This window comes from Scomber japonicus, chromosome 15 (assembly GCF_027409825.1).
Source record: "Scomber japonicus isolate fScoJap1 chromosome 15, fScoJap1.pri, whole genome shotgun sequence".
Taxonomy (NCBI): Eukaryota; Metazoa; Chordata; class Actinopteri; order Scombriformes; family Scombridae; genus Scomber; species Scomber japonicus.
The window spans coordinates 1268088-1411384 of record NC_070592.1 but is presented as its reverse complement, the minus strand read 5'-3'; the positions used below and the strand labels follow the sequence as shown (position 1 = coordinate 1411384).

General features: G+C 42.4%; 9 protein-coding genes across 9 annotated transcripts; 2 read left to right on the top strand and 7 right to left on the bottom strand.

Annotated features, from left to right (window-relative positions):
* Positions 1 to 48407: 48407 nt before the first annotated feature.
* Positions 48408 to 50594, bottom strand: LOC128374537 (uncharacterized). Its single transcript, XM_053334808.1, has 3 exons — positions 50254 to 50594; positions 49147 to 49338; positions 48408 to 48679 (listed from the first exon to the last, which is right to left on the bottom strand). Exons 1-3 carry the CDS (start codon positions 50456 to 50458, stop codon positions 48408 to 48410), a joined length of 669 nt encoding a protein of 222 aa, XP_053190783.1. The 5' UTR covers positions 50459 to 50594.
* Positions 50418 to 76477, top strand: LOC128374535 (RNA/RNP complex-1-interacting phosphatase-like). The gene is made up of 2 exons (XM_053334805.1): positions 50418 to 50499; positions 75287 to 76477. Exon 2 carries the CDS (start codon positions 75302 to 75304, stop codon positions 76475 to 76477), a length of 1176 nt encoding a protein of 391 aa, XP_053190780.1. The 5' UTR covers positions 50418 to 50499; positions 75287 to 75301.
* LOC128374453 (zinc finger protein 624-like) lies at positions 51102 to 54791 on the bottom strand. The gene is made up of 2 exons (XM_053334726.1): positions 54490 to 54791; positions 51102 to 53449 (listed from the first exon to the last, which is right to left on the bottom strand). Exons 1-2 carry the CDS (start codon positions 54785 to 54787, stop codon positions 51294 to 51296), a joined length of 2454 nt encoding a protein of 817 aa, XP_053190701.1. The 5' UTR covers positions 54788 to 54791; the 3' UTR covers positions 51102 to 51293.
* LOC128374536 (zinc finger protein 665-like) lies at positions 59624 to 65520 on the bottom strand. Its single transcript, XM_053334806.1, has 3 exons — positions 65216 to 65520; positions 63113 to 64021; positions 59624 to 61158 (listed from the first exon to the last, which is right to left on the bottom strand). The coding sequence occupies exons 1-3, from the start codon at positions 65496 to 65498 to the stop codon at positions 59660 to 59662; spliced, it is 2691 nt and encodes an 896-aa protein (XP_053190781.1). The 5' UTR covers positions 65499 to 65520; the 3' UTR covers positions 59624 to 59659.
* LOC128374455 (zinc finger protein 260-like) lies at positions 70812 to 74195 on the bottom strand. The gene is made up of 2 exons (XM_053334727.1): positions 73730 to 74195; positions 70812 to 72527 (listed from the first exon to the last, which is right to left on the bottom strand). The coding sequence occupies exons 1-2, from the start codon at positions 74172 to 74174 to the stop codon at positions 70879 to 70881; spliced, it is 2094 nt and encodes a 697-aa protein (XP_053190702.1). The 5' UTR covers positions 74175 to 74195; the 3' UTR covers positions 70812 to 70878.
* A 5228-nt stretch (positions 76478 to 81705) lies between the features above and the next one.
* Positions 81706 to 97402, bottom strand: dnai2b (dynein, axonemal, intermediate chain 2b). The gene is made up of 12 exons (XM_053334804.1): positions 97220 to 97402; positions 93947 to 94108; positions 92212 to 92333; positions 91891 to 92033; positions 91466 to 91579; positions 90701 to 90840; positions 89965 to 90087; positions 89494 to 89717; positions 89269 to 89404; positions 89032 to 89178; positions 88007 to 88234; positions 81706 to 81768 (listed from the first exon to the last, which is right to left on the bottom strand). The coding sequence occupies exons 1-12, from the start codon at positions 97400 to 97402 to the stop codon at positions 81706 to 81708; spliced, it is 1785 nt and encodes a 594-aa protein (XP_053190779.1).
* Positions 97403 to 101814: 4412 nt separating this feature from the next.
* Positions 101815 to 106091, bottom strand: LOC128374532 (zinc finger protein 2-like). The gene is made up of 2 exons (XM_053334803.1): positions 105809 to 106091; positions 101815 to 103302 (listed from the first exon to the last, which is right to left on the bottom strand). Exons 1-2 carry the CDS (start codon positions 106089 to 106091, stop codon positions 102047 to 102049), a joined length of 1539 nt encoding a protein of 512 aa, XP_053190778.1. The 3' UTR covers positions 101815 to 102046.
* On the top strand, positions 106090 to 112285 carry LOC128374531 (gastrula zinc finger protein XlCGF57.1-like). Its single transcript, XM_053334802.1, has 6 exons — positions 106090 to 106137; positions 106926 to 107193; positions 108406 to 108913; positions 109349 to 109551; positions 109669 to 110277; positions 112209 to 112285. The coding sequence occupies exons 1-6, from the start codon at positions 106090 to 106092 to the stop codon at positions 112283 to 112285; spliced, it is 1713 nt and encodes a 570-aa protein (XP_053190777.1).
* Positions 112286 to 130975: 18690 nt separating this feature from the next.
* On the bottom strand, positions 130976 to 137946 carry LOC128374530 (zinc finger protein 84-like). The gene is made up of 3 exons (XM_053334801.1): positions 137734 to 137946; positions 132574 to 133656; positions 130976 to 131769 (listed from the first exon to the last, which is right to left on the bottom strand). The coding sequence occupies exons 1-3, from the start codon at positions 137906 to 137908 to the stop codon at positions 130976 to 130978; spliced, it is 2052 nt and encodes a 683-aa protein (XP_053190776.1). The 5' UTR covers positions 137909 to 137946.
* Between the last annotated feature and the right edge of the window lie 5351 nt (positions 137947 to 143297).

The window sequence follows — 143297 nt, the reverse complement described above, 5'->3', positions numbered from 1 at the left end:
CTGCAACAAGCAAGTCAAGAAAGATGAAGATATGTTTTCAGAGTTTGAGGAAAAGACCAAGAAATTAAAAAGAGAAACTGATTCTGAATGTTTCTTGTCTTCCAGCCTCGGCTCACTTGTGGCAAATTCCTGTTCGTGTGGTGATCGTAACGCTTTATTTAATCATCATGATCAGCATCACCGTGACTACCTGGACAAGAGGTGAATGACCTGAAAGATCTTAATCTGAAAAAACTAGTTGGATGATATTTTAAACTCAGGAAATCTGAGGTCAAATGAACCAGGAAGGTTTAAAGTTTATGTGAACAAGTCGTCTAAATGTGGATTTAGGATTAATAGCAGCACTTATTCAAATTATAGAAAATCATAACTTTTTTTAATACTCATCCAAACAAAATTTGTATCAACGTTGATCAAAGTTGATCAAAGTGATCAGTGAATGTCTGTCTGGGTGTAAATGTGCCTGCTCTATTAATAAATCAGTTTTAACCATGAAAAGTGTCTCCACTGTTCAAGAATCATGACCTAAAATATAAAGTGTCTCAGAAAGGCCACTAGATGGCGACATTGGTCCTTGTCCCAAAGCCCAACTTTCTACCGGACATCTTTAAAATCAAAGTAGCCTTTGAGATATTATAACAGACACAAAGCTGGAAGACATGAACCACCATGTCATGTTCCTCATCACTGTAACATTAACATTAACATAATGCTCTTTTAAATGTGAGACGCTGACTGATGAAGATGCAACACGAGTGAACTGAAAATATGTTTAATGATCTTTATGTTGATCTTCTCTCTGTTGCAGCTCGACAGATACAGAAACGACACACAGCAGAAACAGAAACTCATCTCTGATCCTCCATCACACAGAAACAAGAGCAGTAAAACCGACCGGTCAACAGTTTATCCACATCCGGTCTGACAGGAAACAGTCACCCACCTCTAACCTCCACTGCTACGACTATTAAAACTTCATTTACAGATTTATTACAAATATTAATACTATTACTACCAATTTAAGCTTCGTGTGGCAGAAATGGAGGGCGGGGGGAATCAACTAATTGGAAGAATGAAATTTGACTACTGTACAAATACCCCACCTGGGGGAATTTCACCCCCGGGAAAATAGTCTAAGGACGCAGGTCGGAATGTACCCAAACACAGATAGTGATTATAGTATAAAAATAGATATTTATACAAAAAAACAACAAACCATTAAAACAAACCGGTACCAGTCACCAGACCTGAGTCTCCCAAACAGTCCAGACACGAGACCTGAAGACAGCAGCAGGAGTCCCGGTGCACCGCACAGCCAGGCTCACAGTGTGCCTGTAAAGCACACAGACAATAGAAATTAAACATGTTTATGAATCCATGAATGAAAAGGTGTAACCTGAACAGGCCACCTACCGCAGACCATCAGCACAGCCTCCCCGACAGAGAGGAGGGAGAGCAGCAGCCACAGTTTAACACTGCTGAGACCAAGAAAAGTGAATATTAGCGTCCAGCCAGCGAGCAGAGTTACAGCTGCCGATGAGTTGATTGAACAGACCTGAGGAGAGAGGACCAACACAGCCAGCAGCCAGCAGAGCGACACCGACTCCAGAGAGAGTGAGGGGATCCGGCACACATCGACCACACGGTTCAGACTGGACGCCAGCCCCGAGGGAGACTAAGGAGCCCAACGGAGCACAGATCACCTGTGCAGGTAAAGTACCGGCGGCTCCGCCTCTCAATCAGCGCAGCGGAGCCGCACCTGATGTGGATCAGACCGGAAAGGAAAGGGGGAGGGGTGGGAAGCGAGCCATCCTGCCACCATCTACAGATTTATTACAGATATTATTGATGATAAACTGATCAACCAGGAAACAATGTAAAGAATAATATAAATCCTTAAGGTTGCATCAAAGTTGAGAAACTTGTTTGAACCATGAGAGTTTTTAGATTTGCTGTTGTGAACAGTTTGAGACGCTCCTGCTGTTTCTTCTTGTTTCCTCACAGATGTCTGGTGGTCGACCTGCTCAGCTAAACACTTTCTCTCTTTTTCATGTTGACTAAACTTATCTGAGTTTAGAGCTAAATTTATATTGATAACGGGGGGGGGCAGTGAGTGGGGTTATCTGGTACAACAGTAGATTAGATTTACAGAGGTTCTCTGTTCCTTCAGTTTCATCTATAAAGTATGGTGTGTCTCAGAGGTCTTATTTTTCTTACATGCTTCCCATCGGACATATTATTCAGATACAAGGTGTTTCTTTCCATTTCCTGCTGGTGATACACAGATGTTCCTTCCTTTAGACTCTGGTATGCTGAGTGCACTAAATGAATGTCTTTATGATGTCAAAGACTGGATGTCAAACAGATTCTTCAGTTAAATTCTGCCATCTGCTGGTTTCCTAGTGGAACACATCAAACCTGTTCTCGTCTCATTTAATAGTCATTTAAGTTTTGAGCAGCACTCCACAAAACATTTCCAATCTTGTCTTTATCATCTTAGAAATGTTTCAAAAAATTCAGTCGAATTAAAGACACACAGATGATTTTACATGCTTTTATCTCCTCACGTCTAGATCACTGCATCAGCCTTTTTATTTGTCTAAATGACTCCAGATTGTACAGAAACACATCGCTCCTGTTTCAGCCTCTTTCCACCGACTCCCAGTGTGTTTTAGAGCTGATTTTAAGATCCTACTGATTTCATTAAAGACTCTTCATGGCCTCTCCCAGCTATATCTCAGACCTTCTAGTGCCATATATGCCAGTACGTACTTTGAGATCCTCGTTCTTTTGTCTGTTCCTCTTTTAAGTCCCTTCATAAAACATACTTTTATCAGAGAGCCTTTAATTTGCCTTGAATTGCTTTTATCTCCTTTAAATTTAGTTTTTTTTTCTTACATTTAAATGCTTTTTACTCAAATTGTTTTTATTTGTTCTAATGTTTTTATTTGTTTGCTTTTTTTGCTGCCTTTTAAACCACTTTGTAACTTGGATTGTGAAAATATCTCTATAAACAAAATCGTGATCATTGAAACATAAGTGTGTTTTCATGTGTTTTTAAAATCATAGCCATATTATGCACAATATGAAAATGTAAATTACTTAAATAATTACCAAAGGTAGGCTTAACTTTGATTTAATGCAGTAATATTAGTCTTAATGGATACATTAAACAGAAGTATTTCTCTGTGAACATAATTTTTGATCAACGAAATATTCACACATTCAACCACCAGAGTGCTCCCAAGTTTAAGGTTCAAGTTTAAATTAAGTAAAAGTAGAAAGGGATTATGTTTTTATTGTATCTAAAACTAAACACTTTATTTAAGGAGCACAATCAAAACCTTTCTGTAATGCACTTTATTTTAAAATGCCATCTTTAGTTGATATGAGAAAAGAAAGTGTGTGTGTGTGTGTGTGTGTGTGTGTATGAGAGAATAGCAGTAAGGCCGATAAAGGAGGTTACACAGAAAAAAGGCCAGACCGTGTGATGTCTTAAAACCACATGTGCTGCTAGAAGCAAGGTGTGTGGTTCTGTGTTTAAGGCCAGTGTGTGTGGTGTAAAGGTGAAGATGCCAGTTGCATGCAAGGTCTGGTTACAGGATGTAATGTCGGTGATACTAACATCAATTTAACAGTGTGGTTATACAATAGCCAACTATGAACAGACATAACAATAGCACTCAACAATCTCTAAGGCTGAGCCCTGACACTCTCTGGAGGAAACTCATTCAGCCGCTTGTATCTGTGCTGTTATTTTTTTCGGTCACTACCAAAAGCTCGTGACCATAGGTGAGGATTGGAGCGCAGACCACCTTCAGGCTCAGCTCTTTCTTCACCAGGACAGTCCGGTGCAACACCCAATGCTGCACCCATCCACCTGTCGATCTCATGCTCCATCTTACCTTCACTTGTGAACAAGATCCCAAGATACTTAAACTCCTCTGCTTGGGGCAGTGACTCCCTCCCAACACCGAGGGGCAGTCCACCTTTTTCCAGCAGAGCACCATGGCCTCAGATTTGGAGGTGCTGACTCTCATCCAGATCGCTTCACATTCAGCTGCAAACCGTCCCAGAGCCTGTTAGAGGTCTTCACCTGTAGAGTCCAACAGAACAACATCAACCACAAAAAGCAGAGAAGCAATCCTGAGGTCCCCAAACTGGACTCCCTCCTCCCCCCGGCTGCACCTTGAGACTCTGTCCATGAAGATCACTAACAGGATCAGAGACCAGGGACAGCCCTGATGGAGCCCAACACCCACTGAGACCAGGTCTGACTCACTGCAGAGAATGTGAACACAGCTCTCACAGCGGTTCTATAGGGAGCCAATGGCTCGCAGCAGAGACCCTGGTACCCCAAACTCCCACAACACCTCCCACAGGGTCCCCCGAGGGACACGGTCCTAAGCCTTCTCCAAGTCCACAAAGCACATGTAGACTGGATGTGTGAACTCCCATGACCCCTCCAGTATCCCTGCAGGATGACGAGATGGTCCACTGTCCAATCAGAGGGTCGACAATCAGCCGGAGCCTTTCCAGCAGCCAGGCATCAGTTTTTACCTGGGAGGCTGAGTAGTGTGATCCCTGATAGCACACCCTCCGGTCCTCCTTTTTAAAAATGGGGATCATCCCGGTCTACCAGTCCATGGCTGACTGGCAGACTCAACAATCTGAACAATATTAAATCAAATCAATATTTGTACATTGATTAAATTAAGCAGTCCTGTGTTTTAACCATGTGATGTTCGATGCTACGCCCAGTATGATACCAAGTCTGAACAGCTGAGTTTTTAAGGTCTCTTTGTGAGAGTCTTGAAACATGTGGTCATCCAGTGAGTCTCAACATATTCATGTGAGGAGCAGCAGCTAGCAAATATAAAGTCATTACTGTTTAATTATTTCAAAATATAAAATGCTTAATTTTACTTATTGTTATAAAGTCCATCTGGTCTGCACTAAACTGAGGTTCCTCATGTTCTGGACTAGAAGGTTGGGTCAGTAAAGCTTATTTATCTACTAACAGAGTGAAACTGTCTGTATTCATGTATGTATGTCCTTTGTGTATTTCTTGCTCTGTTCATCAAATCTACTCTAGACTTGGAGAGGGTGTTGCTGGACAGGAAATGGAGTGCAGTGTTGAATTTGGTGCAATTTGCAGACATGACACATATAATATTAATGAACTTTGAATACAGCAGTGAACAGTGAGCTGCTCTATGTGTAGGGGGAGTGTGGAGCTTCAGGGCTCTGATGACTCCTGCATGAGAGAGAACAGAGACGAGGTGTAAAAGTGCTCTAAAGAGAGAAAAGTAGACAGTGAAAATAGATCCTTTAATCAAGACCGGACACTACGACCTCGTGTCTAGAAAGAAAGAATCTAGACTCAAGGTCTGCAAGCGCTCAGAGCTCAATACACAATTACTGTAATTAATATTATATAAACAACAGAAAAGAAAAAGTATAATATATCCCCATTAAAACGTCACTTTTAAACTAGACAATGTAAAACAAATAAAGCTATGAAGCTTCAGCTCTGTTTTTGTGGCCTTCTTGCGTTTATTGTATTCATGGTGACCTTACCTTCAAGGGAAATGAAAGAAAGTGTGAACATGATGTCTTACTGCTTTGGTCTGACAGTTATTGTGTCTTGGTGCCATTTATAGCAAAGACTACAGAGTTTTTCTCACAGTTCATCATCATGATAACGTGACTTCGGTATCAGTGTGGTCAGATATAGATGGCTGTGATGTTCTGCTGAAGACCACAAACGTCTAAATATGTCTCCGACTGTGTTCACCGTGGTTTGGGTTTTTTTTTAGCAGCTCTCACTGTTCAGTTTTTGTTTCCTTTCAGTGGTTAAATTTCTTTTTGTTTCTTTGCTAAACATCAGTCACTGTTTCTAACTGCATTTACCACAGATCAGCTTTCTATCACTGAGTTGATTCAGTTTGAGTTTATTTTTAATCTTTCAATGGCAATGAGATAAAGAGAGGGTTCGACCCGAAGCTAAAGGAGAGTGAATACTGGACTCAGATCAGATGAATTTGATGTAGTTTTTGTTAGTCGCCACTGTCCTGCATCAGTCTCATCAGTCCTGCTCTGTCTCCAGTGTCCTCCCAGCCAATCAGCTCACAGTCTGCACTTATGTCTGGTCACATGTTCTCCATTCCTTCGTTAGTTCTGTTAGTATTTAAGTCTTATTTTTCTCTTCAGTCTTTGTTGGATCCATCCATCCATCCATCCATCTTCTTGCCGCTTATCCGGGGTCGGGTCGCGGGGGCAGCAGCCTAAGCAGGGAAGCCCAGACTTCCCTCTCCCCAGCCACTTCGTCCAGCTCTTCCAGGGGAACCCTTGTTGGATCCTAGTTTGTTTGTTCAGCTCTTTTAGATTTTGTTACACATCCCAAAAATAAAGACTGTTTCCTTCAGCTCTGTTGAGTCCACCTCTTTTCAATGACAATCACCAACATGTTATAAGGCTCGCTGCGGTACTTTCTAACACTGGAGGTGTACGTGTTTAACATGATCACACTTTATTCTGACACAGGAAACAGCGTCCATTAACCACAAACAGAAAAAGACTTTTCAGAAGTGACAGCACTGTCTGAAGTTGAGTTCCTGTTCCTCTCTCAGATAGAAACTGACTGTCTCTTCAGTCTGGTTCAGTGTGTTGGAGGATGAACATCTACAGCTGCCTGTTGGCCTTACTGCTGGCCTGTAATGTGACAGCAGGTGAGAATTTAACTCTCATCATAATAATGTTTAATATTAATGTTTTTTAGTGATGAATGTGTTACAGCTCTTCATTTTCACTGCTGTTTTCAGGCTGTAAGAAAGCAGCAGACACACATATACAAGTATTAAGTCTGTAGTTTCTGGTGTTTTACGTATCGTTCATATCATAGTCTGAAGGTAAAACTCAGTTTCTTCAAACAGAGTTTAACTGATGTTCTGTGTGATTAAAAAAAAGTATTTCATAGTTTTTAAGGATTTATTTATTGTCATATATGAATGAAACAAGTTGAAAGTTGATTATTGGTCACGTACACAAAGCTCAACACGATGTGCAGTGAAATGATGGGATTAAAAACTAGTTTAGTTTTTAGCTGGTACGATCTGGCCGGTCTGATTCATGGTCTGTTTGCCCTTTTCCTTGTAAACCTGTGGCTCTGCATCGCTTCCTAATTATATAAAGTTATATCTAACAATCTAGTTACTTTATAACTTGTGCAACTGGCTTGATTAAGGGACATTTTTAGTCTTTTTTTCAAATCTCTATGAAAATTAAATCTCCAACCAATTGATAAATGGATCAAATCCAGATGAGATCCTTATGATACCATCCATCAGGTTAAACTGGATTTCATGACTAACTTTGACTCTAAAGTTGACCTGATTTTTGGCGCTTTGAGCAGCGTTGAGATCTTTATCCATGTTGGGGAATCATGCGTCACGACTGGAACAACAGGTCAGATTAAATCTGAGTGATTTCTCTACCGGGTCAAACAACTTGAAAAGGATAATAAATCCCTGGTTGATAAGATTTTCATCTTATTTAAGGGTGAAGATAATAATCATCATGATAATCATGTAGCCTATTGCATTTACTATATATAACGCCTTTCATAACACAAATCCACATTTCAGATCACTCTTAACTATGTTAAAGGAGAAGACGTTTCCCCTTTCCTCGCTGAAGTTACAGGAGATACAGATTATTTTCCTCCTGCCAAAAATTGTACCCCCCTCCAGGAAACTGCTGAATGCGTGCACGCTCCCGCTGAAAATCTTAAATAAAAAAATGTAAATTATGAAATGGTAGACGCTTTTCTCTCGTCACTCTATATAAATCATCATATCTCACAACCCTAGTTTGTTACCAAGACAATTCTTAACACAACAGTTAACCCTCAACAGCTAAATGTGATTCTGATGAAAAACTATTTTTGAGTTCATTACAAAACTAGAAATGCTGACAGTCTGAAAATGTTTAGTTATTATAAACTGTGTTTCTTTTTCAGAAATAATCCAGCAAACAGTCAAGGAGAAGCAACATGTCTATCTGCCTTGTCCTCACTCTGTGGAGGATGAAGTGACGTGGAGCAGAGAGATTAATGGAAGCAAAGTTGATATATATGTAATTGATGGAGACAAAGAGATAAGATTCAATGATCCCCAGAAACGATACAGTTCAACACCAGAAAAGTCGCTGTTCATCTTCAGAGCTGCTGTCTCAGACTCTGGAACATATTACTGTAATAATGAACCAGCTGCTCAACTGACGGTGATCCCATCAGGTAACATCAGACACTGTTAAAGTTGTTCTGCTTTCTCTTCCTGTTTCAGAGTCTCTGAGCTCAACTTTTCTTTCTCTAAACTTTGATTAAATACAAACATTAACTTATTAATGAAATGTTGCGTTTCAGAGGTAAATGTGGTTTTAACTTCAATAATAAATATACTGTCAGACTTAATATCATGATTATTTATTACTATGATTACATTATTCCATCACTGGCTGGAATAATTAATTTCTTGTTACGCTTATTTGTGTATTTTTCTATCTTCGTCATTTTATTTTATGTGATGTGCTTTACTTTGTAGTGAATTAGTAAAGTTTTTTTTAATCAGTGAAGAAAAATGTATTTAAATTATTCTAAAATGCTTTTTAAAGTAGCAGCTCATCTTGTTCATGTAGAATCACACAGGAAATATAAAACCTCAATTAAATCATTGAATCTAAAACTTTTAGGAACTAAACGTTTATGTAGAATGAGCTGCTTCATAGTTAAAGGTTTTTAATTCTGCCTCAAACCAACAGTTTATACATCTGTGACATCTCTGCTCTGAAGTTTCTGTTTTTTTACTGGCTGACAGTCTGATAAGATCTTCTGAAAACTGATGAATTCCTGATTGTGTTACTGATAAAAGTAATTAGATTAATTATTACTCAGCAGCAAAGCGATGTTTCACTTCTTACTTTTGTTATTCAGCCGTCAGCTCAACGTTTCCTTTAAACAGCTCAAATCCTCCACAGTCACATCTGCATCTTATATATTTAACACATGTAGGAAGTCAACTGTGACCACACTGATATCACTCCTCCATTAATCCCAGTAAGGCAGCGAGCAGCCGACCCAACAAGTGTACAAGTAACAGATTACTGTGATTAGTAACTGTAATATAATTACTGAATATCAGATAGTAATCCATCACACTACACATTACTGTAAATGTAATATTACTGTAGTGTTACTGCTCAACACTGTTGGCCAATATATTAGTGCAGCTGTAAGTCAGACATCAATACAGTCAGAGCACTTTTAGTGACCTCACCACTTCTTCACTTTACTGTAGAAACAGAAGTTAGTTTCTTAAAGAAAATCTTGTTTTGGAACAAAACTCATTCATGTGTCTGCTGACTTTATCCTGAATACATTTATGATGACATCATGTTATAAAACATGTCTTACTTTTTACTTTCTGTTTGTTTGTTGTTCACAGGAACAGAAATAGTCGGAGCTACACAGAGGTCCAGCATCACTCTGACATGTCCTCATGATGATGGAGGGTCACATGTTCCAACATGGAGCAGAGAGATTGGTGGAAAACAAAAACCGATCAGGCTTCATGTTTCAACTGGAACCAAGACGTTGATGTTACCCAACCTGCAGCCTGCTGACTCTGGACTGTACCTCTGTGATGGAAAACCAGCTGTGTATCTAGAAGTGATCAAAGGTGAGTCGTCTAAGAGAGGTGAGAGACCAGAACTCAAAGATATGAAGGCTGGTAAAACACAGTTAAAGTTATTTAAAAGGAATAATCTGACCTTCTTGGCAACAAGATGTTTTACTTTCTTACTGAGAGAAGAGAAGATCAGTCAGTGGTGGATTGTAACTAAGTACATTTATTTAAATACAGTTTTACAAATAAAACATATTTTATATTAATAATGACTTTTGATCACTTTGTATTGATGTTGTTACTTTGACACATCAGAGTATTTTCTGTTGATCAGTGTCAAAAAACTTCTAAGAGTGAAAACTTTTTACAGTCTCTATATTCTGTAAAACATTTACAGAAACATCTTGTTTATGTAACATAACAATAACACTGAATGGTGTTTTTCTCCATAATAATTTTTACTTGTGATTCTTTATGAGAACATGTTGTACGGTGGTATTACTACTGTTACTGAAGTTAAAGATGTCTTTACTCCTTCGTCCTTACATGGATACCACATTCATATCTGTCCATTAAACATGAAGCTGCAGCCAGCAGTCCGTTAGCTTAGCTTAGCTTAGCTTAGCATAGCTTAGCTTAGCATAAAGACTGAAACAGAAGGAAACCGTGAGTCTGGTGTCAGAGAGTTATATGCAGAAATATAACGACACACAAGGCTGAACAAGAGCAAATATAACCAGTTCAAATCAGAAGGAAAGTTTAATGCTGCTTCAAATGAAACAAACAGTTTCTTCTACATTCAACTTCTTTAAGTCCTGAGTTTATAACTCACCACAAAACTGGTCTTCACCTTTTTCCCTGTTTCACAATTCATGATTTCAGGACTTCATGATAAACTGTAATCTGCTGTTCAGCAGTTTATATTTATATCTGTACTTTATATATCACACAGAAGACAGGATGCCGCCACCACCAACCACAACCTTACCGTCAACACTTACAAGACGACAAACAGCAGCAGCAACTTTGACAACAACAAAGAAACTTCGTCACACTAAGAAACCTGGAAAAGGTAATGACTAGAATGGGAGTAAGATGAAACCGATGTGAATGTTCAGTGAAGGCCAGTCAACAAGTGAGTTTATAACTCACCACAAAACTGGTCTTCACCCTTTTCCCTGTTTCACAATTCATGATTTCATGACTTCCTGTGGTAAAATGTATTTTGCTGTTCTGTTTATATTTCCTCCATCTCACACAGAAGAAAACAGGACGTCATCACCACCAACAACCACCTTAACTACAACAACGATAAAAACAGTGCGTAAAGCTACAAGAAGACAAACAGCAGCAGCAGCAACTTCGACTACAACAAAGAAACATCACACCAAGAAACCTGGAAAAAGTAAGGACATGAAACAACATAAGATGAAACAGATGTCAATTAATCCATCAATCTTTATTTGTATAGCACCAAATCACAACAGTCATCTCAAGGTACTTTACACACAGCAGGCCTAGACTGTACTCTTTATTCTGAACATTTTAACTGCAGTTATTAAACAGAATTAAACAGATGCAGAGAGACTGTTCAAGTGAAACTGAAGTTTCTATGTGAGAAACTGTTGCTGATGACTCACCACAAATATTTAAGTAGAATCGTCCTTTTTTAAATATTGTGAATCATTTTGTGACATTCAGTGAACAGTTAGCTTTGGTTAATAGATTTTCTGCGCTGTAATATGAATTTTCTCTTTTCTGCACAGAAGGTAAAACAACAATGAGCTCTACAACATCAGCACCACCTGCAAACACAGATATGACTCCAACAAGTAAGTCAAGAAAGCCAAAAAGAAAGTGGATGAGTAAATGAGTCAAATGAAAAAGACCTAAATGTTAAATTCTCATCAGAGTTTACAACAAAGATGAAGATATGTTTTCAGAGTTTGTGGGAAAAAAACAAGAAATTAAAAAGAAAAACTGATTCTGAATGTTTCTTGTCTTCCAGCCTCGGCTCACTTGTGGCAAATTCCTGTTCGTGTGTTGATCGTAACGCTTTATTTAATCATCATGATCAGCATCACCGTGACTACCTGGACAAGAGGTAAATGACCTGAAAGATGTTCAGCTGAAAATGTTTTTGTATATTTTAAACTCAGGAAATAATCTAATAATGTTTTCAGATTTTCGAAAAACTTCACTCATAACAGAAATAACTGGATATCAACCAACAAGCACTCAGACATTATAGCAACACAGGAATTTGTACAAAGATGAATGGAGAGAATAAATATTGATTGATGTCATTTTAATTCATTATGTTGCTTTAGCGCCACTTATTGGTGAAATGTGGTCAAATGAACCAGGAAGGTTTAAAGGGTTTATGTGAACATGTCGTCTAAATGTGGATTTAGGACTCATAGCAGCACTTATTCAAATTATAACTTTTTTTAAGACTCATCCAAATAAAAATTCAATGTTCTTTAAAGTTGATCAAAGTGAGCAGTGAATGTCTGTCTGGGTGTAAATGTGCCTGCTCTATTAATAAATCAGTTTTAACCATGAAAAGTGTCTCCACTGTTCAAGAATCATGACCTAAAATATAAAGTGTCTCAGAAAGGCCACTAGATGGCGACATCGCTCCTTGTCCCAAAGCCCAACTTTCTATCGGACATCTTTAACATCAAAGTGGCCTTTGAGATATTATAACAGACACAAAGCTGGAAGACATGAACCACCATGTCATGTTCCTCATCACTGTAACATTAACATTAACATAATGCTCTTTTAAATGTGAGACGCTGACTGATGAAGATGCAACACGAGTGAACTGAAAATATGTTTAATCATCTTTATGTTGATCTTCTCTCTGTTGCAGCTCGACAGATACAGAAACGACACACAGCAGAAACAGAAACTCATCTCTGATCCTCCATCACACAGAAACAAGAGCAGTAAAACCGACCGGTCAACAGTTTATCCACATCCGGTCTGACAGGAAACAGTCATTCTGCTTCCACCTCTAACCTCCACTGCTACGACTATTAAAACTTCATTTACAGATTTATTACAAATATTAATACTATTACTACCAATTTAAGCTTCATGTGGCAGAAATGGAGGGCGGGGGGAATCAACTAATTGGAAGAATGAAATTTGAGTGCTGTACAACTACCCCACCTGGGGGAGTTTCGCCCGCGGGAAATAGTCTAAGGACTCCGGTCCGAATACACCCAAACACCGATAATGATTTGAGTATAAAAATAGATATTTAGCCTATACAAAAAAAACTAAACTATTAAAACAAACCGGCACCAGTCACCAGACCTGAGTCTCCCAAACAGTCCAGACACGAGACCTGAAGACAGCAGCAGGAGTCCCGGTGCACCGCACAGCCAGGCTCACAATGTGCCTGTAAAGCACACAGACAATAGATATTAAACATGTTTATCAATCCATGAATGAAAAGGTGTAACCTGAACAGGCCACCTACCGCAGACCATCAGCACAGCCTCCCCGACAGAGAGGAGGGAGAGCAGCAGCCACAGTTTAACACTGCTGAGACCAAGAAAAGTGAATATTAGCGTCCAGCCAGCGAGCAGAGTTACAGCTGCCGATAAGTTGATTGAACAGACCTGAGGAGAGAGGACCAACACAGCCAGCAGCCAGCAGAGCGACACCGACTCCAGAGAGAGTGAGGGGATCCGGCAAACATCGACCACACGGTTCAGACTGGACGCCAGCCCCGAGGGAGACTAAGGAGCCAAACGGAGCACAGATCACCTGTGCAGGTAAAGTACCGGCGGCTCCGCCCCTCAATCAGCGCAGCGGAGCCGCACCTGATGTGGATCAGACCGGAAAGGAAAGGGGGAGGGGTGGGAAGCGAGCCATCCTGCCACCATCTACAGATTTATTACAGATATTATTGATGATAAACTGATCAACCAGGAAACAATGTAAAGAATAATATAAATCCTTAAGGTTGCATCAAAGTTGAGAAACTTGTTTGAACCATGAGAGTTTTTAGATTTGCTGTTGTGAACAGTTTGAGACGCTCGTGCTGTTTCTTCTTGTTTCCTCACAGATGTCTGGTGGTCGACCTGCTCAGCTAAACACTTTCTCTCTTTTTCATGTTGACTAAACTTATCTGAGTTTAGAGCTAAATTTATATTGATAACGTCTCTTCATTTAGCCAACAACTCATTTAATGTTCCTGCTTTTGCTTTTATTTCTACAAAACAATTGAGTGAGTTGTTACACTGGAACCACTTAAATCAGCTGATGATGTAACTGTAAATATCATTCATATTAATAGTGTGTGGGGGGGGGGGGGGGGGGGCAGTGGGTGGGGTTATCTGGTACAACAGTAGATTAGATTGACAGAGGTTCTCTGTTCCTTCAGTTTCATCTATAAAGTATGGTGTGTCTCAGAGGTCTTATTTTTCTTACATGCTTCCCATCGGACATATTATTCAGATACAAGGTGTTTCTTTCCATTTCCTGCTGGTGATACACAGATGTACCTTCCTTTAGACTCTGGTATGCTGAGTGCACTAAATGAATGTCTTTATGATGTCAAAGACTGGATGTCAAACAGATTCTTCAGTTAAATTCTGCCATCTGCTGGTTTCCTAGTGGAACACATCAAACCTGTTCTCGTCTCATTTAATAGTCATTTAAGTTTTGAGCAGCACTCCACAAAACATTTCCAATCTTGTCTTTATCATCTTAGAAATGTTTCAAAAAATTAAATCGAATTAAACACGCACAGATAATTTTACATGCTTTTATCTCCTCACGTCTAGATCACTGCATCAGCCTTTTTATTTGTCTAAATGACTCCAGATTGTACAGAAACACATCGCTCCTGTTTCAGCCTCTTTCCACCGGCTCCCAGTGTGTTTTAGAGCTGATTTTAAGATCCTAATGATTACATTAAAGGCTCTTCATGGCCTCTCCCAGCTATATCTCAGACCTTCTAGTGCCATATGTGCCAGTACGTACTTTGAGATCCTCGTTCTTTTGTCTGTTCCTCTTTTAAGTCCCTTCATAAAACATACTTTTATCAGAGAGCCTTTAATTTGCCTTGAATTGCTTTTATCTCCTTTAAATTTAGTTGTTTTTTTTCTTACATTGAAATGCTTTTTACTCAAATTGTTTTTATTTGTTCTAATGTTTTTATTTGTTCTCTTTTATAATGCAGTTTTTTTTATAATGTGTGTATTTTGCTGCCTTTTAAACCACTTTGTAACTTGGATTGTGAAAATATCTCTATAAATATAATAGTGATCATTGAAACAGAAGTGTGTTTTCATGCTTTCACATTTTTAATAGATGTAACTATTTAAAATATATATATTTTATCCTGTGTTTTTAAAATCATAGCCATATTATGCACAATATGAAAATGTAAATTACTTAAATAATTACCAAAGGTAGGCTTAACTTTGATTTAATGCAGTAATATTAGTCTTAATGGATACATTAAACAGAAGTATTTCGCTATTAACGTAATTTTTGATCAACGAAATATTCACACATTCAACCACCAGAGTGCTCCCAAGTTTAAGGTTTAAGTTTAAATTAAGTAAAAGTAGAAAGGGATTATGTTTTTATTGTATCTAAAACTAAACACTTTATTTAAGAAGCACAATCAAAACCTTTCTGCAATGCACTTTATTTTAAAATGCCACATGAGAGAGAGAGAATAGCAATGAGGCCGATAAAGGAGGTTACACAGAAAAAAGGCTGGACCGTGTGATGTCTTAAAACCACATGTGCTGCTAGAAGCAAGGTGTGTGGTTCTGTGTTTAAGGCCAGTGTGTGTGGTGTAAAGGTGTTGCATTAAGAGGATGTCAGTTGCATGCAAGGTCTGGTTACAGGATGTAACGTCGCCAACTATGAACAGACATAACAATAGCACTCAACAATCTCTAAGGCTGAGCCCTGACACTCTGTGGAGGAAACTCGCTTGTATCCACACTGTTATTTTTTCAGTCACTACCAAAAGCTCGTGACCATAGGTGAGGATTGGAGCGTAAACCGCCTTCAGGCTCAGCTCTTTCTTCACCAGGACAGTCCGGTGCAACACCCGATGCTGCACCCATCCACCTGTCGATCTCATGCTCCATCTTACCCTCACTTGTGAACAAGACCCCAAGATACTTAAACTCCCCTGCTTGGGGCAGTGACTCCCTCCCAACACCGAGGGGCAGTTCACCTGTTTCCAGCAGAGCACCATGGCCTCAGATTTGGAGGGCTGACTCTCATCCCGACCGCTTCACATTCAGCTGCAAACCGTCCCAGAGCCTGTTGGAGGACTTCACCTGTAGAGTCCAACAGATCAACATCAACCACAAAAAGCAGAGAAGCAATCCTGAAGTCCCCAAACTGGACTCTCTCCTCCCCCCAGCTGCACCTTGAGACTCTGTCCATGAAGATCACAAACAGGATCAGAGACCAGGGACAGCCCTGATGGAGCCCAACACCCACTGAGACCAGGTCTGACTTACTGCAGAGGATGTGAACACAGCTCTCACAGCGGTTGTATAGGGACCCAATGGCTCGCAGCAGAGACCCTGGTACCCCAAACTCCCACAACATCTCCCACATAGTCCCCCGAGAGAGACACAGTCCTAAGCCTTCTCCATGTCCACAAAGCACATGTAGACTGGATGTGTGAACTCCCATGACCCCTCCAGTATCCCTGCGGGATGACGAGCTGGTCCACTGTCCAATCAGAGGGTCGACAATCAGCCGGAGCCTTTCCAGCAGCCTGGCATCAGCTTTTACCTGGGAGGCTGAGTAGTGTGATCCCTGATAGCACACCCTCTGGTCCTCCTTTTTAAAAATGGGGACCACCATCCCGGTCTGCTAGTCCATGGCTGAGTGGCAGACTCAACAATCTGAACAATATTAAATCAAATCAATATTTGTACATTTATTAAATTAAGCAGTCCTGTGTTTTAACCATGTGATGTTCTAAGCTATGCCCAGTATGATACCAAGTCTGAACAGCTGAGTTTTTAAGGTCTCTTTGTGAGAGTCTTGAAACATGTGGTCATCCAGTGAGTCTCAACATATTCATGTGAGAAGCAGCAGCTAGCAAATATAAAGTTGTTACTGTTTAATTATTTCAAAATATAAAATGCTTAATTTTACTTATTGTTATAAAGTCCATCTGGTCTGCACTAAACTGAGGTTCCTCATGTTCTGGACTAGAAGGTTGGGTCAGTAAATCTTATTTATCTACTAACAGAGTGAATCTGTCTGTATTCATGTATGTATGTCCTTTGTGTATTTCTTGCTCTGTTCATCAAATCTACTCTAGACTTGGAGAGGGTGTTGCTGGACAAGAAATGGAGTGCAGAGTTGAATTTGGTGCAATTTGCAAACATGATACATATAATATTAATGAACTTTGAATACAGCAGCGAACAGTGAGCTGCTCCACTATGTGTAGGGGCAGTGTGGAGCTTCAGGGCTCTGATGACTCCTGCATGAGAGAGAACAGAGACAAGGTGTAAAAGAGAGAAAAGTAGACAGTGAAAATAAATCCTTTAATCAAGACCGGACACTACGACCTCGTGTCTAGAAAGAAAGAATCTAGACTCAAGGTCTGTAAGCGCTCAGAGCTCAATACACAATTACTGTAATTATTATAATAAGCAACAGAAAACCAAAACTATAATGTGTCCCCTTTTATTTAAAAATTCACTTTTAAAGACAATTAATGTAAAACAAATAAAGCCATGAAGCTTCAACCCAGCTGTTTTTGTGGCCTTCTTGCATTCATTGTATTCAAGTGGTAGTTCACCATCATGACAACGTGACTTCGGTATCAGTGTGGTCAGATATAGGATTAGGATACTTTTTTACTTTTTTTTTTGGTCTCCCTAGGGAGAAATTTATCTTGGAGACAGGGACAAGTGTTGCATAAATAACATACAATAAAAAACAACATGCAATACAAACGTACGGTAAAAAGACAGTGATGGAACAAACGCAAAGTGACATTGGAAGATCCTACTCATGTACCGCCATACACCCCCCCCCCCATCAAAGCATTCACACAGGCATTCATCACCCTCTCCACATCACCATGGCAACCTACCAAAACATTCATTCCGTCATGAATATAGGTTCAGTCACACATCCCACCACTCCATCACAGACACTCATACATCCACACACTATCTGGAGTCATAATACACAATTTCATTTCCATACGCAAAACCATCACATACATTCGTTTCTGGTTAAGAAGTTTGATATATATAGAGATATATTTAGACGGCTGTAATGTTCTGCTGAAGACCACAAACGTCTAAATATGTCTCTGACTGCGTTCCCCCAGAAGGTGGTGGTTTGGTTTTGTTGGGCAGCTCTCACTGTTCAGTTTTTTTTCTTTCAGTGGTTAAATTTCTTTTTGTTTCTTTGCTAAACATCAGTCACTGTTTCTAACTGCATTTACCACAGATCAGCTTTCTATCACTGAGTTGATTCAGTTTGAGTTTATTTGAACTGCTTGTTAATCTTTCAATGGCAATGAGATAAAGAGTGGGTTCGAACTGAAGCTAAAGGAGAGTGAATACTGGACTCAGATCAGATTAATTTGATGTAGTTTTTGTTAGTCGCCACTGTCCTGCATCAGTCTCATCAGTCCTGCTCTGTCTCCAGTGTCCTCCCAGCCAATCAGCTCACAGTCTGCACTTATGTCTGGTCACATGTTCTCCATTCCTTCGTTAGTTCTGTTAGTATTTAAGTCCTATTTTTCTCTTCAGTCTTTGTTGGATCCTAGTTAGTTTGTTCAGCGCTGTTCTTTTGGATTTTGTTACACATCCCAGAAATAAAGACCGTTTCCTGCAGCTCTGTTGAGTCCACCTCTTTTCAATGAAAATCACCAACATGTTATAAGGCTCGCTGAGGTACTTTCTAACACTGGAGGTGCACATGTTTAACATGATCACACTTTATTCTGACACAGGAAACAGCGTTCATTAACCACAAACAGAAAAAGACTTCGGAAATGACAGCAGTGTCTGAAGTTGAGTTCCTGTTGCTCTCACAGATAGAAACTGGTCACTAACTATCTCTTCAGTCTGGTTCAGTGTGTTGGAGGATGAACATCTACAGCTGCCTGTTGGCCTTACTGCTGGCCTGTAATGTGACAGCAGGTAAGAATTTATCTCTCATAATAATGTTTAATAATAATGTTTTTCAGTGATGAATGTGGTGCATCTACGAATCTAGTTACTTTATAACTGGCGCGACTGGCTTGATTAAGGGACATCTTTATTATTGCTTTTCAAAGAAGTTTACAAGAATTGATAAAAGGATAAAATCCAGATGAAATCCTTATGATACCATCCATCAGGTTAAACTGGATTTCATGACTAACTTTGACACTTTGAGCAGCATTGAGATCTTTATCCATGTTGGGGAATCATGTGTCACGACTGGAACAACGGGTCAGATTAAATCTGAGTGATTTCTCTACCGGGTCAAACAACTTGAAAAGGATAATAAATCCCTGGTTGATAAGATTTACACCTCACTTAAGGGTGAAGATAATAATCATCATGATATCATGTAGCCTATTGCATTTACTATATATATATATACATACATATACATATACACACATACACACACACTTTTCATAACACAAATAACTTTCCTAGCTGAAGTTACGGGGGGATACAGATTATTTCAGACTATATATCTCCCGCTGCCAGGGGATACAAACTCTGGCAGGGCTAACTACCTTGCTATGACACCGGTCTGATCCCTCAGCTTCTGGGAAAAGACAACTCTGCCACACCAGCAGCTATCTAGAGGGAACATCGCAATCCTGTCCACCCAAACGACAGATCCAGTCCCTTCCTGATAAATCTGCTCCAGTTTCAGGATAAATTAAAGATCCTCCATGAACTCTCCTGTAAAGCTCCAGTTCAGAGCTGATTTGCTTTAGTACCTTGGTCATGGGGTCAATAGACTGGTCTCTGTGTTTCTGTTATGAACTTTGTTGGTTTCTGTGTGTTTAATCATATTAATAATCTATTTGGTATTTTTGTGCCCTACAAATTATTTCCTCTGATCTCAGATTACGTCTACGTCTGGTCAGTGATGATTTATTCTTAAACCTTATCAAAGTGGATGGTGTTAAAGGACTGAAAAGAATTAATATGAATATTAGAAGTCTTCTAGCTAAAATGTATTTCCTTCAATGAGAGTTGAACAGTATAAACTTGTCATTACATTATCAGAAACTTGGTTTACTAACAAAATATCTAACAATGAAATTAAACGTACCGACTATGTCTCACATCCAGTTGACAGAGGTGCAAGAGGAAGTGGTGTAGCCACATATGTGTCTTCTAATCTGGTCTCACAGTTAATCATCCAGATACTGAAGAGCTACTGTTTGAATTAATTCCTTGACACATTTACTGATGGTGTGAATCTGTGTGAAGTCAGACGGTTAAAGTGAAGTGATGCTTTAAGGTCTTCATGTTTCATGATTAGCAGTTAGCACTCGACAGCTAAATGTGATTCTGACTCTGATGAAGAACTTTTGTGATTTGATGATACAATCCAGAGAGTAGAATATGAAGCGGTGGCGAGCAGGTGGTCGAGTGGTTAAGAGCACATGTCACGTACACAGCGGACCACGGCTCGAGTCCCGGTCGCCAGACCTTTCTGCATGTCACACCCCCTCTCCTGTTATTTCCTGTCTCTCTACTGTCAAATAAAGGTCAGAAAAAATATTTAAAAATGAAACTGACGCTTTTCTCTCGTCACACTATCTATCTATCTATCTATCTATCTATCTATATCTATATCTATATCTCGTCATATCTCAAAGCCCTAGTTTGTTACCAAGACAATTCTCTAAAAAGAAAAGTGCACACAGTTAACACTTTACAGCTAAATGTGATTCTGATGAAAAACTAATTTTGAGTTCATTATGAAACTAGAAATGCTGACAGTCTGAAAATGTTTAGTTATTATAAACTGTGTTTCTTTTTCAGAAATAAACTATCAACCAGTCATGGAGGGAGACTGGACCTTTCTATTTTGTCCTCACCCTGTGGAGGGTAAAGTGACGTGGAGCAGAGAGATTAATGGAAGGAAAGTAGATATATTAGCAACTGATGGTTACAGAGTGGAAAGATTATATGATCCTCAGAGACGATACAGTTCATTATCAGATAAGTCACTGATCATCTCCAGTCTGTCTGTCTCAGACTCTGGAACATATTACTGTAATAATGAACCAGCTGCTCAACTGACGGTGATCCCATCAGGTAACATCAGACTCTGTTAAAGTTGTTCTGCTTTCTCTTCCTGTTTCAGAGTCTGAGCTCAACTTTTCTTTCTCTAAACTTTGATTAAATACAAACATTAACTTATTAATGAAATGCTGCGTTTCAAAGCTAAATGTGGTTTTAACTTCAATAATAAATATACTGCAGACTTAATATCATGATTATTTATTACTATAATTACATTATTCCATCACTGGCTGGAATAATTAATTTCTTGTTACTTAAATATTTGTGTATTTTTCTGTTAGTCATTTTATTGAAGGCAGGTAAAACACAGAGAAGTTATTTAAAGGAATAATCTGACCTTCTTGGCAACAAGATGTTTTACTTTCTTACTGAGAGAAGAGAAGATCAGTCAGTGGTGGATTGTAACTAAGTACATTTATTTAAATACAGTTTTACAAATAAAACATATTTTATATTAATAATGACTTTAGATCACTTTGTATTGATGTTGTTACTTTGACACATCAGAGTATTTTCTGTTGATCAGAGTCAAAAAACTTCTAAGAGTGAAAACTTTTTACAGTCTCTATATTCTGTAAAATATTTACATAAACATCTTCTTTATGTAAAATAACAATAATAACATTGAATGGTGTTTTTCTCCATAATAATTTTTCCTTCTGATCCTTTATGAGAACATGTTGTACGGTGGTATTACTACTGTTACTGAAGTTAAAGATGTCAGTACTCCTTCATCCTTACATGGATACCACATTCATATCTGTCCATTAAACATGAAGCTGCAGCCAGCAGTCACTTAGCTTAGCTTAGCTTAGCTTAGCATAAAGGCTGAAACAGAAGGAAACAGTGAGTCTGGTGTTACAGAGAGTTATATGCAGAAATATAACGACACACAAGTCTGAACAAGAGCAAATATAACCAGTTCAAATAAGAAGGAAAGTTTAATGCTGCTTCAAATGAAACAAACAGTTTCTTCTACATTCAATTGCTTTAAGTCCTGAGTTTATAACTCACCACAAAACTGGTCTTCACCTTTAACCCAGTTTCACAATTCATGATTTCATGACTTCCTGTGGTAAAATGTATTTTGCTGTTCTGTTTATATTTCCTCCATCTCACACAGAAGAAAAGAGGAAGCCACCAACCACAAGACAAATGCCAACAACACCAACAACTACGCCTGCAACAAAGAATCAAAGTAAGATGAAACAGAAATAAATATTAAATAATAAAACTGATTAAAAGTTGATCGATCTAAAACAAAAAGCAGAAAACATTTTAACTGCAGATGTTAAAACAGATGCAGAGATCAGATCAGAGCTCATGTTCAGCATTCAAGTGGTTTTATTTATAGAGTTTGAACTGATGACAAATATTAAAGTAGAATCGTCCATTTTTAAATACTGTGAATCATTTTGTGACATTCAGTAAACAGTGAGCTGTAGTTAATAGATTTTCTGTCCTGTAATATATATTCTCTCTATTCTGCACTGAAGGTAAAACATCAGCTCCTATAACAGCTTCTACATCAGCAGACTCAGATATGACTCCAACAAGTAAGTCACAAAGAAACCTGAAAGTAGTAGTTCTGTTATATTTACTGTCAATTTAAAATATTAATTTTGGTCTCAGAGTTATGAAGACCAGTCCAGTTTCAGGCAGCTCAGCAAATACATGTTGAGAACAGTGAACAGACTCTTTATGTGCATGTGAGCAGGAAGAGAAGTGATGAGCTCATACACAACTGTGTTGGCTGTCAGATAGAAAATGTCCCCAAACCTAAACCCTTAATATGAACCATCACACACAGAAACCTTCAACTACAACACAACAGGAACTAGTTTTCACTGCATTTATTTAATGTGCTTTTAACTGTTTTATTGTCTTAAAGTTAATCTTCATTAAACTACTGAGGTTTTGTTACATTCTGGGTTTGAAGCTTGAAGGTTTTTATTCATTATGAAATCTTTACATTTGACTCTTAAATGTGAACTCTTATTTAAAAATTCTCTTTTTGCAGAAATAATAGTGGAGGAGGGGAAGTTGGTCTCTCTGTCTTGTCCTTTCTCTGTGGAGGGTAAAGTGACGTGGAGCAGAGAGATTAATGGAAGCAAAGTTGATGTATTTGCAGTTGATGGAAACACAGACAGAAGATTCAATGATCCTCAGAGACGATATTCTGCATCAGCAGATAAGTCGCTGCACATTAAACACGTGTCTGTCTCAGACTCTGGAACATATTACTGTAATAATGAACCAGCTGCTGAACTGACGGTGATCCCATCAGGTAACATCAGACTCTGATTATAAAGATCAAATCTCTTCATTTATTTATAGCTTCATATTTATTCTCATCCAAATTCTCAGAAAGAAAAATTAAATACATGCATGTAAGGAAATATATTACTATTGTTTCAGCCTTTAAAACAACATCACTGTCTGCAACAAGCAAGTCAAGAAAGATGAAGATATGTTTTCAGAGTTTGAAGAAAGTGTTTCTTGTCTTCCAGCCTCGACTCACTTGTGGCAAATTCCTGTTCGTGTGGTGATCGTAACGCTTTATTTAATCATCATGATCAGCATCACCGTGACTACCTGGACAAGAGGTGAATGACCTGAAAGATCTTAATCTGAAAAACTAGTCAGATGATATTTTAAACTCAGGAAATCTATTCATATTTTATGTAAAATAAAAAAAGAAAATTGAGACAAAATAATTGATGTCATTTTAATTCATTATGTTGCTTTAGCGCCACTTATTGGTGAGATGTGGTCAAATGAATCAGGAAGGTTTAAAGTTTATGTGAACATGTCGTCTAAATGTGGATTTAGGACTCATAGCAGCACTTAACTCAAATTATAGAAAATCATAACTTTTTTTAAGACTCATCCAAATAAAAATTCAACGTTGTTTAAAGTTGATCAAAGTGAGCAGTGAATGTCTGTCTAGGTGTAAATGTGCCTGCTCTATTAATAAATCAGTTTTAACCATGAAAAGTGTCTCCACTGTTCAAGAATCATGACCTAAAAAATAAAGTGTCGCAGAAAGGCCACTAGATGGCGACATCGCTCCTTGTCCCAAAGCACAACTTTCTATCGGACATCTTTAAAATCAAAGTGGCCTTTGAGATATTATAACAGACACAAAGCTGGAAGACATGAACCACCATGTCATGTTCCTCATCACTGTAACATTAACATTAACATAATGCTCTTTTAAATGTGAGACGCTGACTGATGAAGATGCAACACGAGTGAACTGAAAATATGTTTAATCATCTTTATGTTGATCTTCTCTCTGTTGCAGCTCGACAGATACAGAAACGACACACAGCAGAAACAGAAACTCATCTCTGATCCTCCATCACACAGAAACAAGAGCAGTAAAACCGACCGGTCAACAGTTTATCCACATCCGGTCTGACAGGAAACCGTCATTCTGCTTCCACCTCTAACCTCCACTGCTTCGACTATTAAAACTTAATTTACAGATTTATTACAAATATTACTACTATTACTACCAATTTAAGCTTCATGTGGCAGAAATGGAGGGCGGGGGGAATAATCTAGGCCTAATTGGAAGAATGAAATTTGACTACTGTACAACTACCCCACCTGGGGGAGTTTCGCCCGCGGGAAAATAGTCTAAGGACGCAGGTCTGAATGTACCCAGACACAGATAGTGATTTGAGTATAAAAATAGATATTTATACAAAAAAACAAACCATTAAAACAAACCGGCACCAGTCACCAGACCTGAGTCTCCCAAACAGTCCAGACACGAGACCTGAAGACACAGCAGCAGGAGTCCCGGTGCACCGCACAGCCAGGCTCACAATGTGCCTGTAAAGCACACAGACAATAGAAATTAAACATGTTTATCAATCCATGAATGAAAAGGTGTAACCTGAACAGACCACATACCGCAGACCATCAGCACAGCCTCCCCGACAGAGAGGAGGGAGAGCAGCAGCCACAGTTTAACACTGCTGAGACCAAGAAAAGTGAATATTAGCGTCCAGCCAGCGAGCAGAGTTACAGCTGCCGATAAGTTGATTGAACAGACCTGAGGAGAGAGGACCAACACAGCCAGCAGCCAGCAGAGCGACACCGACTCCAGAGAGAGTGAGGGGATCCGGCAAACATCGACCACACGGTTCAGACTGGACGCCAGCCCCGAGGGAGACTAAGGAGCCAAACGGAGCACAGATCACCTGTGCAGGTAAAGTACCGGCGGCTCCGCCCCTCAATCAGCGCCGCGGAGCCGCACCTGATGTGGATCAGACCGGAAAGGAAAGGGGGAGGGGTGGGAAGCGAGCCATCCTGCCACCATCTACAGATTTATTACAGATATTATTGATGATAAACTGATCAACCAGGAAACAATGTAAAGAATAATATAAATCCTTAAGGTTTCATCAAAGTTGAGAAACTTGTTTGAACCATGAGAGTTTTTAGATTTGCTGTTGTGAACAGTTTGAGACGCTCCTGCTGTTTCTTCTTGTTTCCTCACAGATGTCTGGTGGTCGACCTGCTCAGCTAAACACTTTCTCTCTTTTTCATGTTGACTAAACTTATCTGAGTTTAGAGCTAAATTTATATTGATGACGTCTCTTCATTTAGCCAACAACTCATTTAATGTTCCTGCTTTTGGTTTTATTTCTACAAAACTATTGAGTGAGTTGTTACACTGGAACCACTTAAATCAGCTGATGATGTAACTGTAAATATCATTCATATTAATTGTGTGTTGGGGGGGGGGTGTGTGGGGGGGTTATCTGGTACAACAGTAGATTAGATTTACAGAGGGTCTCTGTTCCTTCAGTTTCATCTATAAAGTATGGTGTGTCTCAGAGGTCTTATTTTTCTTACATGCTTCCCATCGGACATATTATTCAGATACAAGGTGTTTCTTTCCATTTTCTGCTGGTGATACACAGATGTACCTTCCTTTAGACTCTGGTATGCTGAGTGCACTAAATGAATGTCTTTATGATGTCGAAGATTGGATGTCAAACAGATTCTTCAGTTCAATTCTGCCATCTGCTGGTTTCCTAGTGGAACACATCAAACCTGTTCTCGTCTCATTTAATAGTCATTTAAGTTTTGAGCAGCACTCCACAAAACATTTCCAATCTTGTCTTTATCATCTTAGAAATGTTTCAAAAAAAATAATTAAATTGAATTAAAGACACACAGATAATTTTACATGCTTTTATCTCCTCACGTCTAGATCACTGCATCAGCCTTTTTATTTATCTGAATGACTCCAGATTGTACAGAAACACATCGCTCCTGTTTCAGCCTCTTTCCACCGGCTCCCAGTGTGTTTTAGAGCTGATTTTAAGATCCCACTGATTACATTAAAGACTCTTCATGGCCTCTCTCAGCTATATCTCAGACCTTCTAGTGCCATATGTGCCAGTACGTACTTTGAGATCCTCGTTCTTTTGTCTGTTCCTCTTTTATGTCCCTTCATAAAACATACTTTTATCAGAGAGCCTTTAATTTGCCTTGAATTGCTTTTATCTCCTTTAAATTTAGTTGTTTTTTCTCTTACATTGAAATGCTTTTTACTCAAATTGTTTTTATTTGTTTGCTTTTATAATGCAGTTATTTTATAATGTGTGTATTTTGCTGCCTCTTAAACCACTTTGTAACTTGGATTGTGAAAATATCTCTATAAATAAAATAGTGATCATTGAAACAGAAGTGTGTTTTCATGCTTTCACATTTTTAATAGATGTAACTATTTAAAATATATAGTTTTTATCCTGTGTTTTTAAAATCATAGCCATATTATGCACAATATGAAAATGTAAATTACTTAAATAATTACCAAAGGTAGGCTTAACTTTGATTTAATGCAGTAATATTAGTCTTAATGGATACTTTGTATTAAACAGAAGTATTTAGGTATGAACGTAATTTTTGATCAACAAAATATTCACACATTCAACCACCAGAGTGCTCCCAAGTTTAAGGTCTAAGTTTAAGTTAAGTAAAAGTAGAAAAGGATAATATTTTTATTGTATCTAAAACTAAACACTTTATTTAAGAAGCACAATCAAAACCTTTCTGTAATGCACTTTATTTTAAAATGCCATCTTTAGTTGATATGAGAAAAGAAAGTGTGTGTGTGTGTGTGTGTGAGAATAGCAATAAGGCCGATAAAGGAGGTTACACAGAAAAAAGACCAGACCGTGTGATGTCTTAAAACCGCATGTGCTGCTAGAAGCAAGGTGTGTGGTTCTGTGTGTAAGGCCAGTGTGTGTGGTGTAAAGGTGTTGCATTAAGAAGATGTCAGTTGCATGCAAGGTCTGGTTACAGGATGTAACGTCGGTGATACTAACATCAATTTAACAGTGTGGTTATACAATAGCCAACTATGAACAGACATAACAATAGCACTCAACAATCTCTAAGGCTGAGCCCAGACACTCTCTGGAGGAAACTCATTTCAGACGCTTGTATCCGTGCTGTTATTTTTTCGGTCACTACCAAAAGCTCGTGACCATAGGTGAGGATTGGAGCGTAGACCGCCTTCAGGCTCAGCTCTTTCTTCACCAGGACAGTCTGGTGCAACACCCGATGCTGCACCCATCCACCTGTCGATCTCATGCTCCATCTTACCCTCACTTGTGAACAAGACCCCGAGATATTTAAACTTTTGGAGGTCTTCACCTGTAGAGTCCAACAGAACGACATCAACCACAAAAAGCAGAGAAGCAATCCTGAGGTCCCCAAACTGGACTCTCTCCTCCCACCAGCTGGATGTGTGAACTCCCATGACCCCTCCAGTATCCCTGCAGGATGACGAGCTGGTCCACTGTCCAATCAGAGGGTCGACAATCAGCCGGAGCCTTTCCAGCAGCCTGGCATCAGCTTTTACCTGGGAGGCTGAGTAGTGTGATCCCTGATAGCACACCCTCCGGTCCTCCTTTTTTAAAATGGGGATCACCATCCCGGTCTGCCAGTCCATGGCTGACTGGCAGACTCAACAATCTGAACAATATTAAATCAAATCAATATTTGTACATTGATTAAATTAAGCAGTCCTGTGTTTTAACCATGTGATGTTCGATGCTATGCCCAGTATGATACCAAGTCTGAACAGCTGAGTTTTTAAGGTCTCTTTGTGAGAGTCTTGAAACATGTGGTCACCCAGTGAGTCTCAACATATTCATGTGAAGCAGCAGCTAGCAAATATAAAGTTGTTACTGTTTAATTATTTCAAAAAATAAATGCTGAATTTTACTTATTGTTATAAAGTCCATCTGGTCTGCACTAAACTGAGGTTCCTCATGTTCTGGACTAGAAGGTTGGGTCAGTAAAGCTTATTTATCTACTAACAGAGTGAATCTGTCTGTATTCATGTATGTATGTCCTTTGTGTATTTCTTGCTCTGTTCATCAAATCTACTCTAGACTTGGAGAGGGTGTTGCTGGACAAGAAATGGAGTGCAGTGTTGAATTAGGTGCAATTTGCAAACATGATAAATATAATATTAATGAACTTTGAATACAGCAGTGAACAGTAAGCTGCTCCATTATGTGAAGGGGCAGTGTGGAGCTTCAGGGCTCTGATGACTCCTGCATGAGAGAGAACAGAGACGAGGTGTAAAAGTGCTCTAAAGAGAGAAAAGTAGACAGTGAAAATAGATCCTTTAATCAAGACCGGACACTAAGACCTCGTGTCTAGAAAGAAAGAATCTAGACTCAAGATCTGCAAGTGCTCAGAGTCAGAAACACATCATTCCGGTTTCAGCTTCTTTCCACCGGCTCCCAGTATGTTTTAGAGCTGATTTTAAGATCCTACTGATTACATTAAAGGCTTTTCATGCTACTGCCATATGTGCCAGTACGTACTCTCTGATGACACCACATCATACTGCAGATGCATTCATGACAATCTACAGCATCAATAATGTACCCCCCCCCACCCAAAACCACCAGCTGCACCACCCAGAGGTTTGTCATGCAGGAAACAGTTTTAACTTCCTCTAAATCATGATTCATGGTTGCTGTTGAACTTGATCTCATGTAACTTAAAGATGAGTGTATTCTTGTTTTTTGTGTTTTTAATGTATGTTGTGACACCTGGACTCTGGTACTAGAAGTCTCTACACTTGTGTCTAATATCCAACAGGGTTGAATTCTTGTTCCACTTTCTTTAACTGATGACAAATGTCCACCTGTCCTTAGTTGATTATATACAGTCAACCCAGTCTCACAACCTGTGTGCCGATAGCATAACTTTCCTCTTTCAAATTTTGCATGTGGGTGATATAACTATTTAATTCTGTATTTTAACCTTTTCACGTCTCATTTAACACCATTGGTCTGGGTTAGGCACAAAAACCACTTTGGTTAAAACTGTGAAAAGGACCTAAAATGTCATTTAGTTTTTTCATGTTTCTAGGTTTTTATTTTCAGTTTATTTCTGTGTTCCTCCTCAGTCCATTTTTCTCTCCACTGTCCTGCATCAGTCTCATCAGTCCTGCTCTGTCTCCAGTGTCCTCCCAGCCAATCAGCTCACAGTCTGCACTTATGTCTGGTCACATGTTCTCCATTCCTTCGTTAGTTCTGTTAGTATTTAAGTCTTATTTTTCTCTTCAGTCTTTGTTGGATCCTAGTTAGTTTGTTCAGCACTGCTCTTTTGGATTTTGTTACACATCCCAGAAATAAAGACTGTTTCCTTCAGCTCTGTTGAGTCCACCTCTTTTCAATGACAATCACTAACATGTAATAAGGTCATTTGAGGAACGTGGTGAACATGATCACACTTTATTCTGACACAGGAAACAGCGTTCATTAACCACAAACAGAAAAAGACTTTTCAGAAGTGACAGACCAGTGTCTGAAGTTGAGTTTCTCTTCCTCTCTCAGATAGAAATAGAAACTGTGGTCACTGACTATCTCTTCAATCTGGTTCAGTGTGTTGGAGGATGAACATCTACAGCTGCCTGTTGGCCTTACTGCTGGCCTGTAATGTGACAGCAGGTAAGAATGTATCTCTCATCATAATAATGTTTAATAATAATGTTTAATCTTTATTTTCACTGCTGTTTTCAGGCTGTAAGAAAGCAGCAGACACAAAGTATGAAGTCTGTAGTTTCTAGTGTTTTAAGTATCGTTCATATCATAGTCTGAAGGTAAAACTCAGTTTCTTCATACAGAGTTTAACTGATGTTTTGTGTCATAGTTTAGAAATGAAACTTTGATATAAGTTAAAGCAGTGAGTGTACAGCTTGTATAGCAGTATAGATTTACTGTCCTCTGAAAATAACTCAACACCGCCATTATCAGATCCTCAGAGTTCTTTGCCATGAGGCGCCATGTTGAATATCCAGAGTATTTAACAGCCCTGCTCCCCATTCACACCTGAAACCTTGTAACACTAACGAGTCACATGACACCAGGGAGGGACGACGACACAAGTGGGCACAATTTGGACATGTTCACTGTGAGCTGTACTCACTTGTGTTGCCAGCTGTTAGACATTAATGACTGTGTTGAATTATTTTCAGAGGACAGTAAATCTATAAGCTATAGAAGCTGTACACTCACTACTTTAACTTATATCAAAGGTTCATTTCTATAATGTTGACCCATGAAAAGATAGAATAAAATATTTGAAGGGGTGTGAGGGGTGTAGTCACTTTTGTGAGATACTGTATCTTCAACAGACTCACTGGTAATATTTGCTGTGAACTATGTGACAGCTGTAGCAGCAGCCTTAATTATATAAATAATGTACTTCACCTGACATAATGTATGAATGCAGTTTTTGTTTTTGAGCCACATTAATGTCTTCTCAATGAAGCAGACCAAACTCAGAGCTGATTTACTTTAATCTATTCACCAAACCTTGGTCATGGGCTCAATAGGCTGGTCTTGTGTGTTTCTGTTATGAACTTTGTTGGTTTCTGTGTGTTTAATCGTGTTGATTATCTATTTGGTATTTTTTATGCCCTCTAAATGGTTTTCCTGGTCAGTGATGATTTATTCTTAAACCCTAAATATCAAACTGGATGGTGTTAAAAACTGTGTTTTTCAACCTTTTTTGAGCAACTGCACATTTTTTACATTTAAATCAAATCCTGTGGCACCATAAACCAAAAGTGTTACAATGACATTGTAACCTCATACAGATATAATACACATTTAGTCTCTCAATTTATTTCTACTCACTCAGTGTGAAACCTGGTCCTGTTCAGATGAACACAAAGCTGAGATCCTCAGAGTCTCACATCCAGTTGACAGAGGTGCAAGAGGAAGAGGTGTAGCCACATATGTGTCTTCTAATCTGGTCTCACAGTTAATCATCCAGATACTGAAGAGCAGGGACGTGCACATGATTATAGACAGAGGCTCAAAGTCAGAAAAGGGCAGCATGTGCGTGCCGAAATTTTTTTTTCCGGTCCTTTACACAATATGGAAATTAATGTAAAATTAAAAAATAAAGTGCTAATAGAAAGCTAACTACTTATCTGTGTGTCCTGTAGGTGAAAGTGATATGAAATTACCATTTATTTTGTCAACAAATTATTGTCAACATGAGTAATAATACAGCTTATATCCCCAGAATGCTGATATTACTATATTATTATTATTATTATTATTATTATTATTATTATTATTATTATTATTATTTTGTTAGCCCCAGCAGTAGCAAAGTCACAATAAACTTTATATCTAAACCTCGGACCTGTAGTGAGGGAAATATGATCCGCCGTAAACATGCTGCATTTTATTTTGAAAATTAACCCAGTGTTTTATTTTGTACACGATTTCCTGTCCCGCACGATCTGCTCCGTGTGATTGATGCACCGTGCTCCCATGTCCAGCAAAAATAGAAGCTGACACATTGACTAAAATAGAGCGTTTTTCTGAAATATTAAACATATTTAAGCACATTGAATAAGTGGACGGAGACTAGTTAGACCATAACTCACAAGTTCAAGTTGCTCCACTCTGACATCTCAGTTTCTTTTCTCTCTCGGAGCCGCAACGGAGAAGCAGCAGGCTCAACACACACAACCACCCCGGGTTCGGTAGAAGACCGTGGAGTTTTTTTTTTTTTTTTTTTTTTTTTTACATCCCAACAGGAATTTATGAATGTTATTTAAAACAAACGGTCGTCGTTTCTGCATGTCACACCCCCCTCTCCTGTTATTTCCTGTCTCTCTACTGTCAAATAAAGGGTCAGAAAATATATATGTATCGTCATATCTCACAACCCTAGTTTGTAGAAATACATAAATAAATAAATAAATAAAATAACAAAGGTAACACTCAACAGCTAAATGTGATTCTGATGAGAAACTATCTTTGAGTTCATTATAAAACTAGAAATGCTGACAGTCTGAAAATATTTATTTATTATAAACTGTGTTTCTTTTTCAGAAATAAACTATCAACCAGACATGGAGGGAGACTGGACCATTCTGCGTTGTCCTCACCCTGTGGAGGGTAAAGTGACGTGGAGCAGAGAGATTAAAGGAAGCAAAGTTGATATATTAGAAACTGATGGAGACAAAGACCAAAGATTCAACGATCCCCAGAAACGATACAGTTCATTACTAGATAAGTCACTGATCATCTCCAGTCTGTCTGTCTCAGACTCTGGAACATATTACTGTAATAATGAACCAGCTGCTGAACTGACGGTGATCCCATCAGGTAACATCAGACTCTGTTAAAGTTGTTCTGCTTTCTCTTCCTGTTTCAGAGTCTCTGAGCTCAACTTTTCTTTCTCTAAACTTTGATTGAATACAAACATTAACTTATTAATGAAATGCTGCATTTCAGAGGTAAATGTGGTTTTAACTTCAATAATAAATATACTGTCAGACTTAATATCATGATTATTTATTACTATGATTACATTATTCCATCACTGGCTGGAATAATTAATTTCTTGTTACGATTATTTGTGTATTTTTCTGTTTGTCATTTTATTTTTATTTTATGTGATGTGCTTTACTTTGTGGTGAATTAGTAAAAACATTTTAATCAATGAAGAAAAATGTATTTATAGTATATTTAGTAGTATTTATATAGTTACTCTAAAATGTTTTTTTAATTTTCCTTTAAAGTAGCAGCTCATCTTGTTCATGTAGAGTCACAGGAAATATAACACCTCAATTAAATCATTTGATCTAAAACTTTTAGGAACTAATAACGTTTATGTAGAATGAGCTGCTTCATAGTTAAAGGTTTTTAATTCTGCCTCAAACCAACAGTTTATATATCTGTGACATCTCTGCTCTGAAGTTTCTGGTTTTTCTGATAAGATCATATCAGCGCTCAACTTTTTGAAAACTGATGAATTCCTGATTATGTTAATGATAAAAGTAATTAGATTAATTATTACTCAGCAGCAAAGCGATGTTTCACTTCTTACTTTTGTTATTCAGCCGTCAGCTCAACGTTTCCTTTGAACAGCTCAAATCCTCCACAGTCACATCTGCATCTTTTTTATTTAACACATGTAGGAAGTCAACTGTGACCAAACTGATATCACTCCTCCATTAATCCCAGTAAGGCAGCGAGCAGCCGACCCAACAAGTGTACAAGTAACAGATTACTGTGATTAGTAACTGTAATATAATTACTGAATATCAGATAGTAATCCATCACACTACACATTACTGTAAATGTAATATTACTGTAGTGTTACTGCTCAACACTGTTGGCCGATATATTAGTGCAGCTGTAAGTCAGACATCAATACAGTCAGAGCACTTTTAGTGACCTCACCACTTCTTCACTTTACTGTAGAAACAGAAGTTAGTTTCTTAAAGAAAATCTTGTTTTGGACCAAAACTCATTCATGTGTCTGCTGACTTTATCCTGAATACATTTATGATGACATGTTATAAAACATGTCTTACTTTTTACTTTGTTTGTTTGTTGTTCACAGGAACAGAAAGACTCCAAACTACAGAGAGGTCCAACATCAGTCTGACATGTCCTCATGATGATGGAGGGTCACATGTTCCAACATGGAGCAGAGAGATTGGTGGAAAACAAAAACCAATCAGGCTTCATGTTTCAACTGGAACCAGAATGTTGATGTTTCCCAACCTGCAGCCTGCTGACTCTGGACTGTACCTCTGTGATGGAAAACCAGCTGTGTATCTAAAAGTGACCAAAGGTGAGTCGTCTAAGAGAGGTGAGAGACCAGAACTCAAAGATATGAAGGCAGGTAAAACACAGAGAAGTTATTTAAAAGGAATAATCTGACCTTCTTGGCAACAAGATGTTTTACTTTCTTACTGAGAGAAGAGAAGATCAGTCAGTGTTGGATTGTAACTAAGTACATTTATTTAAATACAGTTTTACAAATAAAACATATTTTATATTATTAATGACTTTAGATCACTTTGTATTGATGTTGTTACTTTGACACATCAGTATTTTCTGTTGATCAGAGTCAAAAAACTTCTAAGAGTGAAAACTTTTTACAGTCTCTATATTCTGTAAAATATTTACATAAACATCTTGTTCATGTAAAATAACAATAATAACATTGAATGGTGTTTTTCTCCATAATAATTTTTACTTGTGATTCTTTATGAGAACATGTTGTACGGTGGTATTACTACTGTTACTGAAGTTAAAGATGTCAGTACTCCTTCATCCTTACATGGATACCACATTCATATCTGTCCATTAAACATGAAGCTGCAGCCAGCAGTCAGTTAGCTTAGCTTAGCTTAGCTTAGCATAAAGGCTGAAACAGAAGGAAACAGTGAGTCTGGTGTTAGAGAGTTATATGCAGAAATATAACGACACACAAGGCTGAACAAGAGCAAATATAACCAGTTCAAATAAGAAGGAAAGTTTAATTCTGCTTCAAATGAAACAAACAGTTTCTTCTACATTCAACTGCTTTAAGTCCTGAGTTTATAACTCACCACAAAACTGTTTCCCTGTTTCACAATTCATGATTTCATGACTTCCTGTGGTAAAATGTAATCTGCTGCCCTGTTTATATTTCCTCCATCTCACACAGAAGAAAATAGGACGCCAACAACAACAACACCAACATCAACTATGATTACAGCAACTGTGCGTACACCTACAAGAAGACAAACAGCAGCAGTAACAACTTCGACTACAACAAAGAAACAAAGTAAGATGAAACAGATGTAAAAGTTAAATAATCAAACAGATTAAAAGTTGATCGATCTAAAACAAACTAAACAGCAGAAAACATTTTAACTGCAGTTATTAATCAAACAGATGCAGAGATATCAGAGCCTGGGAAACTTTTAACACTGTGTTCAAGTGAAACTGAAGTTTCTATGTGAGAAGTCGAGTTCACAACATGTTCAACATTCAGATGGTTTTTATTTATAGAGCTTGAACTGTTGATGATGACTCAGCACTAATATTAAAGTAGCATCCTTCTATTTTAAATACTGTGAATCATTTTGTGACATTCAGTGAACAACTGTAGTGAAATAGATTTTCTGTCTTGTAATACACATTTTCTCTATCCTGCACAAAATGTAAAAAAACAACATCACTTACAACAACTTCTACAACATCAGCACCATCTGCAGGTGTGACTGTGACAAGTAAGTGAAGAAACTCAAAAAGGAAACAAGTCGGCCTAAAATGAAAAACATGACGCACAATCAAGTAATCAACACTTTAAATTCAGTTATTAAACAAACAGATCCACAGGTATAAGAGTCTTACAGAGGTTTAATGTTGTGTAGTAAAATAAATCTTCTGCCCTGTGATATATATTATTTCTATTCTACACAGATGGAAAAACATCATTGTCTACAACAACTTCTACAGCATCAGCACCATCTGCTGGCAAAGGTATGACTGTAACACATGAGTCACATCAAGAAACCCAAAAAGAAAATGGATGAGATGAAAAATGAGTGAAAGATCTGAAATAACTAAAGGACTAAACAATAAAGTAATTAACTCTTCAAATTAAGTAATTAAACAAACTGATTAACTGACTGATGTAGAGATATAAGAGTGTTATATAGGTTTAATGTATTTCGTCTATTCTGCACCAAGTCAAGAAACCCAAAAAGAAAAAAAAAGTTAAATATTTATTTTCTCTAACCAATAGGATGCAACCATCAATTTCATGTAGATACACATCCACTGTATGTCATTATACAAATTATATATGTACTATATATCAGTGGAGCATATTTAATGTGTTTAACATGTTTTTTCCTTTAAGGTGATTTTCCTGAAAACTCAACTCTGCTGTGTTTAAAATCGTTCCTTACATTATTCAGGCGAGTCTTGAGTCGTAACATTGAGGAGATCGTTTGAAATGTGAAGAACACTTCCTAAACCAACAACTCTGTTAGATGGCACTACAGATGTTAGTCACTGAGAGTTTAGGAAGAACTTTACAAATAAACTTAGTGATGGATTTATGATTAGCTGGTGCAGCCGGCTCCTGTACTGAATATGAATGTTGGGATGCACTATGTTTGTTTTACATTTTTACTTTGTCTTCCATTTGCTCTTAAAGACAATACTCTTCATTTGGTGGTGAGGATAGCTTTTACCTCTGTCTTCATCATCACCATCAGCATCATCGCCTACTGTACCTGGAGAAGATTTAAAAGACGAGGTAAATAAAGTCTGACCTGGAAATTTACAATCACACTCAATTTTGATGAATATAAGAAAGATGCCCGTAAATTTAATGTCTATGGTATTTAATAAAAAGTAAAAACACATTAACCTTACATTTACTGGCACTTCACTCAGAGTATGGTTTATTTGCTTTTTTAAACTTTAAATATATTTCTTACTTGATGTCTCTTTTAGGAAAGTTTTTTTTAGAATTTTATAAATAAAGATTATGAAATTAAACCATCAACTTTCATGTTAACATTTTGACTTTAGATAATAATCTCAGAACCTTTTTTTTCCTGTCATCTTACACTTCCATACACAGACAAAATTATCTCATTACACTTTAAAGATGAAAACTGAAACTATTTTAAATCAGAGAAGCTGTTTGTTTTTCTGTGTGACCAACGATGATGTCATGCTACACCTCTGTGCAACGTGACATCATTTTATGAGACATTTCTTTTTATAGCTAGATGGCATCAAAGTCAGTCTCAGAGTTTAAAACAGGCTATTAATACACCTGCTATACTTTGGCATTTTCCTTCCTGTTCCTTCCACAGCCTCTGAGAAACTTCTAAAAGTCTCTTCTCATCATCTGAATAAAAAAAATAATGAATACAATGCACAACAAACAATTTCTTGCCTGGTTCCTCAGGTGTAATTTAATTTCTTACTTTAATCAAATAAAGATGGGAGCCATAACAAACAGTCACATCCCAAAGGCTGTTTTATATCATTTACACCAACAGGATGATGTTTTATCCACTACATGAACATTATTTTCCTTTTTTTAAATCATCAAATCATCTTGATGCTTCATTTTGGCAGGTGTGGAAAGTTCTGGCGGACCTTCCACTACATACTGCATGGTGGATTCCCCAGGTAAATAATCAGATATTTTCCCACCTTTGACACCAAACTTAAGTATTTTTTATGCGTTTCTTGGGATAGAGCGCACACTGTACAGAATTTTAAAAATGGACTTTAGTATCTTGTAACTCACTATCTTGTAATTGTGAAATACTGCTGTCATCACTGAGAGGTGTGGCTTATTTACTGTGATGGCTGAGTCAGTTAAGATGCAGCATACAAAGTTTTAGCTGGTGGTTCTGGTCTCGGTCCAAGGCGGGGAGTGATTGGTCTACTGAGCAACACAGAGCAATCAGGGCGCTTTCTCTTTCTACTTGGACAGTCACACACACGCAGTCACTCACTCCAGATTCTGGGTTATTGTATCCAACTTTTGGGCCTCAGGGAGCCGCTATAAATATGCGGGGAACTTCCGGGAGAGTTGGGATGTCTGATGTTAGCTCACAGCCTCACAGAGCTGCTAACTGTCTTTTCATTGTGTCATTAACTCTTCGCCAGGCTTCAAGAAACAAACCATCCAAACAGCATCACACCTGTTATTAAAACCTGTTTCACCTTCACAGTAGATCAACCAATCAGTCACTGATGTTGACAGTCAGCTCAAAAGTTAGAATAGTGTATGAATACCTGTAGTGTGAAAGGTCAGGTAGTTGTGTATAATAAATGTTTGTGTGTAAATGTTTTAAAAGGTGAATCAAACCAAAATGATGCCACATGTTACACCTTCCCTGATCTTCCAACAATGGGCAACAGAACTGGTAAAGTCTGAGCTGTCATCTACATTTACAGTTTTACAGTTTAACCAAATGTTATAGAGATATATCTCTGGTTAAACACATAATATATGAATTATATTTTGCTTCTTCTTACAGATGCATCTCTAACTAATGAGGATCCACATTCCACAAGCTGAATGATCAGAAGTGTTTCTTACTGCAACTCATAGCGTCCGAGAACAACTAATGTAACAACTGCATTTTGTTACGTCAACATTTTGCTTCTGTCGGGTTTAAAGTTTTGTAAAAATGTCTGAAAGTTGGTTTGTTGAAAAAAGAGAAAGAAAAAGAAATGCTTTTGGAAATCAAAACTGTTTCAGTGGGACTTTAGTATATTATATTATTTTTTATGATAGTCTTTATTATTCTTAATTCTAAAATATTATAGTTTTTTAACTGAACTGTTTCTCCTGTTGATGTATTTGTTTATAACTTAGCAATACACATCTGTACAATACAATGTTCATTCTGCATATTCACAGCATTTATTTCCCTTTTAATTTTTTTTGTTTTCTATAATGTGAGCAGTGAAAGTCTGTCTGGGTGTAAATGAGCCTGTTCTATATTAATAAATCATTTTTTACCACGAAAAATGTGTTTCCATTTTTCAGCAAACATAACCCAAAATATGAAGAACCTCAGAAAGGCCACTAGAGGGCGACATTGCTCCTTGCTCTAAGGCCCAACTTTCCACCAGATATCTTTAAAATAAAAGAAGTGGCCTTTTAGATATTATCATAAGTAACAGACAAACAAAGCTGGAAGACATGAACCACCATGTCATGTTCCTCATCACTGTAACATTAACATAAACATAATGCTCTTTTAAATGTGAGACGCTGACTGATGAAGATGCAACACGAGTGAACTGAAAATATGTTTAATCATCTTTATGTTGATCTTCTCTCTGTTGCAGCTCGACAGATACAGAAACGACACACAGCAGAAACAGAAACTCATCTCTGATCCTCCATCACACAGAAACAAGAGCAGTAAAACCGACCGGTCAACAGTTTATCCACATCCGGTCTGACAGGAAACAGTCATTCTGCTTCCACCTCTAACCGCCACTGCTACGACTATTAAAATTTAATTTACAGATTTATTACAAATATTAATACTATTATTACCAATTTAAGCTTCATGTGGCAGAAATGGAGGGCGGGGAGAATAAACTAATTAATTGGAAGAATGAAATTTGACTACTGTACAACTACCCCACCTGGGGGAGTTTATAGTCGCGGGAAAATAGTCTAAGGACGCAGGTCCGAATGCACCCAAACATTTGAGTATAAGACAAGATCTAAATACTTAAGAAAACAATTATTTAAACTAAACAACCTTTAAAACAAACAAACATGTAACTCAGTTAAGTAATAAAGAAATGAATCAGGCCACTGTACATATACTGTATGATGTTAAAGAATCAACACAGTGAAGAGCAACCGGATCACAGAGCCACTGAAGTTACTAAAAACAGGTGTTTCTTTCCATTTTCTGCTGGTGATACACAGATGTACCTTCCTTTAGACTCTGGTATGCTGAGTGCACTAAATGAATGTCTTTATGATGTCAAAGACTGGATGTCAAACAGATTCTTCAGTTAAATTCTGCCATCTGCTGGTTTCCTAGTGGAACACATCAAACCTGTTCTCGTCTCATTTAATAGTCATTTAACCCTCGTGTCTTCCTCCCTTCTCTCCTAAATTCCTTCCTCTTTTCGTCCTTACTCCTTTCCTTCCTTCCTTCTTTCCTACCTCTGTCCCTCCCTCGTTCCTTCCTTCCTCCTTTCCTTCCTTCCTTCCTTCCTCCTCTCCTTCCTCCGTCCCTCCCTCGTTCCTCCCTTCCTTCCTTCCTCCCTTCCTCCCTCCTTCCTCCTTTCCTTCCTTCCTTCCCTCCTTCCTCCGTCCCTCCCTCGTTACTCCTTTCCTTCCTTCCTCTTTTCCTCCCTGCCTCCCTTCCTTCCTTCCTTCCTTCCTCCCTCTTTACTCCTTTCCTTTCTTCCTCTTTTCCTCCCTCCCTTCCTTCCTCTTTTCCTCCCTCCCTCCCTCCCTTCCTTCCTTCCTTCCTTCCTCCCTCCCTCCTTACTCCTTTCCTTCCTTCCTTCCTTCCTCCGTCCCTCCCTCGTTCCTCCCTTCCATCCTTCCTTCCTTCCTCCTCCCTCTCTCCTTACTCCTTTCCTTCCTCCCTTCCTTCCTCCCTCCTTACTCCTTTCCTTCCTTCCTTTCTCCCTCCCTCCTCACGTCTAGATCACTGCATCAGTCTTTTTATTTGTCTAAATGACTCCAGATTGTACAGAAACACATCGCTCCTGTTTCAGCCTCTTTCCACCGGCTCCCAGTGTGTTTTAGAGCTGATTTTAAGATCCTACTGATTACATTTATACATGTTTCTTTTTGTTTTTTACATTTAAATGCTTTTTACTCAAATTGTTTTTATTTGTTCTCTTTTATAATGCAGTTATTTTATAATGTGTGTATTTTGCTGCCTTTTAAACCACTTTGTAACTTGGATTGCGAAAATATCTCTTTAAATAAAATTATGTGAAAACAGGAAATCATTGAAACAGAAGTGTATTCACATGCTTTGACATTTTAAATAGATGCAACCATTTAAAATATATATATAGTTTTTATCCTGTGTGATAGAATATACTTTTATAATGTGAAGATAAACATCAGTCTCCAGCTTTCTATCTATTTAATCCCTCCTGCATTCAGCATCAGATCTCTCTCAGTGTTCATGTTGTTGTCAGATGCTTTTCTACGCTCTGTAACTTCTGCATAATTCTGTTATATTTCCTCCTTCTCGTGGCCTTTACCTCGATGACATCACCACGTTTCCTGGATCAGGGTGAAGCGTAGCTACATCTGCACGCTGATATTTCACCATGTAAAACTGTTTCATGAGGTCAGGTTTGATCATCAAAATCAAAAGTAATTCATGCCGCATCCATTTTTCAGTTCAAGCTGTGGTCGACAGCAAAGGTTACAAACTTTGGTCAGAATGAAACACATCTGAATGTTTCTCTGCAGAGATTTCACACAAACCACAAACCACCTGATGGAAGTGAAAGCTGTTCTTCTGTTTCTGTAATACTGTGAACACACCACCAGATGATACTGCAGATGCATTCATGACAATCTGCAGCATCAATAATGTTCTGAGAAATAGAAAACATCCAAAACCACCACCTGCACCACCCAGAGGTTTATCACGCAGGAAGCAGTTTGAACGTCCTCTAAGTCATGATTCATGGTTGCTGTTGAACTTGATCTCATGTAACGTATCAATCAATCAATCTTTATTTATAAAGCGCCAAATCACAACAGAGTCATGTGAAGGCTCTTTCCACATAGAGCAGGTCTAAACCGAACTCTTCAGGTTTCATTTAAAGAGACCCAACATTCCCACATGAGCAGCACTTGGTGACAGTGGAGAGAAAAAACTCCCTTTAACAGGAAGAACCCTCAGAACCAGACTCAGAGTGGGAGAACATCTTTTAACAGGAAGAACCCTCAGAACCAGACTCAGAGTGGGAGAACATCTTTTAACAGGAAGAACCCTCAGAACCAGACTCAGAGTGGGAGAACATCTTTTAACAGGAAGAACCCTCAGAACCAGACTCAGAGTGGGAGAACATCTTTTAACAGGAAGAACCCTCAGAACCAGACTCAGAGTGGGAGAACATCTTTTAACAGGAAGAACCCTCAGAACCAGACTCAGAGTGGGAGAACATCTGCCTGGACCGGTTGGGGTTGAGAGGAGAGAGAGGAAGGATAGGAGAGAGAGGAAGGAGAGGAGAGGAGAGAGAGGAAGGAGAGGAGAGAGAGGAAGGAGAGGAGAGAGAGGAAGGAGAGGAGAGAGAGGAAGGAGAGGAGAGGAGAGAGAGGAAGGAGAGGAGAGAGAGGAAGGAGAGGAGAGAGAGAGAGGAAGGAGAGGAGAGAGGAAGGAGAGGAGGAAGGAGAGGAGAGGAGAGAGAGGAAGGAGAGGAGAGAGAGGAAGGAGAGGAGAGAGAGGAAGGAGAGGAAAGAGAGGAAGGAGAGGAGAGAGAGGAAGAGGAGGAGAGAGAGAGAGGAAGGAGAGAGAGGAAGGAGAGGAGAGGAAGGAGAGGAGAGAGAGGAAGGAGAGGAGAGAGAGGAAGGAGAGGAGAGAGAGAGAGGAAGGAGAGGAGAGAGAGGAAGGAGAGGAGAGAGAGGGGAAGGAGAGGAGAGAGAGGAAGGAGGGGAGAGGAGAGGAGAGAGAGGAAGGAGAGGAGAGAGAAGCACATTGAAGGTCCAGGACTGGAATCTGAATGTTAATGGATATAGATGGATGGATAGAGAGAGAGAGAGGGAGGAGGAGAGAGGATAGATGGATGGATAGAGAGAGAGAGGGAGGAGGAGAGAGGATAGATGGATGGATAGAGAGAGAGAGGGAGGAGGAGAGAGGATAGATGGATGGATAGAGAGAGAGAGGGAGGAGGAGAGAGGATAGATGGATGGATAGAGAGAGAGAGGGAGGAGGAGAGAGGATAGATGGATGGATAGAGAGAGAGAGGGAGGAGGAGAGAGGATAGATGGATGGATAGAGAGAGAGGGAGGAGGAGAGAGGATAGATGGATGGATAGAGAGAGAGAGGGAGGAGGAGAGAGGATAGATGGATGGATAGAGAGAGAGAGAGGGAGGAGGAGAGAGGATAGATGGATGGATAGAGAGAGAGAGGGAGGAGGAGAGAGGATAGATGGATGGATAGAGAGAGAGAGGGAGGAGGAGAGAGGATAGATGGATGGATAGAGAGAGAGAGGGAGGAGGAGAGAGGATAGATGGATGGATAGAGAGAGAGAGGGAGGAGGAGAGAGGATAGATGGATGGATAGAGAGAGAGAGGGAGGAGGAGAGAGGATAGATGGATGGATAGAGAGAGAGAGGGAGGAGGAGAGAGGATAGATGGATGGATAGAGAGAGAGAGGGAGAAGGAGAGAGGATAGATGGATGGATAGAGAGAGAGAGGGAGGAGGAGAGAAGATGGATGGATAGAGAGAGAGAGGGAGGAGGAGAGAGGATAGATGGATGGATAGAGAGAGAGAGGGAGGAGGATAGAGGATAGATGGATGGATAGAGAGAGAGAGGGAGGAGGAGAGAGGATAGATGGATGGATAGAGAGAGAGAGGGAGGAGGAGAGAGGATAGATGGATGGATAGAGAGAGAGAGAGGGAGGAGGAGAGAGGATAGATGGATGGATAGAGAGAGAGAGGGAGGAGGAGAGAGGATAGATGGATGGATAGAGAGAGAGAGAGGGAGGAGGAGAGAGGATAGATGGATGGATAGAGAGAGAGAGGGAGGAGGAGAGAGGATAGATGGATGGATAGAGAGAGAGAGGGAGGAGGAGAGAGGATAGATGGATGGATAGAGAGAGAGAGGGAGGAGGAGAGAGGATAGATGGATGGATAGAGAGAGAGAGGGAGGAGGAGAGAGGATAGATGGATGGATAGAGAGAGAGAGGGAGGAGGAGAGAGGATAGATGGATGGATAGAGAGAGAGAGGGAGGAGGAGAGAGGATAGATGGATAGATGGATGGATAGAGAGAGAGAGGGAGGAGGAGAGAAGATGGATGGATAGAGAGAGAGAGGGAGGAGGAGAGAGGATAGATGGATGGATAGAGAGAGAGAAGGAGGAGGATAGAGGATAGATGGATGGATAGAGAGAGAGAGGGAGGAGGAGAGAGGATAGATGGATGGATAGAGAGAGAGGGAGGAGGAGAGAGGATAGATGGATGGATAGAGAGAGAGAGGGAGGAGGAGAGAGGATAGATGGATGGATAGAGAGAGAGAGGGAGGAGGAGAGAGGATAGATGGATGGATAGAGAGAGAGAGGGAGGAGGAGAGAGGATAGATGGATGGATAGAGAGAGAGAGGGAGGAGGATAGAGGATAGATGGATGGATAGAGAGAGAGAGGGAGGAGGAGAGAGGATAGATGGATGGATAGAGAGAGAGAGAGGGAGGAGGAGAGAGGATAGATGGATGGATAGAGAGAGAGAGGGAGGAGGGGAGAGGATAGATAGATGGATAGAGAGAGAGAGGGAGGAGGAGAGAGGATAGATGGATGGATAGAGAGAGAGAGGGAGGAGGAGAGAGGATAGATGGATGGATAGAGAGAGAGAGGGAGGAGGAGAGAGGATAGATGGATGGATAGAGAGAGAGAGGGAGGAGGAGAGAGGATAGATGGATGGATAGAGAGAGAGAGGGAGGAGGAGAGAGGATAGATGGATGGATAGATAGAGAGAGGGAGGAGGAGAGAGGATAGATGGATGGATAGAGAGAGAGAGAGGGAGGAGGAGAGAGGATAGATGGATGGATAGAGAGAGAGAGGGAGGAGGAGAGAGGATAGATGGATGGATAGATAGAGAGAGGGAGGAGGAGAGAGGATAGATGGATGGATAGAGAGAGAGAGAGGGAGGAGGAGAGAGGATAGATGGATGGATAGAGAGAGAGAGAGGGAGGAGGAGAGAGGATAGATGGATGGATAGAGAGAGAGAGGGAGGAGGAGAGAGGATAGATGGATGGATAGAGAGAGAGAGGGAGGAGGAGAGAGGATAGATGGATGGATAGAGAGAGAGAGGGAGGAGGAGAGAGGATAGATGGATGGATAGAGAGAGAGAGGGAGGAGGAGAGAGGATAGATGGATGGATAGAGAGAGAGAGGGAGGAGGAGAGAGGATAGATGGATGGATAGATAGAGAGAGGGAGGAGGAGAGAGGATAGATGGATGGATAGAGAGAGAGAGAGGGAGGAGGAGAGAGGATAGATGGATGGATAGAGAGAGAGAGAGGGAGGAGGAGAGAGGATAGATGGATGGATAGAGAGAGAGAGGGAGGAGGAGAGAGGATAGATGGATGGATAGAGAGAGAGAGGGAGGAGGAGAGAGGATAGATGGATGGATAGAGAGAGAGAGAGGGAGGAGGAGAGAGGATAGATGGATGGATAGAGAGAGAGAGGGAGGAGGAGAGAGGATAGATGGATGGATAGAGAGAGAGAGGGAGGAGAAGAGAGGATAGATGGATGGATAGAGAGAGAGAGGGAGGAGGAGAGAGGATAGATGGATGGATAGAGAGAGAGAGGGAGGAGGAGAGAGGATAGATGGATGGATAGAGAGAGAGAGGGAGGAAGAGAGAGGAGCTCAGTGCATCATGGGAGTCCCCCGGCAGTCTAAGCCTATAGCAGCATAAACTAGGAGCTGGAACCCTGAACCCCCCAACTATAAGCTTTATCACAAAGGAACGTTTGAAGCCTACTCTTAAAGATGTATTAATGTATGTTGTGACACCTGAACTCTGGTACTAGAAGTAACGTGCCCAACACTGGTCACAGCAGAGTAACACACACTAACACCAGCTGTATACATTACAGTGCATAGGAGATCAACCTCATAAATAAATAAAATACACCATTAAACCTCCTATCGTCCTCCCGGGTCAAATTGACCCTTCCTTCCTTCCTTCTGTCCTTCCTTCCCCCTTACTACTTTTTTTCCTTCCCTCCTCCTTTCCTTCCTTCCTTCCTCCTTTCCTTCCTTCCTCCCTCCTTCCTTTCCTCCTTCCTTCCCCCTTTCTTTCCTTCCTTTCTTCCTCCCTCCCTCCTTCCTTTCTTCCCTCCTCCCTCCTTCCTACCTTCCTTTATTCCCTCCTCCTTTCCTCCCTTCCTTCCCCCTTTCTTTCCTTCCTCCCTCCCTCCCTCCTTTCCTTCCTTCTTCCTTCCCCCTTTCTTTCCTTCCTTCCAACCTTTCCCCTTTCTTTCCTTCCTCCCTCCCTCCTTTCCTTCCTTCTTCCTTCCTCCCTTCCCCCTTTCTTTCCTTCCTTCATTCCTTCCTCTTTCCCTCTTTTCCTTCCTTCCGTCCTCCCTTCCTTCGCCCTTTCCTTCCTTCCTTCCTCCTTTCCTTCCTTCCTTCCTTCCTCCCCCTTTCTTTCTTTCCTTCCTTTCTCCCTCCCTCCTTTCCTTCCCTTCCTTTATTCCCTCCTCCTTTCCTTCCTTCTTCCTCCCTTCCCCCTTTCTTTCCTTCCTCCCTCCTTTCCTTCCTTCCTTCTGTCCTTCCTTGACCTGAGGACAGGGTTGAATTCTTGTTCCACTTCCTAACTGATGACAATAGTCCACCTGTCCTTAGTTGATTATATACAGTCAACCCAGTCTCCCTCCTTCTAGAAGCAAAAACTAACCTTATGAAATCAAATAAAGTCAGATTACATTGACATCACTTCCACAGTCTGTTGCAGATTAAAGAGACCAGGTTCATATTGTATGTTTGCTCTCTGCTTTTGTCCTCCTTTGACTCTGCATGGAGGTGACTTTGAAACTGGAGCATCAAGATTCAAGCTTCAGTGTGTCCTGCTGATTTCTTTATGCCTTCAACTTGAAATGTGATTGACACTCCAGCTATAATTCTCTGATGAGTCTCACAGATGAATACAGAAATAAAGTCTGCAATAACTAAACTAACTAAAAGAACAATCCATTACAGGGACAGTATCGTATCTCATGGTTTTATTGACTTTTTCAAACATATAAAAAACAGCCACACAACACAAAAATAAAAAAACGGATGAAAACAGGAAGTTACACAAAGTAAAAGTCTTGTTCCAGTGAGACAGATTTCATATGTAGTTACATTCAGAAAGGTGTGTGTGTGTGTGTGTGTGGGGGGGGGGGGGGGGCAGGGCTCCATCACCTCCTGAATCCACTGAGTCCAGCTCAGAGGATGAAGAGACCTGAGTTTTAGCACCACTGTGAATGCTGAAACTTCTGTGAGGATAAAAATGAGTCATCAGATGTGTGTGAGGATGAGGAGGCTGCAACCTTCCTCACATCATCACATAAAATGCTAACTAACAGAAATGTCACAAAAGAATCATGTTTTCCATCATTCAGCTCAAAATCTTAAACAACGTCCGGCTGATCTCATACTGAGGGGAATATTTGTGTGTTTTGTTTTGTTTGTTTTCCTTATGATTGATTTCAGGTTTTGATTTTGATTTCAGGTTTTTGACAACGTACACAACTTCTTCCTTCTACCGCTCTGATTTAAATCACTGTTATAATTGTAATGGCTCTATTATTCCACAAGGTGGAGCCATGTGATGAGACTGACGCTCTGTTCGGGTTTGACCCAGGCGGGGAGTTCTGGTCCACTGAAAAGAAGCCAACCAGGAAGTAACTTAGAGCTGCATTCTATCAAAAGGCCACCAGGGGGCGACCGTCTCTATACAAGTCAATGGAGAATTCACCAACTTCTCACTTGATTTCTAACCTCAGTAAACGTTTTCAAAATGTGTTTATGGTCTCAATCGCTAGTTTAAAGCCTTCTTCAATGCAGTATGATGTTCTTTTGGGACATTTTGGCCTCCCTGATTTTATATGTGACGATAAAGCAGGGTATGCATTAGGGCGGGGCTACGTCCTGATTGACAGGTTGATTGACCAATGTCCTCGAGATCCAGCCCTCGTAACCATAGCAACCTCCCCGCTCTGCCCATGGCCCCGCCTCATGCCCATATAAGTAGAATCCGTGTTCTTTTTTTCCCAGCATGCACCTGAAATGTTCAAGATGGCGCTGCCTAGATTAGAAACTATTGGCTTCCGAGCAGCAGTCCACAAACCAATGGGTGACGTCACGGATGTTACGTCTGTTTCTTTTATACAGTCTGTGGTTTGACCTCATTGTGTTTCTTCCTCTCCTGCACTGACTGCAGAGTTAGCGCCACCTGCTGTTAATCAGCTGATATTCACACATCAAATTCTGGTATTTTGGCTTCATGGACTCATTTTTAAACATTTCTGAAACATATCATTCAATAAAAGTTGTTTAGTTTGTTTTCCTCACAGCTCAGACTCTTCTCTGACCTCCAGCTGATCCTGAAGATATTTACATAAAATCTGCTTCATCACTGAGCGCCTACTCTGCTGCCAGCCAATCAGAATCAGCAGCATGTTGACCTGCAGTACTTTAACAGCTGTGAGTTTTATTCCTTTAACTGATGAACTATGTTTTAAATCTTCATCCACAGACTGAAGATGAAATCATGCAGCTGAGCGGAGAGTCATTCCTGATGTTCATTTCTCTCCTCTGTAAAAACAACCAGGAACTCTTCCCTGCTCTGCTCCACATCCAGCGGAGACTCAAACTGCAGCTGCGTCCTCAGCAGACGACTCTGATTGGACGGCGTCCCCGGAGAGCAGAAGCCCCTCCCCTCTGTGAGACTGGATCTGATTGGATGAAGAACCTCCGTCGTCATCGCCGCCGCTCTCCATCAGCCAATCAAGACTCTGCGTGAAGTTGGCGTCCGACTCCTCGGGTTCAGCTGCAGCCCCGCCCACTTCCTGTTTAACAAGCTGGTGGCTCCACCCCCCCACCTGCTGCTCTTCTTCTGTGTTGAAAACCTGCGTATCATCTGAGGACGAAGAACAGCGGCTGAGTTTACACTGAAAACACTAAGAAGTCTTTATTGTCTTTGTAGATGTACAACGATACTGAAATCATAATTAAAAGAAAAGTAAAGAAAGAAAGAAGCTGCTTGTAAAAGAATAAGATAAATAAAGTAATTAGTACTAAAACTAACTATACTAGCTAGACACATCAGACAGGTACATGTGAAAGTGATGATGATTAATATTTGGTTTAAATTTAAAATATATTTGTGGAAAGTTGAATAACCATATTTTACACCATTCAGATCCATGCTGACAGCTGATACTTAAAATCAGGCTGGTGCTCCTCAAACGTCTGTGCATGTCTCTGTCTGCCACATTTAGTCTTTTTAACACCCTGTAGTTACCACTTGTGGCAGCAGAGGGCGCTGTTACACAGTCTCACTATAAATATTATAATACATTTAAAAAGTGGGTTTTTTGCACCAACCTTCCTGCTGGCAGCTGATCTCTGTTCTGACTGCAGCCTCCAGCATCATGTGACCCTCACCCACTTCCTGTTTGACACTGAACACTTCAGGGAAGTCCTCAGCCTCTCCACTCACTTCCTCTTTAATGTGTAACGTGAAGCTCCGCCCCCTCATCTGCTCCTCTTCTTCTGGGGTAAAAATCTGCAGCCCACCTGGAGAAGAAACAGATTATAAAGTTTAGTTTTATTACACGTGAGACAGTTTCAACTTGTTTTTATTATTATCAGTGAATCTGCAGGTTGATCTATGAATCCAGTAAATTCACATTTATCTGCTCTTTAGAGGGGCCCCCACCCCCACTGGACTAAACTAGCTAACTGTATATAAAGTAGTACTGCAGTACTTTTACTGTAATACTGCATACTACATCACTATAATACTGCAGTACTTTTACTGTAATACTGCATACTACATCACTATAATACTGCAGTACTTTTACTGTAATACTGCATACTACATCACTATAATACTGCAGTACTTTTACTGTAATACTGCATACTACATCACTATAATACTGCAGTACTTTTACTGTAATACTGCATACTACATCACTATAATACTGCAGTACTTTTACTGTAATACTGCATACTACATCACTATAATACTGCAGTACTTTTACTGTAATACTGCATACTACATCACTATAATACTGCAGTACTTTTACTGTAATACTGCATACTACATCACTATAATACTGCAGTACTTTTACTGTAATACTGCATACTACATCACTATAATACTGCAGTACTTTTACTGTAATACTGCATACTACATCACTATAATACTGCAGTACTTTTACTGTAATACTGCATACTACATCACCATAATACTGCAATACTTTTACTGTAATACTGCATACTACATCACTATAATACTGCAGTACTTTTACTGTAATACTGCATACTACATCACTCATAATACTGCAGTAAAGTATTTGTTTATATTTGAATGAATCTGATCTAACGGCTGCAGCGACATCTGGCGGGAAATAGACACTACGTCACACAGTCAGCTGACATTTTCTATATCAAACACGATAAACCGCAGAGACGTTTGTGTCCACAGACCTCCCGGTGCATCTCCCGGTGCATCTCCCGGTGTGTCCGCTGCTCGTGCCTCCAGCAGCCTCCTCTGCCGGTCGATCTCCTGCTTCGAGCGGTAAACTTCGTCTTCATATTCTGCGATCGTTTTTGCAAAGAGGCGGAAAATGTCGTCTGTGGCCGCCGTCAGCCGCTGATCCACAAACAGCCGCAGCACGTCGAGTTTCAACATGTTTGCAGCATGAGACTGAAGAGAAGAGGAAGCTGCTGCAGGTTTAATGTCGGCTCATCACAAACAGTCAAGTTACACACTTTAACACCGGAAGTGTTTAGGAGAAGTAATTTATACTGATATTAAAGTCCTGGAACATACAGCAGGAAGTACTCACATCCTTCACTGCAGTAAAAGTACTAATACAACTGATTTATGAGCATCACATGAAAATACTCAAGGAAAGTACAACTACCTCAAAACTGTATTTAAGTATAGTAGTTTCATAAAAGGTACTTAGTTCATTTTAACCACAATCTGTAATGAATTTAAAGCAGAAATTATTGTAATTAATTGAACCACCAGTCAAATGACATCACAAAGAGGTCATCATTAAAGTTCATTCATTAAAGTTCATTAAACTCTCCAGTCATGATATAAAGGCTGGTAGAGGCTGAACAGCAGGGGGCGCTGCTTACACCTCTTTACCGACTCATAATGAACTGAAGACCTTAACAAACATAAACTACATTTAATTTTAAATGTGAATAAAAACACATTTAATGGACTTGAGTTAGTTTATTAACAGGCCTCATGTGACAAACAGAATATAAAACTGACCTCTAACATCATCACTCAGTCAACAAACTCAGAGACACTTTTAAAGCATTTATTGCACGTTGTGAAAAAAAAGGTTTTGTTCGTGTTTCACGTCCATGAACTGAAACACTGCCTGAAACAGTCTGATCAGTAACTGCTACTTTAACTTAAGTTTTTCTTGTAGGCGTCATTTCAGAAATAAACAGTTTTGTGTCTGTTGAAGACCAACAGACCAGTTTTTAATCCGGTTTGACGCCTACAGCTGTATAAAGTCAGGCTCCACGCTCTCCTCCCTCCTGATTGGCTCTTTGCTGAGCCGGACGTCCAGGTGGACCTTCATGTGGACGTCTCTGGAGCGTTTCTCCTGGTAGCTCTTGCCGCAGACCCTGCAGCTGTACGGTTTCTCTCCGGTGTGCGTCAGCAGGTGTTTCTTCAGGTCGTTCTTGGTGACGAAGGCCTTCCAGCAGAGGTGGCAGCTGAACGCTCGCTCCTTCTTGTGGAAGCGGATGTGTGTCTCCAGGTAACCTTTGGTGCTGAAACTCTTGCTGCAGAGGCTGCAGCTGAAAGGCTTCTCTCCAGTGTGGGTCAGCATGTGGGCGTTCAGCCCTCCCACCTGTCTGAAGGCTTTCCCACAGACGCGACAATGGAACGGCTTCTCACCCGTGTGGATCCTCTTGTGGACCTCCAGCACGTGGACCGACGCCAGGCTCTTCCCGCAGGTCTCGCAGGAGACGCGGTTGGCCGGTTTGTCTCCGGTGTGATTCCTGATGTGAGTCGTCAGAGCGCCGTTATCAATGAACGTTTTCCCACAGAACTCGCAGATGTACGGTCGCTCCCCGCTGTGGATCCTCTTGTGGCGCCGCAAAGCGCCGGGCCGTGGGAAAGACTTGTTGCAGATGCTGCAGCGGTACGGTTTGACGCCTGTGTGACTCCTCATGTGAGTCTCAATGTTCTGGTACGTTTTACCACAGATGTGACAGATTTTGCCAGCGTCTCTGTGAGTCTGCAGGTGGTCTGTCAGCGTCTCTGATGGCGGCAAGTGATCGCCACAGACGCCGCAGACAGACTCTGCTGAGTGGCTCTCAGCATGTTTCCTCAAGTTACCTTTATTCTGAAAAGTCTCGCCGCAGACTTTACAGCACTGAGACGCCGTCTGAGCTGACATCTTGGCGTTCTCTTTGACGGCAGAACTGTTCTCCATCTCAGAGTTGGGACAGTTTGGTGGCGGCTCGTCGTCCTCGTGGATCTCCAGAGAGTGACTCCGGCTGTGCGTCTTCAAGGCACTGCTCTCGATGAAGGTCTTCCCACAGTGCTGGCATACGTACGGTCTCTCTCCTGTGTGGATCTTCTTGTGGCGCCTCAGCGCTCCGGCTCGGGGGAAGCGTTTGTTGCAGATGGCGCAGCGGTACGGTTTAATCCCTGTGTGGCTTCGCATGTGCGTCTCCATGTTCTGGAAACCTTTCCCACAGATGCTGCAGGTGCCGCCGGTGTCTCTGTGAGACTGCAGGTGAGTCAGCAGACCGGACGAGTCCACCTGCTGTCCACAGACACCGCAGACACTCGGAGACTCTCTGCAGTGCGTCTCGGCGTGTTTCCTCAAGAATCCTCGGCTGTGGAACGAGTCTCCACAGACTCGGCAGCAGAGCGAGACGGACTGAGATAACTTCAGACCTGAGCTTTGTCTTTTGTCTCTCTTGGGTTTCAGTTTCTCTGACTCGTCGTCCTCCTCCTCGCTGTTGTCTTCTTCTTCTTCATGAGTCTTCAGGTGGTCCTGGAGCAGCTGGTTCTCAGTGAAGGTCTGTCCGCAGACCTGACAGACGTCGAGCGTCTTCCTGCTGTGGATCTTCTTGTGCCTCCTCAGAGCTCCGGGTCGGGGGAAGCTCTTGTTGCAGACGTCACAGCTGAATGGTTTGACTCCTGTGTGACTCCTCATGTGTGTCTCCATGTTCTGAAATGTCTTCCCACAGATCTCACAGGTCCCGCCGCTGCTATCGGTCTCTCTGTGAGATCTGAGGTGGTGGATCAGACAGTCCGAGGACTCGAAGTGTCCGCCACAGACTCCACAGAGACACTCAGACTCATTTGAGTGCTTCTCCACATGTTTCACCAGGTTTCCTTTGTGGCGGAAAGTTTTTCCGCAGATGACGCAGCGATGAGCCCCCGGCCGCTCCGATGTCTCCGTCACTCCTCGTCTGCGGCTGCCGGAGCACTGCCTTCCCTCTGCCCCCGTCCTGTTTGTGTCTTTAGTGGTGAAAGAGTCGTCGCTGCCCTGCCAGTCCTCATCACTGTCTGCTGCTGACACATCAGAGGAGGCGGGGCTAGGCGGGGCCGAGGGCGAGGAGGCTGGCACAACTACTGACACCTGAGGTTCATCAGGGTCTCCTGTCCTGACGGAGGACGAGCTGATGGGGTCTGAAAATAAGAAAGAAGACATTTAAAACAAACTCTTCATCCATCGTTTAACTTGTTTAACTCTCACATGATGTCACATTTTAAACAGTAAGACTTTAACTCTAAGTATTATACTGCAGTACTTTTACTATAATACTGAATCTTCATTTAGCACTTTGGCTGCTACAACATAAACCTATTTTCTGTAGTTCAAAGTATTTTTATTTGATATCTATTAGAAACACATTTCCACATCAGTCGTATTTCTCAATGCTTTTAATATTTCTTTAACATTTCTGTTCTGAATGTTTCTGTATTATTATTCTGACATCTTTACATAAAAACATTATAATCAATAATCAATAAAAACTAAATCATGTAGGCCTACTGAAGAATAAATTAAATCCTTAAAGCAGCTAAATATTACAACACTAAAGATTTTGGAGCTGCAGCAGTTAAAACGTGAGAAGAAGAAGAAGAAGAAGAGTTAAAGAGACATTATGATGTTTCCATTTTAAACTGACGTCATAATTCAAACACGTTATATTTCAAACAATACTTCAAAAAAGATTTATATTAAAGGAAAAAACATTATCTCTGATTTTGTGTTTCAAAATAACAATATTTGTAACATTGTCAACATGTTTATTTTATTAAAGTTTCATATCCACAACGCCAAAATATCAAAAACAACTCATCATAGATATTTTTAATTTGAGTCTCTAAAATATACAACAAATAAGAAAAGTATATCTGTCATTGAAGATGTCTGTCACTTATACCATTTTTATTTATTTACTTTATTCTATATTATTTTATATTGAAATCGTTTATTCTTCTATTTACATTTCCTTCTTTAATATTTTATTTATGAACTGGAATATCTGGTTGTTTCTTTATTCTCTGTTTGTTCTGTCCAACAAAGAATAAAAGAATAAAGGATTTTGGAAAGAAAAACTAAAAATGAAATAAAAATAAAACCCGTGTTAACCGCGTGTGTTCTGGTTGCCTGGCAACAGTCAGACCGCTGATGTGGCTCCAACATGGCGGTCTGGACTCACCTGCTCGGCTCAGTCGGACCACCGGGCTCAGCACCGCCTGCAGGAGCCGGCTCTGCTGCTCCACCTGCCGCCGGTACACCTCCACCTCCCGCTCCAGCAGCCCGACGATCCGCCCCGCCGCCGCCGTCAGATGCTCGGTGAGCAGCAGGCGGAGCAGCCGGGCCCCGGAGCTCCCGGAGCCGCAGCCCCGCTTCTCCAGCAGCCCGACGACCTCCTCCCCGACCCGGGTCAGAAGCTCCGACACGGAGTCCGTCAGAGCCTTCGACCCGCAGGACGGCGGGGCTTCAGCCGCAGACATCCCGCAGGAGAGCTGAGTCCCGCCGGCCAGCAGGAAGACAACAACCCGGGAATGTTCCGGGTCAATGAGTTCAGACAGAGAGCTGCTCCTCCCTCTGCTGGACCGGAGGACCCAAAACCAGCCTGAGCCTGGTCCGGAGTCCAGGATGAAACCCCAGTCAGTACCACAGTTATTATAGTTCACTAAAACTAAAACTAGCAGTTAAAAAACTACGGGAGAATATTAAGGCCACTGAAAAATAAATAAATAGGGCCTAAATAAAAAATATAAAGAATTCTGAGAAAAAAGTCACAAACCTAAAAAAAATGTTTTCAGTGGCCTCTTCCATAAAAAATAATTTATTTAACTGAAATAAAATAAAAAAAAGAGTTTGGTAAAAAACGAAAAACTAAATGACCAATGCAAAACTAATTAAACTAAAATAGTTGTAGTTTTCCTTTCATTGTCTCCATGGTGACTGTATAGTGTTCATTGTCTCCATGGTGACTGTATAGTGTTCATTGTCTCCATGGTGACTGTATAGTGTTCATTGTCTCCATGGTGACTGTATAGTGTTCATTGTCTCCATGGTGACTGTATAGTGTTCGCCGTCTCCATGGTGACTGTATAGTGTTCATCGTCTCCATGGTGACTGTATAGTGTTCGTCGTCTCCATGGTAACTGTATAGTGTTCATTGTGACTTGTTGAGATTAAAAAAAAGGAAGGAAGGAAGGAAGGAAGGAAGGAAAGAAGGAAGTAGAAGAAGACAGGAAGGAAGAAAGAAAAATAAGACATGAATGAAGGAAGGTAGGAAGGATGCAAGAAAGGAAGGAAGAAAGAAAAATTAGACATGAAAGAAGGATGGAGGGTAGGAAGGAAGGAATTAAGGCAGGAGGGCAGGAAGGAAAGATGAAAGGAAGAAAGGGAGGAAGGACAGATAGAAGGAAGGAACGGAGGACAGATGGAAGTAAAGAAGGAAGGAAGAAAAAGAAGACAGAAAAGAAGGAAGGGAAGATGGAAGGAAGGGAGGAATAAGGAAAGTGGGCCGGATTGGACCCCTCGGCGGGCTGGATCTGGCCCCCGGGCCGCATGTTTGACACCCCTGTCCTAAAACCTGAAACAAGAAAACTAAGACTACAACCACAGAAACACTAAAACTACTTCATCACTCGTTAAACTCACTAAAACTAAACTGGAATAAAAAAAACTAAACTGAAAAACTAATTAAAATCTAATGAGAATATATAAACTATAATAATAAACCCGGTCAGTTACACAACAAACTACAGAACATGAATATACTTAAAAATATTTAGAAAAATAAAAAATAAAATCTTTCCTCATACAGGTCTGATTCATACATGAGTGTTTAAAAGGTTTTATACATAATATGTATTCTATTGTTTAATTTAGTTTTTATTTTATTTTTTCATATTTTACTTTCTAGGCATTACATCACTGTTTATATATTGCTATTTTAAAACAAGTTTAATATTACTGTTTAGTTTTTATAATTTTTTTTGATGGTGTTAAAATGAAATAAAATACATTTGTTCTGTTTGTTGGTTACTGAGTTTTTAATTGTAACCTGCTGTGAAAATGAGCTTTGAACTAATCCTGGTTCATAAATGAAACAACATTCACACAAACAAGTAGAGCGGGTTATCGTCAATGATTTCCTGAATCGATTCAATTCAGATTCACAGGGTCCCGATTCGATTTTCGATTCAATATCGATTCAATTTTATGTTCCCAGAGTTTCTGTTTTGTAAGTCAGATAATATTTTTAACATGCAGTCATGTGTGGACACCAAATTCTTCAAGAGTAAAGTTAAATGATGGAAGGAAGGAAGGGAAAGGGAAGGAAGGAAGGAAGGACGGAAGGAAAGGAAAGAGTGAAGAAAGGAAGGAAGGACATACAGAAGGAAGGAAGGAAGGAAGGAAAGAAAGAAAGAAAGAAGGACAGATGGAAGGAAGAAAGGAAGGAAAAAAGGAAGGAAGGAAAGGAAAGAGTGAAGAAAGGTAGGAAGGACATACAGAAGGAAGGAAGTAAAAAAGGAAGGAAGGAAAGAAAGGAAAAAAGGAAGGTATGAAGGACAGATGGAAGGAAGGATGGAAGGAAAGGAAAGAGTGAAGAAAGATAGGAAGGACATACAGAAGGAAGGAAGGTAGAAAGGAAGGAAAGAAAAGAATCATCATTTTGAATGATGATGTCATCATGTAACCATAGTGATGATGTCATCATGTAACCATAGTGATGATGGATAAGCATGTCAGTTCAAATACAAGACAAAGGTGTAAACTCTCAAATTATAATTATTATTTTAAATTTCATGCTTCCATCTATTCTCTCTGAAAAAATCCATTCACAGAATTTTGAATCGATATCGAATTTTTAAATAGAAGATCGATATTAATTGATGGATCGATTTTTTGGACACACCCCTACAAACAAACAATCATAGAAGAAGAAAAATAAGAAATGTGTCAGCTTCTTCTGATCCTCTGAGGACACAAACGTAATAAATCTAATGAAGCAGTTTAGAGACGAAGAGAGAGATGAAGCTTTGTTTCTTTATTTGACTCAATGAGGCAGAAAATCAGTTGGACACTGAAAGCTTGACGTCAAATATCTCACATTCATAAACGTCTTGTTCAGTTCTGAGAGTGCAACGATTACAGATTCTGATGGTACGATTAGAGTCTGGGGGGGGGGGGGGGGGGGGATCACAGTCTCAGGAGCAACCACCCGGCGACCAGTCCAGTCACATCGACGCCATAGCAACCAGTCCAGCCACATCGACGCCATAGCAACCAGTCCAGTCACATCGACGCCATAGCAACCAGTCCAGCCACATCGATGCCATACCAACCACCATAGCAACCAGTCCAGCCACATCGACGCCATAGCAACCAGCCGGCAACCAGTCCTGCCACATCAACGCCATAGCAACCAGTCCTGCCACATCAACGTGCATAAATGAACTTCACATTGGGTTGTTTGACTGTATCTCTCCTCCCACACTGATGATTTAAGGCCCTTTGGGGGGGGTACAGCTCTTAGACGTTGGGTCCTTCGGCCGCTGTCAGAACACTTCTCGTCTCTTTTAGCTGATGTTCAGTTTGTCCACCAAAAACATGAATAAGAAGAGTCACTCTCAGAAGCATGTGGAGCTTAAAGTAGCTGTATGTAACAAATATATTCCAAGTAATCAAAACATTGCCCTCAATATCACCAGACATTAAGGAATCATGTTAATTTCAAACACTGATATCACTGACAGTAGTAGTCCAGCCAGAATATTCACATTTGAAAAGCTCAGTTGCAGCCCTCAAATAATGTTTATGTTGTCATTCTGTGTTTTGGCCGTAGACTGTATAAAAGAAATGGACGTAACATCCGTGACGTCACCCATTGGTTTGTGGACTGCTGCTCGGAAGCCAATAGTTTCTAATCTAGGCAGCGCCATCTTGAAAATTTCAGGTGCATGCTGGGAAAAATAAAAACACGGATTCTACTTATATGGGCATGAGGCGGGGTCATGGGCGGACATATGGGAGGGATCAACGGCGGAGCGGGGAGGCTGCGATTGGTTGCGAGGGCTGGATCTCGAGGACATTGGTCAATCAACCTGTCAATCAGGACGTAGCCACGCCCTAATGCATACCCTGCTTTATCGTCACATATAAAATCAGGGAGGCCAAAATGTCCCAAATGATATATGACATCATACTGCATTGAAGAAGGCTTTAAACTAGCGATTGAGACCATAAACACATTTTGAAAACGTTTACTGAGGTTAGAAATCAAGTGAGAAGTTGGTGAATTCTCCATTGACTTGTATAGAGACGGTCGCCCCCTGGTGGCCTTTTGATAGAATGCAGCTCTAAGTTACTTCCTGGTTGGCCTCATTTCAGAGGACAGGAACTCCCTGCCTGGTTTTGGCCTGATGCTCCAACCACCACCTAGCTACCAATCACCAAGTCAGTACTGATGCTCCACCCACCACCTAGCTACCAATCACCAAGTCAGTACTGATGCTCCACCCACCACCTAGCTACCAATCACCAAGTCAGTACTGATGCTCCACCCACCACCTCGCTACCAATCACCAAGTCAGTACCGATGCTCCACCCACCACCTAGCTACCAATCACCAAGTCAGTAGTGATGCTCCACCCACCACCTAGCTACCAATCACCAAGTCAGTACTGATGCTCCTCCCACCACCTAGCTACCAATCACCAAGTCAGTACCGTTTCAGCAGCCAGGTTGCCAGTTGCCACTGAGCTGCAGCTAGGAACACTGCAGATAATGTCTGATGTTACAAAACCAAAAAAGCCTCGTTATGACTCTCAAATACGTCGTGACAATTTGAGAAACAAAACAAGGGTATGTATAGGAGACGCCTTTGAAACATGGAGACGGTTACAGCATCATACAGCACTCAGCTGCACCCGCTGATACGGAGGAAGATATGCAGGATCACGTCCAACAACTGGCAACCCGCGTGAAGTAGACTCTGGCAGGGAGGGGGCGAGGAGTAACAGCTCTCTCCAGTGTTTTGAATGTGGGGCACAGTACCATTTCTAAACGCTTGGTGTCAGAGTTACATACTTCAAATTTAACGTACCTGAACTGGTTGAGTCAGATTGTCTAGTGTGACTGTTGTTCATAGAAAAACAATCTACTGTAATGTCCCTTTTTTTTGTCAGTGAGCACAAAACCGTGATGTTCAAAAGTGATTCAATGGTGAAATCTGTTAATCGTTGCATCCCTGATCAGCACTAGTAACTGTCACTGAACTTGTCTGAAAATGAGGAACAGAGTTTAAAGTCATAGATTTGAGACCAGCTCTACGAGTCAAGACCAGAAGAGGTTTTAGTTTCAGACTACAGCTGAACCAAGCAGAAGGTGTCGAGCCTCCTCTGCTCGGCGCTGGGGTCCTGCTCTGGGCCCGGTTCCTCCCCTGCCGTGTGTGCTTTGAGGTGTCCATTGAGCGAGCGTTTGGCCTGAAAACTCTTCCCACAGACCCTGCAGCTATACGGTTTCTCTCCAGTGTGGATCAGCATGTGTCTTTTCAGGTCCACGTCCTGAATGAAGCCCTTCCCGCACACCTGGCACAGGAAGCGTCTCTCCTTGTTGTGGAAGCGGACGTGCGTGTCTAGAGTCTGTTTCTGGGTGAAGCCTTTCCCACAGAGGCTGCAGAAGAACGCCCGCTCACCTGTGTGGATCTTCAGGTGTGTCTTCAGGTTGCCGCTCTGGTTGAAGGCCTTTCCGCAGAAGCTGCAGTTGTAAGGTTTCTCTCCAGTGTGGATCCTCATGTGCATCTCCAGCGCTCCGTGAGCAGGAAAGCTCTTCCCACAGATGTGGCAGGTATTGCTGATCTCTCGGTGGGAACGCAGGTGATTGGCGAGGCTGTCGGCGGACTCATACTGGTGTCCGCAGAGTCCACAGCAGCGGCTCGGGTCCTGCTGATGAGTCTCCACATGCTTCACTAAGAAACTCTTCCTGTCGAAAGCATCTCCACACACTTTGCAGCGGTACGCCGGTGCCGAGCTGCGAAGTCTTCTGGGTTTGTCACTGGCTTCTTTCTGGTGACTCGTCATGTGTTGACGCAGGAGTCGCCTCTCACTGAACTCCTGACCGCAGACGCTGCAGCTGAGTGTCACCTCGCCGCTGTGGTCCAGCATGTGTCGCTCCAGAGATGACATGTGACAGAACGCCCGGTTGCACTCTTTGCACTTGAAGGGTTTCTCTGCAGCATGGACGCGCATGTGTGAAGTCATGTTACCCTTCTGGCTAAACTTCTTGCCGCAGACATCGCAGCTGTACGGTCTCTCTCCGGTATGTAGTCGCACGTGCAGCTCCTGCGCTAGGATGGAGTGGAAGGTCTTTCCACAGAATGAACAAGTCTTACTCTTCTTCTGGTGGGTTTGGAGGTGAGTGGTCAGGCTGTCAGCTGAGTCTAAACGCTCGCCACAGAAACCACAGCGACACTCAGGGTCTTTGGAGCAGACCTGCAGGACGTGTTTGAGCAGGAAGCCTTTCCCCTGCAGAGCGCGTCCACACACCTGACACCAGAAGTTCTGCGATGGAGATGACCGCTTCCGTTTCTTTGCTATGCCAAGTGGCGGTCGTCCTCTCTTTTTTTTCCTCGGCTGTCTTAGTGTCCTGGAGTCTTGCTCTTCCGTCCAGTCACTGTCCAGATCGCTGTCGACAAGGGAGTCGCTTGGTGAGATGGGCTGACAGTCGGCGGGTGAGGGGGAGCGAGGTGTCGGTGGACACGAAGCATCACTGTTGTTGTGTTTGGGTTCAGTCTCTTTGAGGTCCTCAGGGTCAACTGGAGGCTGCAGATTTGAGTCGTTCAAGATCACTGACTGCAGCGGCTCTGCACAGGATGAAAAGTAAAAGGATCAAAGTTATTAGAATTCATCATGAGAGGAATATGAATTTGTGAAATACAAACAATACAAAAAAATGAAGGGAACATTTAAATCACATATCAGATCTTGATTAACAAATCTTTACTGATATAATTTGTTGAGAACAAAATGACGTAACAGTGAATGGAAACTAAAATCATCAACCCACTGAGGGCTGGATTCAAAATCACACTGAAAATCAATGCAAAAAAAAAAAATCACAGCTGATCCAATCACAGCAGCTCATAATGTGACTCAGTAGTGCGTTTGCCCCCCACCTACCTGTACGCACTCCCAACAAAGTCTGGGCATGCAGTCCTGGGGATCTCCTCCCAGACCTGGATCAGTGTATCACTGAGCTCCTGGACTGTCTGTGGCGGTGTCGACTACACGATACATAATGTCCTATAGGTGCTCAGCTGGATTTAAGTCAGGGGAACTTGAGGGTCAGTCAATGGCATCAGGCCCTGCACCAGGTGGAACCAGGACCCACTGCACCAGGTGGAACCAGGACCCACTGCACCAGGTGGAACCTGGACCCACTGCACCAGGTGGAACCACGACCCACTGCACCAGGTGGAACCAGGACCCACTGCACCAGTGTAATGTCTGACAATCGCTCTGAGGGTTTCATCCTGGTACCTAACAGCAGTCAGAGTAACATTGGCTATGACCTGAAGGTCTGTGTGACCCTCCAGGGATCTGCCTCCCCAGACCATCAGTGACCCCCCACCAAAGCGGTCATGCTGGATGATGTTACAGCAGCGTAACGTTCACCACGGCATCTCCAGACTCTTTCAGGCCTGTCATATGTGCTCAGTGTGAACCCGCTCTCATCTGTGAAAAGAACGGGGTGCCGATGGAGGAACTTCCGATTCTGGTGTTCTCTGAGTGCTGATCCAGCCACACGGTGCTGGGCTGTGAGACCAGGTCCCACTAGAGGACGTGGGGCCCTCATGCCCCCCTCATGGAGTCTGTTTGTGACAGTTTGGTCAGAAACATGCAGCCAGCAGCCTGCTGGAGCTCATGTTTTGGGCTGTGGCAATGCTCCTCCTGTCCTCCGCACACTGAGGAGCAGATAGCGGTCCTGCTGCTGGGTTGATGTCCGGCTCTCCTGGTGGAACGACCACTCTCCTGGTTTCTCCTCCCTGCTCTTCACACTGTGCTGGGAGACACAGTAAGCCATCTTAGGACTGCACATATGGATGTGCCCTCCTGGAGGAGCTGGACTAGCTGTGAACCTGATTGGGCTGCAGGTAGCGCCTCATGCTAGCAGTAGTGACGAGGACACTAGCAGAACACCAAACTAGAGAAGAATCAGTCAGGAAGGAGAAGGAGAGAGCAGCTGTCTGTGGACACCACATTGAAAACCATTCCTTTTATTGGGTTGTGTTGCTTTTGCCTCTCCATTGCACCTGTTGTCTCTTTCATTTGACCCAAAGCAGCTGAAACTGATTCATGATCACTTGTGCTTCCTAAATGGACAGATTGAAATCCCCAAGGCTTTACTGAGCTGCTGTTATACTGACATCATTAAGCATCCCCTTAACAATCCATCTGTTGAGATATTTCACTCTTGACAGATGTCAGGCCCCCCCCACTTTTTTTATCTTTACAGTTATGCACATGGATGCAGTGGAGACTATATGCACATCACACCCACTTTCATCACTGTACAGCTGTCAGCTCAGACTGGCTTCCTACTACAGCTTCTGTTTGAGTGCTGTATGAGACACGGACCACTCACTCCTGCTATGCTGGTGTTTAACAACAAATAAACAAACCCCCAATGCTGAAAGTGAAGGAAGAATTGTTGGGTGAAATAGTGAAAAGGGGGGGCAGGGGTTCAATCACTGCTCGATGCCAGTAAATGCTACACACTGGTTCTTTAAAAGGCACATGCAAAGAACGCCCGCTCACCTGTGTGGATCTTCAGGTGCGTCTTCAGGCTGCTGTTCTGGTTAAAGGCCTTTCCGCAGAAGCTGCAGCTGTAAGGTTTCTCTCCGGCGTGGATCTTAATGTGCTCGTCCTTCTGGTGACTCGTCATGTGTTGACGCAGGAGTCGCCTCTCACTGAACTCCTGACCGCAGACGCCGCAGCTGAGCATCACCTCGCCGCTGTGGTCCAGCATGTGTCGCTCCAGAGACGACATGTGACAGAACGCCCGGTTGCACTCTTTGCACTTGAAGGGTTTCTCTGCAGCATGGACGCGCATGTGTGACGTCATGTTACCCTTCTGGCTAAACTTCTTGCCGCAGACATCGCAGCTGTACGGTCTCTCTCCGGTATGCAGTCGGACGTGCAGCTCCTGTGCTAGGATGGAGTGGAAGGTCTTTCCACAGAATGAACAGGTCTTACTCTTCTTCTGGTGGGTTTGGAGGTGAGTGGTCAGGCTGTCAGCTGAGTCTAAACGCTCGCCACAGAAACCACAGCGACACTCAGGGTCTTTGGAGCAGACCTGCAGGACGTGTTTGAGCAGGAAGCCTTTCCCCTGCAGAGCGCGTCCACACACCTGACACCAGAAGTTCTGCGACGGAGATGCCCGTTTCCGTTTCTTTGCTACGCCAAGTGGCGGTCGTCCTCTCTTCTTTTTCCTCGGCTGTCTTAGTGTCCTGGAGTCTTGCTCTTCCGTCCAGTCACTGTCCAGAACGCTGTCGACAATGCAGCCGCTTGGTGAGATGGGCTGACAGTCGGCGGGTGAGGGGGAGCGAGGTGTCGGCGGACACGAAGCATCACTGTCGTTGTGTTTGGTTTCAGTCTCTTTGAGGTCCTCAGGCTCAACTGGAGGCTGCAGATTTGAGTCGTTCAAGATCACTGACTGCAGCGGCTCTGAGGATCAAATAAAACAACACTCAGTTACTGATGAATTCCTACAGAAACATCATGTGACAAACACACCACAGTCCTGTTTCATCTCAGAGTTATGATGAGTCAACATGATGATGTTCAGCAGCTGTCATGTTGGTTTAGTGTGCTGATGAAGGTCAGCTTTGTGAGTATTTCGTCATAAAATCAAAGTTATTAGAATTCAATGTGAGGGGAACAATATGTGAAATATTTTGACAATAATCTGCCTGACTGTTGAGATACTTCAGTCCTGACAGACATCATCTTCCACAGAGCTCAGCTGCTGACCTTTCACCTCCTCTCTCCATTAGTTTCCCTGTAAATTTAACGTTTTTCCACATAAACACCATTTACTCACCTCACACATTCTAAAACAGTCTTTACATAAACTTGCATCACTATACAGCTGTCAGCTCAGACTGGCTTCCTACTGCAGCTTCTGTTTGAACACTGAGACACGGACGCAGTAACCAAACCACCGCCCACACCTGCTACGCTGGTGTTTAACAAACAAACTCTCTGTTCTGAAACTGAAGGAAGAGTTGATGAAAAGTGAACTGGGGGTTAAACTGGTTCACATCACTAGTAGATGCCATTAAAACCTACTGAGTGTACCCTTTAAAGGATCCTTTACATGAAGTCTTCAACAGCCTAAAACCTCCTTCATTGAGCGACTTGTGGAGCCTCCGTGTTCTACTGAAGGTCTTTAGTTCCAGCAGCAGTCAATGAACACTTTCAGTTGTTGTTCTGATCCAAAGCTGTAGATCGCGTGTCTAATGTGTTCATTTATTTACTTACTTGATTGTATTGAGCTGCTCGGTGGCAAATGAGTTTCCCCTCTAGGGCATTAATAAAGTCTTTCTAATTCTACACACTGGTCCTTTAAAGGCACAATATGTCCACATGCAATTCCAGATGTAAACTAACAAAAGTCAAAGATTGAAATCTGCTTCAGACGGATTTACAGATGTTTTAATGAAGCACTAACACAGATGTGAGGTGGACTTTGGTGCTGCAGGCTGATCGGTAAATGAAAACATCTTCATAATGTAAGGTACGGTCAGGTGCAGGTGCTAAAACATCTGTTGCTCTTTACTTTTGTCCTGTGGGAAGTGATTGAAGTGATTGAAGTGATTGATGTGGTTGATGTGACCGGTCCGGTGTGTCGGGACTGACCGGCTCTGAGCAGCTTGACTTCGGGCTTCAGCACAGCATCGAGCAGCCTCCTCTGGCGGCAGATCTCCCGCTCTGATCTCTCCACTCTGTCTTCGTACTTCGCCACGGTTTCCTCCAACAGACCGACGATCTCCTCCGCAGCCGCCGTTAGCCGCTCGGTGAGCAGCGCTCTCAGCGGGATTTCTGACGGTTCTTCTCCTTTTTCCACCTGCAGCAGAAAGTCTTCAGCAGCAGCAATGATCCGCTCATGTACCGACACCCGCAGCAGCTGCACCGAGAACATGGTACACTTTACTGCAGACAGAGAACCGAGAGGAACCGGGAGGAACCGGGAGAGCCAGCTGGAGGTAAACAGGTAAACACACACACGGAGCGAACAGATTTCAGAGTTCCGTGTCAACGACGCTTCGCTTCCTGCGGCCGAAGCCTTCGAAGCGAACAGCGAACTCTGCTGGTCTGGAGGCGAACAGTTATCAATCTCAATCAATCAATCTTTATTTGTATAGCTCCAAATCACAACAAAGTTATCTCAAGGCTCTTTCCACATAGAGCAGGTCTAAACCGAACTCTTCAGGTTTCATTTAAAGAGACCCAACATTCCCACATGAGCAACAGTGGCAAGAAAAAACTCATTTTAACAGGAAGAACCCTCAGAACCAGACTCAGAGTGGGAGAATATCTTTTAACAGGAAGAACCCTCAGAACCAGACTCAGAGTGGGAGAACATCTTTTAACAGGAAGAACCCTCAGAACCAGACTCAGAGTGGGAGAACATCTTTTAACAGGAAGAACCCTCAGAACCAGACTCAGAGTGGGAGAACATCTTTTAACAGGAAGAACCCTCAGAACCAGACTCAGAGTGGGAGAACATCTGCCTGGACCGGTTGGAGTAGAGAGGAGAGAGAGGAAGGAGAGGAGAGAGAGAGGAAGGAGAGAGAGAGGAAGGAGAGGAGAGAGAGGAAGGAGAGGAGAGAGAGAGGAAGGAGAGAGAGAGGAAGGAGAGGAGAGAGAGAGGAAGGAGAGAGGAGAGAGAGGAAGGAGAGGAGAGAGGAAGGATAGAGGAGAGAAGCAGAATGAAAATCAACAATGAAGGTAGAAGGTCCAGGACTGGAATCCGTCATCTGGACGTTAATGAACGTTTGTAACTCCTGAGCAGGGCCGTACGCACGCAGGGTTTCAGTAATACTGAGGTCCAACATCTAAACATGATATGGATCCACTCACATGTCAATCTGAGTCTACAGGAGCATAAATGATCTGTCAAGTAGTAAAGCATCATACGCAAGAAGAGGCTAAATATCTAAGACGGTTTGTTAGTTAGTTAGTTAGTTAGTTAGTTAGTTAGTTGGTTGGTTGGTTGGTTGGTTGGTTGGTTGGTTGGTTGGTTGGTTGGTTGGTTGGTTGGTTGGTTGGTTGGTTGGTTGGTTAGTTAGTTAGTTAGTTAGTTAGTTAGTTAGTTAGTTAGTTAGTTAGTTAGTTAGTTAGTTAGTTAGTTGGTTAGTTGGTTGGTTGGTTGGTTGGTTGGTTGGTTGGTTAGTTAGTTAGTTAGTTAGTTAGTTAGTTAGTTGGTTAGTTGGTTGGTTGGTTGGTTGGTTGGTGAGTGAGTGAGTGAGTGGGTTGGTTTGTTGGTTAGTTAGTTAGTTAGTTGGTTAGTTAGTTAGTTAGTTAGTTAGTTAGTTAGTTAGTTAGTTGGTTGGTTGGTTGGTTGGTGGGTTAGTTAGTTAGTTAGTTAGTTAGTTAGTTGGTTAGTTAGTTAGTTAGTTAGTTAGTTAGTTAGTTAGTTGGTTGGTTGGTTGGTTGGTGGGTTAGTTAGTTAGTTAGTTAGTTAGTTGGTTGGTTGGTCGGTTAGTTAGTTTATTTCGATCACATGAACCATAAATATTCATGATCAGCCACCTCATCTACTAACAAGCCAAAAGGAAACAAAAAATAAAACTGAACAAATAAATAAATGAATGAAGCAGTTTGACTGAAAATGCTGCTGTCATTGTATCTCAACGGGACCGACCTGGTTAAATAAAGGCAAATAAATAAAAAATAAAAGAATTCATATGTTTATTACTTCATGTTTGGATTATTATAATACTCCATTCTTACTCAAATCATGTTTAAATCCAGGTTAAAAACATTTCTCTTCTCCTGAGCTTATGATTGAGCTCTTTTAACCCTCCTGTTGTCCTTGAGTCAAGGAAGGAAGGAAAGGAGGAAGGAAGGAAGGAAGGAGGGAGGGACGGAAGGAGGGAGAAGGAAGGATGGGAAGGAGGGAGGGACGGAAGGAGGGAGAAGGAAGGAAAGGAGGGAGTAAGGAATGGAGGAAGGAAGGAAGGAAGGAAGGGAGGTGGTAGGGAAAAAGGAAGGAAAGGAGAGAGGGAGTGACGGAAGGAGGGAGAAGGAAGGATGGGAAGAAGGAAGGAAGGAAGGAAAGGAGGGAGTAAGGAATGGAGGAAGGAAGGAGGGACGGAAGGAGGGAGAAGGAAGGAAAGGAGGGAGTAAGGAATGGAGGAAGGAAGGAAGGAAGGAAGGAAAGAAGGGAGGTGGTAGGGAAAAAGGAAGGAAAGGAGAGAGGGAGTGACGGAAGGAGGGAGAAGGAAGGATGGGAAGAAGGAAGGAAGGAAGGAAGGAGGGAGGGACGGAAGGAGGGAGAAGGAAGGAAAGGAGGGAGTAAGGAATGGAGGAAGGAAGGAAGGAAGGAAGGAAGGGAGGTGGTAGGGAAAAAGGAAGGAAAGGAGAAAGGGAGTGATGGAAGGAGGGAGAAGGAAGGATGGGAAGAAGGAAGGAAGGGAAGAAGGAATGGAGGAAGGAAGGAAGGAAGGAACAGTCAAAACAGCTGGTCCAGAATACAGCAGCACGTCTCCTGACTCAAACGTCACCAGAAACAACCAAACAACCAAGTTCAGAACATTTATTGACTTCAGACAAAAAAAAGAGACAAAATCATAATTTCTTCAGTCAATTAAATAAAACCAGCAGGAAGTCAAACAGGAAGTCAAACAGGAAGTCAAACAGGAAATATGAAATGTTGTTATCAGTATTTCTTACATTACCAGGAAACAGATTCAAACATCTGCAGATTCATATCAGAGTGATGAGTGTGTGGAAGCTTTCAGTTTAAAACAACCTCTCAAAAATCAGATTATCATGATTATTATTATTATTATTATTATTATCATGAAATCATTATTCAGACGTGTGTGTGAAGTTATTCATAAATTAGCTGATAAACTATTTATTTGAAGGTATTATTGGAGCATAAATAAAAACCATTGTGTGTTTGCGGCTCTTTAACCCTTTATAGGACACTCATTGAAAGGAAGGAAGGAAGGAAGGAAGGAAGGAAGGTAGGGGGGGGAGGAAAGAAAGAGAGAAGGAGAGACGGAGGAAGGGAAGAAAGAAGGAAGGAAGGAAGAAGAAAGGGGGATGGAGGAAGGAAAGAAGGAAGGGAGGAGAGAAGGAGGGAGGGAGGAAGGACAGATGGAAGGAAGGAAAGGAAGGAAGGAAGGAAGGACGGAGGAAGGAAAGAAGGAAGGGAGGAGAGAAGGAGGGAGGGAGGAAGGACAGATGGAAGGAAGGAAAGGAAGGAAGGAAGGACGGAGGAAGGAAAGAAGGAAGGGAGGAGAGAAGGAGGGAGGGAGGAAGGACAGATGGAAGGAAGGAAGGACAGAGGAAATAAGGAACAAGGGAGGGAGAAAGGAAAAGAGGAAGGAAAGAAAGAAGGCAGGGAGGAAGGAAAGGAAGGAAGGAACTGATAAAACTCAAAGTGTTTCATTTAATAACTGAGCTGTGTGTCTGGTTAAAATAAAGATTAAATAAAATAATAATGATAATGAAGCTGCAGCTAAAGATTCGTTTTATTAAAAATGTTCTACTTCATTAAATTATTTGTTGAGTAAATTAAACAAACAAACATTGAAAAGTGTGGTTGGATTAATAAATGACTCATCAATCACATAAATTAAAATGAATTGATGAATAAATTGATGATTTCAGCTGAAGTGTCACTGATGGTCAAACTCATGTGTGTTGAAAGAGTAAAAGTCATCATCAATAGAGCTCCGATATTAGGAGTCGCCATGGAAACGGATGAATGAAAGGCAGAGACTCCAGTGGACGTAGAGATATGAACGTATGCTGACGATGCACATTTATATTTAAAAGAAGATTCAGAGCTGGAGACGTGTCAGTGAGTTATATTCACTGTTCATGAAATCTGACGTCTGACTGTGAGTCTGATCCGTCTGTTTGTGTCTCGCTGCTCCGTCAGAAACTTTGTCATATAATCTCCAATAAAAACAGGAATGATGTTCCACCAGCGGATCGATGGCATCGTGACTGATGATAGAGATCATTAATGCAGCTGAGGATGAATTCACACTGTGGAAGAATTAAAAAACGTTGACTGATGTCTATAAAAGTCCTGAGTAACAAACTAAAACCCAACCGGGATTCAGATTCTGACCCAGAGTTGAAGTTACCATGGCAACTGACCCAGAGTTGAAGTTACCATGGCAACTGACCCAGAGTTGAAGTTACCATGGCAACTAACCCAGAGTTTATGTTAGCTCTCTTTCTGGAACTGAAAACTCGGAGCTTCCTTCATCTGAACTATAAATGAACCTTCTTGAGGAACGTCTCACTGGTTCCTCTTTGTTCTCTGAAGTTTCTCCTCAATCAGCAGCAGACACTACCATGTAGTCCTGAAGGCCCACAAACCACAAACTATGTTCATGGAAGTTTTAACAAACCACATCTGATTAAATTTGGGCTACCTGCACATGTGGTCCTGGATCTGAGTCATATCTGATCTCTGGCTGTGCTGAACTTTAATAAATGAATTCATCAGCAGAGACTGACTCAGACTCATCTTTGCTGATCAGGAACGATGGAGGATGGAGATATGAGGTTTCATCAGGATTCGATAGAAAAAGGACGGAGATGAATTTATCTTCTTATAATCAGACTGGTTTCAGTGTAAAGACGGCAGCGTTTAAACTGATCACAGAGAAAATATGACAACACAGAGAACTGAAGGAAACCGTCCTCCTGCTCCGTTTACTGCTGAGAAATAAAGATTCAACAAACCAGTTGAACTTTGTTTAACGTTGATTGATTCAAACGTTCAGACACTAAAGTTAATCTGTGTTTTATGAATGAAGCCAAACAAGTAGAAGCAGCTGCAGTGTTTGACGAATCAGTGACGGACCTGCAAACCCCGCCCCCAAACTCCCTGTACCTTTTCAAAATAAAACTTCCTTCATAGCAGGAACTAACTTCAGTCCAAAGCTCCTCAAAAGGTTCCTGGTTCTCCTGAGAGCTGAGACATGTTTGTAAATCTGACCTGAAACAGAATCAACGAGGAACACGTGACTTGAAGTTTCTCTCCTGACACTAAAAGTCCACCGACTCTGAAGACGAAGACTCAAACAGTCGTCTCCACAGGAGATGATTCGAGTTGTAGCTGCCTGTTTGACCAATCAGTGACACCCTGACAACAACCCAAAGCTGGGACTTTTTGGGACCCTGGTTGGAAACAGGTAACGTTACTGTGATGACTCCTGAGTTTAATTTCTGAGTCTATTTGAACTTGATTAAAAACAATCTGACTGAACTGTTTGCAGCTTGTAACATAGAAATGTTTCAGAGTTTCAGATTCTGAGTGAGTCTTTCTACAGCTGGATGAAGTCCTGACCTCCCTCTGATCGTTTCAGGTTCACGTTTGCAGTCGAGTCTTTAGCGGTTCGTTCTCCAGAGTGAACCTTCATGTGAGAGTCCACCGAACGTTTCTCCTGGTACTTCTTCCCGCAGATGACGCAGCTGTAGGGTTTCTCTCCGGTGTGCGTCAGCATGTGCCTCTTCAGGTCGATCTTCTGGACGAAGCCCTTGCTGCAGAGCTGACAGCTGAATGGTTTGTCCTTCTTGTGGAAGCGCTCGTGCGTCTCCAGTGAGATCTTCTGGCGGAACCTCTTCCCGCAGAGGCTGCAGATGAACGGCTTCTCGCCCGTGTGGATCCTCATATGCGAGTCCAGGTTGCCGATCTGGCGGAAGTCCTTTCCGCACACCCGGCAGGTGTACGGTTTTTCCCCGGTGTGGATCCTCTTGTGTACGTCCAGATGCTGGCTCATGGTGAACTTCTTGCCGCACTTGTCGCAGGAGTAGATCCTAGGCTTCCCTCCCGTGTGGCTCTTGATGTGTCTCCTCAGGACGGTGTTTTCGATGAAAGTTTTCCCGCAGAACTCACAGATGAACGGCCTCTCGCCAGCGTGCAGCTTCATGTGTCTCTCCAGAGAGCCCTTCCTGGGGAAGTCTTTGCCGCAGTCTTTACACCTGAAGGGTTTCTGTCCGGTGTGCGTCCTCATGTGGATCTCCATGTCCCTGAAGCTGATGCCGCAGATGTCGCAGATCCTGCTGGTCTCTCTGTGGCTCTGGATGTGGAGCTGCAGAGTCTCCGAGGACTCTGTGTGCTCCCCGCAGACGCCGCAGCGACTGGCGGGATCGTTTAAATGAGTCTCTGCATGACGCACAAAGTTACCTTTATTGTGAAAGGCGTTCCCGCAGACCTTGCAGCAGTGTGAGGGAGTGAGACTCGGCTTTCTGCGTCGGCTCCTGGCGGCCGGTGGCTCGTCGGACTTGTGACTGCGGACGTGTCGCCGCAGCTCGGTGCTCTTCCCGAAGCCTTTCCCACAGACGTTGCAGCTGAACGGCGACTGTCCATTGTGAGCCTTCATGTGTCGCTCCAGAGAGCCAGTGTGGCTGAACTCTTTGCTGCAGATGGTGCAGCTAAACGGCTTCTCGGCCGTGTGGATCCTCATGTGCGTCACCATGTTGCCCTTCTGGTTGAAGCCTTTTCCGCAGACATGGCAGCTGAACGGTTTCTCTCCCGTGTGCAGCCTCAGGTGTGTCTCCTGCGCTCGGATCGACGGGAACTTCTTGCCGCAGACGTCGCAGGTCCGGCTGCTGTCGCGGTGCGTCTGAAGGTGCAGCCGCAGACCGTCGATGGACTCCTGGCGCTCGCCGCACAGACCGCAGAGACACTCTGCCTCCTTCAAATGTTTCTCCACATGTTTCATCAGAAAGCCTTTCCTGTCAAAGGACTTTCCACACACTCTGCAGCAGTGAGAAGTCGCCTCCTCGTCTTCCTCTTCATCGTCTCCGGTCGGCTGGTCCGGTGAGTCGGGCTGACAGTTCGGGTCTGAAACGTCCTCTGGTTGGGAGGAAGTGCCGGGCCGAGGTTCCTTCAGCTGGTTGTCCACAGAGACTTCCTGCTTCAGATGTTTGTCCTCAAAGAGACTCTGAACTCCGACGGAGAGGCACAACTCTGCAGAGAAGGTCACAAAGAAACGGATTCAGAAACACAATCAACTGAGTATAAACACATGAATCTATAAATGAACAAACTGATCAAAGCATTAGAGTTGAATAAAGAACTTCTAGAGCTTCTATTGAGCTTCAGCAGCTTCAACAATTGGCAAGAAGAATCAAACTGTAGTTCATAAATAGTGATGTTGAAGGATTCACAGTGTTTAGAAACTCTATGACTCGTCTTTAGATGTGAGACGATCCTCCAACAAAAGTCTTTTCCAAATCTTTTAACTTTCTGCCTTCTGATGTACGGGGAACATTAATCACTTGTCGCATCAGGAATACTTTCAGTTCAACTCAATAAGACTCAGATACATTATCACTCACACTAATGGTGCTTCTCCACTATACAGTTCTAGCTCTACTCGGCTCGGTTTCCACTAGAGATAGTTCCTGGTACTTTTTTAGTATCTGCTCTGCTGAGGCTCCAAGCGAGCCGAGCCGATACTAAATGTGACGTCATCAGACTGCCGGCCTCTGATTGGTCAGAGAGTCACTGGAAGAGTCATGAGCCGTCCCACACAAGAATCAAAGCCGGCATTTTTAAATACCGGCAAAAGCGTTACAGTGATTGGTTTCTCTTCTCTTGCTTTATGTGTGACAGAAAGACACATACAGCAGCAGGAAGGACAGAGGGAAGGAAGGAAGGAAGGAAGGAAGGAAGGAAGGAAGGAAGGAAAGGAAGGCAACCATAGCACAACCTGTATCTATAGCAACCATAGCACAACCTGTATCTATAGCAACCATAGCACAACCTGTATCTATAGCAACCATAGAACAACCTGTATCTATAGCAACCATAACACAACCTGTATCTATAGCAACCATAACACAAACTGTATCTATAGCAACCATAGAACAACCTGTATCTATAGCAACCATAACACAACCTGTATCTATAGCAACTACAGCACAATCTGATGGTCTGTGTGCGTTACATACCTCATACAAGTGATAAACATTGACCTAAAAGTTAAACAGGCTCAGTAGATTTAGTTTTTGAACAGATATCATGACACAAAGTGAACTCTACCAAACGGTTGAGCTGACTTACAAAGGGTTAAAAGCTGAGACGATATGTCTCATATCACGATAACGATATAACATCGATAAGTTTTCAGATGTATTCAGAGTGTTTGTGTTTATCTGGGCTCTGACCTGCGGGCTCAGCTCCCCGCTCCTCCCCGGGATCCTCCGGTTCTCTGTCGGCCGCTCGACTCGCTTCAAAGGCGGTGAAGATGTTGTTAACTGCGGCGGTGATGAGCTGCATGACCAGCCGCCTGAGCTGCTCCATGCCCGGCTGTGTGAGCTCCATGCCCGGCTGTGGGAGCTCCATGCCCGGCTGTGTGAGCTCCATGCCCGGCTGTCTGAGCTCCATGCCCGGCTGCGTGAGCTCCATGCCCGGCTGCGTGGGCTCCATGCCCGGCTGTCTGAGCTCCATGCCCGGCTGTGTGAGCTCCATGCCCGGCTGTGTGAGCTCCATGCCCGGCCTCCTGCTCTCCTTCAGCAGACGGTAAATCTCCTCCGCGGCCGCCGCCAGCTGCGCGTGCACCACCGTCCGCAGGCTCCGGTTTTCCGCCGTTTTTGACCTTTTTTTGGACATTTTGTCAAAATTTAAAACCGAACAAAAGAAGCGAATGTAAACAATGCCAGGACTCTTCCGGGTTCCCTAACCCTGCGTCATTACGCAGGGACGACCACGTGACAACACGCTGACGTAACATGGGAGCGTGTTGTCACGTGGTCATGCGTGGACCGCTATCAAAGTCCGTTCTCTACCTCTATCTAACATCAGCACTTCCGGTTTTGGAGTATTTTTTGGTATGAGATTTATTTTGTGTTTTAAACCTTTTATTTGTGTTCAGCTTCATGTTCGTCACGTGACCTGTGAACCAAACTACAGCAGCTATCATCCTGTCTGTTAAATGTTTGGTTACCTGGACAGTTACTAATGTTCACTAACATAACATCTAATTTAATTATACCTTCTAGTGAATTCAGCTCATTATTGATCCAACCAACATTGTATTTTGGTGTATTTGAAGTGTTTCATGTTGTTCATGTTCTGCTGGTTCACTGTTTAACACGGTTGTTTGTTTTAATTGATTATTTAGTTAATTAACTTTAAAGAGTCAAATCACTTTCATCAACACTTACGGAGCTTTTCCACTAAACAGTTTTAGCTCTGCTCTGAGTCTGTGTTTCCACCAGGAGTTGATTTATTCATACAGCAAACATTCAGAGAAAAGAGATCAAAGTTTAAAACCAAAGTAATAAAACAGATTAAAGCCGGTCCTGCAGCACGCTGAGGTAGACTTGTTGTCAAGACCGCCTAAACCGAGACCAAGACACTAAGACCAGACGGTATCAAGACGAGACCAAGGCCAAGACAGACTGAGTCAAGACCAAGACAAAGACGAGACGAGACCAAAAAAAACAAAAAACAAACAGCTAGTGAGCTCGTGTTACGTGTTACACCATAACTTGCATGAATAGAATAAGAGCAGCATACTGGGGTCAGAGGTTCAGTCCCAGTTTAAACTCAATTTAAGAAGCTCTAACCCTGAGACCGCAAGACCAAGACAACGAGACCAAGACAAGACCGAGGGATCTGAGACCAAAGACGGTCGAGACTGTGACAAGACCGAGACCACGTAAAAGTGGTCTCGAGACATCCAACTCTACGCTGAGGTTTGAGACCTGGTTCTGTTTCAGGTCTGAGTCTCTGAGATGTCGTCTAAGAAGAAGAAGAACAAGAAGACCGGGGTTCCTGACCGCTGGCTGGACTACGCTCCGGTCGGCTGCAGGATCCCAGGGACTCGATTCATCGCCTTCAAAGTGCCTTTAAAACCGTCTCTGAACTGTCTAGTCCCAGAGTCCGACTCCTTCGGTCCGTGGCAGCTGCTGGACTCGGTGCGGAGTCAGGACCAGGACTTGGGTCTGATCATCGACCTGACCTTCACCAGCAGGTACTACCAACCGTCCGACATCCCGCAGTCCTGCTGCTACGTCAAGATCCTCACGGAGGGTCACCGCGTGCCCTCCGACGCCGCCATCCTGAGCTTCAAACGGGCTGTGACTCACTTCCTGAACCAGAACCACGACAACGACAAGCTGATCGGAGTCCACTGCACGCACGGTCTGAACCGCACCGGGTACCTGGTCTGCAGGTACCTCATCGACGTGGACGGGTTGGAGCCCGCTGCCGCCGTGGAGCTCTTCAACGCCTGCAGGGGGCATCGCATGGAGAGGAAGAACTACCTGCTGGACCTGAACCGGGGCGCCAAGAGGAGCAACGCTGGCATCCAGCAGCCGGAGCAGGAGCCAATCAGAGGGCTCGCTGTGAAGCCGCCGTCAGGCCCCGCCCAGAGACCCTCAGACCCCGCCCAGAAATCACTGTCAGGCACTGCCCAGAGACCCGCAGGTCCCGCCCAGAAACCACCATCAGCCCCCGCCCAGAAACCTCCGTCAAGCCCCGCCCAGAGACCACATGGCCCCGCCCAGAGACCGCATGGCCCCGCCCAGAAACCACCATCAGCCCCTGCCCAGAGACCACCATCAGGCCTCACCCAGAGACCGCATGGCCCCACCCAGAAACCGCCGCCAGGCCCCGCCCAGAGACCCTCAGGCCCTGCCCAGAGACCCTCAGGCACTGCCCAGAGACCATTAGCCCCCGCCCAGAGACCAGCAGGCCCCACCCAGAAACCACAGTCCGACCCCGCCCCTATACCGTTAGGCCCCGCCCCTGCAGACACACCACCTGACCCCTCAGAGGAGTCGCAGACACTAGGTGAGAATCGACCACCTGGTAACCGCCGTCGCCGTAGACCTCGGCATCGTCGGGGCAACAAGCCTCAGCAGAGCAGCCTCCTACCTGACCCCCCCACTGCCCATCTACCCGTGTAGCCCCGCCCCCCGGATGCCCCGCCCCCTACCACCGAGACGTCAGATGGGGTCGAGTCTCAACGAATCAGACATGGTTTAATTAACCGCAGTTTGTGACCGTGGTTACCATGGCAACTGCAGGCATGATTTGAGCTCCAGCTGAGGATCAGCTGATGTTTCTGTTAACTGACGTTGTGTTAATAAAGATTTAATAAAGAAGTCACAGACCTCCTTCTTCTTCTTCTTCTTCTGTGGTGTTTATAAATATTCCTACAGTCAGTGAATCTGATCATAAAAATAAATATATGATAAATAAATGTTTGACTTCCTGATTTCTCTTTAATGTTCCTCGTTGAGGCTCTGATGATGATATGAAACATTATTATAGTTTATACTGTTTTACTGAAGTACGTCTGCTGATGATCATGTGACAGAGAGCTGAGAACAGCTGACTGATGTTTACGTCCTGAGAGAAAAACATTTAAACATTTAGACGACTTTTATTCATAAAGTAGAAAAATAGAAAATGTTTTTATTACAGTTCAGAACAAATAACAAACCGTCTCTGAAACTCTGACGACCTACAGTGACTCCTCGCCCCTGAACGCATCATTAGAGGTCAACTGACTTTAAACAGTTTCAGAGAAAAACTTCAAAATAAAACGTCATACCTGAACCGACCGAGGGAACAAAAACCCCAAAAACTCAACAAAACCCAGCGTCAGGCGTTACCATGGAAACAGTACTGAAGCGATCTGAGGTCACATGACCATCTGCAACACGAAACATCCGGTGAACATCTGAGTTTCAGAATAAAGTTGTAATAATTTGAACAAAGACTTAACAATAAAAACTTCAAAATAAAGTACAAATATAAATGTTAAGTGTTCAGACTTCATCATGTTTCCTCTTTTAAAATATTTTACAACTTTTATTTCCTAAACTTTTTTTTCAATTATGAATTTTTCTTGTAAAATTACTTTTTATCAAAAATATTTCAGCTTTTTATTTATTTATTTATTTTTTACATTTTTACCAAAATTATTAAAAGATTTTATTTTACAGATTTATTTCAAAAACGTTTTTTTTCGGCCAAGAATATTTTTGTTAATAACTTTTTCTTTTCAAATTAAAACATCTGAAAAAGTAAAATAAATGTTAAAAAAAAAGATAAAAATGACCTAATAATAATAATAATAATAATAATTAATTAACAGGAAGTCTGAGACACATCGAACCGGCCGACTTCCTCTTAACGAGAAAAGTCAAAATACTTCATAGATAGAAATATAAACGTGTTCAGACTTCATTAAAATATTAAAACATTAATAATTTTTCTTGTGTTCAAACTTTTGTTGTTACAGTTTAACTTTCCTCATTTCAAAAAAACAAAAAAAATATTTTACATTAAAAAAAAGAAAAAAAGTAAAATTTAAAACATTAATGAAAGTTAATTAGTAATTCAATACCTCAAAGTTTTACGATAAAAAAAATCTAAATATGTTTCGATTATGACTTTTTCTTGTAAAATTACTTTTAAATCAAAATATTCCAGTTTTTTGGTCAAAGATTCAAACTTTTACTTTTTCTCAAATTATTAAAAGTTTTTTTTTTACAGATTTATTTATTTAACTTTTTTCCTTTTTCTTTTTCTCCAAAACTAAAAACGTCTCAAAAAGTCAAATTAAAAACAATAAAACTGAAACTACATAACGAAAAGAGTCTGATGATGTCACCGTGATGTCACCGTGATGTCACCGTGATGTCACCGTGATGTCACCGTGATGTCACCGTGCTGTCACCGTGATGTCACCGTGCTGTCACCGTGATGTCACCGTGATGTCACCGTGATGTCACCGTAATGTCACCGTGATGTCACCACTGATAAGGAGGTCTGGTTTCTCTCTGACTGGTTTTCAGCGTTTGTTCCGAGCCGAGCGGCGCTGAGTCCCTCTGCCAGGCTCCGGACCCTTCCTCTTCCTCCGGGTCCAGGTCCGGGTCCGGGTCCTGGTCTTGGTCCAGGTGGCCAGGTGAGTCCGCATGTGCTTCAGACCGTCGCAGGTCTCTGGTTTCTCTCCGCAGACTCCACAGACCGGCTCGTCCTCCTGCAGGTGAGCCGTAGCGTGTCTGAACAGCAAGCGGCGGATCCTGAACATCCTGCCACAGACCCTGCAGCTGAACGACCCCCGCCTGTCTCCCCCGCCCCCCCCGCCCCCCCTCTGCTGGGTCTGAGCCGGTCCGGTCTCTGCAGGGTCCCGGTTGTAGTCCTCGCTGTCCTCGGTCTCGGCTTCAGACGAGGACAGAACCAGGACCTCTGCGCTCCCCGACGCACCGGAACACCTCGAACTGTACGTGAACTTTATGATTTCAGCCTCGTCCAGCTCTCCTGCTACTTCCTGTTCCCTGGGAGGGTCCTCATGGTGCTGGTCCTGGTCCTGGTGCTGGTGCTGGCTCTGGTGCTGGTGCTGGTGCTGGTCCTGGTCCTGGTGGTCAGGGAGGACTGTGGCTTTATGGACCGACAGCTGCTCAGTGAAAACATCTGCAGGAAACACAAAGTTAATATTCAACAGAGGAGAAATACTACAAAATAAAATACTCCATTACAGTAAAAGTACTGCAGTATTATAGTGATGTAGTATGCAGTATTATAGTGATGTAGTATGCAGTATTATAGTGATGTAGTATGCAGTATTATAGTGATGTAGTATGCAGTATTATAGTGATGTAGTATGCAGTACTGCAGTAAAAGTACTGCAGTATTATGAGTGATGTAGTATGCAGTATTACAGTAAAAGTACTGCAGTATTATGAGTGATGTAGTATGCAGTATTACAGTAAAAGTACTGCAGTATTATAGTAATGTAGTATGCAGTATTACAGTAAAAGTACTGCAGTATTATAGTGATGTAGTATGCAGTATTACAGTAAAAGTACTGCAGTATTATAGTGATGTAGTATGCAGTATTACAGTAAAAGTACTACAGTATTATAGTGATGTAGTATGCAGTATTACAGTAAAAGTACTGCAGTATTATAGTGATGTAGTATGCAGTATTACAGTAAAAGTACTGCAGTATTATAGTGATGTAGTATGCAGTATTACAGTAAAAGTACTGTAGTATTAGAGTGATGTAGTATGCAGTATTACAGTAAAAGTACTGCAGTATTATGAGTGATGTAGTATGCAGTATTACAGTAAAAGTACTGCAGTATTATAGTAATGTAGTATGCAGTATTACAGTAAAAGTACTGCAGTATTATAGTGATGTAGTATGCAGTATTACAGTAAAAGTACTGCAGTATTATAGTGATGTAGTATGCAGTATTACAGTAAAAGTACTACAGTATTATAGTGATGTAGTATGCAGTATTACAGTAAAAGTACTGCAGTATTATAGTGATGTAGTATGCAGTATTACAGTAAAAGTACTGCAGTATTATAGTGATGTAGTATGCAGTATTACAGTAAAAGTACTGCAGTATTATAGTGATGTAGTATGCAGTATTACAGTAAAAGTACTGCAGTATTATGAGTGATGTAGTATGCAGTATTACAGTAAAAGTACTGCAGTATTATAGTGATGTAGTATGCAGTATTACAGTAAAAGTACTGCAGTATTATAGTGATGTAGTATGCAGTATTACAGTAAAAGTACTGCAGTATTATAGTGATGTAGTATGCAGTATTACAGTAAAAGTACTGCAGTATTATAGTGATGTAGTATGCAGTATTACAGTAAAAGTACTGCAGTATTATAGTGATGTAGTATGCAGTATTACAGTAAAAGTACTGTAGTATTAGAGTGATGTAGTATGCAGTATTACAGTAAAAGTACTGCAGTATTATGAGTGATGTAGTATGCAGTATTACAGTAAAAGTACTGCAGTATTATAGTGATGTAGTATGCAGTATTACAGTAAAAGTACTGCAGTATTATAGTGATGTAGTATGCAGTATTACAGTAAAAGTACTGCAGTATTATAGTGATGTAGTATGCAGTATTACAGTAAAAGTACTGCAGTATTATGAGTGATGTAGTATGCAGTATTACAGTAAAAGTACTGCAGTATTATAGTGATGTAGTATGCAGTATTACAGTAAAAGTACTGCAGTATTATAGTGATGTAGTATGCAGTATTACAGTAAAAGTACTGCAGTATTATAGTGATGTAGTATGCAGTATTACAGTAAAAGTACTTACTGCAGTATTACAGTTTCTACGTCACAGATCAGTTCCTGGTGTCTCGTGGGCTTACCTGCAGGCGGCTGCTCTCTGATTGATTTGTGGAGCTGACAGATGAGCGCGTGTTGGCGGGAGATCACTTCCTGGCTAACAGCTGCTTCCTGTTCATACTTTTCGATAACTTTCTCAAACACTTGTAATATTTCTTCCGCCGCCGCGTGCAGCCTCTCACTGACCAACAGCCGGAGCCTCGCGTGCGACATGTTTACACTGCTGCACGAGAACCACAACAGCAACAACAAGGACTTCCGCTTCCGAAATCATTCAAAATAAAAGCGTGATTTCCGTAAATCTGCACCGACTGAGAACTATCAAAATACAACTACCACAACTATAAAAAAAATATTTAAAACATAAAAACAGGCAAAAAAAAGAAAAAGAGTGAAATCAACTTACTGCAGAGGCTCGACCACAGACATCTGTCCTTCCTCCCTCCCTTCTCTTTCTTCCCTCCTTTCCTTCCTTCCTTTCCTTCCTCCCCCCCTCCTTCTTTCCTCCCTTCCTTTGTTCCTTCCTTCCTCCTTCTTTCCTCCCTTCCTTTGTTCCTTCCTTCCTTAACTTCCTCCCTCCCTCCTTCTTTCCTCCCTTCCTTTGTTCCTTCCTTCCTCCCTCCTTTCCTTCCTTTCTCCCTCCTTTTCTTCCTTTCCTCCTTTCCTTCTTTCCTTCCTCCCTCCCTGACTGACTGAACTCTCTTTTTTACATTGCTGTATTCTGTCTGGATCTGACTTCCTCTTGATTGTGTATTGTACTGTGTGTGTGTGTGTGTGTGTGTGTGTGTGTGTGTGTGTGTGTGTGTGTTACTGTGTGTGTGTGTGTGTGTGTTACTGTGTGTGTGTGTTTACTGTGTGTGTGTTACTGTGTGTGTATTGTACTGTGTGTGTGTGTGTGTGTGTGTGTGTGTAGAAATAATGAACTAAAGTTTGCTTTAAAGGAACTTTTTATTGAACAGTCAGAAAACAGCTGAAACACATTAAAACATTAAACATTAAAAATAAATCACTTTATTCACTGAGAAGTTTCTGTTTCTGTTTCTTCTTTCACTTCCTTCTCTTCACAGACGTCTTTCTCCTGAGGAAACAAACCAGTTAGAAACTAACCGACAGGAAAAGGTTTCATGGTCTGCAGGTGAGTCTCTACCTGGTGTGTCTCTACCTGGTGTGTCTCTACCTGGTGTGTCTCTACCTGGTGAGTCTCTACCTGGTGAGTCTCTACCTGGTGAGTCTCTACCTGGTGAGTCTCTACCTGGTGAGTCTCTACCTGGTGAGTCTCTACCAGGTGTGTCTCTACCTGGTGTGTCTCTACCTGGTGAGTCTCTACCTGGTGTGTCTCTACCTGGTGAGTCTCTACCTGGTGAGTCTCTACCTGGTGAGTCTCTACCTGGTGAGTCTCTACCAGGTGTGTCTCTACCTGGTGTATCTCTACCTGGTGTATCTCTACCTGGTGAGTCTCTACCTGGTGAGTCTCTACCTGGTGAGTCTCTACCTGGTGAGTCTCTACCTGGTGAGTCTCTACCTGGTGAGTCTCTACCAGGTGTGTCTCTACCTGGTGTATCTCTACCTGGTGTGTCTCTACCTGGTGAGTCTCTACCTGGTGAGTCTCTACCTGGTGTGTCTCTACCTGGTGAGCCTCTACCTGGTGTGTCTCTACCTGGTGAGTCTCTACCTGGTCTGGTGTGTCTCTACCTGGTGAGCCTCTACCAGGTGAGTCTCTACCTGGTGAGTCTCTACCTGGTGAGTCTCTACCTGGTGTGTCTCTACCTGGTGAGTCTCTACCTGGTTAGTCTCTACCTGGTGAGTCTCTACCTGGTTAGTCTCTACCTGGTGAGTCTCTACCTGGTGTGTCTCTACCTGGTGAGTCTCTACCTGGTGTGTCTCTACCTGGTGAGTCTCTACCTGGTGAGTCTCTACCTGGTGAGTCTCCACCTGGTGAGTCTCTACCAGGTGAGTCTCTACCTGGTGAGTCTCTACCTGGTGTGTCTCTACCTGGTGTGTCTCTACCTGGTGAGTCTCTACCTGGTTAGTCTCTACCTGGTGTGTCTCTACCTGGTGAGTCTCTACCTGGTGAGTCTCTACCTGGTGAGTCTCTACCTGGTGTGTCTCTACCTGGTGTGTCTCTACCTGGTGAGTCTCTACCTGGTGTGTCTCTACCTGGTGAGTCTCTACCTGGTGTGTCTCTACCTGGTGAGTCTCTACCTGGTGTGTCTCTACCTCTACCAGGCGAGTCTCTACCAGGTGAGTCTCTACCTGGTGTGTCTCTACCTGGTGAGTCTCTACCTGGTGTGTCTCTACCAGGTGAGTCTCTACCTGGTGTGTCTCTCTACCTGGTGTGTCTCTACCTGGTGTGTCTCTACCTGGTGAGTCTCTACCTGGTGAGTCTCTACCTGGCGAGTCTCTACCTGGCGAGTCTCTACCTGGTGTGTCTCTACCTGGTGTGTCTCTACCTGGTGAGTCTCTACCAGGTGTGTCTCTACCTGGTGTGTCTCTACCTGGTGTGTCTCTACCTGGTGTGTCTCTACCTGTTCTGGTGTGTCTCTACCTGGTGTGTCTCTACCTGGTCTGGTGAGTCTCTACCTGGTGTCCATCTACCTGGTGAGTCTCTACCTGGTGTGTCTCTACCTGGTGAGTCTCTACATGGTGTGTCTCTACCTGGTGTGTCTCTACCTGGTGAGTCTCTACCTGGTGAGTCTCTACCAGGTGAGTCTCTACCTGGTGTGTCTCTACCTGGTGAGTCTCTACCTGGTGTGTCTCTACCTGGTGTGTCTCTACCTGGTGAGTCTCTACCTGGTGAGTCTCTACCTGGTCTGGTGTGTCTCTACCTGGTGTGTCTCTACCAGGTGTGTCTCTACCTGGTGAGTCTCTACCTGGTGAGTCTCTACCTGGTGTGTCTCTACCTGGTGTGTCTCTACCTGGTGAGTCTCTACCAGGTGAGTCTCTACCTGGTCTGGTGTGTCTCTACCTGGTGAGTCTCTACCTGGTGTCCCTCTTCCAGGTGAGTCTCTACCTGGTGTCCCTCTACCTGGTGAGTCTCTACCAGGTGAGTCTCTACCTGGTCTGGTGTGTCTCTACCTGGTGTGTCTCTACCAGGTGTGTCTCTACCTGGTGAGTCTCTACCTGGTGTGTCTCTACCTGGTGAGTCTCTACCTGGTGTGTCTCTACCTGGTGAGTCTCTACCTGGTGAGTCTCTACCTGGTGTGTCTCTACCTGGTGTGTCTCTACCTGGTGAGTCTCTACCTGGTGTGTCTCTACCTGGTGAGTCTCTACCTGGTGAGTCTCTACCTGGTGTGTCTCTACCTGGTGAGTCTCTACCTGGTGAGTCTCTACCTGGTGTGTCTCTACCTGGTGAGTCTCTACCTGGTGTGTCTCTACCTGGTGAGTCTCTACCTGGTGAGTCTCTACCTGGTGTGTCTCTACCTGGTGAGTCTCTACCAGGTGAGTCTCTACCTGGTCTGGTGTGTCTCTACCTGGTGAGTCTCTACCTGGTGTCCCTCTACCAGGTGAGTCTCTACCTGGTGTGTCTCTCTACCTGGTGAGTCTCTACCTGGTGAGTCTCTACCTGGTGTGTCTCTACCTGGTGTGTCTCTACCTGGTGAGTCTCTACCTGGTGAGTCTCTACCTGGTGTGTCTCTACCTGGTGCGTCTCTACCTGGTCTACCTGGTGTGTCTCTACCTGGTGTGTCTCTACCTGGTGTGTCTCTACCTGGTGAGTCTCTACCTGGTGTGTCTCTACCTGGTGAGTCTCTACCTGGTGTGTCTCTACCTGGTGAGTCTCTACCTGGTCTGGTGAGTCTCTACCTGGTGTCTCTACCTGGTGAGTCTCTACCTGGTGTGTCTCTCTACCTGGTGTGTCTCTACCTGGTGAGTCTCTACCTGGTCTGGTGAGTCTCTACCTGGTGTGTCTCTACCTGGTGTGTCTCTACCTGGTGTGTCTCTACCAGGTGAGTCTCTACCAGGTGAGTCTCTACCTGGTGTGTCTCTACCTGGTGTGTCTCTACCTGGTGAGTCTCTACCAGGTGAGTCTCTACCAGGTGTGTCTCTACCTGGTGAGTCTCTACCTGGTGAGTCTCTACCTGGTGAGTCTCTACCTGGTGTGTCTCTACCTGGTGAGTCTCTACCTGGTGTGTCTCTCTACCTGGTGTGTCTCTACCTGGTGTGTCTCTCTACCTGGTGTGTCTCTACCTGGTGTGTCTCTACCTGGTCTACCTGGTGAGTCTCTACCTGGTGAGTCTCTACCTGGTGTGTCTCTACCTGGTGAGTCTCTACCTGGTGAGTCTCTACCTGGTGTGTCTCTACCTGGTGAGTCTCTACCTGGTGAGTCTCTACCTGGTGTGTCTCTACCTGGTGTGTCTCTCTACCTGGTGTGTCTCTGCCTGGTGTGTCTCTACCAGGTGTGTCTCTACCTGGTGAGTCTCTACCTGGTGAGTCTCTACCTCTACCAGGTGTGTCTCTACCTGGTGTGTCTCTACCTGGTGAGTCTCCACCTGGTGAGTCTCTACCTGGTGAGTCTCTACCTGGTGTGTCTCTACCTGGTGAGTCTCTACCTGGTGAGTCTCTACTTGGTGAGTCTCTACCTGGTGAGTCTCTACCTGGTGAGTCTCTACCTGGTGTGTCTCTACCTCTCTACCTGGTGTGTCTCTACCTGGTGAGTCTCTACCTGGTGTGTCTCTACCTGGTGAGTCTCTACCTGGTGTGTCTCTACCAGGTGAGTCTCTACCTGGTGAGTCTCTACCAGGTGTGTCTCTACCAGGTGTGTCTCTACCTGGTCTGGTGTGTCTCTACCTGATGAGTCTCTACCTGGTGTGTCTCTACCTGGTGTGTCTCTACCAGGTGTGTCTCTACCTGGTGAGTCTCTACCAGGTGAGTCTCTACCTGGTGTGTCTCTACCTGGTGAGTCTCTACCTGGTGTGTCTCTACCTGGTGTGTCTCTACCTGGTGAGTCTCTACCTGGTGAGTCTCTACCAGGTGTGTCTCTACCTGGTGTGTCTCTACCAGGTGTGTCTCTACCTGGTGTGTCTCTACCTGGTGTGTCTCTACCAGGTGTGTCTCTACCTGGTGTGTCTCTACCAGGTGAGTCTCTACCTGGTGTGTCTCTACCTGGTGAGTCTCTACCTGGTGAGTCTCTACCTGGTGTGTCTCTACCTGGTGTGTCTCTACCAGGTGTGTCTCTACCTGGTGTGTCTCTACCAGGTGAGTCTCTACCAGGTGAGTCTCTACCTGGTGAGTCTCTACCTGGTGAGTCTCTACCTGGTGTGTCTCTACCTGGTGTGTCTCTACCAGGTGTGTCTCTACCTGGTGTGTCTCTACCAGGTGTGTCTCTACCTGGTGTGTCTCTACCTGGTGAGTCTCTACCTGGTGTGTCTCTACCTGGTGAGTCTCTACCAGGTGAGTCTCTACCAGGTGTGTCTCTACCTGGTGTGTCTCTACCTGGTGTGTCTCTACCTGGTGAGTCTCTACCTGGTGTGTCTCTACCTGGTGAGTCTCTACCTGGTGAGTCTCTACCTGGTGTGTCTCTACCTGGTGTGTCTCTCTACCTGGTGTGTCTCTCTACCTGGTGTGTCTCTACCTGGTGAGTCTCTACCTGGTGAGTCTCTACCTGGTGAGTCTCTACCAGGTGAGTCTCTACCTGGTGTGTCTATACCTGGTGAGTCTCTACCTGGTGTGTCTCTACCTGGTGTGTCTCTACCTGGTGAGTCTCTACCTGGTGAGTCTCTACCAGGTGAGTCTCTACCTGGTGTGTCTATACCTGGTGAGTCTCTACCTGGTGTGTCTCTACCTGGTGTGTCTCTACCTGGTGAGTCTCTACCTGGTGAGTCTCTACCTGGTGTGTCTCTACTTGGTGTGTCTTTACCTGGTGAGTCTCTACCTGGTCTACCTGGTGTGTCTCTACCTGGTGAGTCTCTACCTGGTGTGTCTCTACCTGGTGAGTCTCTACCAGGTGAGTCTCTACCTGGTGAGTCTCTACCTGGTGAGTCTCTACCTGGTGAGTCTCTACCAGGTGAGTCTCTACCTGGTGTGTCTCTACCTGGTGAGTCTCTACCTGGTGTGTCTCTACCTGGTGTGTCTCTACCTGGTGTGTCTCTACCTGGTGAGTTTCTACCTGGTGTGTCTCTACCTGGTGAGACTCTACCTGGTGAGTCTCTACCTGGTGAGTCTCTACCTGGTGTGTCTCTACCTGGTGTGTCTCTACCAGGTGTGTCTCTACCTGGTGTGTCTCTACCTGGTGTGTCTCTACCTGGTGAGTCTCTACCTGGTGAGTCTCTACCTGGTGTGTCTCTATCAGGTGTGTCTCTACCTGGTGAGTTTCTACCTGGTGTGTCTCTACCTGGTGAGTTTCTACCTGGTGTGTCTCTACCTGGTGTGTCTCTACCTGGTGTGTCTCTACCTGGTGAGTCTCTACCAGGTGAGTCTCTACCAGGTGAGTCTCTACCTGGTGTGTCTCTACCTGGTGTGTCTCTACCTGGTGTGTCTCTACCAGGTGAGTCTCTACCAGGTGTGTCTCTACCTGGTGTGTCTCTACCTGGTGAGTCTCTACCAGGTGAGTCTCTACCTGGTGAGTCTCTACCTGGTGTCTCTCTACCTGGTGAGTCTCTACCAGGTGTGTCTCTACCAGGTGAGTGTCTACCTGGTGAGTCTCTACCTGGTGAGTCTCTACCTGGTGTGTCTCTACCTGGTGAGTCTCTACCTGGTGTGTCTCTACCTGGTGAGTCTCTACCTGGTGTGTCTCTCTACCAGGTGTGTCTCTACCTGGTGTGTCTCTACCTGGTGAGTCTCTACCTGGTGAGTCTCTACCTGGTGTGTCTCTACCTGGTGTGTCTCTACCTGGTGAGTCTCTACCAGGTGTGTCTCTACCTGGTGTGTCTCTACCAGGTGTGTCTCTACCTGGTGTGTCTCTACCAGGTGTGTCTCTACCTGGTGAGTCTCTACCTGGTGTGTCTCTACCTGATGAGTCTCTACCTGGTGTGTCTCTACCTGGTGAGTCTCTACCTGGTGTGTCTCTACCTGATGAGTCTCTACCTGGTGTGTCTCTACCTGGTGAGTCTCTACCTGGTGAGTCTCTACCAGGTGAGTCTCTACCTGGTCTACCTGGTGAGTCTCTACCTGGTGAGTCTCTACCTGGTGTGTCTCTACCTGGTGAGTCTCTACCTGGTGTGTCTCTCTACCTGGTGTGTCTCTACCTGGTGTGTCTCTACCTGGTGAGTCTCTACCTGGTGTGTCTCTACCTGGTGAGTCTCTACCTGGTGTGTCTCTACCTGGTGTGTCTCTACCTGGTGAGTCTCTACCTGGTGTGTCTCTACCTGGTGTGTCTCTACCTGGTGTCCCTCGTCCTCCTTGTCCCTCCTCCTCCTCTGCTCCGTCTCCACCACGCTGTAGAAGTCGCTCTCCGCTCGAGCGATCAGCTGTTCGGGACTCTCCTCTCCGTCCAGGTCTCGTCCTCCGTCGTCCTCTTTGCTCTGCTCCGAGCGACTCCTCTCCTTCAGACGGATCTCTCTCTGACGAGCCTCCAGGATCTTCTCCCGCTTCGTCTCTCGCTCGAACATCTGCGGACACGAGACTCTGTTCACATCTACTGATCATCAGCTTCATGTTTAAAACAGGAAACTACTTCTCAGGACAGATTGTGAAGTTTCAGACGTATTCTTCACATCTCCAGATCTATATTTATACTCTGAGTCTCTACTGGGATTAAAACTCCTTATTTATCTTCTCCTGGTCCTTTATGCAGCGCCTCAGTTCAGCCTCTGACTATTAACAGGCCGTTTTTGTTATATTAAACATAGACGTATTCTTCACATCTCCAGATCTAAATGGTAAATGGTAATGGACTGTACTCATATAGCACCTTTCTAGTCTTTGCAACCACTCAAAGCTCTTTACATCACATGTCATTCACCCATTCACACACTGATGGCAGGAGCTACCAACCTGCTCATCAGGAGGGAATCTAACCATTCATTCACATTCACACACCGTTGGCATAGCAACGGGAGCAGTTTGGGGTTAAGTGTCTTGCCCAAGGACACATCGACATGTGGACTGGAGGAGCCGGGAATCGCACCACCAATCTTCCAATTGAAGGACGACCGCTCTACCTCCTGATCCACAGCAGAGTATTATATATTAATACTCTGAGTCTCTACTGGGATTCAAACTTCTCCTGGTCCTTTATGCAGCGCCTCAGTTCAGCCTCTGTCTGTTAACAGGACGTTTTAGCTCGTGTCTCTGTCTCTTTATAAACTTCTTTCAGGTTTCTGTTTATAATATTTTAAAATCTATTTAAAGGATCTGCTGTCTGATTGGTTAGTGCTGTTAGTGTCTGAAGGTTTTTGGGTCTCACAGCAGCCAGCAGACTCTTCTCGTTCTTCTGGAGGCTGGACAGTCCGGAGCAGATCTCCAGCAGCGTGGCGGCCCCCTGCTGAGAGCCGCACGCCACCAGCCGGCCCTGGTCCTGAACCCGCAGGCTGTACAGCGCCTCGTCACACACCTGAACACACACAGCAACACAAACCCTGCCGTCATTTACGTCTCCATGGAAACAGGTGACTGAAACAGGTCTAAGGGGACATCAGGGCACCTTGAGACTCAGCGTGGGGTCGTTCTGTTTGAACAGGATGTCCCAGACGTCCAGCACGCCGTCCATCTTCACCGTGAAGAAGACGGACGGTCTGACCGGACTCCAGCAGGCGTCCGTCAGGTACGACATCTGGTACCTGAAATATAAAACACAGGAAGTAGTGAGAGAACTGAACGAGATGATTCTATATGTACTGCTGACGTGGATCCACCTGGTGGGTCTCACCTGGTCCACATGATGGACGATTCTTTGATGTCTTCAGACCAGATGCGAGCCGTCCAGTCACCCACGGTGAGGAAGTTTTTGGGGAAGAAGGGGTTCCTCTGCAGGGCGTAGACGGGTCCGTGGTGGCCGTCGTACGTACAGACGATCTTCTCTGCTGGAGTCTTGGCCTTCCTGTTACAGGACACGACCACGCCCTGCTCCGTCCCCACCATGAACTTAGTTGGCTGCAGACACAGGACAGTCCACTACAGTTAGCTTATCATGAAGACTGGAAATACTTAGCCTAGCTTAGCATAACGGAGGGGCTCTTAAAGGAACAGTTCACTGTCTCTCTGGGAGACGTTCAGATGCTAAACGGTGTCGTTAGCTGCAACAAGCTGCTAGCTTAGCTGAAACAAAAGTGTAAAAATGACATTGTCCAGTTGTGGTTTTGATGTGCAGGTTCCAGAAGGTCCTGCACATGAAGCTCACCATGGTGGCCTCGAACTCCAGAGAGATGGCTCCTAGCGCTCGGTCCAGGTTCCCCTCCCGACCCAGGTCCAGGACCAGACGCTCTGTGGGCTCACTCAGCTTGCGGACGTCCCACCACAGAACCTGAGACATTTAAAACATTGAGTTAATTTATTCCACCTGAAGTTCCTGTTAGTGAAAGTCTTCTTGGCCTGATGATGTCATTGTGATTAATCTACGAGTCAGGATGAGTCCAACATGAAACACACTTCACAGACTGCAGACGGTCTCACATTCACAACCCGGTTCTGCCTGTTAAAGGGCCAAGTGCTGCTCATGTCCTCCATGTTTCACTTTCACTGATCTGAGGTTTGATTCTTTGGTTAATGAAATTAAAGCTCATCTCTGTTAGTTATTAGTGTGTGTGTGTCTAAATATCTTCTGGCTTTACTTTATTGTGTTAATCATTTAACTGTAATTTAGTTTCTTTAGTTGATCTGTCTCCAAAAAAGATTAATTAAAAAAAACTCCAAATTTGATAGATTGATGATTATTTAATTATTCCTTGCATGAGGCCTTTTGATTTAATATATCTGATATATCACAAGACCCCTTTTAGTGAAACACCTTTGGCTTCAATATTTTTATTAACAAATAATGAAATAAATCTATGAAACATTAATAACGGTGAAGTCTCTATGTTTAAAGAGCCTTGAGATGAGTTCTGTTGTGATTTAGCTCGATGTCATGGGTCTACCTGTCCGTCGGTGGAGGCAGAGAAGGCGTCCGTCCCGGTCTTGGACTGGAGCCAGATGACCTTGTAGACCGGGTCTCTGTGGCTCTGCTCCACTGAGGAAACCTCCACCGGCTGGCTGCCTCTCCGGGTGTCCCAGTACGCTGAAACCACAGACTGTATATAAGAAACAGACGTCACATCTGTGACGTCACCCATTGGTTTGTGGACTGCTGCTCAGAAGCCAATAGTTTCTAATCTAGGCAGTGCCATCTTGAACATTTCAGGTGCATGCCGGGAAAAAAAGAACATGGATTCTACTTATATGGGCATGAGGCGGAGGCATGGGCGGAGCGGGGAGGTTGCTATGGTTACGAGGGCTGGATCTGGAGGACATTGGTCAATCAACCTGTCAATCAGGACGTAGCCACGCCCTAATGCATACCCTGCTTTATCGTCACATATAAAATCAGGGAGGCCAAAATGTCCCAAATGAACATCATACTGCATTGAAGAAGGCTTTAAACTAGCGATTGAGACCATAAACACATTTTGAAAACGTTTACTGAGGTTAGAAATCAAGTGAGAAGTTGGTGAATTCTCCATTGACTTGTATAGAGACGGTCGCCCCCTGGTGGCCTTTTGATAGAATGCAGCTCTAAGTTACTTCCTGGTTGGCCTCATTTCAGAGGACTGGAACTCCCCGCCTGGCTGAAACAAACACACCCATGCTAGTTTTGGACGGCAGTAATCAGTGGAGGGTGTGTTTGTGTGTCTGTCTCCACCCACCGATCTGTCCGTTGTAGCTTCCTCCCACCAGCGTGTGGCAGTCTTTAGGGTTGTACTCCAGACACACCAGCGGAGACGGCGGCCTCAGAGACATCTCAGGTCTGTTCGGGTTCTCTGCAACCAAAATACACATCTGAAGACAACCTGTCTCTCCTCATACCTGTCTCTCTGTCTGTCTCTCTGTCTGTCTGTCTCTCTGTCTGTCTGTCTCTCTGTCTGTCTGTCTCTCTCTGTCTGTCTCTCTGTCTCTCTCTCTGTCTGTCTGTCTCTCCTCATACCTGTCTGTCTGTCTGTCTCTGTCTGTCTCTCCTCATACCTGTCTGTCTGTCTGTTTGTCTGTCTGTCTCTTTGTCTGTGTGCCTGTCTGTCTCTCCTCATACCTGTCTGTCTGTCTGCCTGTCTGTCTCTCTGTCTGTCTCACCCACCAATGTCCCAGATGTAGGAATCGATGCTCATGTCTTTAGAGGTTTTCTGGAACTGTAGACATGAGTAGGCGGCTGCCAGCTTCCTGCCGCCGTCAGGATGCCACGACAGACAGGTGACGGTCCGCTTCACCTGGTTAGGATCTCTGCAGAGTCACACACACACACACACACACACACGCACGCACACACACACACACATACATACACACACACACACACACACACACACACACACACACACACACACACACACACACTGACCCTCAGACATCAGGTGGCTGGTGCTGCATGTTGCTGTGTTTGCTGTTGTTTGTCAGGTACCTGAACACGTTGATGGTCTTGGCGGACGGCGGCTCCTGACTCTCCTCCACCTCGTCCTCGTCCTCAAAGTACTCCTGGTAGATGTCCACAGCGTTGTTCTGTCTGATGCAGTGCTCCATGACCTGGACCACACACACACACATGCTCAATGGACTGCATTTATAACGAGACACATTAACACACTGACGGCTCAGACTTCAGGAACTATTGGGGGTTCAGTATTTCACCCAAAAACACTTCAACACCCAGACTGGAGGAGCCGGGAATCGAACTGCTGATCTTCCAATCAGTGGATGATAGAGCTGGGTATCATTTATAACATGTGACCCTAACCCTAACCCTACCAGCACCGATCCAAGAACCCTTAAAGTGATCCTGATACTGTTAGAGAACTACTGGACTACTTAACTTCAGTCATGTTTAAAGTAACAGACTGAGAACAGAAGTCATCAAACAGCCAACTGGGATCTTTACTGATGACACAACAGAACACTGCACACACCAATGAAACCATGACAACCAAACAGCAAACAGCCCCAACCCACGCCCCTGTCATACTGCTGGCGAGTGGGTGTCATTGGTTATTGTGAGTGTATCAGGTCAACCTGACCCGGCGTGTTCCAGCCAAGACTCAGTTTCCTGGAGGTCTAAACTACTGTCTCCTAAGTGTTGGCGTCCTGATCTCCTTTGGGGATCAATCTGGTAAAAACAACTCCTTACAAGGCTTGTTGAGACATCCCCAACCTGGTACAGCTACTGACCTTTCACCTCTCATGTTGTTCTCACATATCTGCCTCTACACAACCAGCTGAGTCCTTCATCAGACTCTCATTAACACATTGAGTCTCTGTGTTGTATTGTGTGTAACAGTGTGTAGCTTAGACTCACTTTACAGCGTTTAGGAGGCATCTTGGCTGCTGAACTGCTAAACACGCTAACTCAGATTCACCAAGACTTCACCACCACAGACGGGTCGTAGCTGCTGTGGCAGTGGACCAATCACATGACGCATTACATCCAAGAACGCTTGTGTTGATTGGCTGTGAGCAAGTTCGTACAGATAGTCATATTTTCTAGTTCTGGGTGTAAAAAGGATCAAATGCAGGTATCGATTGATGGGAGACGTTTCTATACTACTTGGTATTGATTCATTTCTCCTGAACCACAGGAACCTGAACCTGAACCACAGGAACCTGAACCTGAACCTGAACCTGAACCTTTAAATCTTTAAATGGTCTGGCCCCGCGCTACCTCTCTGAGCTCCTTCCCCCCCACGCTCCTGCTCGGTGCCTCAGGTCAGCTGATCTGCTGCTCCTGGAGGTACCGAGGTCAGAGGTCAGGTCAGCTGATCTGCTGCTCCTGGAGGTACCGAGGTCAAAGCGGAAGCTCAGAGGGGAGAGAGCATTTTCTGTTGCTGCTCCTAAACTATGGAACGAGCTTCCTTTAAATATTAGACAAGCCTCCTCACTGTCCATTTTTAAAACTCGTCTTAAAACCCATTTTTATTCCTTGGCTTTCAACCCAGCATGAGACTCTGCTCCTGTTTTAGTGTTTTATGGTTTGTTTTAATTATTGTTTTATGTTTTTTTTGGTTGTTTTATGTATTTATGTACAGCACTCTGTTTCAGCTGTGGTTGTTTTAAAGTGCTTTATAAATAAAGTTGAGTTGAGTTGAACCTGAACCACAGGAACCTGAACCTGAACCTGAACCAGACTGAGGTAAAGTGGATCTTACGCTGCCCAGCTGCAGGATGCTGTTGATGTAGCTCTCATCTTTCTCCACCTTCTTCCTGAAGCGGATGGTCTGTTCCATCTCATGGAAGTTGACGTCTTTGGGCCACCCCCCCTCCACGTGGTTTATCCCACGGCTCTCTGACTCGAAGCGCTCCGTGTTCACCTGCAGAGACAAAGAGAGAGTCAGAGTCCTCAGAGACAAACACCAGAGTCCTCAGAGACAAACATCAGAGTCCTCAGAGACAAACACCAGAGTCCTCAGAGTCCTCAGAGTCCTCAGAGACAAACACCAGAGTCCTCAGAGTCCTCAGAGACAAACAGCTGAGTCCTCAGAGTCCTCAGAGACAAACACCAGAGTCCTCAGAGTCCTCAGAGACAAACAGCTGAGTCCTCAGAGTCCTCAGAGTCCTCAGAGACAAACACCAGAGTCCTCAGAGTCCTCAGAGACAAACAGCTGAGTCCTCAGAGTCCTCAGAGACAAACACCAGAGTCCTCAGAGTCCTCAGAGACAAACACCTGAGTCCTCACAGCTTCATCGTGTTCATACGCAGCACAACACAGACTCCTGGACGGACTTTAAAAGGGTTACAGGGAGGAATATAAAACAGCTTGATTCATTGTTTGGTTCATAAATGTCAGAAAATGGTGAGAAACATTGATCAGTGTGTCCTAAAGTTCAACATGATGTCATCACACAGCTCAAATATATTCAGTTTACTGTCACAGAGAATTAAAGAGAGCAGAAAGTGTTCACATTTAAGAAGCTGAAAGAGAGAAAACGACTCAAAACAATTAACTGAGTATCAATCAATAAATAGATTCTGACTGTTAAATGTCCTGCGTTGGTTCACTGATCTGAGGTTTGAGCTACATCTCTGTTAGCTAGCAGTGTGTGTGGGTGTGTGTGTGTGTGTGTGTGTGCGTGTGTGTGTATGTGTGTGTGTGTGTGTATGTGTGTGTGTGTGTGTGTGTGTGTGTGTGTCTACAGGTGTTTTTCTTTAAATATCTTCTGGCTTTACTTTATTCTGTTGTTTGAATATATAACTATAATTTAGATACAGTCTGTTTCCAAAAGAAGATAATTTGAATAAACTTAATTTAGTTGATAGATTGATGATTATTTAATTATTCCTTGCATTAAGTCTTTTTGAGGTCAAGCTGACTTTGATAAATCCAAACTAATATATCTGATATATCACAAGACCCCTATTTGTGAAACACCTTTGGCTTGATTTTATATTCTTATTAACAAATAATAAAATAAATCTTAAGCATCAATAACGGTGATGAACACAGACACATATCCTCCATATGACTGCTCTACATAGACCTTGTTATATAATCATTAATTATTAATAATAAATAAGTAAACATTTTAAAGGCCTAGTGACACGTGACCTGTAACTGGTCTGACATTCATTCTTCACTGGTTGCAAACTGTGTCGAATATCAAACTAACTTTACCGAAGTATGAAGCTGAAAGTAAACGTAGATGTAGATAAACTGTGTGAGGTTAATATAAACTATGAGGTTAATATAAACTATGAGGTTAATATAAACTATGAGGTTAATATAAACTATGAGGTTAATATAAACTATGAGGTTAATATAAACTGTGAGGTTAATATAAACTATGAGGTTAATCTAAACTTTGAGGTTAATATAAACTGTGAGGTTAATATAAACTGTGAGGTTAATCTAAACTGTGAGGTTAATATAAACTATGAGGTTAATATAAACTTTGAGGTTAATCTAAACTATGAGGTTAATATAAACTTTGAGGTTAATCTAAACTATGAGGTTAATATAAACTGTGAGGTTAATCTAAACTGTGAGGTTAATATAAACTATGAGGTTAATATAAACTTTGAGGTTAATCTAAACTTTGAGGTTAATATAAACTTTGAGGTTAATCTAAACTTTGAGGTTAATATAAACTATGAGGTTAATATAAACTGTGAGGTTAATATAAACTTTGAGGTTAATATAGATAATCTTTGAGGTTAATATAAACTATGAGGTTAATATAAACTATGAGGTTAATACTGTGAGGTTAATATAAACTATGAGGTTAATATAGATAATCTTTGAGGTTAATATAAACTATGAGGTTAATATAAACTATGAGGTTAATATAAACTATGAGGTTAAAACTTTGAGGTTAATATAAACTATGAGGTTAATATAAACTATGAGGTTAATATAAACTATGAGGTTAATATAAACTATGAGGTTAATATAAACTGTGTGAGGTTAATATAAACTGTGTGAGGTTAATATAAACTATGAGGTTAATATAAACTATGAGGTTAATATAAACTTTGAGGTTAATGTAGATAAACTCTGAGGTTAATATAAACTATGAGGTTAATATAAACTATGAGGTTAATATAAACTATGAGGTTAATGTAGATAAACTATGAGGTTAATGTAAACTGAGGTTAATATAAACTGTGAGGTTAATATAAACTATGAGGTTAATATAAACTCTGAGGTTAATATAAACTATGAGGTTAATATAAACTATGAGGTTAATCTAAACTATGAGGTTAATATAAACTGTGAGGTTAATCTAAACTGTGAGGTTAATCTAAACTGTGAGGTTAATCTAAACTATGAGGTTAATATAAACTATGAGGTTAATGTAGATAAACTATGAGGTTAATATAAACTGTGAGGTTAATATAAACTATGAGGTTAATATAAACTTTGAGGTTAATGTAGATAAACTCTGAGGTTAATATAAACTATGAGGTTAATATAAACTGTGAGGTTAATCTAAACTGTGAGGTTAATATAAACTATGAGGTTAATATAAACTGTGAGGTTAATATAAACTATGAGGTTAATATAAACTATGAGGTTAATATAAACTATGAGGTTAATGTAGATAAACTATGAGGTTAATATAAACTGTGAGGTTAATATAAACTATGAGGTTAATATAAACTGTGAGGTTAATATAAACTATGAGGTTAATATAAACTATGAGGTTAATATAAACTGTGAGGTTAATATAAACTGTGAGGTTAATATAAACTATGAGGTTAATATAAACTGTGAGGTTAATATAAACTTTGAGGTTAATATAAACTATGAGGTTAATGTAGATGAACTGTGTGAGGTTAATATAAACTATGAGGTTAATATAAACTGAGGTTAATATAAACTATGAGGTTAATATAAACGTTGAGGTTAATATAAACTTTAAGGTTAATGTAGATAAACTATGAGGTTAATGTAGATGAACTATGAGGTAAAGGTAACAGCTGACCTGGTGCTCGGACATGTCCCTGCAGCTCTGCAGAGCCTGGTCTCGGGGTGTTTTGGTGATGAACTGCAGAGCCAGGCTCGGGTCTGGAGGAAGGTCTACCAGCAGCTCTGCAGGCCGGTCAGAGAAGAGACACTGGCGGCCAAACTCACTGCGGAGCTTCGTGTAGACATGAACGATCTCCATGCTGCCGCCGGTAACCGTGAAACACCGTGAAACACCGTAAAACACCGTGAAACACCACAAAACACTGTAAACCGTAAACCGTTAAAACTTTCTCTCTCTCGCCACAGCGTTGTATCCTAGCAACGCTGTGAACGCGGAAGTGCTGGCTGTATCCTAGCAACAGGATGCGGTCCGTTCCAGTCCCGTTGTGATGACGTTTATCATCTTAACTCAATACAAAACAACAGAAATCATTACAGAGAGGTTAACTGTTCACTCTTTACTATTCATTATGGACTGTTGTTGTTTAATATGCCGTAAAGTAGGTGGATAAGTCGCACCTTTATATTTTTCATTGAAGAGCGTCTTATACACTACTGTGTCCTGTTCACCGGTAAAATACAGAGAGAGGTTGGATCTGCATGATTATTGTTAGGGGACTGGACACTGAGCCAGACCTAATGTTGGTTTAGACCAGGGATGTCAAACATGCGGCCCGTGGGCCAGATCCGGCCCGCCGAGGGGTCTGGTCCGGCCCACTTTCCTTATTCCTCCCTTCTTTCCTTTCATCTGTCCTTCCTTCCTTCCTTCCTTCCTGTCTTATTTTCCTTCCTTCCGTCTTTCATTCCTGTCTACTCTTCCTTCTCCTCCTTATTTTCCTTCCTTTCTTCCTTCTATCTGTCCTTCCTCCCTTTCTTTCTTTCTTTCTTCCTTCCTTCTTTCCTTCCATCTTTTTAATGAGCTGGCCCACGTGAGATTAAATTGGGCAGTGTGTGGCCCTTGAATGAAAATGAGTTTGACCCCCCTGGTTTAGACACTGTCTCCTCTTGAGATAGTGGTGAGCAGTGAGTCTGCTGCTTTTGGGGAAAACAGGACTCTGATAGTGTTGCTATAGGTCAGATATGTGTTTGCCTGTTTTCCCTGAATGGGGTAGAGGGAACTGGAGTCAGAGGTTTATAGTGTTGGATGGAGGACAAAGGTCCTGAGTGTTGTCTAAGAAATGTTTGGTTTTTAGACCAGTAGACTAAACTCTGTATATTGTAGATGTGTTGGATCATGGCTCACTCTGTGTTATTATCTATTAAACTTTGAATTGAAGGGATGATCAGAACATAACATGTACTGATCATTCATCAAGTAAATAAACCTTTTCAATGAAAGACATCCTGGACCTGTCTGCTCTCACTGACTATCAGCTGCATCATTAAACATCTCTAACAATGATGTAAAAGGCCGTCCACACTAACAACTATAACTATAACTATAACTATAACTATAACTATAACTATAACTACAACTATAACTATCATTTTAAACATACTGATGAGCATCAACACTTCTGAACTGTGTGTGGAAGCAGAGGGCTGATGGTAGGAGCCGGGATGTTATGACTAGTTAATACCACTAGATGGCAGCAGTGCAACATAGTGGCTGCATACTACATCACTATAATACTGCAGTACTTTTACTGTAATACTGCATACTACATCACTATAATACTGCAGTACTTTTATTGTAATACTGCATACTACATCACTATAATACTGCAGTACTTTTACTGTAATACTGCATACTACATCACTATAATACTGCAGTACTTTTACTGTAATACTGCATACTACATCACTATAATACTGCAGTACTTTTATTGTAATACTGCATACTACATCACTATAATACTGCAGTACTTTTACTGTAATACTGCATACTACATCACTATAATACTGCAGTACTTTTATTGTAATACTGCATACTACATCACTATAATACTGCAGTACTTTTACTGTAATACTGCATACTACATCACTATAATACTGCAGTACTTTTACTGTAATACTGCATACTACATCACTATAATACTGCAGTACTTTTACTGTAATACTGCATACTACATCACTATAATACTGCAGTACTTTTACTGTAATACTGCATACTACATCACTATAATACTGCAGTACTTTTACTGTAATACTGCATACTACATCACTATAATACTGCAGTACTTTTACTGTAATACTGCATACTACATCACTATAATACTGCAGTACTTTTACTGTAATACTGCATACTACATCACTATAATACTGCAGTACTTTTACTGTAATACTGCATACTACATCACTATAATACTGCAGTACTTTTACTGTAATACTGCATACTACATCACTATAATACTGCAGTACTTTTATTGTAATACTGCATACTACATCACTATAATACTGCAGTACTTTTACTGTAATACTGCATACTACATCACTATAATACTGCAGTACTTTTATTGTAATACTGCATACTACATCACTATAATACTGCAGTACTTTTACTGTAATACTGCATACTACATCACTATAATACTGCAGTACTTTTACTGTAATACTGCATACTACATCACTATAATACTGCAGTACTTTTACTGTAATACTGCATACTACATCACTATAATACTGCAGTACTTTTACTGTAATACTGCATACTACATCACTATAATACTGCAGTACTTTTACTGTAATACTGCATACTACATCACTATAATACTGCAGTACTTTTACTGTAATACTGCATACTACATCACTATAATACTGCAGTACTTTTACTGTAATACTGCATACTACATCACTATAATACTGCAGTACTTTTACTGTAATACTGCATACTACATCACTATAATACTGCAGTACTTTTACTGTAATACTGCATACTACATCACTATAATACTGCAGTACTTTTACTGTAATACTGCATACTACATCACTATAATACTGCAGTACTTTTACTGTAATACTGCATACTACATCACTATAATACTGCAGTACTTTTACTGTAATACTGCATACTACATCACTATAATACTGCAGTACTTTAAGGATTTTAGTGACAGTGGTGAAAAGCAATATTCCTAAATTCTTCTTCTCTTAATCAGCTGCTTAAAAACAAGACATTGAAACAATTATGGGATTCAAACTTTTATTTCTGTACCTTCTGATGTATAATTTAACTCTGGTTTGTGTCTTTTCTTTCCTCTCAGTTCATCATTTTAACTGCTTGTTTAGATTTTATTTAAGTACTATAAGTTCATCACAATCTGCACCGGTGATAGTTGAATATGTCAGTAATGAGTTGCAGGTCAGTATGAACAGGACCAATGATCACAGCAAGAAACCAGGTTTAATGTTCTTTGGGAACCTGACTGCTGTGACTCTGTTCTGTACAGACATCCTGGAAGAGACGTCAGGGGTTTTATTTTCCCACCATGCAACACTCAACAGAAATAAACATCTGGAGGATTAAAGAAAACCACCTGATTCTCTGTAGACTTTAATCTGTGAGTAGTTAAAGTGAAGTTTGGCTTGTTCAAATAAAAACAGCAAAAAAAAGTTTCCTTCCAAACCTTCCTTTCCTTCTTCATCCCGACGGTTTCTCTCAGGAAGATAATCATGAATCATGACTTCAGGGTATAAAGCCCTCAAACATTCAACCTCCAGCCGACTACTGTAAACGCTCACGTCTTCAAATAAAGCTTCATACACACAATCTGAAGGAGACGTCACTACGTGTTATATCTGATGGTGAGGTCATTCATTATTCAGAACAGTTTTTGGCAATATAACGCTGCGGGGAGGGTCAGGGTCAGGGTTAGGGTTAGTCCTGGTTAGTCCTGCTCAGTCCTGGTCAGTCCTGGTCAGCAGGTGTTTGGGGGTCTTCAGGTCCTCCAGCTGTTCCATCGACACTTTCTTTATCATTTAGACGACGTGTAACATCCAGAATCCAGACTGATACGTAACTGTTCTGTCCTTAAATCTGAGCCCGGTCCACAAAATGAATTCTTTAAATGACACACAGTGATTATCGTATGATACATGACCATGAACCTCAATATGGACATACTTCACTTTAGCAGCAAAAGGCTTTTCATTTCAAGTTACCAACAACGAGGCTCGATACCATGAGAGCAGCAAGAGCATCATGAGTAAGAAGTCAATAAGTACTTTGTCTGAACACTTTTTTAAACAAGCATTAACTTGTAGACAAGTGATATTTTCAGCTGTCACCATCGGTATGTTCAGCTGTTCAACTTTTTCTTTAACAGACCTTCAAATTTGGAATTTTCTTGTAAACTCATCGATTATGTTCTTCATCATTTCTAAACTTCACTTCACTCAGTATTCTGTCTGTCTGTAAATGTCTGTCTAATTAATGTGTTTCTGTAAAGAAATGAAGGCTGGTTATAATTAATAATTAAAGCTTGTTGTTATTTTTTGACCCATTATCTGTTTAGCTCTTGTGAACGTCAGCATGCAGCGAATATTTAGTTATTACTTCAGACCAGGAACAGATGGGCTCATGAACAACACGTCACCTCGATTGTTTAAAGCAACCTGAAACATCAACAACTTCTGCTTCCTGAACCCATCACATGACCACATCACATGACCAGCGTGTTTCAGTACAGGATGAGCTGTTCTTCTGATCTGTCTCTGGATCCACGAGGCATCACGTTCTCTGGAGGTTACACCCTCGTCTCATATTCCACGATATCAATGGATGTATTTTGATCACTGAAGTCACTGATGGCAGTTGATCTAAAAGTGTTGGATAATGAACATCCCTGTATGAGGGAGGCCAGGCGTGATAAACATGAGCCCAGATGTGACTGACTTCACGGATTCATCTTTCCTCCTGACTGTTTGCCGGTTCAGTGTCAACTTCATGATTTACTTTGCCTGATGGATCTGCAGACTTGGTCACCTGACTGTCGGCTGTGTGCAGCTTCATGTGTCTCTTCAGATGTCCCGTCACAGTGAAACGTTTGCTGCAGACGGAGCAGCTGAACGGTTTCTCTCCTGTGTGAACTCTCATGTGAATCTTCAAGCTCCCCTTCTGAGCACAACTTTTACCACAGATATTGCAGCTGAATGGTTTTTCTCCGGTGTGGACTCTCATGTGTTTGGTCAAGTCTCCTTTTTCAGCGCAGCACTTTCCACAGAACGGACAGCTGTACGGTTTCTCTCCGGTATGGACTCTCATGTGTTTCTTTAAATCTGTTTTCTGGGCACAACCTTTACCACACACAGAACAACTGAACGGTTTCTCCCCAGTGTGATACTTCATGTGTCTGTTAAGGTGTTCTTTCACATGGAAACTTTTACTACACACTGAGCAGGTGTATGGCTTCTCTCCTGTGTGGATTCTCATGTGTCTGGTCATGTTTCCTCTCCCACTGAAGTTCTTCCCACAGAATAAGCAGCTGTACGGCTGTTCTCCGGTGTGACACCTCATGTGTGCCGTTAGTGATCCACTATCTTTAAATGACTTATCACACCCAGAGCAAGGAAATGGTCTTTCACCAGTGTGGTCTCTTATATGTCTATTCAAGTTTCCCTTAAGGCTAAATCTTTTACCACAATACGAGCAAGGAAAGGGTCGTTCCTTTGTCGGAGATCCAATGTCATTCTCAGGAGCTTCACTGTTTTTTGGACCCTCGAAACCTGATTGACCTTCATTTGTTTCTGTCCAATCACAATCACTGTCATCAGTTTCCGTAGAGTCTGGAGAGTTGTCATCACTAACTGGTTGTAAGTGTCTGTCTGGATGTGAGTTCCTGTCTGGTTCTGATCCTCCACAGTCCTCTCCATCAGCTTCTGTTTCCATCTGATCAGTTAGTGTTTGATGAAGATGTGAGGACTGAGGTTTCTCTTCATCATCTTCACTCTTCACAGGAACAGGAGTGAAAGTAAACTTGGTGATATCAACCTCCTCCAGTCCTTGAAGCTGATCTCCCTCCTGACTGGTGCAGACTTCCTCCTCTTCCTCTTTAATGCGTGGAGGATCTGGGTCCTCCTGGTCCAGACTGGAGCTCCACTCCTGTTCATGGAGAACCTCTTCTTTAGTCTCCAACAGCTGCTGGACTTCTGCAGGACACTCTGAAAAACAAATAGAGTAAAATGTAAGTTTGTAATCTGAAGCTAATGTAGATAGAATATTATTCTATCAGGGTTTCCTGAAGTGATGAATGAATCTTACATTCTAAAACAACATGTATGAGCTGCCAGAGCTCAACTGAACACATTTCCACAGCAGTGAAAGCAGTCGGTCTCTGGTTGGTCCTTTGTCAGCATGCAGGATTTACTGGATATCTCTGAAAGTCAAATAGATTTCATGGAGCAGAAGTTTTTATGATGTCAGTTTGGTGTTGGAGGGCTGATGTACGATTATTTTCTTTGCTTTTTTGGCACTGAATTAAATTTATTCCTTTTTTTTTTTACTATACTTTTAGGTATTTATATGCCTATAGCTATAAAAACAACTATAGTTTTAATAAAGGTCTTAAAAATCATAAAATATGAAAATATTTCACTCTAAAAGATTCAAAGATACCAACTCCTCTGTGCTTCAGAAGCTGGTTGCATCACCTCGCTCTGGTTGGTGACACGATGGAGAAACTACATTTTAATAACTTTAATTGTTGACATCAGTGAGAAGGATCTTCTATTCAGCTGCTCTGTCTGCGTCCAGCCAATCCAGGCCATTAGTGCTCATTTGTACATATTGTTGAAACTCTGTACTGTATTACTATGACCTTTACTTTCTGGAAACTTTTAAACCACGCTGGACTTTAGTGTGTCTTTGTCTGCATCATGTTCCCTCCAGTCAGCTAGCTAGCAGGCTAACTCACTACCAGTCAGCTAGCTAGCAGGCTAACTCACTACCAGTCAGCTAGCTAGCAGGCTAACTCACTACCAGTCAGCTAGCTAGCAGGCTAACTTACTACCGAGTCAAAGTAGCCGAGGGCAGCAGTAAACATTAACTCTGTGTTTCAGGTTCTACTTCAACACAAGAAGCTTAGAGCTCCTCCTAGTGGCTGAAAGTAGCTGTTAATGAACCTGAATACTACACAGCTCAACTCTTCATTTAAATATTCCAATGAAAAAACAACCACAGTACAAAGGTCGACGTTAGACCCTGCTAACGATTATTCAGTTATTTGATTTTGAGGACAAACCCTAATATCCTAAATTAATAAATAAAAATGGAGGTGATGAAAATGCATGTGAACTTAAAAACAGAGCGATACATTACTGAGTGATTTAAAGCTGATTTGACTGTTATTTGTCATTTAAGTGACCTCAATAGAGTCTGTAACAAGAAGTAATAACATTAATTTCTGCTTCATGTTTGTCTTGTTCCTTTCTGCTGACTTTACATTTATCACCATCTCTCAAAATTGAATCATCCTCAACACAGTGAGAAGACTTCCATTTACTTTGGGGGGATCCTGTCCTATCTCATAGCTTCATAAGGGACTGATGGACACTGATGGAGTCTGATTGCCAAAATCTCTCTCTTATAATTCACTTTTCACTGATCTCTGTCCCTCTGCCCATGTGTGTGTGTGTGTGGCTTATATGTCTGTATGAAAAATATGTTAAAAGTAATAAGACTTTACTGATCCTCAGAAGAGAAACAATGAAAACAGACCTCAGACCTCAGAGTAATAAACACAACTAAATAACTCAAGAACATTAAAGGAGGCGGTTGTGGATCAGCAGGTAGAGCGGTCGTCCACCAATTCCAAGATTGGCAGCTCGATTCCCGGCTCCTGTCAATGTGTCCTTGGGCAAGATACGTAACCCCAAACTGCTCCCGTTGCTATGCCAACAGTGTATGAATGTATGAATGGTTAGTTTCCCTCTGATGAGCAGGTTGGTGCTCTGTGTGGAAGCTGCTGTCATCAGTGTGTGAATGTGTGAATGTGACATGTAGTGTAACAGAACTGTGAGTGGCCATAAAGACTAGAACATTTCCATTTACCATCTAAATACATGAGCTGATGTGTGAGTTGTCAAAATGAATAATTCTGAATGAAAGGAAGAAATGAAACATAAAAACCTTCATTTAAGAGATAAAGTCTGTCTGTGAATGTTCTCATTGGTCCAGGTCATAGTTAACTCTCCTCTAAGAGGCTTCATTGGTCCATGTGTGTCTGGTGTTGGTAAGGAGTAACGCAAAAGTAATATAACTAGTAGTGTAATTACTTTCCACAGTAACACACTGTACTGTACTGTAAGGAGTAACGTGTAATAGATTACATTTTTGGGGAATGTCCCCAACACTGCTGACTAGTGTGACTAACTGGTGGAGTAACCAGCTATGTAACCTCTGTGGAGGCACAAACACATTCATACACATTTAACAAGTGGTTGCTTTACATTCAATTTACCAGATTTAACAGATAAAGTAATAAACTACATCTCCCATCAGGCTTTGCGTTGTGATGCTGATGAGAGTTGTGGTTCCTGCCTGCTAGTAGTTTGATATTAAAATAAAGATGTTTCCATGTTACTGAACACAAGTAGAAACAGATGACTGATTGTTGTGTAACGTGAGCAAGTGTGATGTCTGCTTCCGGTCCGGTGTGTCGGGACTGACCGGCTCTGAGCAGCTTGACTTCGGGCTTCAGCACAGCATCGAGCAGCCTCCTCTGGCGGCAGATCTCCCGCTCTGATCTCTCCACTCTGTCTTCGTACTCCGCCACGGTTTCCTCCAACAGACCGACGATCTCCTCCGCAGCCGCCGTTAGCCGCTCGGTGAGCAGCGCTCTCAGCGGGATTTCTGACGGTTCTTCTCCTTTTTCCACCTGCAGCAGAAAGTCTTCAGCAGCAGCAATGATCCGCTCATGTACCGACACCCGCAGCAGCTGCACCGAGCACATGTTGGCGGGTGGAGCAGACGTCCAGCAGACAGAGAGCCAGCTGGAGGTAAACAGGTAAACACACGGAGAACAAAGCCAGCTGAGTTCCGTGTCGACGACGCTTCGCTTCCTGCAGGCGAAGCGAACAGTGAACTCTGCTGGACTGGAGGAAGAAGAACTGATGTTTCTGATGATTTCATCTTCTTCTTTACTCTATTATGTATTTATTTCCACATATTTGAATAAAAAACCTTTAAAAAAAATCATTTTCTTTTTCTCTTGCGTGGTCTCCAGTTTTATCTTTAAATTGTTATTTTTACTCATTTTTAAAATCAATATTATTACTGTTGTTATTTTTTCCTTTTTTTAATTTTGTCATTTGTTCTGTCTTATTATCAGCTTGTCAATCAAATGACTGTAAAGCACTTTGAACTACACTAGTGTGTATGAAAGGGTCAGCAGGTAGATGTGAGGGCTGCTGAGATGATTCATGAGAAAGAAGAAAAATTCATTTTGTGATTCACAAATGTGTTTCAGTTTTTGGGACTTTTTCTCTCAGTAGTACAATTACAGAGTACAACCTCAAACTGTACTACAGTATGTACTTAGTGAAGTGATGCATGTTTAAGGGTAGGGAACTTAGTTTTATCTCTAAATCATATTTAATATTTTTCTCCTCCAGTCCAGCAGAGTTCACTGTTCACTTCTGTCACTTCTGTCTGTAGAAATCAACATTATTAAAGTCTGTTTATACTCCTCACACTGTTCCTCCCGGTTCCTCTCGGTTCCACTCGGTTCCTCCCGGTTCCTCTCGGTTCTCTGTCTGCAGTAAAGTGTACCATGTTCTCGGTGCAGCTGCTGCGGGTGTCGGTACATGAGCGGATCATTGCTGCTGCTGAAGACTTTCTGCTGCAGGTGGAAAAAGGAGAAGAACCGTCAGAAATCCCGCTGAGAGCGCTGCTCACCGAGCGGCTAACGGCGGCTGCGGAGGAGATCGTCGGTCTGTTGGAGGAAACCGTGGCGGAGTACGAAGACAGAGTGGAGAGATCAGAGCGGGAGATCTGCCGCCAGAGGAGGCTGCTCGATGCTGTGCTGAAGCCCGAAGTCAAGCTGCTCAGAGCCGGTCAGTCCCGACACACCGGACCGGAAGCAGACATCACACATGCTCACGTTACACAACAATCACAGCAATCATCTGTTCATAATAATATAATAATAATACTTTATTAACGCATCCACAGGTCCACATCAATCCTAAAGTCCACTAATCCTAAAGGTCCAATGCTTCCTGAAACAAGAGCATTTTGTGTCACTGTGTGTAATCTGAACTGATGACATCATAACTTCATTTATTCATTTAACAGAACCATGAATCTGTACATTAACTTCCTTAACACTGTATAAAGGACACACATGTGACCAGCACTCATCTCTGAAGCTTCAGCAGAAATCTGAATCATCACTGAAACATGAAGCTTCTTCAGTTTTGCTTTACTTACAGCAACGATGAGTTTTATACAGATCTGCCTTTACTTCATCTGTACACATGTAAAACTAGCATGCCAGCATGTTTGCTTGTCTATACATTTTGTAACATTGACGCTGTACATCATCATCATCATCATCATCATCATCATCATCATCATCATCACACAGATCATCCCTGATCATGTGACCCAAATATTTTATTCTGCTCACTACATTTAACACTTGTTTAAACATCTTTATTTTAATAGGAGATCAAACTACTAGCAGGCAGGAACCACAACTCTCATCAGCATCACAACGCAAAGCCTGATGGGAGATGTAGTTTATTACTTTATCTGTTAATGAAGGTTTTTATGTGTAATTTCATCCTGAAACATTAATAAACAGATTTAAGATGTATTATTTAAATATTTGTTCACAGTTATTGTTTTTTTAGTATTTCATAGAAGTAGTTGATTTATGTAGGAAACGACCTTTAACCTTTACTGCTGCACAGATCCCTAACCCTAACCCACCTTTACTTTCTGGAAGCTTTTCCACCATCTTTTCTTTACACACCTGGCAGAGATCTGCACTTTCCTCAAGTCTTTTTAAATTCAGTTCACCTTGTTTATGTCTTCTCTCCTTTTTGAGAAAATCACAGGTCAATTTTGTGCTCTTATAGACTTTTTCTGATCTAATATTGAGTGAAGATCCTATCGTAGTCAGCCTGCTGTCTGTCTGGTGACACTGAGACATTTCTAGTAAACACAACATGACTGAGGGAGGAGAGCAATGAGAAGAGTAGAACTGGTTTTAATGCTTTTTATATCAAATGTCAATGTGTGTATTTCATTCTGTCCCCCAGATGTCCAGCAGCTGTTGGAGAGTAAAGAAGAGAAAAAGAAGACCTCCAGTCTGGACCAGCAGGACCCAGATCCTCCACACATTAAAGAGGAACAGGAGGAAGTCTGGACCAGTCAGGAGGGAGATCAGCTTCAAGGACTGGAGGAGGTTGATATCACCAAGTTCATATTCACTCCTGTTCCTGTGAAGAGTGAAGATGATGAAGAGAAACCTCAGTCCTCACATCTTCATCAAAGACTAACTGAGGAGATAAAAACAGAAGCTGATGGAGAGGACTGTGGAGGATCAGAACCAGACAGGAACTCACATCCAGATACACATTTACTACCTGATCCTGATGACAAGACTCCAGACATGTCTGTAGCTGAGATTGAAGTTAGTTGTGATGACTGGGAGGAGACCAGATCTCAGTCAGGTTTAAACTCTCTGGAAAAGAAACAAGTCCCTGTCAGCAGTATGAAGTTTAATTCTCCTGACAAACCATTCAGCTGTACTCAGTGTGGTAACAGGTTTGTAAAGAATGGATTTCTAGAGACACACATGAGAATCCACACAGGAGAGAAACCTTTTAGTTGCTCAGTGTGTGGAAAGAAATACACAAAACAGGGATATCTGATACAACACATGGCAGTCCACACAGGGGAGACACCACACAGCTGTGGCGTCTGTAACAAGACATCTGTTTGGTACTCAGGAGTAGAATGTCGTAAGTGTGTTGGGTCACCTGCAAATGTTACGAGATGTGGTAAAAAACAGTTGAACTTCTCTGAGTGTGGTAAAAGACTTTGTTACAGTTCTCATCTGAAGACAGACACAGGAACAGAAGGAAATGTCTTTAGTTGTTCAGTTTGTGCCAGAAGATTCACACAGAGAGGATACCTGATACAACACATGGCTCGCCACACAGGGACGGTCACGTTCCGCTGTTGTGTTTGTGACAAAAGATTTGCTGACCGTCATGAGCTCAAGAACCACACGTGTACTGGTGAATCACAACTTCATCAAAGCCACACTGAGCCTCCAGCCTGCAGGTCAGCTGATGGAGAGGACTGTGGAGGATCAGAACCAGACAGGAACTCACATCTAGATACTGATGATGACACTTCAGACTCTTCTGAACCTGATGATCGGATGGAGACCAGTGGACGTATGTCAGCTTTAAACTCCCCAACAAATAACAAGGTTCCATTAAGTGAAATGGGCTGCAGCACTGACAATAAATCAGTTCTTTGTTGTGAGTGTGGTAAAACATTTTTTGGTGAAGACAATCTAAAGACACACATGAAGACTCACGCAGGAGAGAAACCGTTCAGCTGCTCATTTTGTGATAAAGGCTTTACACAGAAGGGATACCTGGCCAATCACATGTCCGTCCACACAGAGGAGAAACGTTTCCTGTACTGTGTTTGTGGTAAAAGGTTTGCTTGGCGTTACAACCTCAAGAACCACAAGTGTGCTGGTGAGTCCTCCGAGCTCCATCCCAGTCAGACCTCGAAGAACAGAGAGGCAGAGCCGCCGGCCAGCTGCTCAAAAAGCTCAAACACTAATAAACTTCAGATTGAAGTCATTGCTGATGTTTCCAAGGAGACCAAGAAACGTCAGTCAGACTGTCCACGGGGTAATCACATCCTGGAAAGTGAAAGTGCAGGAAATGCTGTAGAGAGACCGTTCAGCTGTCCTGAGTGTGAGAAAAGATTTCGCCGCAAGAAAAATCTGCAGGAGCACATGAGAATCCATACAGGAGAAAAACCTTATGGTTGTTCAGTTTGTATGAAATACTTTTCATGCAGCGGATCACTAAGAAAACACCTGAGGATCCACACCGGAGAGAAACCCTTCATCTGCTCCGTGTGTGGGAACCGCTTCACTGAAAGTGGACATCTGAAAGTTCACATGAGAACACACACGGGAGAAAAACCATTCAGCTGTTCAGTGTGTGGGAAATGTTTTACCTGGAGACAAAGCTTTAATAATCACATGAAATATCATAGAGAAGAAACCAGAGACATGAGTTAGAGACACATTGAGACTCTCAGGTCTCATCAGAGAGACATCCTGCTGCTCTTTGGCTGGTTTCATTTACTAAGCTGCTTCTTTGTTTTAGTAATTAAGATATTTCACTTTTCCTCTCTACTATACTTTATTATTATGAGTCTATAAGAAGGAGAAGGCGGGTTCTCTCACTGCCACTATTTTGTACTCTGCACATATACAACATGTTCCCACAGTGCCTGTTTGTTAACACTTGTCAAAATCTTATTTGCTGACACTGAATCTTTATTTTAATTGAATCACTGCGTACATATTTTATGTATCAGCAGGTTCAGTTTGCAATTTAAAACAGTGTTCACTTCAACACAATCTGGGAGAAATAAATGATTGGAGTAAAAAAAGAAAGAAAATGCTGTTTCTGCATTTCTTAATTTGGGGTTTGAGTTATTGTTGGATGGTTTGTTATCTCATATTTCATCAAGCAGTCAGCACTGTTTCACTGAGCTATGACCAGGACATGCACTTTATTTAACTGTGTGGAAACTTCATGATTTCATAATTGCAAATGATGATCAGCCTTAAAAGTGAAAAATGAGACTTGCTTTGTAACTCATCTATCACATTTATAGATACACTAACCAGATGAGACCATCTGCTGATATCTAACAAATTAAAGTCTGGTGACTTTCTATAAGTTTCTTCTTGTCAACACATTTCACGTTTGTTTAGAAACTGCTCCAAATAATATAAATAGTAATAACTCTTACCTGCTTACTATCTTATGACTATGTTTACTCTTCTGAACCATTTTTTAAACAAGGTACGGTACGTGCTGCCTTCAGGGACCAAGGAGCCTGTCAGGGCTTTTTAATACAGACATGAGATTTGTTGACCAAAAAGGGAAATGTAGTTAATCACCAGATGAATCCTTTATTTCATCACACTGACAGAACAATACAAGAAATCTAAAACTGCCATAAAAGTCAAATGCATTGATTTTGCCACATTGGACCAAAATAGTTTCCTCTTGGTATATAACATCATCATTTACCTCTCTAAGTGATATACTTCAGTTATTATTGCTTCACAGACACTTTATCAATTCATATATGGATCATTTTTTTCTCTACCAGTTAAATTAGTAGAATAATAATTCTGTTTCCTGTTATTTATTTAGTGTTTTCTCAGATTATATCAGTAACCCTGTCAGATGTTTGAATGTAACAACAAAGAAATGTAATAAAACATCATTAATGTCTGTGTGGTTTTATATAATTCACTGTATAAATTTTTAAATTGTTATCAGTAAAGTTGATTTTAGATAAAAGTTACAGATGAAAAGTTTCCCTTCCTTCCATCTGTCCTTCCTTCCTTCCATCCTTTCTTCCTTCCTTCCTTCCTTCCTTTCAGGTTTTTAATGATCTGGCCCACATTAGATCACATTAGGTCTGTATGTGGCCCTTGAATGAACATGAGATTGACCCCTCTGTCCTAGGGGGACAAACTTGAGTACTAATTCCCCTTCTGTTTATTTATATATACTTTACATCTTGTCTTTATGCCATCAGGTATTCTCTCCATTCTGCCGTCTATGATCAGAGGTCAGTGTTGAGATTATGTCCCTGTGAGTTTCTCTTGCTGCCTTCAGTAGCCTGCCTCTCTGCTCTGATATTTGCATTTTCTCCACCTGTCCACTAGATGTCACCAGACCTTTCCCCACTCAGTAATTATCTGCACCTGTTCCTTCCTTCACTCCCTGCTTTTGTGTGTTTCCCACATATTTGTCTACCTGTCTTCTTTTTTTTCTCCTAGACTTCACCTTTGCCTTCTCCCTGACACATTTAGTTCACCTCCCTGAGATTGGACTGACTTCCTGTTATGACCTGTAAGCCTGTCCACCTTTCTGCCCTGTACACCACTACAGCACAAACTGGCCAGGAATGGACTCAGCAGACATTCTCCAGCCCAGCTAGTGAGCCTGAGAGCCGGTTACTAAACAGTCAGTGTGGTCTTTTAGTTTGAGCAGACGTCCAGAGGTTCAGCTGAGGCATCGCTGTCTTCAGAGCAACATGAGTCGGTGCTGAGTTCACGCTTTGGTGAGTCTTTACGATCTTGTTGAATGTAAGAAAATTTAGTTTGGTTAGAGTAAAATCCTTCAATTTAACATTTAAATGGGGTATTTGTATCTAAAGGTTTTCTACAAATAAACCTGTTTTGATTTCTTTCCTTTGTGCTGAAGGGTTAACTAAAATGTCACAGCTAAAAAATAGTTTTGTTGTCAGTAACAAAGAACGCGCATCCTTAAGTTAAATCAACTGCCAATAAACATCAGCACCTTCAAATGTTGGAGAACTATCAACACAAGAAGATCACTAAAAGAACAGCTGTAAAGAACAAAAGGTTTTATTAACATCTGCAGAAGAACCAACAGTAGTCATACCTCATTATTATCAGACAGATCCATCAGTACAACATTCAAAGTAAAGACAATGATGAATGATAGGCAGGATCCCATTTACACACCAGTGAGTCCAAAACAGATGACCATGGTGCAAAGAAAAGGCATCACAATAAAAGCCCAATTTGTGTTGAATTAGTGTATTCAGAGTTCAGACCTGACCTGTTCTCTGGTGTCCAACAGTTACTCTGAAGCTTTGAAAGCATCACATTTACTTTATTTTTCATAGAGTTTAAAGAAATCACTGTCATCACTGTCGGGTTCAGAGCAGTTTGAGGTCTTGTCATCAGTATCAGGTAGTAAATGTGTATCTGGATGTGAGTTCCTGTCTGGTTCTGATCCTCCACAGTCCTCTCCATCAGCTTCTGTTTTTACCTCCTCAGTTAGTCTTTGATGAAGATGTGAGGACTGAGGTTTCTCTTCATCATCTTCACTCTTCACAGGAACAGGAGTCAATATGAACTTGGTGATATCAACCTCCTCCAGTCCTTGAAGCTGCTCTCCCTCCTGACTGGTCCAGACTTCCTCCTGTTCCTCTTTAATGTGTGGAGGATCTGGGTCCTCCCTCTTTACCTCTGTATGTAATGCCATGTATTGGCTCAGACTTTCTCTCTCTGTAAAAGCTTGATCACTCTCAGAGATTTTTAATGGTTTTCTGTCAGTATCACACCTCACATGACTGTCAGAGACTGATGGAGGTTGTGTGGTCTCTGTCCAGAAATCACTGTCATCAGTATCAGGTTCAGAAGAGTCTGAAGTCTTGTCATCAGTATCAGGTTGTAAATGTGTATCTGGTTCTGATCCTCCACAGTCCTCTCCATCAGCTTCTGTTTCCATCTGTTCAGTTAGTCTTTGATGAAGATGTGAGGACTGAGGTTTCTCTTCATCATCTCCACTCTTCTTTGGAACACGAGTGAATGTGAACTTGCTCATATAAGCCTCCTTCAGCTCCTTTCCTGTGTGACGTCTCATGTGAGTTCTTAATTTGTCATATTTGCCAAACTTTTCATCACATACTGTGCAACGATATATTTTTTTCTTTCTGTTGTGAGCTGCCAGGTGAACGTACAGTTGTCTTTCGCTGCCAAATACTCGATCACACCGAGTGCAGCTGAAGAATGGCTTTGTGTGGATCTCCATGTGTTTAGTCAGATATCTTCTCCATGTAAATTCTTTACCACAAATCGAGCAACAAAATGGTTTGTGGTCAGCATGGCTTCGCATGTGTTTGACTAATGGCTCGCTCTCATTGAAACCTTTGTTACAAACTGAACAGCAGAAAGTAAAACCTTTTGTACAACTTTCACCTCTGGCATTGATCCGTTCCTTAGTTTGGCTTTGAGGAAGCTGTGAGGACTCCCCATCACACTTATGGCTTCCCAGCTCTGACTCCAAAGTGAAACTTTTCTCACAAACAAGGCAGCTGAATGGTTTCTCTCCAGTATGACACTTTGTGTGCGTTTGCTCATTTTGAGAGTGAGCAGACATTTTATGATACTCAGAGTTGGATGGTTTCTCGCCAGTATTCATTTTTAGATCAATTACAGACACTCTTCCATTGTTTGAATCATTTAAATGTCTCTGGTGTTGTCTGGTCTGTTTAGAAAACTCACTGTGAACACTTTGTCCAGTCTTGGGTTCACTTTGGGCCTTGTTATCAGAGCAGCTGAGTGGCTTCTTGTCAGTTTGACATCCGTTACTTACAGAGACGTCTTTATTTCTCTGATGAGTGACACCTGACTGATGTTGCCTGGTTTCTTTCCAAAAAGAAATGCCAGCGCTGTCATTAGTTTCATGAGATACCAAAGTCTTTTTGTCGGTATCTGGTTTGGAATGTCTCTCTGGATCCAACTTATTGGCTTGTTTTGATCCTCCACAGTCCTCTTCTTTAAAGCCAGTTTTGCTTCGCTGCAGTGACCCACCACCACATTTGTGTGTCTTGAGCTGAAACTGACCAAGGAATGTTTGGCCACAGTCACTACAGTTTAATGATTTCTTCTCTGAGTGGACTTCCATGTGCGGTATGATTCCTTTATATGTCATTCTTTTGCCAAAATCACTGTGAACACTGTTGCCAGTCTTGGGTACAATTGGTTTGATGCCAGTTTGAAATCCTTCATCACTTACAGAGACGTCTTTATTTCTCTGATAAGTGATACCTGACTGATGTTTCCTGGTTTCATTCCAAAAAGAAATGTCAGCGCTGCCATTAGTGTCAGAAGATACCAAAGACTTTTTGTAAGTATCTGGTTTCGGATGTCTCTCTGGATCTAAGGTTCTGGACTGTTGTTTCTCATCCAGCTTCTTGTGGCGTGCCATGTGTCGCACGAGACCACGGTTATGTTTAAATGATTTGTCACAAAGAGAGCAGCTGTATGGTGTCTCACTTGAATGGTTTTTCATGTGTGTCGCGAAAGTGCTTTCACACCCAAACACTAAACCACAAACTGAGCAAGTATATACTTTCAGTCCCCTATGTGTCCTCATGTGGATATGAAGTAGGGCAAAGGAAGGAAATGTTGCATCACATTCAGAACAGTTCACTTGTGTCTCTCTTATTATGTGAGAGCGCTTTGACTCATCAGCACACTTGTGGCCTTGGCGATGTGACCTTGATCTGAATATTTTGTTACAAACAGTGCAGCTAAAAGGTTTCTCTCCTGTGTGCACTCTCATGTGGGACTCTAGATTTACTTTGTGTGCATATTTTTTACCACACACTGAGCAACTAAATGGTTTCTCTCCTGTGTGAGATTTAATGTGAACCTTCAGACTTGATTTTTGAATGAAAGTTTTACCACAAAGCGAGCAACTAAAGGGTTTCTCTCCTGAGTGAGTTTTCAGATGATAGCGCAAACCAGATTGATTAAAAGATTTACCACAAATTGAGCAACCGAAGTGTTTCTCTCCTGAGTGACTTATCATATGTGTGCTGAGAGACCCTTTGCTTATAAATCCTTTACCACAGATTGAGCAGCTGCAAGGTTTCTCCCCTGTGTGGGTTCTTTGGTGTATAATCAGGTTTGACTTTTGGCTAAATTTTTTCCCGCACTCGGAGCATTCACAGAAGCTCAGTGGTTTCTTACGTTCTCTATAGGGATGCTTTTGTGATGAGTTACTCACACATTTACGGTACTTGTGGTATAGGAGTTGTGGCCTTGATCTGAATCTTTTGTTACAGGCACTGCAGCTAAATGGTTTCTCCCCTGTGTGAATTGTCATGTGATACTTTAGATTCACTTTGTTTGCATATTTTTTACCACAAACTGAACAACTAAATGGTTTCTCTCCTGTGTGCATTCTCATGTGGTACAACAGTCTTGCTTTTTGGATAAAACTTTTTTTGCACACTGTGCAACTGAATGGTTTCTCTCCAGTATGAGTCTTCATGTGGTAGTACAGAATTGAATAACTAAAGGATTTACCACAGATTGAGCAACTAAATGGTTTCTCTCCTGTGTGAGTGTTCTTATGTCTCATTAGATTCCCCTTGGATGTAAACTTTTTACCACAAGCTGAGCAGCTGAAAGGTCTTTCCCCTGTGTGCATTCTTTGGTGTATAATCAGGTTTCCCTTGTGACCAAATTCTTTACCACACTGAGAGCAGCTAAGTGATTTCTTCCTAGTATTACAACTCATATGAGACTTTAAATCTGACTGAGGTTCACTGGTCTCCTTCCATTCATCACCGTCTTCGGTCTCAATCTCACTGTCACCAGTGTCAGGTTCATAAGAGTCAGAAGTCTTGTCATCAGTCTCAGAAGAGTCTGAAGTCTTGTCATCAGTATCAGGTAGTAAATGTGTATCTGGATATGAGTTCCTGTCTGGTTCTGGTCCTCCACAGTCCTCTCCATCAGCTTCTGTTTCCATCTGATCAGTTTGTCTTTGATGAAGATGTGAGGACTGAGGTTTCTCTTTGTCATCTTCACTCTTCCCAGGACCAGGAGTCAATATGAACTTGGTGATATTAACCTTCTCCAGCTCTCCTTCCTGACTGGTCCAGACTTCCTCATGTTTGTCTTTAATGTGTAGAGGATCTGGGTCCTGGTGGTCCTGACTGGAGCTGGGAACCTCTTCTCTAGTCTCCAAAAGCTGCTGAACATCTGCATCTGAAATACAAACACATTAAGTGAAAATATGATTACATTTGTTAAGCCATGTATGCAGGTATTTTCATCTATAAATACCTTGCGTTATTGTTAAACAGTAGTTTATGTAAATGATGCTCAGATTAGCTCCACTTTGACCAGACAATGGACTTCTCTCTTGAAACAGGCTTTATAATGTAGCCTGTGATGAGTTACATGTCTTATTTTAGAGTTGGCTTGTTGTATTTAAACACTGTGAGGCAGATTGGTCCGTTTGAACGGGAGAAATCAATGCACATATTAAAAAAACACTGACAGCAGTTGGACGAGAGGTTAAGAGTGAATGCCATATATGCAGCGGACCCGGTTCTAGTCCCGGCCGTCACACCGTCCGTTTATGGTTTATGATACCGCCAGAATCTCATACCGGCCCATGCCTAGACGTCACTTATCTCTCATTCATGATCGATGGTGACACCGATGTTACAACCAAAGAATGTGAAAAGGTCTATGCAAGGATCCTGCAGAAAGGAAAGCCAGCTCATATTTGGACTGGACACAAGGAAGTCCAGCATGTACATCCATATCTGCTGCTTTTATTAAATGACTGAAATGATAAACCAATTATCAACATTGTTTCCAAACTATTGATCATGATTAATCAACGAATCGATGGACAGAAAAAAATGAATCAGCAACTTTTTTGATAATAAAAGAATCTTTTGTTTCATGTCTCAAGAAAAGAAGACAGATATTCTCATTTCAAGCTTTTCTTTATCAAACTAACTAAACACTGACTGTTACTGCAGGCTCTCATACATTAACAACACTTCCTTTTTACTGACCAAACATCTCATTGATTGAGAGGATAATCAACAGATTAATAGATTAAGACAATAACTCTTAGTTGATGATAAAGATCAATCATTTTGTCATTTCAGCTCTGGCATTCTACCCCCGAGAGTCAGCAGGGCCCCAAACATCTGCCCTGCTCCTCATCCATTTACTGAAGTACTGTTCTTACAGTTTGAGGTACTAGTACTTTACTGTAGTACAGTTAGAGGTACTAGTACTTTACTGTAGTACAGTTTGAGGTACTTGTACTTTACTGTAGTACAGTTAGAGGTACTTGTACTTTACTGTAGCACAGTTAGAGGTACTAATACTTTACTGTAGTACAGTTTGAGGTACTTGTACTTTACTGTAGTACAGTTAGAGGTACTTGTACTTTACTGTAGCACAGTTAGAGGTACTAGTACTTTACTGTAGTACAGTTTGAGGTACTAGTACTTTACTGCAGTACAGTTAGAGGTACTTGTACTTTACTGTAGCACAGTTAGAGGTACTAGTACTTTACTGTAGTACAGTTAGAGGTACTAGTACTTTACTGTAGTACAGTTAGAGGTACTAGTACTTTACTGTAGTACAGTTAGAGGTACTAGTACTTTACTGTTAGTACAGTTAGAGGTACTAGTACTTTACTGTAGTACAGTTAGAGGTACTAGTACTTTACTGTAGTACAGTTAGAGGTACTTGTACTTTACTGTAGTACAGTTTGAGGTACTAGTACTTTAACTGTAGTACAGTTAGAGGTACTAGTACTTTACTGTAGTACAGTTAGAGGTACTAGTACTTTACTGTAGTACTGTTAGAGGTACTAGTACTATACTGTAGTACAGTTAGAGGTACTAGTACTTTACTGTAGTACAGTTAGAGGTACTAGTACTTTACTGTAGTATTTCCATGTGATGCATGCCTTGTGTTATACCCAGCTTTACCACCAGGCGGCGCTGTGTCTGCGGTTATAGAAGAGGAGACCAACGTGACTAGCTTAACAGCGTTGGCTTTTATCAATGTGTGTTGTTTTTGTTGCAGAGAGACAATTTATCATTTCAAAGGGAGACTAACTTCAGGACTAGAACTAACAGAAAGTGTTAAAGACCGGCTGTAAATGAACAGTCTGGAGCTCTCTGGACCGGACCAGTCATCCTGGTTAGACCTGCTGTTAGACCTGCTGGTAGACCTGCTGTTAGACCTGCTGTTAGACCTGCTGGTAGACCTGCTGGTAGACCTGCTGTTAGACCTGCTGGTAGACCTGCTGGTAGACCTGCTGTTAGACCTGCTGTTAGACCTGCTGGTAGACCTGCTGGTAGACCTGCTGGTAGACCTGCTGTTAGACCTGCAGTTAGACCTGCTGGTAGACCTGCTGGTAGACCTGCTGTTAGACCTGCAGTTAGACCTGCTGGTAGACCTGCTGGTAGACCTGCTGGTAGACCTGCTGGTAGACCTGCTGGTAGACCTGCTGGTAGACCTGCTGTTAGACCTGCTGGTAGACCTGCTGTTAGACCTGCAGTTAGACCTGCAGGTAGACCTGCTGTTAGACCTGCTGTTAGACCTGCTGGTAGACCTGCTGGTAGACCTGCTGGTAGACCTGCTGGTAGACCTGCTGTTAGCCCTGCTGGTAGACCTGCTGGTAGACCTGCTGTTAGACCTGCTGGTAGACCTGCTAGTAGACCTGCTGGTAGACCTGCTGGTAGACCTGCTGGTAAACCTGCTGTTAGACCTGCTGGTAGACCTGCTGGTAGACCTGCTGGTAGACCTGCTGGTAGACCTGCTAGTAGACCTGCTGGTAGACCTGCTGGTAGACCTGCTGGTAGACCTGCTGGTAGACCTGCCGTTAGACCTGCCGGTAGACCTGCCGGTAGACCTGTTAGACCTGCTGGTAGACCTGCTGGTAAACCTGCTGGTAGACCTGCTGGTAGACCTGCTGGTAGACCTGCTGGTAAACCTGCTGTTAGACCTGCTGGTAGACCTGCTGTTAGACCTGCTGGTAGACCTGCTGGTAGACCTGCTGGTAGACCTGCTGGTAGACCTGCTGGTAGACCTGCTGTTAGACCTGCTGGTAGACCTGCTGTTAGACCTGCTGTTAGACCTGCTGGTAGACCTGCTGTTAGACCTGCTGGTAGACCTGCTGTTAGACCTGCTGGTAGACCTGCTGTTAGACCTGCTGTTAGACCTGCTGGTAGACCTGCTGGTAGACCTGCTGTTAGACCTGCTGGTAGACCTGCTGTTAGACCTGCTGGTAGACCTGCTGTTAGACCTGCTGGTAGCCCTGCTGGTAGACCTGCTGGTAAACCTGCTGGTAGACCTGCTGTTAGACCTGCTGTTAGACCTGCTGTTAGACCTGCTGGTAGACCTGCTGTTAGACCTGCTGTTAGACCTGCTGGTAGACCTGCTGGTAGACCTGCTGTTAGACCTGCTGGTAGACCTGCTGTTAGACCTGCTGGTAGACCTGCTGTTAGACCTGCTGGTAGACCTGCTGTTAGACCTGCTGGTAGACCTGCTGTTAGCCCTGCTGGTAGACCTGCTGGTAGACCTGCTGTTAGACCTGCTGGTAGACCTGCTGTTAGACCTGCTGTTAGACCTGCTGGTAGACCTGCTGGTAGACCTGCTGGTAGACCTGCTGGTAGACCTGCTGGTAGACCTGCTGGTAGACCTGCAGCTAAGGTGAGCTTAAAAACCAGAGTAGACGGAGTAGACATCTCCACCTGGACGAGCAGCTACAACCAAATCACACAACTACAACAGCAGCGGCTCATTATCACGGCTGGCACTGGACACCAGGACCAGGACCAGGACCAGGACCAGGACCAGGACCAGGACCAGGACAGGACCAGCTGGGACTTTTCTTTTCTTGGAGCTTAAATCTAATAAGGACAAACTTTATGATTCTAAGATGACAGAAAGATGAAGTGACTGAAGTGAGCTGAGAGGAAGTAACTATAACTACTCACATCAGTGTAGTTAAGTCTCTCTTATGGGTTCTGGTTCTTTTTAAATCTATATTCATACTAACTATTCATTCCTATTGTTGTTTACTTACTTTTAAATTCAACCCTGACACATAATGGAGCCACCTGGCAAACTGCTGCTCATCTCCAGCTACACCCAGCTCATGATACTGCAGTACTTTTACTGTAATACTGCATACTACATCACTATAATACTGCAGTACTTTTACTGTAATACTGCATACTACATCACTATAATACTGCAGTACTTTTACTGTAATACTGCATACTACATCACTATAATACTGCAGTACTTTTACTGTAATACTGCATACTACATCACTATAATACTGCAGTACTTTTACTGTAATACTGCATACTACATCACTATAATACTGCAGTACTTTTACTGTAATACTGCATACTACATCACTATAATACTGCAGTACTTTTACTGTAATACTGCATACTACATCACTATAATACTGCAGTACTTTTACTGTAATACTACATACTACATCACTATAATACTGCAGTACTTTTACTGTAATACTGCATACTACATCACTATAATACTGCAGTACTTTTACTGTAATACTGCATACTACATCACTATAATACTGCAGTACTTTTACTGTAATACTACATACTACATCACTATAATACTGCAGTACTTTTACTGTAATACTGCAGTACTTCATCACTATAATACTGCAGTACTTTTACTGTAATACTGCATACTACATCACTATAATACTGCAGTACTTTTACTGTAATACTGCATACTACATCACTATAATACTGCAGTACTTTCACTGTAATACTGCATACTACATCACTATAATACTGCAGTACTTTTACTGTAATACTGCATACTACATCACTATAATACTGCAGTACTTTTACTAGTACTGCAGTATTATGAATCAGATAATAATCAGTATGAATAACAGGCAGTGATAAAGTTCAGATGGATCATCAGAACAATGGCAGCAGAAAGAAAACCAACCTGTTCTCTGCAGCTTCACGTCGGGGTATAAAACCAAATCCAGCAGTTTCCGTTTGTGATCGATCTCGTTTTCAACTCCAGATATTGATTCCTCGAAATGTTCAAACAGATGAGCGCGAGCCGCATTTATCAGCCGCCGTTTGAATAAATCTTTAAGTTCCTGAAATCTGGACATTTTCCACAGATCGTAGAGTCACAGAAGAGACAACTACACTCTGGACATTCATCTATCACATCTTCACTCAACTCGGTAACACGGTAACTGTTCCGACAAAGCGCGCCAAGACCCGGAAACAAAAACATAACTTCCGGTATACTCCACTGGCCTTCAAAGTAAAAGAAAGGCGTCTGACTGTTTAGGACGCATTTGATAAATTGTGAAGCAGTGGGGGTGATCTATGATCTACTCATCAGACTCAGAAAACATTCAAAACAAAAATAAGAAAAGATTTCAAGGTTATATATCTTAGTTTGCCATCAGCAAGTGAACCACCAGAAATGGGGGTCACACTGTACAACATTAAAACTCTGAGATCTGATCACACTGCTCCTCTATTCATTTACATGATGTATTAACATGAGTTTTCCTTTATCAAGGTAATGGATCCAGACATAAAGAAAAGTCTGAAGCTGATCTAGACATCAGATTCTTTAATACAAGATGCACATGTAAGCAAGTTGTTTGTATAAACACCTTTATTTAGAAGTAGACAGACAGGAAACATGAGGGGGGGCATTCACGGAATTGCTCATTATCTTTCACAGTTCAACACTCACAGATTCTCTGGTGCATTTTCAAAAATCTGTCAAAACTGTTAAAAGACTCTCAAACTCGTCAGCATCACATTCAATGTCACAATATTGTTCATAGAGTTTAAACATGACTTTTCCTTATCGGTGTCCAGAAATCACTGTCATCACTCTCAGGTTCAGAAGAGTCTGGAGTCTTGTCATCAGGATCAGGTTGTAAATGTGTATCTGGATGTGAGTTCCTGTCTGGTTCTGATCCTCCACAGTCCTCTCCATCAGCTTCTGTTTTTATCTGATCAGTTAGTGTTTGATGAAGATGTGAGGACTGAGGTTTCTCTTCATCATCTTCACTCTTCACAGGAACAGGAGTGAAAGTAAACTTGGTGATATCAACCTCCTCCAGTCCTTGAAACTGATCTCCCTCCTGACTGGTCCAGACTTCCTCCTGTTCCTCTTTAATGTGTGGAGGATCTGGGACCTCCCTCTTTACCTCTGTATGTAATGCCATGTATTGGCTCAGACTTTCTCTCTCTGTAAAAGCTTTATCGTTCTCAGAGGGGTTTAATCGTTTCTTTTCATCTTCACTCTTGATTGGAGTAGGAGTGAACGGCTTCTTGTCACGTTGACATCCATCATCAATGGTTTCTTTCCAAAAAGAAATGTCAGTGCTGCCATTAGTGTCAGAAGATACCAAAGTCTTTTTGTCAGTATCTGGTTTGGAATGTCTCTCTGGATCCAACTTATTGGCTTGTTTTGATCCTCCACAGTCCTCTTCTTTAAAGCCAGCTTTGCTTCGCTGCAGTGACCCACCACCACATTTATGTGTCTTGAGCTGAAACTGACCAAGGAATGTTTGGCCACAGTCACTACAGTTTAATGATTTCTTCCCTGAGTGGACTTCCATGTGCGGCATGATTCCTTTATATGTCATTTTTTTGCCAAAATCACTGTGAACACTGTTGCCAGTCTTGGGTTCAATTGGTTTGATGCCACTTTGAAATCCTTCTTCACTTACAGAGACGTCTTTTTTTCTCTGATAAGTGATACCTGACTGATGTTTCCTGGTTTCTTTCCAAAAAGAAATGTCAGCGCTGCCATTAGTGTCAGAAGATACCAAAGACTTTTTGTAAGTATCTGGTTTTGAATGTCTCTCTGGATCTAAGGTTCTGGACTGTTGTGTGTCTCCACAGTCATTTTTCTTAAAGTCTGTTTTGCTTTGCTGAGATGACTTAGCAGGACACTCGTGTATTTTCAGCTGATATTGCCAACGATATCCTTCGCCACAGTCACTGCAGCAGAATGGGTTCTCCTCTGGCCTGGTGTGGTGTGTCATGTGTTCTACAAGACTATCACTGTGTTCAAAGGTCTCACTGCAAACAGAGCAGCTGTATAGTGTCTCTCCTTTATGGACTCTCAAATGTTTCTCAAGATGGCTTTCACGCCCAAACGAGAGATCACAATGAGAGCAAGTATATGCTTTCAGTCCCCTATGTGTCCTCATGTGAGCAAGGAGTTGGGAGAAGGAAGGAAATGTTGCATCACATTCAGAACACTTCATTGGTGTCTTGCATTTCTTGCGGGAATGCTCTGATGATAAGTTATCAGTACACCTGTGTTTCTGGAGATGAAACGCTGTTTTAAATCTTTTGTTACAAACAATGCAGCCAAAAGGTTCGTCCCCTGTGTGGGTTCTCATGTGGTCCTCTAGATATACTTTGTATGCAAATTTTTTACCACACCTTGAGCACTCAAAAGGTTTCTCTCCAGTGTGAGATTTCATGTGGTAGCGCAGACATGCATGATTAAAAGACTTGCCACAAACTGAGCACCTGAAGGGTTTCTCTTCTGTCTGACCTACCATGTGTCTCCCAAGAGTCCCTTTGCTTGTAAATTTTTTACCACAATCTGAGCAGCTGAAAGGTTTCTCCCCTGTGTGGATTCTCTGGTGCAATGTCAGGTTTGACTTTTTTCTAAATTTTTTTCCACACTCGGGGCATTCACGGAATCTCAGTGGTTTCTTGCGTTCTTTACGGAGACACTTGTGGTATCGGAGCTGTGACCGTGATCTTAATATTTTGTTACAAACAGTGCAGGCTAAAGGTTCCTCCCCTGTGTGGGTCCTCATGTGGGAATCTAGATATACTTTGTATGAAAATCTTTTACCACACATTGAGCACTCAAAGGGTTTCTCTCCAGTGTGAGATTTCATGTGGTAGCGCAGACATGCATGATTAAAAGACTTCCCACAAACTGAGCATCTGAAGGGTTTCTCTTCTGTCTGACCTACCATGTGTTTCATAAGAGACCCTTTGCTTGTAAATTTTTTACCACAAGCTGAGCAGTTGAAAGGCTGCTCCCCTGTGTGGGTTCTCCGGTGCAATATCATGTGTGACTTCTTTCTAATTTTTTTTCCACAATCGGGGCATTCAGAGAATCTCAGTGGTTTCTTGGGTTCTTCACAGGGATGATTTTGTGATGACTCAGGATCACACTTGTGGTTTTGAAGCAGTGACTTTGATCTGAATCTGTTGTTACAGACACTGCAGATAAAATCACATTCATCAGTGTTAGGTTCAGAAGAGTCTGAAGTCTTGTCATCAGTATCAGGTAGTAAATGTGTATCTGGATGTGAGTTCCTGTCTGGTTCTGATCCTCCACAGTCCTCTCCATCAGCTTCTGTTTCCATCTGATCAGTTAGTCTTTGATGAAGATGTGAGGACTGAGGTTTCTCTTCATCATCTTCACTCTTCACAGGAACAGGAGTCAATATGAACTTGGTGATATCAACCTCCTCCAGTCCTTGAAGCTGATCTCCTTCCTGACTGGTCCAGACTTCCTCATGTTCCTCTTTAATGTGTGAAGGATCTGGGTCTTGGTGGTCCTGACTGGAGCTGGGAGCTCTAGTCTCTAACAGCTGCTGAACGTCTGCAGGACTCTCTGAAACACAAACACATTAAGTGAAAATATGAGTACATGTTTTAAGCCAAGCTTGACTCTTTTATGTGATATTAATCAGGGATGTAAAAAACATATCTGCTTTCAACATATTCATATAATACCAATATTTTAATATAAAATAACTATTATATCCATATAAAATACCTTAGTATTTTATCTACCCAGCACTCAAATGAGTCCCATTTTAACCAGACTCACCATTAAAATATTGTTAAAATATAAATTCAATAGGAATAGTCAATCATTCATAACTAAACTTCTCACATATTTTTTAACTACATCACTCATAATACTGCAGTACTTTTACTGTAATACTGCATACTACATCACTATAATACTGCGGTACTTTTACTGTAATACTGCATACTACATCACTATAATACTGCGGTACTTTTACTGTAATACTGCATACTACATCACTATAATACTGCAGTACTTTTACTGTAATACTGCATACTACACCACTATAATACTGTAGTACTTTTACTGTAATACTGCATACTACATCACTATAATACTGCAGTACTTTTACTGTAATACTGCATACTACACCACTATAATACTGTAGTACTTTTACTGTAATACTGCATACTACATCACTATAATACTGCAGTACTTTTACTGTAATACTGCATACTACATCACTATAATACTGCAGTACTTTTACTGTAATACTGCAGTACTACATCACTATAATACTGCAGTACTTTTACTGTAATACTGCATACTACATCACTATAATACTGCGGTACTTTTACTGTAATACTGCATACTACATCACTATAATACTGCAGTACTTTTACTGTAATACTGCATACTACACCACTATAATACTGTAGTACTTTTACTGTAATACTGCATACTACATCACTATAATACTGCAGTACTTTTACTGTAATACTGCATACTACATCACTCATAATACTGCAGTACTTTTACTGTAATACTGCATACTACATCACTATAATACTGCAGTACTTTTACTGTAATACTGCATACTACATCACTATAATACTGCAGTACTTTTACTGTAATACTGCATACTACATCACTATAATACTGCAGTACTTTTACTGTAATACTGCATACTACATCACTATAATACTGCAGTACTTTTACTGTAATACTGCATACTACATCACTATAATACTGCAGTACTTTTACTGTAATACTGCATACTACATCACTATAATACTGCAGTACTTTTACTGTAATACTGCATACTACATCACTATAATACTGCAGTACTTTTACTGTAATACTGCATACTACATCACTATAATACTGCAGTACTTTTCCTAGTACTGCAGTATCATGAATCAGATAATAATCAGTATGAATAACAGGCAGTGATAAAGTTCAGATGGATCATCAGAACAATGGCAGCAGAAAGAAAACCAACCTGTTCTCTGCAGCTTCACGTCGGGGTATAAAACCAAATCCAGCAGTTTCCGTTTGTGATCGATCTCGTTTTCAACTCCAGATATTGATTCCTCGAAATGTTCAAACAGATGAGCGCGAGCCGCATTTATCAGCCGCCGTTTGAATAAATCTTTAAGTTCCTGAAATCTGGACATTTTCCACAGATCGTAGAGTCACAGAAGAGACAACTACACTCTGGACATTCATCTATCACATCTTCACTCAACTCGGTAACACGGTAACTGTTCCGACAAAGCGCGCCAAGACCCGGAAACAAAAACATAACTTCCGGTATACTCCACTGGCCTTCAAAGTAAAAGCAAAAAGTGTCTAACTGTTAAGGACGCATTTGAAAAATTGTGAAGCAGAGTGCCAGAGAGACCTTTCCATTTCTCAAGTTGATTTAAATGACATAATCATTTCTATCAAATTGAGAACTCAACAGAAACAGGTCAGCAACAACGTTTGAATCAGTTCGAATGATCAGGTCACTTAGAGCAGTTTGAGCACTATGCTTGATCTGATAGCTGGACTGGAGTTTAACTAATGTATTATTATTATTCCGATGATGTAGTAAATACAGTCTTATCAAGAGGTTTACTAAGAAAGGGAAGATTTGATTTAAGCCTGTAAGGTCCAGGTTGAGCAGAGGATTTACCAGCGCTGTTTTAAAAGCAGAGGGGGAAATACCTGATAGACACATGTTGATTGTTGCTGTTGTTTCATGAGAGAGGCGCTGCAAGCTGGATTTAAATAGTATGGTAGGAACGGGGTGTAGTGCACATGTGGATGATAATGACACCTGATGAATCTGTACCACAGGATCTAATGGTGTCAATTATTCCTTTAAAAAATAATTTAAATTCCTGACATTTGAACCGAGGCTCCATCATTTAAACTGCAAGCTGAAGATGGGTTCAAAAGAGGGTCAGTCATGGAAATGACAGCTTTGGGGTTGTATTTGTTTTCATCATTTAGAAATTGACTTGTCTTTCTATTCTGACAGCCTGATGGAAAATTATTTTTTTAAACTACAACTTAACATTATCAAAGCTGACTTTTATTTACTTTCCTTCCCAGTCTCTCGGCCCTGCTACAGTTTCTTTTAAGCAACAGTGTCAAGAAGACTTCAATTGATCACTAAAACCATGACCTAAGACTTTGAACTGCTAGCAGTTAGTATGATGCCTCACTACCTACTGAGAGAGTTCACTGGACTTGTTTAATGCCAACACTAAGGAGGAATACAGTTCATCACCCCTCCCTCCTCTGAGAAGACCAGACCACGACCTGGATCACCTGGCAACAGTGGGTGAATGATCTGAACTCATTCTTGAACAGGTTTGAGCAGACATCTGCCCCTCCCCCGGTCCAGTCATCAGTGCTGCAACCCCCCTCATTGGCACCTCCAGTATGCTTCCCCATCCCCCCACTCACCTATACCCCTCTAACTACGACACTGATCTCTCCCCACCCCACCCCCACTGCTCTTCCTATCTGCACAATCCCCGGACTCCCTACCACCGAGCCCCCCTACTCCAACCTGCCCCTCACAACACTCCAGGAACCAGCTCTGGAGGATCAAGGCAAAGAAGTTCAGACGGCATCAGCTCCAGGCTCCTTAAGAACTGTGCAGACCAGCTGTGCGGGATAGTTGAGCTCATCTATAACCTGATCCTGAAACTGAGGAGCCACATCTGTGGAAAACATCCTGCATGGTCCAGGAGCCCAAGACTCTGCACCCCAAACACCTCAGCAGCTACAGGCTGGTGGCACTAACATCCCTCCTGATGAAGACCCTGGAGAGGCTGGTCCTTGTCCATCTCCGCCTCCTGGTGGGCCCATCAATGGACCCACTACAGTTCGCCTACCAGCGTGGCATCAGGGTGGATAATGCCATCATCTTCCTCCAAGACAGAGCTCTTTCTCATCTGGAGAAGCCTGGGAGCATTGTGAGGATCATGGTTTTTTATTTCTCCTGTGCTTTCAACACAATACAACCTGTGCTCCCAAGGGACAAGCTGGAGCACACAGGAGTGGACCAGCACCTCACATCCTGGATCCTGGACTACCTCATAAACCGTCCACAGTATGTGAGGTCTCAGGACTGTGTGTCAGATACAGTTGTGCTGGCTCCGTTCATCTACACTGCAGACTTCTCACACAACACACTCACCTGTCACCTGCAGAAGTTCTCTGATGACTCTGCGATCATCAGCCTCATCACAGATGGGGATGACAGAGAGTACAGAGAACTGATCCAGGACTTTGTAGACTGGTGCCTGAGGAACCACCTACAGATTAACGAGTGGAAGACCAAAGAGCTGGTGGTGCAGACCCTCCCCTCGGGCACCAGGGAACATCCAGGGAACAGACACTGACATGGTAACATCATATAAGTACCTGTGTGTTCACCTGAACAATGAACTGAACTGGACAGACAACACCACTGCACTTTATAAGAAGGGCCATAGCAGACTCTACCTGCTCAGGACACTGCGGACAGGAGAAGACTGGACCAACTCATTAAGAAGGCCAGCTCTGTCCTGGGATGCCCCCTCGACCCGGTGGAGGTGGTGGCAGAGAGGAGAATGATGGCTAAGCTTTCATCTCCCGCCTCCCGCCCCATGAAAGACACCCTGACTGCACTGCAGAGCTCCTTCAGCGACAGACTCCTTCATCCTAAGTGTGTGAAGGAGCGACATCACAGCTCTAAAGTCCAATCCTCTGCAATATTAGTATTCTAATCATTTCAATTATGTGCAATATTTATATAATATACAAACATATTTATTTCTATATAATCTGTGCAATAAGTATATAACCTTTGGTATATTACCACTAAATACCAATTTTACTCTTGTAAATAATGTCACAGTTATTTTTATTACATATTTTTTTACTATTACTGTCCTTATTGGTTTTTTATGTACTTATTATTATTTATTGTTCTTTATTCTTGTTTGTATTGCTGCTCTTATATTCTATTCACTGTCCATTGTGGGACTAATAAAGGAATATCTTATCTCTTATCTTAACTAGATCTTAAACTGAGCATGTGTTTATAGGAAGACAATGGCCTGTTCTTTAATTGTGTTTAACTAATCTTTGATTCCTAAGAAGAAACAGACATACCTGGATTCCAAAGTTGAGAGCAGACCCCCAGCCTGCAGGACTGACCTTTATAACCTTCTAAGTGGGAGCTGATCTATGATACTCATCAGACCATTTCTGACCAAATGCTAAAAAATGATGGCCTGAACTAAAAGCATAAAACGGTCCCTAAGGTCTCTTGGACCTGAATAAGACATAAAACCCCCACACTAAATGAGACTAAGACTCTGTTATCTATACGACTCTGTTACCTGAGCTCATTAAACTCATGAGGAACTTTCCTTTGGAACACTGCAAAATGAACTGCTTGTGAAGGTATTGGGTCGGCAACTCACCCCAAGAGTTTGAGAAACAAAAAAAGTTTTGTTTCTGCAATAGGAAAACCTGTCTTCCTCTCTTAGTACCTTCCTCCTTCATCATCAACTATTGTGATAGTCAATTCATTGTTTGAAGTGATTCTTAAAGGGAGAAAAATCCAGCTTCATAAATGTGAATATTCGCTGGTTTCTTTAGTCTCTGTGACAGTAGAGATATTTTTGGGTTGTGGAGAAAAGAAGACATTTGAGATTGTCATCTTGGGCTTTGGGAAACGCTGATAAATGATTTGATAATGAAAATAATAATTTGTTGCAGCTATATAAAAAAGATTTCAAGGTTATATATATCTTAGTTTGCAAATGAACCACCAGAAATGGGGGTCGCACTGTACAACTTTAAAACTCTGAGATCTGATCACACTGCTCCTCTATTCATTTACATGATGTATTAACATGAGTTTTCCTTTATCAAGGTAATGGATCCAGACATAAAGAAAAGTCTGAAGCTGATCTAGACATCAGATACTTTAATACAAGATTCACATTTATGTCTTATGAAAGCTTTCTTTCCCCACAGATTCTCTGGTGCATTTTCAAAAATCTGTCAAAACTGTTCAAAGACTCTCAAACTCGTCAGCATCACATTCAATGTCACAATATTGTTCATAGAGTTTAAACATGACTTTTCCTTATCGGTGTCCAGAAATCACTGTCATCACTCTCAGGTTCAGAAGAGTCTAAAGTCTTGTCATCAGTATCAGGTAGTAAATGTGTATCTGGATGTGAGTTCCTGTCTGGTTCTGATCCTCCACAGTCCTCTCCATCAGCTTCTGTTTTTATCTCCTCAGTTAGTCTTTGATGAAGATGTGAGGACTGAGGTTTCTCTTCATCATCTTCACTCTTCACAGGAACAGGAGTCAATATGAACTTGGTGATATCAACCTCCTCCAGTCCTTGAAGCTGATCTCCCTCCTGACTGGTCCAGACTTCCTCCTGTTCCTCTTTAATGTGTGGAGGATCTGGGTCCTCCCTCTTTACCTCTGTATGTAATGCCATGTATTGACTCAGACTTTGTCTCTCTGTAAAAGCTTTATCATTCTCAGAGGGGTTTAATCGTTTCTTTTCATCATCTTCACTCTTGATTGGAGTAGGAGTGAATGACTTCTTGTCAGTTTGACATCCTTCATCAATGGTTTCTTTCCAAAAAGAAATGTCAGTGCTGCCATTAGTGTCAGAAGATACCAAAGACTTTTTGTCAGTATCTGGTTTCGAATGTCTCTCTGGATCTAAGGTTCTGGACTGTTGAGCTTCTCCACAGTCATTTTTCTTAAAGTCTGTTTTGCTTTGCTGAGATGACTTAGAAGGACACTCGTGTATTTTCAGCTGATATTGCCAACGATATCCTTCGCCACAGTCACTGCAGCAGAATGGGTTCTCCTCTGGCCTGGTGTGGTGTGTCATGTGTTCTACGAGAGTATCACTGTGTTCAAAGGTCTCACCGAAAACAGAGCAGCTGTCATCAGCACACTTGTGCTTTTGGAGATGAAACGCTGATGTGAATCTTTTGTTACAAACAATGCAGCCAAAAAGTTCGTCCCCTGTGTGCGATTTCATGTGGGACTCTAGATGTACTTTGTATGCAAATTTTCTACTACACCTTGAACACTCAAAAGGTTTCTCTCCAGTGTGAGATTTCATGTGGTAGCGCAGACATGCATGATTAAATAACTTGCCACAAACTGAGCATCTGAAGGGTTTCTCTTCTTTCTGACCTATCATGTGTCTATTAAGAGACCCTTGGCTTGTAAATTTTTTATCACAAGCTGAGCAGCTGAAAGGTTTCCCCCCTGTGTGGGTTCTCTGGTGCAATGTCAGGTTGAACATTCTGTCAAACTTTTTTCCACACTCGGAACATTCACATAATTTCAGTGGTTTCTTGCGTTTTTTAGTGGGTTGCTTTTGTGATGACTCAGGACCACACTTGTGGTGTTGGAACTGTGACCGTGATATGAATCTTTTGTTACAAACAGTGCAGACAAAAGGTTCCTCCCCTGTGTGGGTTGTCATGTGGGTCTCTAGATATAGTTTGTATTCAAATTTTTTACCACACAGTGAGCAACCAAATGGTTTCTCACCAGTGTGAGATTTCATGTGGTAGCGCAGACATACATGATTAAAAAACTTGCCACAAACTGAGCATCTGAAGGGTTTCTCTTCTGTCAGACCTATCGTGTGTTTCCAAAGAGCCCTTTTGCTCGTAAATTTCTTACCACAATCTGAGCAGTTGAAAGGCTGCTCCCCTGTGTGAGTTCTCTGGTGCTCAATCAGGTGTGAATTATATCTAAATTTTTTTCCACAATCGGGGCATTCACAGAATCTCTTCTTGGGTTCTTCACAGGGATGATTTTGTGTTGACTCAGGATCACACCTGTGGTATCGAAACAGTGACTTTGATCTGAATCTGTTGTTACAGACACTGCAGATAAAATCACTGCCATCAGGTTCAGAAGAGTCTGGAGTCTTGTCATCAGTATCAGGTAGTAAATGTGTATCTGGATGTGAGTTCCTGTCTGGTTCTGATCCTCCACAGTCCTCTCCATCAGCTTCTGTTTCCATCTGTTCAGTTAGTCTTTGATGAAGATGTGAGGACTGAGGTTTCTCTTCATCATCTTCACTCTTCACAGGAACAGGAGTCAATATGAACTTGGTGATATCAGCCTCCTCCAGTCCCTGAAGCTGCCCTCCCTCCTGACTGGTCCAGACTTCCTCCTGTTCCTCTTTAATGTGTGGAGGATCTGGGTCCTCCCTCTTTACCTCTGTATGTAATGCCATGTATTGGCTCAGACTTTCTCTTTCTGTAAAAGCTTTATCATTCTCAGAGGGGTTTAATCGTCCCCGGTCAGTCTTACACCTCACATGACTGTCAGAGACTGATGGATGTTGTCTTGTCTCTTTCCAAAAATCACTGCCATCAGTGTCAAGTTTAGAAGAGTCTGAAGTCTTGTCATCAGTATCAGGTAGTAAATGTGTATCTGGATGTGAGTTCCTGTCTGGTTCTGATCCTCCACAGTCCTCTCCATCAGCTTCTGTCTTTATCTCCTCAGTTAGTCTTTGATGAAGATGTGAGGACTGAGGTTTCTCTTCATCATCTTCACTCTTCACAGGAACAGGAGTCGATATGAACTTGGTGATATCAACCTCCTCCAGTCCCTGAAGCTGCTCTCCCTCCTGACTGGTCCAGACTTCCTCATGTTCCTCTTTAATGTGTGAAGGATCTGGGTGTTGGTGGTCCTGACTGGAGCTGGGAACTTCTTCTCTAGTCTCTAACAGCTGCTGAACGTCTGCAGGACTCTCTGAAACACAAACACATTAAGTGAAAATATGAGTACATGTTTTAAGCCAAGCTTGACTCTTTTATGTGATATTAATCAGGGATGTAAAAAACATATCTGCTTTCAACATATTCATATAATACCAATATTTTAATATAAAATAATTATATCCATATAAAATACCTTAGTATTTTATCTACCCAGCACTCAAATTAGTCCCATTTCAACCAGACTCACCAGTAAAATGTTGTTAAAATATAAATTCAATGGGAATAGTGACTCATTCATGACTACACTATATACTAATAGTGTACTGCAGTACTTTTACTGTAATACTACAGTATTGCTACAAATTTTATGGAAAGCGGGTCCTGGATACTTCTATATCACTGGGAGCTCAATTTATATAAGTATCTGAAGGCTACCACTATTATTTAAACTCTTTTACTTTGTGTGTGGCCTATCAGCAGCACAAGCCTGCACTACAGTGACTGGGATTGAGGAGCTCAGCTAAGCTAATTAGCAGCAAGATGCCTCCCTTTTCCACAGATGATTACCACAAACTTCTCCAGAAGATAGCAGTACAGGAGACGAAAATTCAGCAACTCGAAGTCAACGTGGAGGTAAATGGACAATATGGGAATGAAACCACTCTACTGATGACCCAAATCAGTGGACAGGAGCAGGCTAACAGACAGCTAATTAGCACCACCAAGAAGCAGGAGGCTGGTGGTTTAGGCAGTAAATCAACCAGTAGTCCTCCCTGGAACTCTCTTGGTGCAAAGCCAAAGAATAAATCATGTACAGATAAATCGCTTCCCTCAGATATGGGAAGACGGTTAACAGGCAGAACCCAGCACCCGGGGACTCCTGATGAAACTGGGTGGCCTGCACTGCCATCGCACAGGAGGGTGTCTTCAACCCCAGTACCAAGGAGAAAACAGCCGTGGACTGTGGCAAAAACAAAAAGTAAGAGCAAACCGACCCCAGACACAGGGATTCTACTAGAGAACAGATTTGCTGCTTTACAAGACCCTGACTCCCCAAAAGAAAGGTCATCTTCCAGCACCAGTGGTTAGGTCTTTCCAGCACCAGAAAGAGCTAACCACTGGGCCTCAGACGCTGATAGTGGGTGACGGAACTGTGAATAAGATAAAACGCTTTTTCAACAAAAACACCAAAGTACTCTGTTTTACCAACGACATGGTGTCCGATATCTCAGAGAAAATTCTGGAAATCACTGCTGAGCATCCGACAGTGAAATCTCTCATCAAACACACAGGAGCGCTTGATGTTGTCAAGCAACAATCAGAGGTATTGAAACAGGATTTTAATGATCTGCTGAACAAAGTTGGATGTCTGAATACTGAGGTGTTTATCAGTGGACCTCTACCGACAGTTCGGCGAGGAGACGAGAGATTCAGCAGGCTGATGATGCTCAACAGATGGCTCAAAGATACGTGTGCCGCTCAATCAGTGAATTTTATTGACAATTTCAACATTTTTTGGGAACGCAGACACCTCTTTAAGGCAGATGGATTTTGCCTTAACAAGTCAGGAGTACAGCTGTTAAGCTACAACATTTTTTATTTTGTGCGTCAGTCTCCAGCAGTCCCTGCCAAGGACAAGAGGCGAGACAAGACAATCCAAAACAACAGATGAGACAGCGTTCTGGAGAAGAATTGCTACCGCCTGAGATAAGGACTGACCATGAAAGTCAGCACACCCAGAGAGAGGCTTTAACGTCATCATCCTCACCCCAACACAAGGAGTCTCCCCCAGCCCCAACAGCCCAATAAGTGGAGTCTCCCCCAGCCCCAACAGGAGGAGTCTCCCCCAGCCCCAACAACCCAACAGGAGGAGTCTCCCCCAGCCCCAACAACCCGACAAGTGGAGTCTCCCCCAGCCCCAACAACCCAACAGGAGGAGTCTCCCCCAGCTCCAACAACCCAACATGAGGAGTCTCCCCCAGCCCCAACATGAGGAGTCTCCTCCAGCCCTAACAACCCAACATGAGGAGTCTCCCCCAGCCCCAACAACCCAACATGAGGAGTCTCCCCCAGCCCCAACAACCCGACAAGTGGAGTCTCCCCCAGCCCCAACAACCCAACAGGAGGAGTCTCCCCCAGCTCCAACAACCCAACATGAGGAGTCTCCCCCAGCCCCAACAACCCGACAAGTGGAGTCTCCCCCAGCCCCAACAACCCAACAGGAGGAGTCTCCCCCAGCCCCAACAACCCAACAGGAGGAGTCTCCCCCAGCTCCAACAACCCAACATGAGGAGTCTCCCCCAGCCCCAACAACCCGACAAGTGGAGTCTCCCCCAGCCCCAACAACCCAACAGGAGGAGTCTCCCCCAGCTCCAACAACCCAACAAGTGGAGTGTCCCCCAGCCCCACCAGCCCAACATCAGGAGTCTCCCCCAGCCCCAACAACCCGACAAGTGGAGTCTCCCCCAGCCCCACTAGCCCAACATCAGGAGTGTCCCCCAGCCCCAACAACCCAACATGAGGAGTCTCCCCCAGCCCCAACAACCCAACATGAGGAGTCTCCCCCAGCCCCACTAGCCCAACATCAGGAGTGTCCCCCAGCCCCAACAACCCAACATGAGGAGTCTCCCCCAGCCCCACTAGCCCAACATTAGGAGTCTCCCCCAGCCCCAACAACCCAACATGAGGAGTCTCCCCCAGCCCCACTAGCCCAACATTAGGAGTCTCCCCCAGCCCCAACAGCCCAACATGAGGAGTGTCCCCCAGCCCCAACAACCCAACATCAGGAGTCTCCCCCAGCCCCAACAGCCCAACATGAGGAGTGTCCCCCAACCCCAACAACCCAACAAGTGGAGTCTCCCCCAGCCCCAACAGCCCAACATGAGGAGTGTCCCCCAACCCCAACAACCCAACAAGTGGAGTCTCCCCCAGCCCCAACAACCCAACAAGAAGAGTCTCCCCCAGCCCCACCAGGAGACTCCCAACTTTCACCCACCAGGACCCCATCCAGCCTTTCATTCTCTCCACTCAGTCAGGACTCCCCACTTCTGGATTGCACTGACAGGATGAATGACCTTGTCAATGCTGGAATCCAACTCACACCACGCCCAAATCTGGTTATCTCTAAAGGTGTTGATATTTCTTCTGTTGATGTGAAGGACTTGGCTCTTTCTGATCATTTCTGTGTTCTTTGACTTACAGATCATTCCAAATGTTCAGTTAACCTCTGTGTCTGTTAGGAGAAGGTACATAAATGAGAATACCAGTGCAAAGTTTATGGAGGCTATAGCTATGTCACCAACTGTGAGTGCAGAGTCAGTTGATCAACTCCTGGATAAATTTAACTGGACAATCTCAAATGTCATGGATGCTGTTGCACCTATTAAAACTAAGATGACCTTGAGCAGCTAAACATCATGGAGGAACACTATGATGGTAAAGGCTTTAACATCATGGAGGAACACTATGATGGTAAAGGCTTTAACATCATGGAGGAACACTATGATAATCATTATTTTATGCTGCAATCTTATATTTAATGCTCTATTCTAGCATTTTATTTCTCTCTTTTTATTTTTCTGTACTTTGTTTTATTATTGGTGGGGGTATAAATAAAACTGCCTTGCCTTACTGCATACTACATCACTCATAATTAGGGCTTGGCGATAAATCGATTTTATCAATTACTTCGAATTTGTAGTTTAACACTTTTTATTTTTAGTTAAAATCGGTTTTCTCTTGAACTTCCACAACACCAAACTTATACCAGGACCTGAAGCAGAGGCATGCAGCCGGGTGGGGGGAAACCTTGCTCTCTGCTGGACTATCATAGACAGATGAAGCCTGACCATCAAATGATTCATTGTGTGTGTACTCGTAGATAATTACAACACCACAACATTGAATTAAACAATGCAATTATTAGTTTTAATTTACTTGGGTGAAATCAAGCGCCTTCGCTGAATGAATGCGCGCTCCCGCGGCCAGGGGGAACACTTTCTGTCCGGGATACCTACATGGACACAACACCTGTCCGCTGGCCTGAATAACAGGCAGTGATAAAGTTCAGATGGATCATCAGAACAATGGCAGCAGAAAGAAAACCAACCTGTTCTCTGCAGCTTCACGTCGGGGTATAAAACCAAATCCAGCAGTTTCCGTTTGTGATCGATCTTCTTTTCAACTCCAGATATTGATTCCTCGAAATGTTCAAACAGATGAGCGCGAGCCGCATTTATCAGCCGCCGTTTGAATAAATCTTTAAGTTCCTGAAATCTGGACATTTTCCACAGATCGTAGAGTCACAGAAGAGACAACTACACTCTGGACATTCATCTATCACATCTTCACTCAACTTGGTAATATGTTCCGACAAAGCGCGCCACGACCCGGAAACAAAAACACTTCCGCTATACTGGCCTTCAGAGTAAAAGCAAAGGGTACTTAATGCTCAGCCAGGATTATGATGTCTTGTAATGTCTCCTGTCATACTGGGGTTCTGGTTTCTTGAGACTGTTAATAACTGAGTAGGTTGAACCACAGCAAACAAGCAGAAATGACAATAAGACTGAACATCACTTTAACATGAACGTAATTTAAAAAACATACTAGTTAAAATCATCCAAATCCAAATTGTAAATCAATTAAAGATCATTTCATCTGTGAATCACACTGATTTAACCTTTTACCTATTTGTTACATTTTTCCTTTCATGAAAATAACTGAACACTATTTCTGTAATATAAGTTAATAATTTATACTACCTGGTACTGATACGCAGCCCTAGTGCTGACTCATGATCTGATGGGTGAATTTGTGGCTGTGTGTTTTGTGGTCATGTGTTCTTTGATGTTTCCGCTCTGCTATATTGATGCAAAACTCAAAATATTCAATAAAAAAAGAAACAGGATAGAGATCTAACAGCTGTCAGCAGGATGTTTCCTGAGAGGAGTTTAAACAATGAAAAGGCACAACTTCCAAATTTGAGTTTTATTGACATCTGCAAACAAACCATCATGAAACATATGAACCTTCCTCTGTATGTTAATCCACCAAGTTAACATGTTACAATGATGACAGCCGGGGGGGCAGGGTCTAACAGATCAAATATGACTTCAGTTTTATTACTGCAAGTAAGTAAATGATAAGGCAGTGGTCTCCAACCTGCTGGAGAGGTATGTCCTCACTCTAACACTCCTGATTCTGATCATTAACTCCACATCAATGAGCTGAAGCTTATCAACAGGCTTGATAAGGAGTTCATTATTAGAAGCAGGTGTGTTAGAGTGGAGAGACACCTCCAACATGCAGGACAGTCGTTCTCCAGGAGCAGGTTGGTGAACGCTGCTAGAAGTTAAGTTTTCTATATTTCTAAAGATCAGCTCTGCAGCTTCATTTACTGCCACTGGTATCAACACACATCTGTTTCTGAGCCACTGACACAATCTTTTTCCACCAACATTGAAAATAAATCTGAAAGGTTTTCAGGTTCCTGTGAGGACTAACCCACACACTGATGGTACTTCAGCTCTGTATACCAAGCAAAGCTTTTCTCACAAACACTGCAGCTGTATTGTTTTTCCATATCATGGACGGCCATGTGTGACTGCATAGTTCCCTTATGTGCATATCTTTGACCACAAACTGGACAAGTGAATGGTTTCTCTCCTGTGTGAGTTCTCATGTGTATCTGCAGGTGGGACTTATAGGGACATTTCTTCCCACAGACTGAGCATGTGAATGAGCCCTCCCCTGTGTGAGACCTCCTGTGGTTGTTCATATGGCAATTCTGGTGAAATCGTTTCCCACAGTCAGGGCAGCTATATGGTTTGTTGACTGTATTACATCCCATAATACTTTCAGAGAAGTCATTATTTGTCAAAGAGTTTATTTGTGGTTCCCTGGTCTCCTTCCAAAAGTCACTGTCAGCACTGTCCTCACTCTCAGGTTGGAAATGTCTCTCTGGATGTGAGATCCAGGCCGGGTCAGATTCATCAGCTTCTGTTTTCACCTGTTCAGCTAATTTCATGTCTGGAGGCTCCCCCTCTCCCTCCTGACTGACACAGTGTTCCTCCTGTTCCTCTTTAATGTGTGGGGGCTCTGGGTCCTCCTGCTTTGTGTGGACCCCTGTGTGGAATGACAAGTGTTGGCTCAGACCTTCTGGTTCTTTCGGTTGCTTACTCTCTCGCCACAAATCACTGTCATCACTCTTAAAAGCTTCTGAAGTCTTGACATCAGAGGAGCACTTCCTGGTATCCTTCCAAAAATCACTGTCAGCACTGTCATCAGTATCAGGTTCTGAATGTCTATCTGGATCCAGCTCTGATCCTCCACAGTCCTCTCCTTCAGGTTCAGTTTCCATCTGTTGAGTAGAGCTGGCGGCTGGAGGCTCGGACTCTCCGTTCTCCTCGGTGTGACCCTGCTGGAGCTGAGACTCACCAACACACTGATGTTCATTGAGCTGATGATGCCAGGTGAATCTTTGATCACAGACGTTGCAGATGTAGTTCTTCTCCTTTGCGTGGACCTCCATGTGTTTGGTCAGATTTCTTCTCCACGCAAACCTTTTATCACAAATCAAACAACTGAACTGAGTCTGTCCCGTATGGATCCTCATGTGTTTGACTAACGCCTCACTGGAACTAAAACCTTTGTTACAAACTGAACAGCGGGAAGGCTTTTCCTCTGAGTAACACGTCATGTGACAACTTGAGCTTTTACCTCTGACAGTGATCTGTTCCTCAGTGTGGTTTTGATACAGCTGTGAGGAAGACTCACCATCACACTCATGGCTCATGAGCTCCATCTCCAAAGGGAAGCTTTTTTCACAGATAATGCAGCTGTGCAGATTCTCTCCAGTGTGGACAGAGATGTGTCTCGTCAGAAGTCCTCCTGTCACAAATCTTTTTCCACAAAATAAGCAACAGAATGATTTGTCTCCTGTGTGACTGTCTTCAGACCTGCTGTTACACTCCGAGCTGCTGGATGTTTTCTCATCACTTTTACATCCTGTGTCATTTACAGACACTTTTTTACTTCTCTGATAAGTGACACCTGACTGATGCTGCCTGGTGTTTTTCCAAAATTCAATGTCAACAGTCTCGTCAGTTTCAAAAGACACTTTAGTCTTGATGTAGGTATCTGGTTGTGAATGTCTGTCTGTGCAGTCTTTTCCATTTAAGTACATTTTGCTCGGCTGCCAGAATTTACGACAACACTTGTGTTTTTTGATCTGATAATGCCAAGAGAACCTCCTCCCACAGTCACTGCAGCTGAAGGGTTTCACCTCTGAGTGCACGGCCATGTGTTGCACCATGATGCCTTTCTGTGTAAATTTTTTACCACAAACAGGGCAACTGTATGGTTTCTCTCCTGTGTGTGTTCTCATGTGAACCTCCAAATGAGATCTAAACTGCCACTTGAGACCACAAACAGAGCAAGGAAACAGTTTCTTCCCTTTGTGCATCCTCACGTGGGTTTTCAGGAGGTAGTTATTGGGGAATGTTTCGTCACACTCTGAACAGGTCAGTGGTTTCTTGTGTTTTTCAAGGTAACGCTGTGAAAACTCACCAACACACTTGTGCATCTTGAGGTGTGTCTTTGCTCTGAATCTTTTGTTACACACACTGCAGCTGAACTGTTTCTCCCCCGTGTGAGTCGCCATGTGATAGTTTAAAGTTCCTTTGTGTGCAAATGTTTTACCACACTCTGAGCAGCTGAAGGGTTTCTCTCCTGTGTGTGTTTTCAGGTGATAGTCCAGACCTGACTTCTGAGTGAAAGCTTTACCACAAACTGAACAGCTGAAGGGTTTCTCTCCTGTGTGAATTTTCAGGTGGTAGTCTAGACCTGATTTTTGTACAAAACATTTACCACACACTGAGCAACTGTACGGCTTCTTTCCTGTATGAGTCCTCATGTGGACATTCAGATGTCCCCTCATTGCAAATGTTTTACCACACACAGAGCAGTGAAATGATTGGCTGTCAGGAACCTTGCAGTTTTTATCACTGTCATCACTCTCAGGTTCAGAAGAGTCTGAAGTCTTGTCATCAGTATCTGGATGTGAGTTCCTGTCTGGTTCTGATCCTCCACAGTCCTCTCCATCAGCTTCTGTTTTTATCTCCTCAGTTAGTCTTTGATGAAGATGTGAGGACTGAGGTTTCTCTTCATCATCTTCACTCTTCACAGGAACAGAAGTCAATATGAACTTGGTGATATCAACCTCCTCCAGTCCTTGAAACTGATCTCCCTCCTGACTGGTCCAGACTTCCTCCTGTTCCTCTTTAATGCGTGGAGGATCTGGGTCCTCCTGGTCCAGACTAGAGTTCATCTCCTGCTGCTGAGGGGGAACGTCTTCTTTAGTCTCTAATGGCTGCTGGACGTCTGCCAGAAACAACAAACATACATTTAGAGAAAGCAAAAATCTATGACTCATTAACTGCTTTTATTGAACATATTTATTTTCCATAAGTAGTTTCTAACCTGTTATTATGACACATATCTGCTACTAGATATGTTCAAACTGTATTATATGTGCAGATGTTCCCCCGCCGCCCTTACTACTGTACTGTACTGTACATGAAGCGGTGAACCAGACAGAAATATATCAGTTCTAACCGATCAACCCTTGTAAACCCTTGTTGGGGCGGCTGTGGATCAGGAGGTAGAGCGGTCGTCCTCCAATTGGAAGATTGGTGGTTCGATTCCCGGCTCCTCCAGTCCACATGTCGATGTGTCCTTGGGCAAGACACTTAACCCCAAACTGCTCCCGTTGCTGTGCCAACGGTGTGTGAATGTGAATGAATGATTAGATTCCCTCTGATGAGCAGGTTGGCACCCTGCGTGGTAGCTCCTGCCATCAGTGTATGAATGTGTGTGAAAGGGTGAATGACATGTGATGTGATGTAAAGAGCTTTGAGTGGTCACACAGACTAGAAAGGCGCTATATAAGTACAGAACATTACCATTTTAACTAACATCAGTCATACAGCACATGGTCTGTTATTTGCGGTCAGACAGACAGAAAGAAAAAACACTTCCTGTAAAAAGTTAAAGATAGTTTCATTCAAAGATGGTGTGCTGAACAGTTCAGTTATTGTTATATATTTATTATTATTACTATTATTTCTTTGTTTCACTTTGAACATAACAACAAAATATGATAACATTTAAATTTAAAGAAATCTGTATGGAAATATATCAGCATCAGCCCAAAATGTCACAATCAGTACATGAGCGGTTATCTGTAATGTTGTAGTGAACAGGATGTGAATGACTAATGATTCATTGGTTATAAAAACAGCTGATGATTAATTCTGTCTGTCAAACTAATACATGAATCATTAATGATCTTACAGGTCAGCTTCACTTCTCACATCTGTCTTAAACCAACAATGAGTTTCCTAAAGTAACATAGTGTGTGTGTGTGTGTGTGTGTGTGTGTGTGTGTGTGTGTGTGTGTGTGTGTGTGTGTGTGTGTGTGTGTGTGTGTGTGTGTGTAATGATTCCTCCTGTTCATACTGAGCATTAGATCCTTCATCATGTTTACAGGAAGTGATGGAGGACTAAACCCACAGTCCTCCTTCTGTGGAAACATGGATTATAAAGTAGATGTGAAGCTAATATGAAGCTTCAGAGTCTGAATGAGTCAAATCTTCATCTTCTATGTTTCAG

What these genes read in the sequence shown, in the direction of transcription:
- LOC128374537 (XM_053334808.1), bottom strand. Translation starts at nt 50,458, where the DNA reads ATGTTGAAACTCGACGTGCTGCGGCTGTTTGTGGATCAGCGGCTGACG. An exon ending in ACCGGGAGATGCACCGGGAG is followed by an intron (nt 49,339 to 50,253) that starts GTCTGTGGACAC and finishes TTTCTTCTCCAG; the next exon opens with GTGGGCTGCAGATTTTTACC. An exon ending in GATCAGCTGCCAGCAGGAAG is followed by an intron (nt 48,680 to 49,146) that starts GTTGGTGCAAAA and finishes CTTCGTCCTCAG; the next exon opens with ATGATACGCAGGTTTTCAAC.
- LOC128374453 (XM_053334726.1), bottom strand. Translation starts at nt 54,787, where the DNA reads ATGTCTGCGGCTGAAGCCCCGCCGTCCTGCGGGTCGAAGGCTCTGACG. An exon ending in GGTCCGACTGAGCCGAGCAG is followed by an intron (nt 53,450 to 54,489) that starts GTGAGTCCAGAC and finishes TCTTATTTTCAG; the next exon opens with ACCCCATCAGCTCGTCCTCC.
- LOC128374536 (XM_053334806.1), bottom strand. Translation starts at nt 65,498, where the DNA reads ATGTTCTCGGTGCAGCTGCTGCGGGTGTCGGTACATGAGCGGATCATT. An exon ending in AGTCAAGCTGCTCAGAGCCG is followed by an intron (nt 64,022 to 65,215) that starts GTCAGTCCCGAC and finishes TTTGATCCTCAG; the next exon opens with AGCCGCTGCAGTCAGTGATC. An exon ending in GCACCTGAAGATCCACACAG is followed by an intron (nt 61,159 to 63,112) that starts GTGAGCGGGCGT and finishes CATCCTGTGCAG; the next exon opens with AGCCGCTGCAGTCAGTGATC.
- LOC128374455 (XM_053334727.1), bottom strand. Translation starts at nt 74,174, where the DNA reads ATGTCCAAAAAAAGGTCAAAAACGGCGGAAAACCGGAGCCTGCGGACG. An exon ending in GCGGGGAGCTGAGCCCGCAG is followed by an intron (nt 72,528 to 73,729) that starts GTCAGAGCCCAG and finishes CCTTCTCTGCAG; the next exon opens with AGTTGTGCCTCTCCGTCGGA.
- LOC128374535 (XM_053334805.1), top strand. Translation starts at nt 75,302, where the DNA reads ATGTCGTCTAAGAAGAAGAAGAACAAGAAGACCGGGGTTCCTGACCGC.
- dnai2b (XM_053334804.1), bottom strand. Translation starts at nt 97,402, where the DNA reads ATGGAGATCGTTCATGTCTACACGAAGCTCCGCAGTGAGTTTGGCCGC. An exon ending in GCATCCTGCAGCTGGGCAGC is followed by an intron (nt 92,334 to 93,946) that starts GTAAGATCCACT and finishes TGTGTGGTCCAG; the next exon opens with GTCATGGAGCACTGCATCAG. An exon ending in TGGAGTTCGAGGCCACCATG is followed by an intron (nt 89,718 to 89,964) that starts GTGAGCTTCATG and finishes CTGTGTCTGCAG; the next exon opens with CCAACTAAGTTCATGGTGGG.
- LOC128374531 (XM_053334802.1), top strand. Translation starts at nt 106,090, where the DNA reads ATGTTGGCGGGTGGAGCAGACGTCCAGCAGACAGAGAGCCAGCTGGAG. An exon ending in AGTCAAGCTGCTCAGAGCCG is followed by an intron (nt 107,194 to 108,405) that starts GTCAGTCCCGAC and finishes TCTGTCCCCCAG; the next exon opens with ATGTCCAGCAGCTGTTGGAG. An exon ending in TCGGATGGAGACCAGTGGAC is followed by an intron (nt 109,552 to 109,668) that starts GTATGTCAGCTT and finishes TTTTTGGTGAAG; the next exon opens with ACAATCTAAAGACACACATG.
- LOC128374532 (XM_053334803.1), bottom strand. Translation starts at nt 106,091, where the DNA reads ATGTGCTCGGTGCAGCTGCTGCGGGTGTCGGTACATGAGCGGATCATT. An exon ending in AGTCAAGCTGCTCAGAGCCG is followed by an intron (nt 103,303 to 105,808) that starts GTCAGTCCCGAC and finishes TTTGTTTTTCAG; the next exon opens with AGTGTCCTGCAGAAGTCCAG.
- LOC128374530 (XM_053334801.1), bottom strand. Translation starts at nt 137,908, where the DNA reads ATGTCCAGATTTCAGGAACTTAAAGATTTATTCAAACGGCGGCTGATA. An exon ending in CGTGAAGCTGCAGAGAACAG is followed by an intron (nt 133,657 to 137,733) that starts GTTGGTTTTCTT and finishes TTTGTGTTTCAG; the next exon opens with AGAGTCCTGCAGACGTTCAG. An exon ending in TTTCAACTGCTCAGATTGTG is followed by an intron (nt 131,770 to 132,573) that starts GTAAGAAATTTA and finishes ATACTCTCGTAG; the next exon opens with AACACATGACACACCACACC.